At 46.4% G+C, this 123,752-nt stretch overlaps 2 protein-coding genes across 3 annotated transcripts; both read left to right on the plus strand.

Moving 5' to 3' along the window:
- The first annotated feature begins 12,655 nt into the window (after window positions 1-12,655).
- On the plus strand, window positions 12,656-15,798 carry LOC125946488 (uncharacterized). The gene is made up of 4 exons (XM_049670010.1): window positions 12,656-12,710; window positions 12,864-13,136; window positions 15,113-15,271; window positions 15,527-15,798. Exons 1-4 carry the CDS (start codon window positions 12,656-12,658, stop codon window positions 15,796-15,798), a joined length of 759 nt encoding a protein of 252 aa, XP_049525967.1.
- A 2,000-nt stretch (window positions 15,799-17,798) lies between these two features.
- On the plus strand, window positions 17,799-93,917 carry LOC119436143 (annulin). 2 transcript variants are annotated; one of them, XM_037702905.2, is made up of 17 exons: window positions 17,799-18,019; window positions 21,837-22,100; window positions 66,713-66,925; window positions 68,962-69,101; window positions 72,381-72,519; window positions 72,669-72,787; window positions 73,867-73,977; window positions 74,113-74,287; window positions 74,929-75,067; window positions 75,213-75,319; window positions 75,662-75,827; window positions 78,833-78,912; window positions 81,347-81,492; window positions 83,837-83,981; window positions 86,578-86,738; window positions 89,516-89,655; window positions 93,586-93,917. In XM_037702905.2, exons 2-17 carry the CDS (start codon window positions 22,004-22,006, stop codon window positions 93,773-93,775), a joined length of 2,268 nt encoding a protein of 755 aa, XP_037558833.2. In that variant the 5' UTR covers window positions 17,799-18,019; window positions 21,837-22,003; the 3' UTR covers window positions 93,776-93,917. The 2 variants fall into 2 exon arrangements, with proteins under 2 accessions (XP_037558833.2, XP_049511646.1); XM_049655689.1 differs by lacking the exon at window positions 17,799-18,019 and adding an exon at window positions 19,854-19,973.
- The last annotated feature ends 29,835 nt before the right edge of the window (window positions 93,918-123,752 follow it).

Here is a 123,752-nt window from a genome sequence, read left to right on the forward strand (position 1 = left end):
ATTGTTAACTTGTTGAGGAAATGTTCGCGTCCCAGTGTTTTCTCTCACTTTGAATAAGGGCGTTATGAATGTCTACCAAGAGTTTACGTGTTTTTCAGTTTCTTTTTCCATTTATGTATTTAGTATCTTAAGAACCATGCGGTCATTGTTTTCAGCATATTACCTCGACTTTAGAAACAAGTAAAACTGATGTTTACATAGATTGCCTCTCCGCCTGTGTCTCTTACCAAGGAGCATGCACGCGGGGGGGGGGGGGGGGGGGGGGTAACCAATGAAAGAAGCGAGGGCGCGAATTATTTTGGTCGGTGCTTGAATAAGTCTTTTCGTCGTTTATGCACACACAGCGATGCATTTATATTGCTTGACTATGGGTGTGACTTGCTGTTGAATTGACACCACGTAATTACTCGTCTCTTCATTAAAGATCATAATTCCTGATTTCTCTGTGCTAAACCTAAGGCCTAGATTTGTTGCTGCGTTGCCACATATATTCGCAAGCGTCTGTGAATCTCTTGCATTGTCCGGTAGTAGCGATATGTCGTCCGCATAAATCACTATGCGGGGGCTTCTGTTGCACGATTTGTCCATTACACATGTAGGGTAAATCAAACCCTAATGGACTGTTTTGCAGTCGCCTTTCTATGCCCTTAACATAAAGGGTGAACAACAATGGAGACAGAGGACATCCTTGCTTCAATCCTTGGCGAATTCCCACCACTTCATTACATTTTCGACCTTCCCACACAACTTGTACTCGGTTGTCTCTATATGTCTCCCTCAGCAGCTCCACGAAATCGTCATCTATGCCTTCGTTCTTGAGAATATCGCTTAACAATTACCTGCCTACGTTGTCGTAGGCTGCCTTAATACCTAGAAATGCTATCCATAAAGGTCTATTCTGAGCTACTGATATTTCTATGCACTGAGTTAGGATAAACATCTTATCCTCTAAGCGTCTGCCTGGCCTGAACCCACTCTGTAGTTCCCCCAGTACATCATTTTTCGCCACCCAATTCGACAGTTCTAATTTTATGGCTTCTATAGCCATTCTACATATCAGTGACGTTACTGTAACTGGCCTGTACGAGCTCGTGTTTTGCTTATCACCTTTGCCTTTGTAGATGAGGTTGATCTTGCTTTGACCCCATCCAATCGGAATTTTCTTCGTTTTAATCACTTGCTCTATGGCATTAGTCAGCAGTGCCTTGATATTTGGACCGAGGTTTTTGATTAGCGGCATTGGGATTTCATCGGGTCCTGCGGTCGTGTTATTAAGGACATTTTCTTCTGCTTTTTTCCAGTAAAAGTTTTCTATGATAAATTTTGATCTCTCGGGCTTCTCTGTTGTTGCTGGATCTGTTTGAGTCTAACTACGCTTTCTTTCATGCCGAAGTTATCTCTAATAACGTCTCTGATGTATAGCAGCGCATCGTCTCCTTCGAAGATGTTACCGTCTTCATCCCTTACAGCCGTTTGCGAATTTATAGTTTAAAGTTTATTGCGAGTTTTCACAATACATGATTGTCAGGGTGCCGGAGCAAAAGGCGAGACTATGCACGTCTGACTAGGGTCCTGGCGCCACTAGCACAACAGACAACAAAGGAAAAAAAAAAGAAGAAGAAGAAAAAGTTTGAGCTGCCAGTGCTCTTACATGGTTCCAGAATCTTTCGGGCGCGCCTTTGTCTCTTCTGCGAATGTTATGCACCCAACGTTCACTTGTGCATTTGAATTTCTCTTGCACGAGCTCAGTCGCCACCCTTTTCCTTTATCGGTATTTGTTCCATCTAAATAGCACCTCTTTTTTGTGTAATCCCAACTTTTTGGCTTCTCGATGATCCCTAGACGCCTGCTTACGCTCTTCTATAGCTTGCTTTGTTCCTTTGTTCCACCACTTCCGTGGTTTCCTCTTTCCAAAATATCCAATAATTATTTTGCCGTGTCTGTCTTATCTCCTGTTGCATAGCGTCTACCAGTTCCTTATATTCCCAGACTGTTTTAGGAAACGCCTCTGTTAAAATTTTTCTTTTAAATGTTTTTTGAGATCTCTGATATTTGTTTTTCATTCATTTTTTAACATTATGATGCTATTGGTTCGTATTTTGCGTTAGTATCTCTCCCAAATTTTACAGTTCAACGTTTATGATCGCTACCCAGGCTATCTTTTCCATGTTCATCTCTCATCATTTGGTCTATTTGTTCATAGATCGTTTCTGAGACTAAGGCGTAGTCGATACATGACTGCCTGTTTCCGCATTGCCACGCTACCTGTCCATGACACTTATTCTCCCTGTTAACTTCTATAAAGTTCTGTTCATCGCACAGATCCAGCACTATAGAGAACCGTTGTAATCAGTATATCTGCTTGAATCTTCCATGTGCACATTCATGTCTAGTACTATTATTACCTTGCCCGATTTCTTGAACTCACGAATATCGCTTCTAACTTTGTGCCCGGAGTGCCAGCGACTTACTGCAGATATTGATGCAAGATGTTTTTTTTTTTATTGGAAGGTAATTACACTTTGGGGGCGTAATATCAATGTACACGGCGTGAGCGCCAAAACTCGTTATCCCTGCCGCAGACGTCTGCACGCTTAACCTGAAAGACCATGGCAGATTTCAGGCGCCGTTATGCTGCAACAATGGCTGTACAAACGGACAGAACATCGAGATCTTGGTGAAGCTGAATGTACAGGGCGTTTTTTTTTCCATACAGATTGTTCATAAAAAAGCTTTAAGCACAGCGAACACGACATTCCTGCAGGTAACTCCCTAGGCAAGGCGGATATGCTTTGGCGCCGATAACTATTGAACTTCAAAAAATAATTAACACAAATTCAAATATTAACTTTTTTTATTATTTCAAATTTTAAAGCTCAATCGAGGAAATATCGAGACCCTTGTGACGTGGGTTCGATTTCGCCCGGCGTCGGAGACATTTAAGGGATCTTTTTCGTCATATTGTAGAGTGGCACACCTAATGGCACACGGTGACCCAAGTTGGCATCAAAGATGTTCACTGGAGACCAGCACAGACCGAGTGGCGCATACCCATTGCTCCAAATCGACGTCAAAGAGTTTCTTCTAACAGCGTAGCCTACCCAGTCCCGCGTCTACGGTGACCCATGTCGACATTAAAGAGGTTCGTTTAAGAGGGGCACATATGTACACACTGTCACACACTCAGTGCCTCAAGTTGGTGCGACGGTTGGTTTCGAACCCCTGTTCCCTCAGCACAGCAGCCCTATGCGCTATACCCATTCGACCATGGACTACCCAGTGACCCAGGTAGGCGGGAAAATGGTTAGAGACAAACATACACAGATAACCTAACCTAACCTAACCTAACCTAACCTAACCTAACCTAACCTAACGCATTAAAAAAAAAGACATCCTGTATATAGACCAATGTAGGCAAGGAAAGTCAGCAAAATGGATCCGTAACATTGGGAAACAGATTGGGTCTCGGGAGTTACCATAATTATCCAAGAAGGAAGAAACGGTCTAAGGAATCATAACTGGTTTAATAGTTAGCATGAGCTAGATTCAACGTGATTTCTGCTTGTCTCTGCACTAGAGTTATAAAGTATATGCTTACAAAAGGTACTTGGAGCGTGTTTGTGGTGGAAACTTCCCGACTATAGGTAATGTAGTTTTCAACTGCAAAATTCTCTGCGAATTCTCAGTTTCTTATTTCTATAACCATTTAGAGTTAGTGCTTCACACACAATTCACTCGACTATATGTTACAAGTAGAGACCAATACTTTAGGCAACATGCCTATTTTTACCTTACGTCCTTATTTAATTTAAGTTGTGGGATTTTACGTGCCAAAACCACGATATGATTATGAGGCACGCCGTAGTGGGGGACTCCGGGAAATTTTGACCACCTGGGGTTCTTTAACGTGTACCTAAACCTAAGTACAAGGATGTTTTCGCATTTCACCCCCATCGAATAGCGGCCTCCGTAGCCGGGATTCGGTCCCGCGACCTCGTGCTTAGCAGCCCAACACCATAGCCACTAAGCAACCACGGGGGGTTTACGTCCTTATTATGCCTATTTAACATATAAGCAGGTCTAGAGACACTTCTGTGGCACTTTTATTGTGCCTATAAATGCCTATTTTGATGTTGGTGCCTATATTGAATTTTCAAAGCCTAAAAATGCCTCTTTTTCTGTGTGTTGTCCTACTCTTATTTTGTTTATAATGTTATCACCCGCTGGGGAACTTGGATGAAGGCAGCCGATTGTTACTACAAGCACTTTGGCGGTGTAAAGGCTGTTATTAACAGCTTTTTAGCCGACGGGAACATCGCTCTGAGAAGAGCTCAAACTGTTCTATACGATGATACACTTGAAGGTGACTTAGTATACTTGTGCGCTCATTTCACGTTTTCGGCCGACATCATCGAGAAACTTGAATGCTCGGGCGCAACTCTGACCTGGAATATGGGGCTCATTTTCGACGTTCAGAAATGTTTCGCTACCATCCACAATGTACCTGTTATTGATAGAGTTCGAAACGTCGATCTCTCGGGCAACAAACTCGACTTTTCGCTACTGAAAGAACTTTCAAAGGTTCTGACCGACGAACATTCTGCAATTTCAGAGGGCATTGAATCACCTAACGTTCCGTAGTACAAATATGTGCCGCTAACTTCGGTCGATAGTAGTGAGCGTTCCTCTCCTGCATACATTTAACCAATACACAGTGAAAAAAGGCGCAACTTGAAACCCGGAAATCTTGAGATATATGCTTGCTTACAAGTGAAATCTTGAGATACTGCTTTCACAACTTTTCTCGTAGTATCTAGTCACACTAAATTTCATATAAATTTTGCAATCTACGCAACTTGCCTCATTCCGTTTTATAGAGAAAATAAAACATTCACTGACGATTACGATACTGACTGATTACGATCACTGACGATGCGGTGTTTGAGCGCAGCTCTATACGTATTTTTATTTCGTGATATATTGGCTGGCGCGTACAACCTGCCTCGTACGGCACGTTGCAAATGGTGCGAAGTGTGGCGCGACTGCCTCGGCAATGGGGAGATCGCGAGAGGCAGCGAGGGGGTGACGCCTGGACGCGATTCACAGCAGCCGCCGCCGCAGACAGACCTCCGCTCATGCAGGACGCGCGCTACTCTGGCGCCATCTCGTAGCCGTCGTCGCCGCAAAGCCCGTCTTGCGCGGCACTACGCCTTTCTTACGCTTTCGCCATACCCTCTTCTTCTGCTTTCCTTCGCGTGCTCTCTTCGCTATCGTCGTCTTTCATCTCCCGCTGTGCTCCGCGTTCACTTTCATCCTTCGTTGTGCTCGTTCGCTCCGTTACGAGGGACAACACCGACGCTCGCCGCGGAAACGGGTGCCTACGAGCTACGCCCTAAAATGACGTTCACGAAACGGGGATTTAGTTGGCTGAGTCTCTTTGAAAATCGTACCTCAGATCATCACAGCAGAAGTTTTTGTTAATTGAACCTATACATGGGGGGAGGGGGGGGGGCAAGGCGACAGTATTTGGCGCCTATATGCCTTAATGACAGCTTTAATGCCTGTTATAGGCGCCTAAAACAAAATTTTAGTGCTTAAACATCATATTTCTAGTTATTAGTGCCTAAAGAAGGAGAAACACGCACGTTTTTTTTTTTCTGAGTGCTAGCACGTTTAATGAACTGAAGGAGGTCACATACTTTGAGGGTGTCGTCGAGTAAATCTACTCAATATTCCTAACCGGAGATCGTTGCCACAACTAATGCAGCTTTCCTTGTCATGTACAGTGCTATACGAGTCTCAGTAGTCATTACACGCTATACTTGGTGAGGAATTCAAAGCTGCTATAGTGAAGAGGGATAAAGTGTGGTGATGTTGAAACCTATATTCAAATTCATTCAAAGACGCCCTTCGCACTCCCTAAATTTTGAGCAGTTAATTTTTTGTAGGTCATAATCACAAAAATAGAAGAAAGAAAGACGCCAATAGAACACCCTTATTTGCGCAAGTTTGTCAGAAGGGCATATATATATATATATATATATATATATATATATATATATATATATATTATATAGATAAGATATGGTAGGAAAGAAGCTTGAGAAAGAGTTGAGCATTGCGGAGCAAGCGATGGAGCGATAAAATATAAGCGTGACGTTAAGAGACAGGGAGGCAACGGTACGGATTAGGGACCAAGCGGGTGTAGTTGATATCCTGATAGAGGTTAAGAGGAAGAAAACATAGTGCACAAGTGGAATAGCTAGTGCATGTGGGGGACGTAGATATGGTAGTGCAGTAGAACTTCATTCTTAAATGGAAAATGAGGCATCCACCCAATCGCAGCATTTGCTACAAAGGACTCTTCACTACTTCACTCTATACACAAATAATTTTCTTGCCCCTTTTGTGGCTTGTCTTGTCCCCCAACAACAGTCGTCATCAATCTCGCGTATATACCTCCTTTATTTAACGCTCTGCGTTCGCTATACTTTGCTGCCAGGAACGCTTTGCCACGCTTATACGCGCGTGCCGTTCGTAACTTCAGAGTACTGGGGCCGTAGAAAGAAAATACAGGCAAGATAGACGACAAATATTGTTGAAGAACAGATAAGCCCCTAATGGCGCATATTTATCTTAGAGTGCGCTAGCCATGATGAATTATTTCAACCCGCTTGTGCCATTCGATTGTACTAAATCAAGAATTACGCGTTACTCACCATCCGGCATACGTAGATCATAATAGATTTGATAAATGTGCGTATATAGATGGCGGTGCAATTATAGCACAAACTAGAAAGCATACAGGTGGTCACCAAACCGATCCTGGGTGACCTGCAAGATATGTCTCTAAGTACCGATGTGGTAAAATATGGCAAGATTGGCAATGATATGGTAGATATGGTAGGAAAGAAGCTTGAGAAAGAGCTGAGGATTGCGGAGCAAGCGATGGAACGATAAAATATAAGGGTAACGTTAAGAGACAGGGAGGCAACGGTATTGATTAGAGACCAAGCGGGTGTAGTTGATATCCTCACAGTGGTTAAGAGGAAGAAATCAAGTGCGACAGAACGTGTAATGCGTATAGAGCAGGTACATAACCGGTGTACTATTAGAGTAACGGAACAGGTGCCAAGGGAAGGGAAGCGCAGCTGAGGACGGCAGACGACCTAGGTGCATGGTGTGATTGAGATGAGAAAATTTGCCATCATAGGAGGAAGTCAGTTGACGAATGACAGGCGCAAACTGGCAAACAGGCCTCCTCCCTGCAGAGGAACATAAGTTAGGCTGATGAGGACGATGGTGATGCGGGGGTGCTAGCTCTTATGACGTCACGCAGATTTGGATGTGTGCAGGGTCGCCTTCTTGTTTGCTGTGATTGGTTGTTTAGTGTGCGTAATAACGCTAACATAGCCCTTAATAGACATGGTTGATGCCGTAGTGGGATATGTGACGAATTCAAGCCTCCATCGTGAATTCGATGCAAATATGGCCTCAAAATACCTTACCTTTAAAAAAACACCACTGAACAGTACATAATACGACAGTGCACAGCAAAGACAAACGAAAATAATGACAAGACACGACAAAATGATATAGAAAATGTGACATAAGTTACAACAAAACACCACGAAGTGTCAGATTTCGACAGACCACTGTTTCTTCTTTCATATGAATATCATAGCTCAATGCACTCTCTGGTTCCAGTCGGCTCGCTTCGCTTCGTTCTCCACACTCTTGATTTTGTTGCCGACCGTTCTTTACTTCTTGCCTCTTGTTCTACTTGTCTATTCGGGCACCTACCCAGTGGCACATACCCAGTTGCCCAAGTTGTCTATTTGTGCCAAATATAGTGGCCCAAGGCGTTGTATAATCGGCAAGGCAGCAGCAGCCAGCACCCGCAAAATGGGGAGAAGAGGCAAAAAGCTTTGCTTTAATATAGGAATACCAAGAAATGCTACAAAAAATTATCAGATGATGGGAGACTTGTCCCAGTATGATATAGGACGTAATTGAATACTGAAAGAAAATGACAATCAACGATGGGGCCGCCGTAAAATGGGACACTGTTATGTTTTTCAATCGAGTTTCTTATCATATGTTTCCTTTATACCGTCTGTACTTGGTCTCGTAATTACTGCAATACGAGACGTATTATTGTAATTGTGTTATAACACTTTTACTAATCCGGGCCCGCGTATTCACAAAACTCATACGAGTAAACGGATCTCTATCGGTTTTTTTCAGTTTTGTCTGTTTTTGATTGTGTATTTGTGTGTATTTATTTATTACAAATGTACTAGACGGAAGTAACATTTGCGTTCTGCGGTTACAGCTTGTTTGTATTGTCGTCTCAGGTTTCCTTCGTTTCTGTCTTTGGTCCTCCCTTCCTAAGTGTGAAGATGTACCCTTGAATAAAGTATTCAATATCCGATATATTATCTTACGCAAATGCCGTACACGGTCGCTGCGGCGATCGTCTCCCTAGCGTGCCGACGTGACGGACGCCCGTACGCTGGCCAATCGGGAAAATCTCTTACGCCAAAAGGGCACGTATAAACAATAACTTATCTTACGTAAGCGCCACTCGCTATTGGCCAGCGCCGCGGCGATTGCCTCGTTATTATGTCGATCGGCGTCATGAATGGTGGGCGCCATACAGGGCCGGTATTTTGTAGCGATGGCTTTAAAGTAATAATGCCTTTTCGCGCTTATCGCGCTTTGTCAGTGGTCAGAGCGACGGTCCGCTCGCGTTATCAACGGGATCAGCCGGCCGTGGGCGGTGGATGATAAGACTATTCTAAAATAAGTCATAAGGCATCGCTACAAAATCTCGGCCCAGATCATCGACCAAAGAAACAAAGCTCCCACGTAAAAGAAGTTTTGTGAATACAGGCCTTCATGTTACGAGACGTTTACCGTTCTGAACAATCATCCATTGTAAGGGTGCTTCATACTGTGAAAAACGCCCTTTTTAACATGTGTGATGACGTGAATATGTCACATTTGTGTCGGTGCGTGTGTGTTCGACCCTGACAGCGTAGTTTGCAGTTGTTTTGTTCCGACAAGTAATGCTATTGCGTCAAACATTTCCTCTCAAAGTAAGAAATCTCCGCTAAAATAAGAGGACTACTTGCAGCCAAGGTTACCAGCTTAATGCGGGCGCGAGCATGCTTTGCTTCGAACTTGTCAAATACGCATGTTCGTCCTTCCCAACATTAACTATGTCTATTTTCGTCATTACCTCCCCCCCCCCCCCCCCCCCCCTCCCCTTCCTCCCTTCCAGCCCCTATACTGCCTCTATTTCCTCCTTACCCTGAGCAAGGTAGCCAACTGGGCAAATCGATAGTTAACATTCCTGCTTTTTATTTAACCCCTTCCTCTCCTTCTTCAGCACCACCATCCTTCTAATTTCTTTGTGAAGATGGAGATAAACTGTGGTATTGAGAGTGCCTTGAACGCGTTGTTTTGATCCATGCTCTTCTAGAAGACGTCGATATTTGCGTTTTTACGTTCTTGTTCGTAAAAAAAAAAGAAAAAAACAATGCCAAAAGCACCTGTTCCTGCTTCGTGCCAAGTATGTCAGTGGCTTACAAGGTTAAAAAAAAGTGGGCAATTAAAAAAAACGAGAAAAGTAGAGGAGTTTTCTGCTTGTACAAGCGCAGAAAAATATGCTACAATGGGCGTGTAAATCAGGATTTTGATGGCAACGCAGGTTTCAGGAGCTCTTCACAAGATTCAAGGCGTGTTCCAAGGCGGACCTCTGACTCTGAAGAACAGACGCCCCCGTGTGTGCCAAAGCACGCACCTACTTCATCCCCGTCAAAAAAGAACCGACCCAAGAATTTGAAGGTAGCTTTCGAGAGCTTGGATGTCGACACTAGACTGAGCACCTTTCATTCTGAAAATGGGAGTGCTCGCTTCAGGACACCGCCGTCCAGAGCACATCGACTGGAGGAATTCAGCCATGTGCCCACAGGTGGGTTACGGATGCCCTTTGTTCGCACGCTCTGACACCGCCGTAGTAAGCCAACGATCAGTGGTTACTGGGTTGCAGCTATCAGATGAGTCCCTCCATGGCGATTCAGACGTCACTGCCTTTCGCGTTACATCTACGAATGGAGTGTCGCATGAGCACCCCGGACCTCCGACATGCTCAAGCGGCCATCGCTGGCGCGCAGCACCGGCAAGCTCGTTGGGCAGAATAAACGAGGGAACATATAATAACGCATTTTGTGCATGGTATGTACTATCGATCAAAAAAAGTTTACGGACCACGGGATCTCAGAAAACACTAAATATCCGAGCAGCCTTTAAAAGTAGTCAGTAAAACCGTACATCACAATGTTGTTCGCATATACCAGTAGAGGCTGGAAATGGGAATACCAGGCTGCGTTTTGAGGCTGCGGAGAAATTCAGCTTTTTGTCAGATCCCTTGGTCCGTAAACATTTTTGGTCGATAGTATTTTGGCCAGAGCTACTTGAACATATGCTTTCAGAAGCGTTCCGATATCAGAATAACGGTGTTTGTCAGACGTACTACTAATAATTAAGCTATCTATCCCCTTGGTCGTATGACTTATAACAGACAATTTTCTCTTTTTTGGCTTCCCCTTAAATAAAAATCCGTGCACACGTACGTCAAATAGTATACGTGTGCGCCCTATGAGAAATAAACAGTTAACTTGCTCACGCAAGAACTGTACGGACTAGTGCTGTACCACCGTATCATTCTACGTACAAATTCTTTTGATTATAATATACACAACGGGACTTCACTCACGGTAGTGAAACCATTTCACGATATCTCTCTTCACTAGCACCCCCCCCCCCCCCCCCCAGATCCCATTTTGGGGGGTGTTAATTTATTTTATTTTACACTTCAACATTTCAAAAAAGAAAAACGAAAAATTGATGCGCTCTTTATTGGGTGGCATCATGCACTGGCATCGGTACGTACGTGCTTGGCGCAGTTAACCGAATTGCAGCCTGAAAGCAAACGTGATGAGGCCACCTCGCGAACTCACATGTGATGTTCGACGCACGATATGAGAAAAATAGGGTCAACTGAAAGAGGGCGTACCGGCTTTTTAGTTGAAAATGGGCAGGGAAAAAAAAAAAAAAAAAACGTTGCAGCAGAGGGGATTGAGAATACGCAACATCGGTTCAATTTTGTCGTTAATGGTACCGTTCGAGGCAGCCTCTCATGCCTTCGCAGGCTTTTTTCGAAAACCTTACGGTATTGCGAACAATAAACAACATTATTTCTGCCATAATTACCTCAACCAAATTTTTGTGCATGTATCATGTATAGAGCCGAGATGACGTGCGATGATTAACAGTGGGCGCACCAGGGAAGCCAGACTGAGGCTTCTCTTGTTTGTCCACTGCTAATCAATTTATGTTTCCATCATCACACGGCTTCTTTACTTCGATGGTCATATACCGTTTCCCCTGCGAACCGAAACGCGTGCTTTCTGGTGTTGCGGACAGGTGCAAAGAGGCCCAGTTTTGTTCCTACGCAGGGCACAGACTGCAGCTGCAACGTACGGGTCATTACGCGGCCATAACTGTGCACCCACGCGTAAAGCTACGCGATATGCATTCCGTTATTTATCTATGTGCCCTTGCGTTAAGCCTTGCAACCATTTTGTAAATATATATAGATGTGCGTGCGCACGCATGCCGTAACGTCGCTGAACTGTGGCGCGACGTTTACGTTCAGTAAAAAACACCCTTGCACAATGCTTCAGCCGCAGCATCTTCAGCCGACAAAACCTTTCATGCATGAGGCGCCCTGTTACTCCCAACGTACTCCGAGATAGATCAAACGAGTCGCGAGTAAAGTGATCACTTAAAGAGCACCCAGGAGAGGAGCGGTAGGAAAAGTTTAGGTGTCAGGCCGGGACACAGTCAGGGGTTCAATGTTATAAAGCGGGATTTTGTACTTAAGACCATCGGATGCTGATGCCTTCCTGGTGGACGCCAATGCATGACCAAAGTAATGGGCGTTTTAAGTAATGGGTGTTAATTAGATGTTTCTACTATAATGTTTTCTAATTGAAGCGACTGAGAATATAGTAAAATAACTATTTGCGACATCGAATCGAGTACAGGGCCGCGATGTTGTAGCGATGCCTTCCGCTCGATTCTATGCCACTCTAACCATCCATCGTTCACTGCCGGCGGATCCCATTGAAAACGTGGGCGGAACGTCGCTCAGCACGAAAAGGAATTGCATCGGAAAAGGCATCGCGGCCCAGAATGGTTCCGGGCAGGGAAACAATCGCAGAAGGTTTCAAAGAAAAAAACAATGAAGTTAAGCGTACGTGGTTATTTAAGACGGCAATGTCCTATTTCCCATCTTTGTACCTAATATGACAATCCACAGAAGTCCGTCTCAATGTGTCTGCGTGAAGAGAATGTATTCTGCGAAGGGAACGAAATGTGTTCAAGAAGGAATTGCCACCTCAGCTGTAGTTTCATGCGCTTTTTCTTTTTCTTCAGTCTTATAAAGACTACTCTCAGCAGAACTTTTCTCTCTCTCCTGTCGCAAAAACAAGCCCCATAAAGCAGGTTTTCCCGTATACAGGTCTCACTCGCCAAGTACCAATAAACGCTAGCGTCGTTAAGCTTCTCGATGTGCATTCAGGTCATGTTACGTCTCAGCTCCTTCCAGATGCGTTGCATTGCCACTGAGTTATGCCTTGGTAATGTGCACTCTTTCCGGGCAGCACTGGTGTTTTTTGAAAGCCACGAACAGATCGACTAGATCACAACGGATGATGAGACTGCATGCTCGTGTGATGCCCGTCTTAGACACCTGGTAAAACATAGGCTGTGCTGTTTGGCTGCCGCCACAGGTCGCAGGCGAGGGGTGGCGTCGGCCGAGCCTTCTCCGCGGCCCAGCCGACGCGCGTCAGTCTCCTCGGCGGCCAGCGACGACGGCTGCTACCGGCGCATGGGAGACGTGGTGTCGCGGCGCACGTTCCCCACCGTCGAGCCCCTGGTCGGCGACGCCGTGTACGCCAATGTTCCACTTCTGGTGCGGGGAGACGAGCCAGCACCTGCCCAGGGGTCGCCCGTTGGCTCTTCTAGGGAGTCGGTCGGCTCGGCGCCCGTCTACGGCCATCGAGGTATTTGCGGCGGGAAGAATTCCCAGTGAACTATGCTTTTGTGCGTCGCGAAGGTGCCCCATGTTGTGTTGAAATTTACAGAGAGCCCGGGGCAGTCGGTCGCGGCGGATGAAGCATAGCGGAAAATTAACTGTTTTTTTTATTGAACTAGAAATAATCATGGATAGGGATTTCAATCATTCCTGAAGTTCAGTAACACCAGTTAGTTTTGCATATATGCGTACATATACATATACATGCGCAAGCACACAAGGTCGTCAAGGAAACATAATGGTGATTGTTCCAACGTTTCGGCTTGTCGAAAACGTCGGAATAAATTTCAGTTTTTTTTTTTTTTTTCTTTTTTCCAATGTGGGCTTGCTCTACTATCAAGTACGGTTTCCAGAAAAGCTCCTCTTTCCATTACGAGCAGCCTTCCTTGATTCGGAGGTCCTAGATTTGTCTAGAAAACGGCGTTTCCATTCGTTTTGATGTAATCGACGAGAAGCACGCATGATACAGATAGAATTAAGTGTTACTTTTTGTCCGTGCGCACCTGAATGTACAAAATATTCAGTCAGGAGGTTAAAGTATTCAATCCCAGGAGGGCATTTATACAGTGCTCGCAGTAGGGACATTTCTCTGTCTTTTCGCCAACCAGTGGCGGGAAAACAAGCGCACTGCCCGAAGGGGGGTGTCAAGGCTGTCGCCGTGACCAAGACCGTGCATAGTGTTTTGTCACGGATTCTTTCTCTCTGCTGTCATTATTTAGTTCCTGCTTTTGCACAAGACACACCTGGCGACATCAGGGGCCGAATCCACAAAGCTTTCGTTCGTAATGTCTGATTGGTCGGCCGCCATCGCTAGTAGAGAGAGAGAGAGAGAGAGAGAGAGAGTAAAGAGACAGTAGGCAGAGAGTTTTCCTAGATATACTTGACTGTGGCGCGAAATACATTTCGTGAAAAGGGGACAGTAGAAAGGAGACAGTGACAGTGAAAAGGACACAGTTCTGTCCCCCTTTCACGAAATTTATTTCGTGCTACAGTCAAGCATACCTACGAAATCTTAGCACCAACTTGCCCAAGAAGAAGTTCTTTTGTAGGCAGAGAGGTTAACCGGAGTAACTGTCCGGTTAGCTATTCTCCTATTGGACGGTTTTCGTTCTTACGAACTTAAGTAGCGTAACAATTACTTGCGAATATGGGCCCCGATTGTTATCGCGAGTGCTGTAACTGCTGTATGAAGGCCAGCTCATTATTAATGTGCGCGAAGCACCGAGAACATCCTCAAATTGTCTCGATGACAGCCGGTTGATCTAGAATGCACGATGACGCCCCAAAAGAGGGGGCTGATTATTCGATTATTATTACCCATTTCATTCGACCGCTGACCATGTTGCCACTATCGCTACCGTCAAGTTGTAGGTACATTCATGTTCAAGTGTGTACGTGTGTGCATGTGTGTGTGTGTGTGTGTGGGGGGGGGGGGGTAACACGCCGCGTTGAGTTATGAAATTATAGTGAAATGCAATGAAGTCATGTCAAATCATTTCTCGTTTAAGAATCTGTGGCAGTATTCACAGAGCATTTCATTATGAAGAGCTATGTCTGATTGGTCGTTTGCTTTGCCAGCCATTTCATCCTCCATTCCGATAAGCCTGCGCCCGTTCTTACGAAGTCTCTTGCTTACGAACAGTGGCCTGGTGCATTCGTACCCCAGGTCAATGTAATATGACGACTCTCATCGTTCAGTTATCTTTTATTCTTATCCACTGGGCCGACTGGTAAATTCTATACCGATATACACGGACGTGGCGTCGGCGATGTTATTGATGAATAGCGAAAAAAAAATTGCTGTGAGGTCCTGTTTTAGTGACTGAACTCCCCTCCTCTACATACTAATCCTAGTTGCCACTCGGCAGTCAAATGTATTGCGGTCAAAAAACGTTGAATTTGAATGATGGACGTCAAGAACAAACATTAATGTGTCTCTTCCAGGATCCGCGGCCCCACTGATTCCGTCAAAGAAAGACATTTCCAGGCCGAAGTTGCGAAGCAGCGATTCTGAAATGGGCGTGGCAGTTCCTGCCAACAAGTCTACGAAAGTCTCCAAGCCAAAGCCCTTCGATTTCCTGCCGTGGTGCTTGTGCTCCAAAGGTACGCTGAACCTAATGTGTACTACGTCTTCATTGTCACACAAAAATATTTTTTCGGGTCACAGCGAGAGATGAACGTGTTGCTATACTGTATATGAATTCAGCCCATCACCGCCAGTGCGTAGTGCGCAGTTAAACAGTTGCCTTGGCTTCTGAATGCAGCCATTTCTTCGACGAGACTGTTACGTTGCCATTGAGGCTGATTAAACCTCGGAGCGGTTTCAGCAAGGGTTACGGGATCGCGTCCACTGCGCAGGGAGCACTGGGCGCTCGAGCCTGCCGTACGGAAAGCCGCGTCAACGACCGCGGCTGCCGGCCGTGGCCGAGGAGGCATCGAGGCGCAACTCGACTGACATCGGGACACCCGAGGGCGAGCTGGGCTTCCTGCAGCACCTGTGCCTATGCGCCGTGTGTCGCGCCCAGATGCAGTCCTGCCAGCTTCTAGCACAGCTCGTGAGTGAAGCCCAAGGCGCTGCCGGTGAGTGCTGGTGCGCTACCAGGGGAGGCACACTGGAACACCTGCGTTAATAGAGAACTTGCGCAGTTAGTTTTAGTGTACGTGCCCCGCAAATAATAAAGGAAAAAAAAAACACAATAACTCGTCTCACAGAAACGCTGTGTTTCTTCCTGTCGGCGCATTAAGGTCCTTATTGAACTATTCCTCTACGTGCTATCGCGCCCCCTTCAAAGGCATCGAATAAATAAAATTCGGGCGCCTTCAACGCGTTTGCCTCCACTTACTTCGACAATACAAGGGCACGAGCGGGACTTTCTCGTTCTGTGTCCACGTGCTGAACATAAATTTGTAGCGAGGTCGCCGAGGAAGGAGGAGACGGCGACGAACATATTTATTGCACTCGACTGCTGAGACCGGCGCGACATGAGAAAGCCGATGAACGAGGCATCCGATTGGTTCGAAGTCTACGTCAGCTCTGCTTTGTTCGTCCGCACCCTGTTACTCGCTTGGTCCTTGCATGATAATCAAGGGAGGTGGTCACGGCAATGTTGATCGCAATTCGGTCCTCTTTTGCTCTCAGTTATGACTGATACCTTGCACAACACTGGACTGGACTCCGACTTTCAGAATTTATCAGTGGTATGCATTTATTGTATATTCGCATCTCTCCTTTCTGCCCCCATCATTTTTCATCGCTCTTTCTTCCTGCTCCTGTGCAGGGTAGCAGGCTAGTGCACACTCACTAGGGTCGACTTCTGCGCCTTCTCTGTAATAAATTATCTCTCTACCTTTCTCTCACTCACTGTCACGACCGGTCAACATGCCAGTTCTTACGATGCGCTCTTGAGGACGAACACTGTAGCGAATGCGTGCTGTGAGTTCCAGCTCGTGACAAAACTGACAAAGCTATGATGAATAAAAAATAAAATAATATAAACGCCCGAAAGATATGTTTTAGTTGTCTTAAATGATGAAAGGGAAGTTTTTTCTTAGTTTGACGTCAGTTCTTCACTGTGGCGGAGAGCTGACGGAGGTGTTCAATTATTGGGGAGTGTGATTTGGCCGGATAATTAGGCGCGGAATTCTTCACCACAGCAATGTCGCAGTTGGAAGTAGGCTAGAACATCGAAGTTTTCGGATATGTAAGACAGGGAACGTCTAGGCTTTTACATGTTGTTCTTTCTTTACTGTGCACTTAAAGGCGTGTGATCAGCAGTTGCCGAACAAGGGAAGCCTCAGCTTGGAGCCAACGTTTTGACAAGGAGACCTATTTTCGTTAGGGCAAGTCTCCTTGGGGAAACCTTGGCTTCAAGCTGGGACTTTCCTTGCTCGGCCATTGTTGATCATTTCAAGTTTCCATCTTCTTGTGAACTCCTGTCTCATAGAAGCTTCTCTATGATAAGAGTTAGATGATCAAATCTTGTGTCTCGGAGGAGTGCGATCAGTCCTCTATGCTGTTGTGGACAGTAATAACTTGTACAAGATACCCGGAGTGGGGTGGGGGTTTGGAGGGGTGGTGGGGGGTTGTAAGCGGAACTGGAATAATGGGGGCGTTGCGCTATCTCTGTGTTGACGATGTAGCATGTTAAGCCATCTTGTTCTGTCGAGTTACCGCCAATAATCATTGTAAACACTCCATACGCGGCACATCCGTGAATAACAGATATTTTTGGTTAGTCCAGTCTTTTATTTGGTTCAGCCAATGATATAGGCTCTTAACAAGTGGCAGTGGATAAACGTAAGCAACAGTTGGATTCTATCCTCGATATATAAACACATCGGGCGTTGCTTGCCTTGCGCAATTAGATAATACACTGGGTAGACCCAGCCTTATAACCTAAATGAATCGTGAGTGTTATTTTGTTCGTTCTCATTAAGTGAGAACATATAAATATCAGTCAGTCACAGATAATCGAAACTGGCTTCAACATGGGTTCGGCACCACGTATTCGAGTGGAGTAATCAAGGCCAGTGATTGTGAGGAAAACTCGCGCAGTGCCGTGTGATAGTTTCGAATTTTTCTCTCTGACATGGCCACTTGGCGGGCGACGCATGCTCGGCAAGGCCCTCTCGCAGCAATCCAGTCGCCTCTGGGATTCGGCCTGTACCGCGGCCGTAGGCCGGCGCGGCTGTCCGATCCGGCGCCAGCGTTGGACAGCCCTTCGTCCGATGAGCAGCACGACTCGTTTGAGAGCGGTATCCGCGACGAATTCAGCTTTCTGCGGGAGCCCGAGTCCGAGGACTCCACGTTCTACGACGACGATGTCTACCCCGTCCATCTCCCCGAGCAAGGTGAATGCAGCTCGGCCACCTCTGGACATGTGCTTGCACTATAAAAGCTGGAAAGCACGGGAACATTGCGTGCCGAGAGTTGTACTGAATGGTGTCGCGATAAATCAGCACAGGCCAAAGCAGCGTGGTTAGAAAAGCACGGGGACAATTCAGCTCTGCGACAGGAATGACCGCAACCTAGCTATTTTGTCATGTTTTGTCGCCTGCCATTGTGTTATGGTATCGTATACTGAGCGTTGATGGCCTCATTGTGCTGATCAAGGGATCCACATCAACTGAGGCCAATGCACTTTACATGAAGATAATGCCTGAATATTGACGTTCTTAACACCACAGGCCGCCCAAGCACGTTTCGTGTGTGAATAGTCCCGAAGTGAAACAGGAACAAGTCATTCTTTTTTGTCGGTTTTCTGCAAAGTAGAGGGTAGGTAGAGGCAACGTGCCGCGCTTGTGACACGAAAGGAGTACTGACGGCCTGCCCTTGGCTACAATTAAGGTATCTCGGCAATGCGCATTCTTCGCGAGAATTTTTCTTATATGACAGCGGCTTCGTGAATATCTGTCGCATGCATTTTATTTATAAAGTAGGGCAAGCTGTGACAATTCAGGCGCTAAACTTATAAATTATTTTCTTACTGAAATGTGCATAAATCTGCACGAAAGGGCGATAACACAGTCATCTTACAGCCCTTGGAAGCGAGCCTACCTGCTAATCACTCCACATGGCCGTTTCGCTAAATGCACGCCTTGCGGGCATGGCTGAGTGACAAATTAGGGGAGGGGGCATGAAAGGGGGGGCGCTTGGTAGGAAAGCTAAGTTACTAGCCACATTGACCGCGGTACTACGCGAATAATGCGCCGCAGGAACAGAAATCGACAGAGAAAAAGCAAAGTGTTAACCAGTTTGCCACCCTGCATGGGAGAAATGGCTAAAAGGATAAAGGAAATGTAAATAATGTAAGGTGTGTTATAGGCTGGTGTTAGCTCGTGAGGGGCGACCTGGCGCGCTTCGGGGGTGTGACAAATAAATCCTATAACTTCCGCTTTATCATAATAATATTCTGGGGCCGAATTCGCGAAGCTCTTGTTCGGAAGAGCAGTCTGCCAATGGCAGGCAACCTTCGCTAATAATACGTCCAACATGGTGGTTGGCTGGCATTTGCTCTTACGAACAGTTCCAGCGCAAAAGCTCTTTTTGAATACGGGACCTTAGTGCATTTTTGTTAAAGCGGCTGCGGTGACATAAAACCCCAATTTAACAAGATATATAGTGAGTGTTAAGAAACAAATCTATTGTATAGGAATAGCGGAACATGGAAGAGATAAAAGCATTGCTTAGAGCTGGTGATGGTTTTTGTTGCAGGTTGTTCTTCCGTCCTTAGTACAGGAAGCTTCCGCTCAGCCCCTACCCAGTCCTAATGAACTTTTATTCTAGATTCGCTTCCGATTTAGATTGCCTCGAGGACGTACTACGCCATAAAAATTGTTCGTACACGGGAAAGAAAATTTACGCTGATGAGAGCGCAATACAGGTGCGTATATATACACAGCGTTCATCATTTGACTTCATATCATGGCGGCCAAGAAGATAAAACGGTAGCTTAAGCTCCGAACTATACGCTGAGAGCTGTAACCTGACGCGGCGCCCTTCGGTTGGCGGCTTTTTAGTCTTCCGAACGGACCGGGCACGCGCGACGTGGAGGAAGATGACGGACCTTGACCGCGTGTGCGCGCGTGTCGCGCGCTTTCGGTTCAAAAGAACCAGTGCGGCGGCGGTGGCGGTGGTGTCACGCGCCCAGCGGTTCCGAAGGACCGCGGTCCGAGCCCAGGTCGTCCGCGACATGTAGCGGCACCGCAGGGGACCAGCAACTTTCCATCCAGCGTCCAACCCGGTCCCCGATGACGAGCCATCATCAGCAGCAGAGCCAGAGTACCATCGCACTGTCCTAACAGAGTGAGCGCACACTAGGTTCAGGTCGGGCACAGGGCAATGCATCGTCGTGCAGCGCGGCGCTAAACGCGACGGGGACAGAGCCGTACGTCCGTAACATGTAAGGAATCACAGACGGCAACATTAGGCGAAGCCGACAGACGTTGAGTGCATGCATGGCAGAGCGATCTCGTTGGCACAGTCGTAGATTCCGTAAAAGCGAGTACGTATTCTTCCTGCTGGCCGGAAAGTCGGCAGAAATTAGCCGGCGGTTTCGTCCTTACTAGCTGGATGCAACAATGTGATCTCAGTGCCACTTGAGACGCCACTTGAGTTGTCTTGAGTGCTGTACGTATACTGCCGTGAATAAGTAGCGCGGCACAAAGATCTTCAAAAAGGAATAATAATTAAAGAAAGACGGGTGAGCATTTTTGCCCAAAGTGCGATGTACTGAACCTGACATGTCGCACAAGTTGTATACGTACATGACTAGCGAAGGCGGCGAGCCTATGGCAAACATCTCTTAGCAACGGAAGACTTTGTGAAACAAAAATGTTCTTACGCTAGAACTGGTCGTAAAGAGTTGATGTCAACTGAGCATAATAGCGAACTGGGCGGGTTGGTTGTGTTACGAGTACGGTAGCGCAAGACGAGGACAAGGAAGGAAACAGGATGGGCGCTTTCTTGTCCTTTCATGTCCCCGGCCGTCTTGTCTTGCGCTACCGTACACATAATGAATTATTACCGACTAGCCCGGTTGTCAGTTATAAAATTGGTTTTCGTTCATTTTGGAAACGGCCTACCTGTTGAATGAGGGACAAGGTAAAGGAGGAAAATGGCGCACGTGTCTTCTTTTCCACCTCTACATTGTCCAGTTCTACGCGCCTTTTCCAAAATGAATTAATGCCACCCAATGATGATGTTGGAGATGTTATTAGCGAAAGTGACCGTGAAAGAGAAAACAGCACTTACGAACCGAAAACTTTCTGAATTTATATCCTGGGACCGTATTCACGAAAAGCTGTAACGCAGGAATTGTTTGTAAGTGCGAATTCCAGCCAATCCTGATACTGTACATAAAATTAGCGAAGGGGGTCAGCTAATGGCAAAGAGCGCTTACTAACGTACTCTCACTTTGCGTAAACGGCCCCGAATTCCTGTTTGGTTCGGCTTCACTTCGCGCCTCGAGAGGCGCTGTTGAAGGGGCACATCACGTTAGCGCTTCATCATTCATTTTAAGCTTTTTTACCGCCTGCGATCGTCTTGCTCTTTGTTTTTTAGAAATCGTCGACATGGCCCAATGAAAATGTAGTCTTCTTTTTCTTGTATTTTTTGCTTGAAAATAGACGCTTAAAAGTTGCATTCATTTGATTTGTAGAGGCACTGTCTAGACTGTATGCGAAAACTAGTATTTATTGCGTGAATTACATTTGTGGCAAGGTCTAGTAGTTCAAGCGCACACATTAGCCGAAGGTACCCAGGATTCACCCTTGAGGCAGAGTAAGATTTTTTTTCTAAACACCCTTAGGAAAAACACTGACAGACTTTGAGGCGCCCATCACGGTATCCGTTGCCGACACGGTATCCAATCGGTCCGTTTCCATAGTCACTCACGAAGTTTCGATAAGAGTTATGTTCAGGATGAAACTCTAAACCAATATTTGGCTGCAAAAGCGAAAGGATGCGGTATCACAATCGTGAGGGTGCGCGCATCTGGTAGCAGAATGTGCAAACCCTTCCATTCCGCGCAGTTTCAAGATCGTACCGGCGGGCCCTTGGCCCCATTAACATTACAGCATGCGGCACGCCAGTTTCGCGCCATTGCTTTGTGGGCGTGCGGCGCGGAGTGAAACGCGGTGGTTCTAACGGACGAGCCTGGTGGCGCAGCTTGCTTCAAGGAGGACTACGGCAGCGGCGGCGGCGGCGGAGAGGAGGCGGACCGGCATCCGCCCTGGTCGGGCCCAGTCGGAGGGCGCTCGGCGACGACTGCGGCCAAGTCTGCATCCAGCGCCAAGAGGAGCGCCAGTCCGGCCGAGCACCGCCGCAGGGGAGCCATGGGTAACGTCCTCTCCTGCTTCCACGGCTCGTTTTCGCCGAGCGAGGCCGAGACCGAGCACAAGCTGCTCCCCGTAGCGCCCAAGCCGCCGGCAGGTGAGTGTATTTGTATGTACATGTTCCCAACCACATGCCTCTCCCAGTTTTTAATTTTTTAACAGCAGCGCCTCCCGATTTTACCTTGTACGCGAAAGTTCTCAGGCGAATCTCACTGGGCCAGGATAACTGCTCCACTGGACTTTTCGGCCTCGTACCTCCCTACGCTCAGAGAGCGCGAAAAAAGACAAGGAGGCAGTTCTCGTGGCCAACTGCGCATCTCTGTCTTTTACCGCGCTCTTCTTGTTATCGCTCAATAGTTCGGGGAGGCGCGATAAGTCGATGTGCATTCCCCTGATGATGCATTTTGCAGCCGCAGCATATAGCAAAAGCGATACGGGAGTTGTCATCGAATGTTGTGGCGCTCCACACACTCGCCTTTCGCGAGCGTGGTCTTGTGGCCGCAATCACTCGTTTTCGCACAGGGTGTAGCGTGCTGTTATTCGCAGTAGTTGCGCAAATGCGTCGGCATGGCAATTTCGTTAGTGAACTGTTTAGGCTGCATAGACCGCACAGCGGCAGCGAAGTGAGTACTCACGGACAGACACGCGACAGCGCCCTGTATGGCTGTTTGCTCTTCTGTTCGTCTTAGAGCCTCTTGATGTTCGGTATTCGCTGCCACCTTGTATTTATACATACAAATTTGCATCGCACATTGTATTATAGTACGGTAACAAACATTATAGCTAGTGTTGGCGTGGGAACTACGAATTATTTAGCCATGATCAACTTTCTCATGGTTATCATTAGTCTAGAAGTTACGAAAGTAACCCGAGAACTTCGCTACCTGTCTGGCATGCCAGAATAGACACACAGAAAAAAAAAACTTCATTGAATGGTCGTATGGCAGGCACCATTGATCTATGAAACAGAAAGAGTGTCTGCGACGCACATCTGAACACAAGCTTACCGATGGCAATTTAAACATGTACGTGCCGCTTACCTAATTAGTTGCAGAAAAAGCCGCGTGTAGGAAAAATGAGCTCTATAATAACCGCGAACTAAAGCAATTTTCGGAGTTCAAACAATTTTGGCACACGTTCTGCTTTCCGCAGTTAACTTTGACACCTCAAAAAAAAAAAAAAAATATATATATATATATATATATATATATATAGTTTTTTTCCTCGTCCATGCGCGAATGATATTACCATTTATATAAGAACCGCAGACGTGACAGGATTTTGATTTGAGCTTCATCTTACGAGGTACAGGGTCGACCACACCTAAGGTGAACACCTCATTAGTATTCAAGACATCATAGAAGCTGATGTTCAGTACATGATTCGAAAAATTATTATTGTGTTTATTGACACATGATTACGCATCGTATAACGAACATTTGACTCGTGAAGTAGAATAAACGCTGTAGTTTTACCGGCTTGAATACTAATGAGGTGTTCCCCTTAGATGTGGTCGACCCTGTACATAGGGCTAAAAAAAGGCGTAAAATTCTGTGTATTTCACTTGCCCAACGAACAACGATTTGTAGCTTCCGCCTGCGCAGATTTCACCTGCACTGCATTGCACGGAATCTATTGGGGAAAGCGAGCTTGGCTAGTGTTGTGTGGGACGCGCGTCGTGATCGTGCGTTGGCAGACAGCGTAACACAAACGGCCTCTATCGATTTTCTTTTTTTTAATAATTTCTCCCGCCGGCAAGTTTATTTCTTCGCCATCACAAAAATGCCAGCGACTTGCTTTCTACCAAATTGTTACCGAAGTGGGCCAGAAACGTCGTTTGCTACGAGCACAAACATCTATATGAGAAAGGGCGCTAAAACGTCGTTCGCAATTTAACGCGAACGATTCGATGCAAACTTAACTGTCGAAGAAAAAAGTTCCAGTTGATGTGCCCCCAAAATTGGCGTATAAAAAAAAGAAACAAAAAACTTCGTGTTTTTAGAATGGCACATTTTTATACTTTCGAAGAGTGGCTGCTCGTTAGTAATGTTTTGGTCAGAAATGTTTTCAGACCCATCATACGCACTGTTCAAGCGAATTGCCGTAGGCAGCGCAATAAATGTAAAGCCGCGTTTTCTTTCTCTCTCTCTCTCTTTTTTTTGATAGCCACATTATTCTCTGCGGCGGATGTCGGGAATTGCACGATTATCGCCGATAAATTTGTTAATCAACTGAAGTTCACCGATAAAACATTTAATTCATAAAGTTAGGGAACATATTACAACTGCTAAATTGAAGCCAGCGAATGCAAATGTCGTGTCAACCTACTAGTAATCTGAGACTATGGCACTAGTTTCTAGACACCTGCCCCGCAAAAGTAGCGCGAAACACATAGACGTTACTTGGAGTATTTCTGGCAGCATTGAAAAAAAAGGCCTTTGAGAAAATTGTTACGTAAAAAACCAATGCATTTTGCTCCACATTTGAGGATGGATATGTCGAAATCGGTCCTAGCAAATTTGTAAACTGGCGATTCCTATAGTTTATATACTGTTTACTTCAAGTGCTATGTTTGTCTTGTAGTATTTTTTGTTGATTTATCGGGGCTCTAATTTTTAGATTGGCAGTTTCTACAAGTTCGATCTTTTTGTTTCCGTCTAGTTATCGCGCGTAGTAGTCTAATTTGCTGTTAAAGTTAACCGATGGTCTCGTCGGAGCCCTTGTGTTTGGGATCATTGTAGTTTACGCAGCGTCTCTTTACGAATTATTTAACTCGCTCGAATTCACTCAAAAAATCTTGGTCTGGGCCTAAAATAAAATGTAGATGCCTTCAACAATCGTTGGTATTAATTAAAATGTGAGTTCATTGACCTTAGTAGCTAATCAGCTTATTATTGCCCATTGCGAAATTCCTGACGTAAGCTGCCGCCAATAAACGAACCCGTACCCTTACCCGAAAAGAATAAGACGCATGGTCTGACTTCACTGCAGTGTGTTTTAGCATTGCATATGATATCTTCGCCTCGTCGTTTCAGAGTGATTCAGCAGCGCTACGGAGGTCGTGTGAGGCAACGACCAAGTTTTATTTCGGCTTCAATATGCATAATTGAGTCTGACAGTCACTGCTAGACCTCGTTTAACCTCAACGTACAGCTGGATGGCTGTCTTTTAAGAATTTGAACGCTGCTGGAACGCTCTGCACTGACCAATCGAAGGGTGCATTGAATTCTTTGCTGAAACATCCAGTAGACTTATGATGAAAAGTTCCTTAGTTCTCCTTCATTCTTATCATCCTCCACTCTGAACAGTCCAGCCTAATAATAAAGCAGGCAAAATATCACATGAGCGATATACGAAGGGACAAAATAATCGGTCTTGAATGAAACTTAAATGTAATCGTAGATGTCTGGCCCTGATATACGAAGGGAGGTTAGCCCCACAGTTCGTTCCACAGGCTTCAAAGAGCACTCCATATGCTGCGAATAGGTTTAGTCGTAGTGAACGCAGCGCATGTTCGTTGCCCGGGGGCACGCGTTCTCTCTCTGCGGTTACCAACAAATACGTGAGCATAATGGGAAAACACCGACGTCACTAAAATGTCAACGACGCTTCACACATGGAGTGGGAAAAGGTGGGTCTCCCCTCTTTCTCACTCAACAGGAAGACGCACAGCCCCATATAGTCCTTTTCAGCCTACGTGTGTTGTCGAAGCTAACGGAAGCGGTCGACCGGAAGGAATTCGTGGACAATGGCCGCCCCTTTCAGCGGAGTCGCGCGGGAGTGAACTTCGGAACGGCAGAAACAACAAGAACTGCCCCCCGTTATGCAGAGAGGCACCGCGCTAGGCTATAGCGGCACAGAAGAGTGTTGCCTGAAGTGACGTTTTCAGAATACGGCCGAGGGCTTCGCTTTCGCGCTGTGGTGCGCACTTGAGAGCTTCGCCGATTGGGCGCTGCCGCCGCAGTCAGCAAGGCCTGCCACTCGCGCTTTTTATTGCGATAGAAGTTCATCATGTTCGCACGTTTGTGGAAGCGTACCGAAGTCTCCTTACCGTCATCAATGGGTCCAGACGGCGGCAGGCGTCTGTGGCGTCTGTAAAGATCGATAGAAGGATACAGTGGTCTCTGAACGTTATTATCTTGGGCCATACACAGCTGTGTGAGAGAGGTCCGACGATGGAAAGGCTTCAAGATGCATGCAAGTTATGACGAAACTTTTTCTTGTACCTTGCACTGTCGTGGAGAAAAAAAAAAGTGAAATAAAGAAACGCCTGGAAGTATCGACATAAATGCGCATTATTGTCGTGCGTAGATACCAGCAACCTCCAGGAACGCGACTTCAATATGCGGACTGCTTTTTTGATCGCTCATTTCTTTCGACGCCAGACGTTCCCCGCTGTAACTCAAGAAATTGCTAAAATTCTGAATAATTTAAAAGGAAAGCCTTGGCTATTGCGAATTTACAGTACTTGCTCCTACGCGCGCTTACAGTGGTTCCGAACATCTTGAGTTGAAGTGTCATTGCATCACTTTAGTTAAGTGCGCTGGAGCCTGTGATCGACTTGATTTCACCACCTTTAACACCGTGAAAAAATGTCGCTATCGACCAATTGACCATTTTGCTATTGCTATTGACCGGACGTCCTGCCGCAAGGCAACTGTAGTTGTATGGCATGCTGTTGCTAAGGGCAAGGTCGTCAGTTCAACCCTTGTCTGGAGGCCACATTTCACAACTGAAACTTAGAAACGCCTTAGCGTTGACGTTTCCTTGCATAGCGACCGTTGAAACCAGTTGGGAGCCACTGCTAATGCGCATGTCACAGCGCAATATGTGGTTATTGGGACCTGAATACTTTTTTTTAAATATAAATACAACTAGTTCAAAACTGCGTGCGGAATTCCGCTAAGCTGCGCATTTCGAAAGCTTCGGAAATTGTCGCCGACCTTGACGATCGTGGTGAGAGCGATATAAACAAGTCGCCATGGATGCACGCGAACCAGACGTGACGCCGCGTGCGGCGTTCACACGTGGGCAGTGCCCAGACACGGCCCATGTGAGCGCGAAATCCCTTTCTCGGTTCTTTTGTTCCGTGACGGATGTAGCGCGAGTCGGTACATGCGTAATGGTCTGCCACGCTGGCCTACGGCGCTATAGGATTACGCGAGTCGCGTCAGGGCTCGGGCCTGACGGGGCAGCGTCTCTTGCGGGGGAAGGATTTACGATGACTTGACTCATCATCATTCGCAAAAAAAAAGAAAAAAAAAAAAAAAAACGTCAAGGCACGTTAATCCCAGCGATTGCTTGGTTCCAGGCAATCGTTGGCGCAATACACGCCCGACATCTCTTACCGCGCAATTATTACGGGAATGAATGAATAAAACGTTTATTGACTGAAAAAGCAGGCTAGGATCTTGTCCTTGCCCGTCCGACGTGGATGAGTTTTCTTATTCCAGAAAACCTCTGGTGCTTGCTGCCCGCTTCGCCCGGTTGACCAATGTTCCCTGACCCTCCAGGCTCCTGCTAGTGAGCAGCTCCTCCCACTTTTCAGCGAGCTCGTTTTCGGTTCTTGTTGCTTGTTCCGTTTGTTCTTCGCTCGCTTGAGGCCTGTCTAGTTCTTGAGCTTCAGGCGAGTGGTGTTCTGCTGAGCCTTCATCTTTGTCCGTGTGACTCACGGCGCGAGTCTTGCATGGGCATTCGATGATGAGGTGCGCTAGAGTGTCGGGTATACGTTGCTGTGAGGGCAGATCTATTAAAATTGCATCGTCTGGATGCGATGCATGATGATTCAATGTGCACAGGTGTTGATTTGTAGTCGGCAGAGTATGACGCTGTCGTCTTTGCTGAACTGTGGATGTGGTGGGGGATAGACGCGTCGTACCAGCTTGTACTGTTGTAATATGACCGAGTTAGGTGGTCGGTATGTCTTCTGTACTCGTCGTGGCTCGGATGTGAAGTATATAAATCTCATGCAGTGAAAGTGAACTTATTTTTTGATAATGTGTCGGGTCCTACGCGGCTGCTTAAGATGAGCTAATGGCGTTTTACAAAGCACCGTCAATTACATATAGGCGGAGGTCTCAGGCGCCCTCTGTTGCACCCCCCCCCCCCTTCCACCCCCCGCCCCTTTCTTACCGTTACTATGCCCTTCATCCCTGCAGAAGCCACCGAAATTCGTTGAGGAATTTTGCTTAGGTTACTTTCAGAGTATCTGGGCCCGCATTCACAAGAGGCTCTTATGCCATAATTGTTCGCAAGAGAACATTCCAGCCAATCCTGATGCTGGACATTATAAATAATTGAATAAATAAATAAATAAATAAATAAATAAATAAATAAATAAATAAATAAATAAATAAATAAATAAATAAATAGAGGCAGCCGGCCAGTGGCAAAAAGCTTTTACAAACGGAAAGCGTTGTGAATTCCGCCCCCGTTTCGTTAAACGTCCTATCCGACGTTGACAACTTCAAATACTCAAGCACTTATTCATATGCGTGGTTGTGCTTCTTTATTTTTTTTCTTTTTCTCTTGCTCTTTCGTTGTTGTTGCCACACGCTGTACAGTAATCCGCGCACGTTTAGTGCGAAGCGAGGCCTTGAAGAAACAGTGTTAGTTCGTCGGGTCAAACGTGCGAATTGCCAAGCTACTGCATCTTCATGTACTGCAAGCAGCGTGACTCATAGGCGCATATAGGCTTACACGCTTGTCGTGACATGTCGAAACGCAGCACGGCGGGGGACGACGCCCCTTTTCCCCCAACCAGTCATAATTCTGCAAGATGAGCATGATCGAGAGAAGACGGGCTTGTCCACCTTTCGTCGTTTCTCTTGTCCCACAGGAGCACGCGCATTTCATCCGCTGGCGTTTACGTCGCCGCGCGCGCAATGGCTTCCCGTGCACGCGCAGGCTTCGCGCGCTGCCGGTTAGACAGCCCGCGCAACCCGTGGCGTTGTTTATGCGCGGTGGGAGCGGCGCATCCTTTGTTTAAGCTCCGGCCGCGCATGAGCCGCTGGTCGTCGTTCGCGAAGAAGCCGGAAACCGCACGGTGGAATATGGACGGCGCGTGACATACGAATTGTTGGCGGGGGATCGCGCTCCCAACTTGGGGTACCGTTGCTGGCACTCTTCGCTTCCCGAAACATTGAGTTGCTTACACGAGGACGGCTTGCGAAGGCGCAACAAGCAAGCTATCTATCTCGGCCTCATTAAATCTCCGAGGTGGTTTTTCTGAAAGGTGAGCGCACTCTTAAAAAAAAAAAGAAAAAGAAAAACAAAAGCTTCGCGGAACCGTGAAGCATATTGTCACACTTGTTGCTAGGTTCCTGGCACCTTTATTTAATAAGGGATAAGCTGTAGTTGCGCGATCACGCTATGGATGTGGTTAGGCTGCACTTCTCTTGCACGGTATGCTGCATTTATATTCATTTGCAAGGAAAAGCATCACATTTTATGCATGCGCACTTACAACGTAGTATAACGGAATGACTGCGGCTAGGTTTTGCGTGTAACATCTCGTAACGGCGATACCCCGTGACTGGAATTCAGGGCCCGTATTCACAAAAATACGCTAGAATTGTTCGTAAGAGCAGATGCCAGCCATTCGTGGAGTTATCATTAGAGAAGGCGGCCAGCCAAAGGCAAGCAGCCGAACGAAAAGCTTGGCGAGTTCGAACCCACGCTCAACGTGTTTGGTGCGCCCCTGTAACTCTAGGATGTTCAGAAGTCACATGGGTGTGGTAAAATTGTGGCACTGGCTGCACTTTGGGTTTTGTAATACTTAATGTCAGAATGCCTCAGTTTTAAACGTTGGTGTTCTTATGGCAATAAAATAAATTAGCGTAGCTTGCACTGGAGGCGCAATGCTAAAGAGACAGCGGAGCTGATGGGCATCTAGCTAGTCCTGGCTTTTGGGCTAGACTAAGCACTACCAAGTCATCGCCAGCATTTTCCGGAATTTATTGATTATTGGTCGATTATCGATTAGCTATTGATTGGCTGTCGATTGGCTATCGCAAGGTATTGGCCACGTATTTGGGCGAGGCTGAGCACTACCAAGTCATCCCCAGCATTTACCGGAATTTATTGATTATTGATCGATTATCGATTAGCTGTTGATTGGCTATCAATTGACTATCGCAAGGTATTGGCCATGTATTTGGGCTAGGTTGAGCACTAGCAAGTCATCCCCAGCATTTCCCGGAATTTATTGATTATTGATCGATTATTGATTAGCTGTTGATTGGCTATCGATTGGCTATTGATGACTGACTAAGCTTAAGTAGTCCCAACCATGCTTAGCTAGACTTAGCCAGGCTCAGCTTCGCTAGTTCACAGGGGTTTGTGCCATTGCGCTTGGAACCTTTCTGCACTACCACCAGGATCGGCCCACATTTTCTGTTAACGCGTCATGGACTTACGGCCGGCTTAAACAGCTCCGCTGTTAAAATTAACAATAATGTTAGCAAAAAAAAAGGGGGGGGGGAGGATGTATGTCGCTCACTTTGTCTTGGTCAACTTTTACTTAGGTTAACCGTCGCGCAGTGGCTGAGCGGCTATATGGCGTTGTGCTGCTAAGCACGCGGTCGATGGTTCGATTCCCGGCCGCGGCGGTCGTATTGCGATGGAGGCACAACGCGAACAAACACTCGTGTACCGTGCTTTTGGTGCACGTTAAAGAACCCCAGGTGGTCAAAATTAATCCGGAGCCCTCCATGCACTCGGCGTCCCTCATAATCCACTGTGTCGTTTCGGGACGTTAAACCCCATCACTGAATTATTTTAACCTAGTTTTATCAAGCATTTTCGTTCGTTTGGTTGACCTTAGTTAGTCACCCAAACCTTTGTGACACTTTCTCTAGCCTTCTTAGTAAGACACAGTATTATATAGCCTTCGCGCTAAAAGTGTAGAATCAACGGCACGAGCGACCCACGGTGGCGCTCTGACGTGAAAGAAAGTGGCCATGGCTGGCCCTTTACTCCGTGTTACTGTAAAGCACCAAACCTTTTTTTTTTCTGTTTCTGACATTGCGGAGCTTGTGATTGACAATTATGTGTGCCAGATTTTAGGGCAGTGTCAGAAAAGGTGCCGGATGCAGATGTGTCGTGTGTGCTTTTGCCCGAGCCCAAAGCCATGCTATTTGGGGGGCATGAACAGCTCAAACGAAGCTCACGATTTGCGCATGAATCGGAGATAATGACGTACTGGTGCATAAGAACGTTGGACGGAGGGGCGGAATACGTGAAACTTGTCATTTCACATGGCTGTTTTCCATTGGCCAGCCACTTTCGTTATTAAGTGTCACGATTGGTGAGCCTCTCTAGTTATGAAGCGCTATGGTGTACAGACTTCTTTATGAATAATAGCTTATCTTGCAAGCCCGTAAAAGGGGCATTGCGTCGAATGATCGACTTATTGGTTTTTAACGAAAACGTTGAACCTTTCATGAATTAAACTTGGTTTATGTTAAGAAGTTCAACGTGCAAAATAAACTTTTTCTCTCTGTGATTCTTCAAAAGAAAAAAAAAAGAATGTTATGGAATAAAACTTTCGACTTATTAGCCATACATTGTTGCGATATACGAGTCAGTAGCGCACCCAGGATCTCTGCCAGGTGGGGGGGGGGGGGTGAATTTTTGTGGATGGGGGGGGGGGGTGCATACACTTTGCATAATATGCAATTTCCTTGCTTTAGACAGAGTAATCCAACAGCAAATACAATGCTAATAATTATAATAATGACACCAAGGATGATGACGATGTTTATTTCTTCATCGTTTTACTCAAAGTAATTTAAGAGTGAATGAATAAATGCAAGAGAGTGATTTTGTTAAGCGGGAAAATTCAACCTCAAGCCACCTCCTGAATTGTAATGACAATGTGAACACAGCACTGAAGGTACACGTTGGACTGGTGGGGCTGGACGCGTGAACGGGGGGGGGGGGGGGGGGGGGGTTACATCACCCGAATCCCCCCCGTCGGTGCGTCACTGATACGAGTAATGGTGATGAGGCCATGGTCACGGTGTTTGCTGGAGTAAAATATGAAATGAGTTGTCATATATTGCAGATACGATGGCAGATTTATTTATGTACTGCGCGTGTGAGCATTTTGCATATATGGAAGCCTGCTTCCATTGGTAACGGCCGCCTTGTCTTGAGAAAGCACTTAGTGACGCTTCAGCGTAACTAGGAAAACATAGCTGCAATCACTTGCGCGAAGTGATTATTTCCGGTATTTATGATCGTCTATTCCTCGAAACTTGGCGTCTATACTAATACAGCCACCGACAGGCGGGTTCTTGTGCAAAGAAAACTGAGCTCGCTGTAAGACTCCAGAATTCTGTTTTCTTTTTTGCCTGTACTTTTGCCGACTTGGTGCCGATAGCGGTAACTACGACTTGTAGTGAGTGTGAATGCGTCTCCTCAAATACGCTTCGAGGCCGCGGAATCCCGCGAAGGACGTTGAATGGAGGAATGGAAGGGCTCACCCGCCATTCGAGTGCGCGAATAGTGCGGCACACATTTAAACTTTACGCAGCCCACGTGTTCCGTAAGCCTTTTCAAAGCGTCCGCATTATAATGGCATGCTGCTTTGCACACAAGATGCGATTCGTGGGGCTTGTTTTCGTGCTCACTCATCTGTAACATCCAGCGCAGTGGCTCATGAGAGGTACGCACTCTTTTACCCTTCCCAATATCAGAAACTCTTCAGACCTTTAAAAAAATAATCCAGCTCAGTGAATCGAAGATCGATTCCCCCTATCTTCCACCTTTTCGCTACCTTAGAAAACGCGTTGTATAAGTTGACGCGCGCGCTCGTCTATGTAGCAACGCGATCTTGGCCACGAATTGGGCTTTTGCTCGGCTCCGCCGCCGAACGTTAATCGTCGTCGCCGCTCGCCTAATCGCTCGAGCGGGGGACAGCAGGCACGCGTTATTGCGCGGATGACGCGGTGGCCCGCTCGTGCCTCGCTCGTCGCGAGCCTCGCCCACCGGGCGCCGACGACGACGGAGGCGCGAGGTTGCGCGCCCACGTCGGCCCGCGCGCTCGCGCCGAATTCCTCGCGCTTCCTGGCGCGACCGTCGGCCGTACCGTGTTTGAGCCTCGCGCGGCGGCTTCCGACGCTGCACGTGGGCGACGGAGAACCTGCAGTGAAATACGGGCGAGAAAGTGCTTTGGCAGTGTTTGGACATTTGCTCCGTGGTTCGCCATTGAGAAATCCTCACTGCTGCCGCCGCCGGAAGTCGGGGGGGATCTGCGTCTCTTGCTCGCCTTGCGCGGGGACATATGCGCTCCTTAGCGGCGCCACATGAACGGAGCCCCGCAGTCTACTGAGCCCCGTTCCTTGCTTGCGTATATTTTTTATTGAACTCCCATCTTCGGTTGTTCTTCCTGGCGCTTCATGTTTGCACGGCGAGCTGGGCCCGAGCAACGGACGGGTTGCCGGCTTTTCCGGTGAAAGGGCGGAGGCGTGTTGGTTCTCGGAGGGAAAAATAGACGCTGTAATGTGTACGTATGCGTGTGTGTGGAAGCGCTGGCCATTCGGGAAACTGTGAGGGGTCGTCTCAATGCACGCGTGGCGGCAGGTGGCGGATCGGTTGCGCAACGCGACTGTGTGCTTGCGCGCGAGGTTGCCCCATCTTCTCGTTCTCACCCTCTGCGCACACAGCTTACGGAACACCGGCTGACCCCGCCGAAGGAAATTTCACGAGAACGACGCCTTTTTCGGTTATTGTTGCTTCCGCGAGCTGACGGCGCACGTTGTTCACTCTTGCGGTGGTGGCTCACCGTTTCTTGCAGTTGTCAGGAACCGGATTTCTACACTTTATTTGCCGCACACGTTAAGCCACGTGACACCTATTTAACACGCAACTGTTATCGCAGGCCCAAATTAAAATGATGCCTAGAATGTTCTGAAAAAAAAAAAAAGGAACTGTGGGCGAGTGTTATTTTATACCTAAACTCTCTTATACGAAAACTGTAATAACAGAAGTGGCTCTTAAAGAAAAATACATGTAACAAGCACTCATAAAACGGAAACTTAACTGGGTGATACCGGAGAAAGAACTGCATGGACGGCGGTGCTGAACCGCAAAGTAGCGCTGTGTTCTTGTGGTTCTTTCTCTTGTTCTCTACACACTGCTAAGTTTCCTTTTTAACAAGATGCACATACCAACCAGACCAGCAGAGCACGTTTTAAATCACTTAGTGTGGTTTGAAAGGGACATTAACTTGAAGCAATGTACAGGGATGTTGGGAAAACTTAGAGTAAACGGAAATGGATGAGCCGTACGAGTCGCTATTACGCTTCCAGGCCCTGTTAACCAAGGCCCGTATTTACAAACACAGTTCTTACGCTAACCAAGAGCAGGTTTTCATCTAATGACGCTGTCGAACATATTGTTGGCAAAGGTGGCTGGCCAGTGCTAAACAGTTATTACAAACACAATACTTTGTGGATTCGGACCCTGCTATACACTCGGAGAGGTCATAGTGTCGTTAAACCGATCAGCGTGTCGACAGTGCTCTGTGCTCACAACTTATGGCCATGCATTCTGCTCCGAACCTTGTGTATAATTTCAGAGTACACAAATTCGTCTCAGGCCAGATGATGCATTGAAAGTATCTGAAACAAAGTTATTGCTATGAACTTTCACTTACAATATAACCATATACTGCTCTAAGACATTATCTGTTATATTTTCCCCATCCTTTGACGTCGACTCACGCAGGCCGACTCTGCTGCCTCAGCATGCTCCTATTTACTGGCTGGCTCACTGTACGGAAGAAAAAGAAAGTGGGAGGCAGAGGTGGGATCGGTGGAGCCCCCCCTCCCCTCTACCGATCCCACCTCTGCCTTACTTAGAGTTCGAGTTCTGTTCAGAATCTCCGAAATTTCCTGCTCCAGAAGTGCTTCAACCGGGGCTAGTTGGTATGACATGACTACTTAAGGTTCCAGACATTCATTCCTGTGCAATTGACTAACAATGAAATGCTCAGAGTGCGCTAACTTCTCTATTCTGCTACTGTAACACATGACTCAACGGCAAGTGCTGTTCTTCTTTCTAGGGTTTTACGCGCCAAAACCAGTTCTGATTATGAGGCACGCCGTAGTGGAGGGCTCCGGATTAATTTTGACCACCCGGGGTTCTTTAACGTGCACTACAACGCAAGCACACGGGCGTTTTTGCATTTCGCCTCCATCGGAATGCGGCCGCCGCGGCCGGGATTCGATCTCGCGATCTCGTGCTCAGCAGCGCAACGCCTTAGCTGACTGAGCCACCGTGGCGGGTAAACAGCAAGTGCTGCTTCTAAATTCAGGTGTCTTCGAGGTCTAATGAAGTTAGCACTCTTAAAGGTATAAAGGCTGTCGGGAATCTTGGAGAAATCAAATGAGGCGTGCTTCTCCAAGCCACATATCAGACGAACTCCTATTTGAAAAAATCATATTTGAAATAGCGTTGCCAAGGGAAGAAGCCGTGATGTCTTAACAATATAAATTATGGAGTTTTACGTACCAAAATTACAATCTGAATATGAGGCACGCCGTAGTGAGGGACTCCGGAATAATTTGGACTATCTGGGGTTCTATAACGTGCACCTAAATTTAAGTACGCGGGTCTTTTCTCATTTAGCCCACATCGAAATGCAGCCGCAGTGGCCGGGATTTGCTTTCGCGACTTCGGGGTTAGCAGCCCAACCCCATAGCCATTAAGCAACCACGGCGGGTTGAGCTGTCTCGAGGTGCCGCGTAAAAGTGAATGAATAAGCGCGCCGAACGCGTATCCTTTCTCGCTGGCACCCACAGTTTCGAGTGACTGTTCGTCACCGTGGCCACGTCACACGAATCACATTTCTGCATGGGCAGACTCAGCTGTTACGAGCACAAGAACTGTGTGCTTCCACAGGCATCGCTGTGTGGCATGAACGCGCATCAAGCGACAGTTTCATGCAGTTATGGACACGAAACATCTCGAAGCCACACCGTACATACTTTCCTGTTCCGGTAATGCTATGCTTTCCTCCTGCACGCCTTCCCTCCCTCAATGACTGCTCGGTGCTGCGAAGAACGCACAGCATTTCGACTTAAGACAAAAAAAAAAAAAAAAAAAAAAAAAGGGCGGAACAGGAGCTACAGACAAAACAGAGTCGATATCTTGATGTACTGAAGGAATTTTTTAAAAAAAGGTTCACAGTTGAACAAATGGAGTTTAAAATGACTTGTTGCTGCTCTTGTAGATTCAGCTGTTGATAATGTGCAGTGCCGCTTGCCCTGTCTTTTGTTCATGTTGTCCCAGGTAGCTCTGCCATGCATTGTTCGAATGAGAACTGGCCCAGCAACAAATGCCTTCATCCTTATTGCTGCCTCATTAAACAGTGTTCCCAAGCCGTTTGGATGTGGCGGAGTGTGTGTCAGGCAAGCACCAACCAGAGGTGCGCGATCCTTCCAGCAAAGCGGCCACGTGGGCTGATGGTCGGAATGAGGCGCGTAGGCCCAGCTGGTCGACGCCTAGGCGGAGGTGGTGCGTCCTCTCGCAGCAGAAGGGGCGCGCATTGTTCGTGTCTGAATCGTCCGCATTTCTCGCGTCTGCCATACATCACCACTGCCACGCGCAGCGCGCGCGCAATGCGAATCGGGCTGCTCGCCTGCTGCTCTTGCCTTTGGACCGAGGCCGTCGGGGAAGGAGAAAGCTACTGAATTGCAACCTTTGCCAACAAGCCGTCGACAGTAAACGAAGACGCCTTGTCGCTAACGGCTTCGAAGGCGACGCTGGAAAGCGTGAAAGAGATGGGCGTCGCTAAAGCGCTTCAGCGACCGACCGACGATCGGTGGTGTCATTGTGGACCAGGATACAACTTGGAGCGGCATTGCCGGGCTGAAGAAGCCTTCAACCATACCATTTGCTCAATTCCCTCAAAATTCGGTCATGTCCAGCGCCTCTCGCTGTCATTTAGCGTGCAAATTGATGCTCTAAGATAAAAAGAAAGGAAACAGAAGCTTGCACTGTGACGCTTTGACCTAGACAATTCGGGCACCACCGTCCCTGTTTTTCCCTCTCCGCCCAGACCTTGTCAAAGCTGCAGAGAACGCGAAAGTTAGAATTCTGGACAGGCAATCATGCCAAATATCTTTTCCCCAATGCGATATAAAGCTGTCGTCGTCTGTATCGATCATTCAAACAGGTAAGGCAGGCCGAGAGAGCAGGTCCTGTACAGTGGCGTAATATTGAGGCATATTTTGGAAGAAGGCCGTTCGGGTATTAAAATGCTTTGCGGCCGTCAGATTCTCCGTGCCTGTGACCGAATTGCGTTACAACATTTAGTAACCTTGAAAGATTTCTTGCATCCTCGCGCGAGCCTCCGTAAAATTGCCGAGTTCCCATTAGCACGAAGGCAACACCTCCATCTTTCCTGTTAATGCAGTGCAAGAGAAAGGCTGGCGGCAAGGCAATTGACCATTTTGGCTGGGATCGTATTCAGCATTGCCTGGAACGCAGGGCATGTTTCCTGTTTACAGTTCACTCAACTCTCCGCCGTAAACTGCTGTATTTTTTCAAGGGAAGACCCGACGGTCGACTCGTCGGGTTATTTCTGAACCACCGGGCGATTGTTGTTCTTGCGTCAGTGCGGGGGGACCATCCGCGCGGTGAAGGTGAAGGGTGGGGCTAGAGTGCAGCAGTAGGTTCGCTCGCTTTCGGGGGCTGCCAATGTTTTTAGCTTTATGCTGCCACAGAGTTCTCCCGTTCTTTCCCGGCCCACGAGAGCAGCATTGACATAATCGAGACATAGCGCGAAATAGAAATTATGGGAGACAGGACAATAGACGAGAATGACTTTCTACACCTAACTGATTGTCCGTATCACGTTAGTGTTTTACACTCAGAAAAAAAAAAAAAAAGAATGATGCTGCCTGTTTTCACCAACGAAGTTTTCTCCACGTTACTGTTTTTTACTGAATATTTACTGCGGCTAATTGCTCACAAGTATTAAGTGCGATCATTCACTAAAAGGGATAAATGCTTAGTTGATATATATATAATGGATTTCATTACAGTATTATAAACGTACTTTTTACGTCTTAAACAAACATCTGCGTTCATGCCCACTGACATAATGTCACGCCGGAATGAAAAGTGAACGGATGTAAAAAGAAGTAGAAAGCTGCTTACGATTAATTACTTTGTATTGTGATGTGTGATTGGTCTGTGCCTTGGCGCTAAGTGAACTCTAGCTCTAGAACTAAGCGTCTCTCAATGAATCACAGCAGTTTGACACAAACCAGCGACTAGGGAAAGGGAAATGCACCTTCTAGCTTGTCGTCGTGTTTAGTTGTAAAAATGTAAAACGCTCGTGTACTTGGATTTAGGTGCACGTTAACGATCCTCCGGTCACCAAAATTAATCCGGAGTCCCGCACTAATGCGTGCGTCATAATCAGATGGTGGTTTGGGCACGTCAAAAACCCCAGTTTTACAGCGAAAGCTGCATATGGCTAGGCGAAACGAAAAGCCGTTCGTCCCATGTTTCGCTAAACGTCTCCATTGGCTGCGCCGTCAGTTACATCGTTCTCTACGTCGCATCCAAGCGCGAACGCCATTGGCAGCGCCGTTAGTGACGTCGTTCTCTGCGTCGTACCTGCTCTGCCCGCAACGCGGGCTCCTCGGCTCGTCGTTGTCGCATGCGTTCGATATCTGGAGTTAGCTCGGCGTCGTGGTTAGCAGCATCCGCGCGCCATTGGCGCTTGCGTTCCACTAGAAACACAAACATGTAACCAATAATTGAGAAACGCTTCAATACAGCGTCGAGATTAACCCACTGCTAAACACCGGGGCCGCACGTTTCAGCTTCGCTGCTTAATCATCTGTACGGAGTGCTTGGGCGGTGTTTAAAAAAAATTATCTTTCATAAGCATATAGCCCCTACCCAAAGACATCCAGGAGGTGGCGCAGGCACACTATAGGGTCGCACGCCCTACAAAATGGGTTTGCTCTGTCCGTTTCGTTACACTGCAGCGTGTGCAATCGCCGTTCGGCCACCTCCGTCGTCCTCGTGTCATATCCACGCCGAAACTCCCGCCTTCACCATATGGCGAATGAAAGTAAAGCTTTGCTCCCCGCCATTAGTGGGATCGCACTCTTGTCACTGGGACGATGTGCAGTTGGGGGCCTCTATACGCCCTTACCGCTGGCTTATCGCGCAAAATGAGTGCTTGTCAATTTATGAGGAGCTCGTAGCGTACAAGACGCAGATTCGGAGAATGATGGCGTCTGTGCAACTCGGGTGTCTCAACTATCATGCAGCAAGATTTAAAAATATACAAATGCCACGTAGCTGGACAGAACCAAGGTCATGTTGTTTGTCGTCGCTTCGAGATACTCAGATTTTTTTTGCGTTCCGCCTAATTAGTCTTAATTAATTATTCAATTTCTAAAATATTATCATTACATGAAAAGTGTCAACGACAACATTGTAGAGCAACATTAAAAACTCCCGATACAGCTTTCTGTTGCTCAATACGTGCTACATAAGTGTTTTTTCTGAGCGTGAAATAAGTCCGCCAATACACGCAAAGTGTCGCGGGCTTCTTTCATGTTCGGAAAAAACACTTTTACGTAGTACGTATTGAGCAACGTATTGAGCAACAGAAAGCTGTATCGGGAGTTTTTCATGTTGCTCTACAATTTTTTCATTGACACTTTTCATGTAATTATAATATTTGAGAAGTTGATTAATTAGGACTAATTATGTAATTAGGCGGTATCCAAAAAATAATCTAAGTATCTCGAAGCGACGCAATCATGACCTTGGTTCTGTCCAGCTACGTGGCAATTGCATATCTTTAAATCTTGCTGCATGATTGTTGGGGCACCCTGTATATAACAGGTGTTCTTTTTTTTTATGTGGAACGCTGTTTTTATTTAAAAAATAAAACAATGCTACTTCTAGTCCCCTGCCGTTCTTGCTGATAGGCTACGTGGCCAGGCGGGCATTGAGCAGCAAGAAAAATTTCAACGATGTTAATTAACTAAGATATGCTAATTACTTTCTAATTACTGAGTTTAGGACACATGTTATAATAGCGTAATTGAAGCCGAGGAGCAGCGAATTCATGTCCGCTTAGTAGAAATTGGAAGACTAGCACCACTTTCGAGATATGCGACCCTAAAATGTGCTACGATGTACACTGGCGTTACAGTTAACGGTTCCCCAAAAGCATGCCTCTAACAGTTCAGGTTAATTTTGACTAAAACGACGAGTCATTCGTTAGCAGATTTTGGGGACGAATATCTCGAAAGTGGTGCTAGTCTCAAGATTCATGCTCAGTTGACATGACTTCACTGTTAATCGGCTTCAATATCGCAATTACAACATATGTCCTAATGTTAGTATACAATTACAAAACTAATTAGCATATATTAGTTAACGAGCGAAATTATTGATGAAATTTTGCTTCCTGCTAATGTCCGCCTAGCTACGTAGCCTAAATGCAAAAAAAAAAAAAACCACAAGGGCCTTGATTAAAAAAAAAAAAGCGTTTCCCATAAGACACCTGGTAGTATCTTGGAGGCAATAACAGACAATAACTTCATGCAACATAGCTGTTGCGTGAGGCAGCAGTCTTTCGCAGCGTCTATGGCTTCCTGCGTAGCAGTCACTCTCAGCGTTTTTCTCAGAGATAGCAGCTTTCTTGCTGTTTCACATGTTAGACAGAAGTATCCTCGTAATGCCGCTGTCGTCGTTGTTGTGCCGTCACTGCCGTCAATATTGCATTCAGCTGGGAGAGTTTGTACAGGATTTGAGGATGTGGGGGGCGTTCGGAAATGTCAAGGCAGTAACTTCTGTCGCAGTCAATGGGTTTACAGCAGGAGAAATTGCGGGAATCTTTTACTGTTTTTTTTCCCTTACGTGTCAAGATAACTACGCTATCATCACTAGCCATTGATACCAAAAAAAACGTAGTCAGTAATTTTGACTGAAATTTGCTAAGCTTTTCAATAATTAATTGCTATAAACTGCATTATACTCTGCCCCTCTGCTTACTCGTGCTTCTTCGCTCTGCCCCGCCATTGTCACTGCTGACAAGGACCGACTGTTGACGCATATATAGACAACTTTTCTGCTCGCAGTAATATCGAGACGTCCAGCGCGACTCGAGTTGCCTAAGGTGGACGGACAATTTTGAAACATGTTTGGCGTGGTGGGCTGTTGTTCTTGGCAATGCCACAGCGCGGTTTTGAGCATCGGCAGGGAAAGATTGGCGAGTCAGCAAAAGGCGCGCGCCCGAGTGACCTCGCGAGGGCCCCGCTTGTAAGATGAGCAGCTGCGCGCGGGGCAGAGGCGCGCTTTACAAGGTCCGCTCCAGCACGCGGTTATTTTGCGACGGCCGGCACCTGGACTTTGTCTAGCGTGCTCCTCCTGCGCTCCTAGCTATAGGCCCGCGACCACTCGGCTCGGGCCATGCTTGGAAAGAGAAGATCGCTATATAGGGCAGTGTATACGCCGCTCTTCGGAAAGCGCCTTTGTGCCCACCGCGTGCGGGTATGCAGCTTCTTATCGCAGTGTATCACCCGGTATGTTTCCGTAAGTCACCGTTACACCGGTCACGATCCTTAGAGATCGATTACTCGACCGATCGATTGTTTGACTGAATGTTCGTTAAATGATTCATTCGACGCCTAAAATGACTCTGATGGAATCTGTATAGCAAAGCGTGTTCGGGTCTAATTCCAGCCTCCTGGACTATATTTATTTTAACATCTCTGTGCCCGGGTGCTGTTTTTATAGACCTTTTTCACCGCACACCCGTGGTTGCCGTCATGTTTGATTTCGTGCTTGACGCTTCCATTACTTGGCTCAGCCGGCCTTCGTTGCCTCTGTTTACAACGGCAGCGCACGACGCCTCTGTGGCACAGAAAGCCGCCGTTCTGGCGTTTTTCGCCGACAATGACGGCGTGAACGGCACAGAACGCTCGCCAAAGTTTCAAATGACATGTAAGTGTCGCATATCTATCCTTTCTAGCTCACCATACCTTGTCCCAATGGTGAGGGCATTGCCGTACGGTGCGGGGCTAGAAATCTTTTTCCAAGACAGAGTGGTATACACGTACTTTCAACCATTGTATTAAATCACTTACTGTCATCCGCTCATTGTTTTAACTTCACTTATAGCCAATGCCTTGGAAGCCACAGGTTGTCATCTTTTTGGTTCAGTAGTGCTTTTTGGTGCTATGTCATTACATTATTAAAGCGAAGCTTTCTATGTCTCACTGATTCGTCCGTGAGCGCCGAAAACTCACTGCAGGAAATCCAACTTACACAATGCAACTATCTGCGCATCTGCGAACACAATAGAACAACGGCGCACGACATACGTATTGTAGAACACTAAAGTTTACATTAGCAGTTGTACCGATAAGAACAATGGGAACTGCAACGCCACGCTACCCAGACGAACTGTATATATCTGCATTGCATTACGCGCGTCACGCAATGCATTCCCGGCCGTCACCATGGGTAGGCCGCGGGTGCAGCACACGGCAGAAGAGGCTGCGGTACGCGAACGTAAGCGCGAGCGCGATCGTGCCTGTAAGGCCGATCCCGTGTATCTGCAACGGCAGAGCCTCTGACCGTCTATACCACAGCCATCACAAGGCAATAATATGCAAGTGTAGAGTCGTCCGTGAAAGTGTGAGTGTGTTCGTGTAATCAATGGCTACATGATCTAAAATAAAGGCTATGCAACTTAACGAAATGTGTCTTCATTCAACTTTAACGTTCAAAAAATACAATCCCGAACAAGCAAGCAAATCACATACGCATCGCATCGGGTCGCTCAGCATTCCTTGGGTTCGTTGCGTGGTCTTTGGCTTTGGACTTTGATTCAGTTTGCATGGGAGAAAGCTTCGCGTTCAACCATCTTTCTTTAAGAAAGGGGTTCTGATTTTTTAAATTTTCTTACGTGATCACACGTGAATGTGCCAATTGCGCTATATTTCTTGGTGCTGCCCTCCGTGCATAAAACATTCATGCTTTGAAGTTTTGTAGTGCAGCTTACAGAAAATACGTAGTATCGTTCGTCACTCGTTTACATTGTGGCTCGTAACAAAGCGTTCAGCTTCGAACATTCTTACGTAACAGATGTAGACCACTCATTGGTCGGCATACTCTCTAAGGAGTGCACTCATATATATATCTGACACGTGACTGTGAGCATCGGCGAGTATCAGTGAATGGGGCCGGACGTAAGTGGAGACCAGAAAAATAATATTTGCAAGTGCGAGCGAGTGTTTACTATAGTTATGGTGCTATCTGGTCCTCATATTTTTCTGGGAACTTTGTCTTTGATAAAAATAATTGCAAAATTGTGTTGCCACAGTGAAGCCTTGGATTTAGTTAGATCATAGTGGGACATTTTATTCCAGGATTGCGGGCGCAAAGATAGAAGGACGAAGAAAGACTGCGAGAGCAGTATCTACATAGTGGTACATCTTTTTTGGTGCTTTTTCATTGTAAACACAAAACACTGCGATCTGATCAGCTTTAAGTGCAAATATCCATGTGAGAATGCCACAGTTGTCAGTCCACTAAATAGGAAGCAGCCTTATTCAAGTGTGTACGCGTAGAGCATATTTAGCAAGTTAAAAAAATGGGAGGTTTAGAGTTCTCAAACTGCACAGTGGGTTATTAGCGACGCAATAGTGCCGGGGCTCCGGATTCATTTCGACCGTCTGGTGTTCTTTGACGTGCACCTAAAGCTAAGTAAGAGAAGGTTTTTGCATTCCAACCCTCCCGGAAGGCGCCCGCCGCGATTACGAATCGAACCGCCACGGAGGCTACGCAGCGGGTATTGAGTCAACAAATGGCTAGGCGCGGCACAAGCGCCATCCGTTTATATTGAGTGAACTAGCCGGCGAAATGGGTCTCTAATTTCATATTCATCATCTTTGGTTACCCACCCTTTGCGAATTAATATTCTGACTACCACCAGAAAGCGGCCGTCTCTGCGCGGAGCAGAACTCGCGATCTTGGCTTCAGCATCGGGCCCGCAGAGGCGCTGAACCACGGAGGCGAGTCCCATAGCAGTTGCGGCCATTATGGTTGTATCGTGCATTTTTACTTGTATGTTAAGTGCCTTGTACAAGCTAGGTGTAGCTGTGAGATTAAATGCTTGTTTTTGCAGGTGTTATTTTTTTTATTAATTAACTGTTAAGCTTTTGGTGTGCAAGGTAAATGTAATGCAATGCTGCAAGCTAGGTCGTCTCAGTATATGTGACACAAGACGTTCACGTGTACGTTTCGCGCCTCGGGGCCTGTGGATGCACCTTCATTTTCCTCTGGCCTCCCTCCGCCGCGGTGGTTTTGTGGATATGGCGTTTTACTGCTGTGCCGGTGTGACGGGTGTATGATTTTTGGCCACGGCGGTCACGTTCTGCTAGGAATTGGAATGCAAGAACGCTTGAGTACGTTGATTCAGAGGCACATTAAAGTGACACTAGTGGTCAAAATTAAACCAGGTCCCTACGGCGTCGCTAGTAGCCTACAGCGCAGCTCTGGACATAAAACCCCACCACGTCCAGAATATCTGCTCACCATACAGGGTGTTTCAGCGAACACTTTCAAAAATTTTTAAAGGTTGCCTGTGGCGGATAGCACAATTCTAGTTCATGAGCTGGTCTACTCGAAGAGGCGGACATTACTTGCACCAAAAATTGAAATGCATAATCGGCTAATTAACAAACATTCACTAATTAAGTTTTTACTAATTACCTCATGGCCCATATTGCAATTTACAAATTACAGCCGTGGAGTTCGCAAGGCGGATCCACTTAGAACGAATTCTCAGGATGACACCAGTTTCGAGATATTAATTCCCGAACTTTGTGGAGGAATGCATTGGCGTTTCAGTTACTTTCTTAACAAAATGTCGTTTTATGCATTGAAGCATGATAGTAACTGTAACGCCAATACATTTCTCAGTAAAGTACGGGAGTTAATATCTCGAGACTGGTGTCATTCTAAGAATTCGTTCCAAGTGGATCCGCCTTGCGAACTCCACGGCTAGAATTTGTAAATTGCGATATGGGCCATAAAGTAATTAGTTAAAACGTAATTAGTGCATTTTTGTTAATTAGTCGATTATGCATTTCAATTGTTTGTGCAAGTAATATCCGCCTCTTCGAGTATAGAACAGCTCATGAACTAGAAGTGTGCTATCTGCCACAGGCAACCTTCACGATTTTTTTAAAAGTATTCGCTGAAACACCCGGTATAACGAGAAACGGCACATGAAATGCACTCTTGAGAATAACAAAAGCCCAGAAACAATGCCCATGCATGCGCGGTGGATTTACGACCGATAAATTCTTCGTCGACATTGCGTTGATGTTCTCCTCGATGTGTTCGCTCTTCCTACGTGTGATCCGTGCCCCGATCGTATTGGCGAGTTCCTCCGAGAAGCTGCGAAAGTGTTTTGAGATCATAGCACAGTAGATAAAACGCAGCAGTCGGAAGCAAGACTCTGTAGCCTTCTTTACCACAGACGATAAATACTGCTGGAACAGAGTACACGAATGAGCTGGGCGAAAATTATAGGGAATAGTCAGGCATTTCTTGTTTAAGACTCCGACACTAATTTAATAGACTCGTAGTCATCGAGTCTGAACAGCAATGATGACATTTTTTCGCGAAAATTTGTTTCAGCCTGGTATAAAAATGAACATTAGCATATTTAGGGAGCGTCTCGCGTGGCGCTAAACAATGATATCGTAGACGAAAGGCTGCTAGTAAACCTTGCGAATTGTTCCCATAATCGGGGTCGTTCCTGTGCTCTGAGCGTCATCTGCGTTGTGCGGGGTATTACGCATCTTCGCTCATTTCTGCCGCCATTCACGCCGTGCGCGGAAAGGACGATGAGTCCTCTGGAACCTGGACTCATGGTCCTATATACTTCCAGCGAGGAACTTAAATTCACTCAAACTTCCACGCGAGAGTGACTTGCTTTAAACGTAACCCTCTCGTTTGTCATTTACTGCGTATGCAGTACAAGAGGTGTGTGCATATCTCTTCAGCTCGCTAAGCAATGGTGGCGAGTCTAACCGACAGACAGTTCTCAAATATCTCAACAGGTGCATAACAATGAACACACGCCACCAGCTCACCTGCCCACCGGCGACGACCGGTCATCTGTCACCACCACGTGCGCACCTATAGATACGGATCGCACGGCTGTTGTCGTCGGTTTTCACGAACGTCGTGTCACCTTATAGGAGAGGCGGCTCATTGTTGTCTGCGAACACTTGGGAGTTGCTCCTGTGCGGACCCAACCCAGTGAAATGGCGTAATGTTTCGCATACAACAATGCCGATGGCAATTCTTGCTGCTTAGTTTATGTCCTTCTGCCCATGCTTCAAGTTTACACCTGTCTGACTTTTGATTATACGTATTTTCAGGCTTCTTAGGAGAAAAATAAAGAAAGGTGGGGGGGTACCATTCGAAACTTCCACTTGCTCACTTAATTTTATTTTTATGTTTAGAAATTCGAAATGAGAAACATGCTGTAATTTCCAGCTTAAATTATTCTCTTTTTGGTCACTTATCCCGAGAAAGGTTATATTTATTGCTTTAAACAATTTCCAGGGCCGAAGGAATTACAGAAAGGAGTGGTTCACACAAACAAGTATGTGCTGCAATAAGCTTTGCAAAAGCGTGTTGTACACGGCTGTCTTGAAACTTGCAACGTCCGGGATAGTAGCGATGGAGGAGGGCAGGCGGTTCCAATCCAGACTTGTTCTCGGGATGAAAGAATCCTGGTAGAAATTAGCTCGGGAAAACGACATACCTACTTTTAGGATGTGATCTGAATGGGATTATAAGTACGTTGGAAGTGTGATAAGCTGCTCTTTGAGAATAGGGTTGAAATGATAAATTTTCTGAAATAGGCATAATCGTGCACACTTGCGACGGAATGACAGTTCAGGTAGGTTAAGAGCGCGTTTAATGGACGTAATACTAGCGTAACGAGAATAATTGGACAAAATAAAACGAGAAGCACGATTTTGAGCACTTTCAATCTGTTGAACTAAAGTAGCTTGTTTGGATTCCATACAGCCGAAGCATACTTGAGTTTAGACCAAACATGTGTTTCGTAGAGGGTTAGGTTGACTCGGAACAGAATTTACGTTACGTCGTGGGAACCTAAGTGCACGGTTGGCATTGTTATTTATGTAATTAATATGTACGTTCCATGAAAGGTGGTTGGTGATGTGAAGACCAAGATACTAGTACGAAACGACAGTCTAGTTTGGTTCTATTGAGGAAGTAAGGAAGTGCGTTAGTTGTGGCGTTAGGACGGCGGGATACATGCACAGACTTACATTTGTTAGTATTGAGTTTCATGCTCTAGTTATTACACCAAGAAGGAATTCTATCAAGGTTATTTTGCAGTTTAACAGTCAACAGGGCTAGTAATTCTGCGGTATACCACACAATCATCTGCGAAAAGATTAATAGAGGATAAATTTACGCTTTCTGGCAATTTGTTTAAAAAATTAGTAGCCCTTCCCCTGTCGAGGAAATGGGAGTAAGCGAAGCTTGTAGTGTGTTTCTTCGGTGTTCCCCCGAACGAATTGCACTGACGAGTACCACGTTGTGCTCGAACCACAACGGGTCACACGCAATTCGGAGGTTGGTGGTTCGAATGCGCAGCCCGACGAGCAGTTTTTATTTTCGCGCGGCTTGAGAGTGAGAGTTTTTTGCGGTCACACCTACAACAGCACCGAGACTTGTGAGGCAATACAAGCTTCGCTTGAAAAGCAAAGCTCCAAAGACAGACCCTTGTGACACCCCAGGGCCGGTATTTTGTAGCGATGCCTTATGCTTTATTCTATACTAGTTTTATCATCCACCGCTCACGACCGGCTGATCCCGTTGATAACGTGAGCACACCGTCGCTCTGACCACTGACCAAGCGCGAAAAGCGCGAAAAGGCATTAGCATCGCTACAAAATACCGGCCCTGATGTTACAAGTGAAGAAGCCGAAGGAATATTGTGAGCAACTAGGTATTGTCAATGGCCTAGCAAAAAGTTTGTAATCATTGAGAGAACAATTTGGTCAAGGTTTAGTTCATCTAGTTTGACAGTGGGCAACTCGCGAGATACGCTGTCAAAGGCGTTGAAAAAATCGAGAAAGATGCACTCAGTGTCAAAACCAGAATCGGCTTTGGAAAATGAATCGTTGGTCAAAGATAGCGGTTGTGTTTCACAGAAAAACGTTTTTCTGAAGCCATGTTGACAGGAGTGAAAGTAGTAGTTGGTTTCTAAGAAGCCCATGACGTGGGAAAAAATGATGGTTTCAAAGATCTTTCGTGGAATGCTAGTAAACGCAATTGGACGGTAGTTTTCGGGGGATTGTACTTTACCTGACATCTGGACTGGAACAACTTACCCTACCCTCCAGTCACTGGGCAGGCCTGAGCACTGTAACGACTGCAAGAAAAGTCTCGATAATATTATAGACGAGTACACCTCTGTACACTTTAAGATCTTTAAATTTTTTAGGTCGGGACCTGAAGTGGAAGATATAAAGTTTCAGATCAGTTTGCTGACACCAACTGAATCGATCAAAATTGAATCCATTGGTTCGTGATTGTGACTTGGAACGGGTTGGATTGTGCTATGGAGCGTTGTTTTTTTAAACAACGACGAGAACACGTGTTGAAGACTGTACAACACTGATTCGGAGGTACATTAGTGCCATCCGCAAGAGTTAGCGGAACCGAATTACTTGTAGGTCCAATAAATATGCTCGAGAATTTACGAGGTTTTGTATGCAAAACCTCGGGCAGTGTAACTGTAAAGAAGGTGCTCTTTGCATCGGAAACAGCTTGATTGTACTCGGTGTTAGTTTGGCAGTAAGCGGCCGAACGGTCATCCCTGGCTGTACGTTTTGCACGACGGAATAGACGCTCTTTTGTTTTTTAGCCGTTTTAATGAATTGTACCCCAGTGATTGTACACTAGACACTATCTTTTTTTTAGGTTAAAAACGATCAATCAGAGACTTTATTTTATTTTTATAAATTGCTCAATTTTCCTCAGCAGATCTTCTATCGAAAACGGCCAAGTAACCAACGATGAAATTTTCCGTGTTGGCCGTAATGGCAGGTGCATCTGCTCTGTTTTTTACTTCCTTGATTTGATATTCGAATTTTAATTGTAAAATGTATGGTTATATGATCGCTTACCCCTTGAAAGAACGTCAGAGGTGAAACGAGATCAGGGGTGCTATAACGTAAAATGATTCCACACTGTTTTGATTCCAATTTCTACAAGCAGCCTTCACGATTGGTCAAAACATTTTCGGGCCACTCCCAACTTCGCCTGTCTGTCACGCGACGTCACGAAAACTGCGACATCTCCCCAGCTGATATAACGTGTACACACTGATTATGCATGATTAAACCGCCCAAAATAAAAATAATCCTTCCTGGTTCGACGCCTTTTCGCCATTAGCCCTCTGCTATTGGTCCAATGTTTTCTCGCTACGCCCACTTCACCTGTCTGTCACGCGACCTCACAAAACCACGAAAACTCACCCTGTCAAAGTGACATGTACGCGAAAAAAAATGCATTAATATGCCGAACAAAACTGAATTTTTTTCTGAATAGCCACAGACAGCCCCGTTCCGAAAGGAATTGAAGATGGCTGCCCGCCGATCGATCCGGCCCTCGGTACTCGCACCTGCCGGTGAGCATGTATTTATTTGCGCATGATAAACCTTTTTGCGTGGCAGTAAAACGTTATCGAGCCCTTTCCGCATACATACGACATCGCTCAGCCAACTCTTCCTTGCTGAGGATCCGTTTTAGCGGCATTCTTATCGTTCCGTTGCACGCCGCCGCGATTTTCGCCCAGCCACCACAAGCTAAGTATAAGGCGAAGCGGACGAATTGGAGAAGCCGGCACCACCCTCTTCATGCGATTATCTATTTTCACTGTGCTGGTTCGGCCCCATCGAAACCCTCTCCACTAGAGCGTGCTCCTCGCCTCTTGTCAGCCAATTTAAGATAAGAAAAACCGCTGAGTGCAGACAATGTTATTGGTTTTGAAAGCGAACAAAGGTGACTTCCTATAAACGAGGAGAGTGTTTGATTGGGTTGTTCAGACAACGCTGCGGGTCACCGCCCGATGCTTGCGTCGGTGGTTACGTAAATTTGACGTCAGGAGTTCGGAATCAAAACAGTTTTTAATAATTTTACGTTATAGCGCCCCAGGTGTGCTAGTAAGGACAAGGTCAAGTGTGTTAGAACAGGACGCAGTTGTGCCGGATGGTTTAAGAAAAGTTGTGTAAGATTGAAGTCGGAACATAATCTAACATATTCTATGCACTCTGAAGACATTTGCTTGAAAGTAATATAATTATCCTGCCAAACATTTCTCGGGAAATTAGAATCTCCCAACAGAAACAAGGGTAAATAACGATACCGAGTAGCTAGACCATGTAAAACGTCATGAAGGTCGTTGCAAAATGAGGAAGTCGCATTCGGGAATCTGTAGCAAACACGGAAAAGAACTTCGCGATAGTCAAGTACAACACGCGCACAGACAAGTTCAAAATTAAATTATGGGGTTTTACGTGCCAAAACCAGTTCTGATTATGAGGCACGCCGTAGTGGGGGACTCCGGAAATTTGGACCACCTGGGGTTCTTTAACGTGCACCTAAATCTAAGTACACGGGTGTTTTCGCACTTCGCCCCCATCGAAATGCGGCCGCCGTGGCCGGGATTCGATCCCGCGACCTCGTGCTCAGCAGCCCAACACCATAGCTACTGAGCAACCACGGCGGGTGCAGACAAGTTCAAGAAATGACACGACTGGCACTGCAAATGAGACAATTGTATCGCTAACAGCAATCAAAACACCCCCTCCTACCCGAGTGTCATGTTCATTCCTATAGAAGTTGTACGTTTCCTCGCACTCGAGTATTTCATTCTCCGTAACTTTTTCTGATAGCCAAGTTTCTTTGAGTATAACTATGTCACCAGAGCAAGCATCAATAAGGGAAGATATAGAGCCGCGCGCTTGTTTGAAATGCTACGTGCCTCGGCAAAAAAGACTGAAACGTCAGAAGGTTGCTGCGGGGCCGAACGTAGCTATGGCGCGCTAGCGTTGCGCGCTTTATCTTGTGAGGAGGTAGCAACACTCGCCTTTGTATCGCGACTAGCGTGAAGCTCGCCTACGTTATCTCTGACCGGACAAGCGTAAGTTCTTTTAGAGCGCAGCTCCCGTATCTTTCAGGCTGGCTTTCTGAGAGAGTAGTTTTCTTTAGTTTAAAGGAATTAAGCTTAAAGATAATGGAACGAGTCTTGTTTGTCACGAACGAACCGAGTCCATGCTCTCTATAGCGATCGTATCATCCGAAATGTTAACTTCCATGTGTCTAGATACCAGGGCCGCGATTTTGTAGCGATGCCTTTTGATTTATTCTATACTAGTCTTATCATCCACCGCTCACGGCCAGCTGATCCCGTTGGTAACGCGAGCGGACCGTCGCTCTGACCCCTGACAAAGCGCGATAAGCGCGAAAAGGCATTATTACCGGAAATTTAAAGCATCGCTACAAAATAGCGGCCCAGGTCACGGACGTGACCTTGAGAGTCAGCCCACCTTTCGAACTCGTTATCTGGTATGCCATAAAACAACAAATTTTTCCTTCTTGACCGGTCTTCAAGATCATCGAGCCTGGTCGATAACGATATGCATTCTTGTCGTGGGGCTTCATTTACCATGCTGGATATGTCAGCTGCCGAAGGAACGGACGCGATAGTTTCGACAACAGTTTCAACTGCGGTTAATCTCGTGGTTATATCAGAGACCCGCTGGGAAAATTCACCCTGTTTAGCTTTCAGCTCACTAAGATGCATGCATAACCTCTCCATGTTTCGTGTCACACTTCGAAGAAAACGCGTCAATAGCATCAATTAATTCGATATGTTGCTGATTTAGTTCTACGCGAGGTACGCGCCGCGGTGGCTCAGTCAGCTAAGGCATTGCGCTGCTGAGCACGAGATCGCGGGATCGAATCCCGGCCGCCGCGGCCGCATTTCGATAGAGGCGAAATCCAAAAGCGCCCCTGTGCTTGCGTTGTAGTGCACGTTAAAGAACTCAGCTGGTCAAAATTAATCCGGAGCCCTCCACTACGGCGTGCCTCATAATCAGAACTGGTTTTGGCACGTAAAACCCCAGAATCAATCAATCAATCAATCAATCAATCAATCGCGAGGTGGCTCAGGGTTTAATTCAACGTCCCCACAAAGCAAGAGTTGCTTAATGACAAACATGCAGTCACAACATATCACACAAAGGACACTTGGGCATAGAAAGAGCAGCAAGCAGATGTTTGAGCGCCTAGAATGGAGAGATTGCGGGTCACTAACCTGCCCTCAGAAACAGAATGGAATGGTGAACGGCGAACACATCGTTGCCGCTCTCCAATGCCCACTCAGGCGGTCGCTCGATGGAAGCTGCTTATATCCCTTGACCAGTGGGCTGTAGTTGAAACAAGTGTATCCTAATATACCGTTGTTTCTGTTGGGAGATATTAATTTCCCGGGAATTGTTTGGCAGGAGAATTCTATTAATTTCAAGAAAATGTCTTTAGAGTGCACGTAATTTTAGCTTGTGTTCCTACTTCAATCTTACACAACTTGTTCTTAAAGTTGATTAACATAAAAACAACAAAATATATTTAAGAATAGCTTTCGTGTCGGATTACTGGGGACCTTGTAGATCCATAATAATGCGTCTAGCTAACGCACGTACTTCTCGTTGGGCAAATTATACCTCAGTGTATCCGCCGTAGTTGCTTAGTGGCTATGGTGTTGGGCTGCTAAGCACAAGGTCGCCGGATCAAATCCCGGTCACGGCGGCCGCATTTCTATGGCGGCGAAACACCCGTGTACTTAGATTTAGGTGCACGTTAAAGTGCCTCAGGTGGTTCAAATTATTTCGGAGTTCCCCACTACTGCGTGCCTCATAATCAAATCGTGGTTTTAGCACGCGAAACCCCATAATTTAATTTTAGTATACCTGAGTGTACAAAATGAAGAAGCTCAATACACCAAATGTTGGCGAACCGTTGTCGGCGCTTGGCGTTGTGGTTGAATGAATTCTGGAATTTTACGTGCCAAAATCACGATTTGATTATGAGGCACGCCGTAGTGGGGGACTCCTGATGAATTTTGACCACAAGGGGATCGTTAACGTGCCCGCAATGGCCGGCGGGTGTTTTTGCATTCCGTCCCCATCAAAATGCGTCCGTCGCGGCCGGGATTTGACCCCGCGACCTCATGCTTAGTAGCGCGTGTAACACAACAGCTGCTAATCATCGCGGCGGGTTGGCGTTGTGGTTACATTTCCATCTTTTTCCCGTACTCCAAGTTCCTTTGCTCTGACATGAACGTCTACTCTCCGACACCGTAATGATAGACTAAAGTTGCTATTTAGGCTTGTTATTGGTGTGCCGTCAGAGCAAAAAAATGGTGCGTGTTTCAGAGACGAACAGCCCCAATTGTAATGCTTTAGCACCTTGCAAGCTGCCCACATTGGAAGTGGCGTGGATACCAACGAGTCTTGCGGCTGCGACGACGACAGCAACAACAACGACAACAACGGCGGCGACGACGACGACGATGACGACGACGACGACCTCCGCCTCCACCTCCTCCTGCTGCTGCTGCTGCTGCTCCTCCTCCTCCTCTTGAAGCCGACAGCGGCATAATCGGCTTACAGGCCTCAAGTTCCCTCAAGGTTACAAAGTTTGTCGCGGATACAATTTTCACGGAATGCTTTTCCTTAAATTTCATGGCGAGTCAAGAAAAACGTCAAGAAAAAACACTCCACAGACCACCTAGTAACGATGAATGCCAAAATAGATGACTTGTCACTTTTATCAAGCAGGTGTCAATTATCTTTTACGCAAAGAAAGGATTATTGCGCGGAAATTATTTTCAGGGCGTATGCATTTATCAAGCTGGCTTGTTCGTTAGTTATGATATTTATGCCGTCTGTCATACTCGACGCATTAATCGATTGCTTAATCAACAGATTTCAGTCAATCGATGTCACTTGTTCACGGCGCAATTTTGTCCTGATGCCGATAAATGACGGCTCCTCCAACTACCGCGCTTTAATTTTCTGCCAGGCTGCCGCTCGTATTTATGCGTACTGCGAATGTGCCAGCTGTTGCGTCGTTTTCTGTAACACCAAAGAAATTACCTAATACTACCCGCACTAAACCTTCTGAAAAGTTTATGACAACCACCGTTGACACCATTGAGGATCAGTGATCATAAGAGAGATGTTAGTGCGTTAAGCTTGGTCACATGAATTATGTGCGCGCAAGCGCAATTCGTCTCGTCATTGTGTGGATGCGGCGAGTGTCTAACAGAGCGCACCGAGAGTGGAAAATGCAAATGAAAACTTTCCTTTGAAAACGGCTGTTTTGCTGAATAAGTAGGACACCTGCTTTGTGACAAAGAACAGTGGGTCATACAAGCTTCGACGGCCTTCGTGTATGCAGTCCCTGAACAGAAAACGATGGCGGAGTTTTCTTTCCTTCTTATCTTTTTAAGCTTCTGTCTTTTCGGCCTGCCGCGAGTTGCAACTGATACCAACGACCAGACGCCAAAAATGTAAACCAAACGGGCTTAAAAGAAAACATTGATGGTAAACGTGTTTGGAAGACCAGTTCATTATTTTCGCGGTGTTTTGCACGCGCATTACTTGCATCGAGGTCACAACTTTGTGACCAAAACGCTGCGGGTCCCTCGTATACGTAATGCCAGAGAAGCGCTTCTTGTTCAGTTTATTTACGAGAAAACAAAACGGGGCACGTTGGATTAAAGCCACACGAAATAATTGCAGCTTGCTCAGAGCATTTCCACTTTAAGAATCCGTTAATTACTTTTGCATATGAGAGCCTGGATTCAATTTTTCGTCACATCGGTCGAGTGACCCGCACAGCTCAGCTCTAGCCTTTAGACGTATAGACATGGAACAATCAATGCATTGTTTGGTACGAGGGATTGCTGGAATACAAAGTTTAGACTTAACGCAGTATGGCAAAGTAACCGACGCTCATCGCGTCTTATTGCCGCGGTCTGAGGATATGACATTCTGCACACACGACGCTGACCAGCCTGCGTGCATTTGTTCTATTCTCAGCGTTCGTCCGCAACGTTCGCTTTCGGCACGACCAGGTGCCCACAAAATAACTCGGAACGCCGGACCGGTGGCCGCTCGTCGGCGGAGCGCGCCGGTGAAAAAGTAGTGCCGGGGTCAGCGCATGCGTGGTCTCCCTAGCAAGCTCACCTCGCTCCCCGGTGCATCTAAATAGGTGTTGCCTTGCTCCAAAAGAATAACGTTGGGTGCCTTGTAGCGTTGTCACAGGGGGCTGTGCAGATGCGGTCTCTAAAACGCTGTGTGCGCGCGTGTGCACGCGATGGAGCATAAGCGCTCGTGCGTGCGCGTTAATGGGTATCGGCGCCTTTTAAAGCGAAATGATTAACTGGTTCATTTGCGGAATGTGACCATCGTCGACAACACTGGCGGTAGCAAAAATCAGAAGCGGCGTACTACACCTCTACTGTTCAATAAAGCATGTAAAAGTGAATTAAGCACCAAGTGGCTAAAAGTAATTAAGAGTAATTCAAGGGTCCCAAAGACTAATTAAAAGTAATTAGGGTAATTAACGAGACCAATACACGGACTTCATACGACACCTTTATTAAAGCGTGCTAAAGTGAATTTACCAAGTAACTAAGAATAATTACGAATAATTAAAATTAATTAATTAACCGAAATAAGCAAACAATCGCAAATAAAATGGCGTCAACGCATTAAAGCTTTCCCCAAAGTCGTCTTAGCAATCGATATGGGACACCACTGAATGTTTTTTTTTTCATACGCATTTAACTCGCACAGCTGGACACCCCATTGATTAGCAACGTATCACCACACTGAGCAAAAAATTGAATGTTTGCACCAACCAACGCAGACACGCGATCAAATGTTAGAGTACTCCCTACTAAAACTGCAGCGAAGCGGCCAGATTTCGTAAATAAGTAGTGCACTATGCGATGTTCATTGTTACTGCGAAGCATTGAAGATACCTTTATTATAGTGCGCATGCATAAAATTAATTCCTGTGCATGAAATTGCCGTCTGATGTCATTTTGGAAACTTTTATTACTGCACGAAGTCATCCTTGTTAAAGGAGCCGTTGTGTTACAGTCAAAGTTCTGATCTTATTCCCAAGTAGTAAATGCGTCTCGGAATCAGGTTGAAAAGTGCGATAATCAGGTTGAAAAGTACGCTGCAGTGCTATTATAGGCGAGCCGTGGCACTCGCCCATATGAAGGATAAGCTATGAATTCATAGTTTCTTTAGGCGAAATAATTAAGTCAGATATGCAAGACATTAGGTATAATGAAAAGTAGAGCATAGTGAGCTAGCTCACTGGTCACTACTCAGTTATAAACGCTCATGAATTCTATCCACCCAAGTTATCCAGAAAGCATGACTATCGCTTAGAATGAATGCAGATTCCGACGAGAATATGCCACAAGGATTACGCGTTCGTTTAGAGATTACGCTGCATAGCGTGCAAGCCTGCTGTAGCCTACAGGCACCGATCCTCCCCTCCTTCCAGATGTGTTGTCGCAGCGCTAAGAGGGACAAACCGCAAGTTTTTTGACGCAAGGCAACTTTTATCTAGATGCACTAGGGAGCGATGCTTGGTTGCTTGGGATGCCGCGCACACGCAGACCTATTTTTCCGCGGCTGTGCTTCGCCGACGAGCGGCCAACGGTCCGGCGTTCCGAGTATGGCACCTGTACGTACGTATACAATGGTATACTAAACATTTACCTGCATGTACGGGTGTACACAAATGTACTATGGCGTTCACTGAGCTGCAACGCGCGAGCTTTGGTATATAGGAGCGCTTTCCCGCTTCGAACTGGTGGCGCTAACGCGCGACGAGAAAAAAAGTGGGCATGGTTTCGCCATTCGAGCAATGCGCACACCCCGGTGCTTCAATCTGCTTTCTTCGTGGAACAATAATACACTGCCAGAGGCACATTCGGTGGCATCTGCCCATCGCGATCGTCGCCTATTACCTTTCTCAAATGACACTATCGATCCACTGATAAAAAAAACAACAACAAGAATAGTTAATAAGCTAGGGAAGCGGTGCTCCTTGATGACGCACGTTGAGCTGATAGATAAGGACGGGTATATATATATATATATATATATATATATATATATATATATCCACGGCCCCACTTGGAAAACCACGGGGAAAGATGTACACGCTTGCACGGTACAAACACTCATATAGTCGAATGACCGATGGTTCACGTACCTGCTAAGCAGTGCTGCGAACAAACCTAGAATTTGTAAGGATTCACGGCGAGTTGATCCGCGCATGGTGATACGGGGGATACATCGCGTCGTCGCTGTTCGGAAAGTTCCCTGGTATTATCGTATGCACGCGTGTGTGCGCACCTTGAAAATGATAAAGAAACGCACATTTCCAGTACTTCGTCTTTAGCTTATCTTCTTTTACTTAGGAATGATCGCTGCAACTCGCGACAGCATATGACACCATTTATTCGACGCGCATTTCCCCCCAGTCCTCGCAATGGAGTGCAGCAACATTTCGCGCTGCCCGATCGCCGCCGTTCGTGCGTACACCCTACAGAGAGTCGGCTATTTCATTCCGATATGAACCGGAAGTGTTCTACACTAACCATACCTAGTCAAATATGGCTTCCTGTCCTGATGTTTACTTTAGTAGCAATGAAGTACGCAAACGAAACGTTATACTGAAACAACACTGCCATTCAGTGAACTTGTTATCTGCGTTTCATCGCAGTAAACTCTAGTGAAGGGGCCGATACGTATACAAGTGGCACTCACGGCCTTTTTCTTTTCGTGCGGCTTTGAATCGCAGAATATTTGAGAGTATTCACCTACCACAATTCACCTACCACTCATTGCTACATGATATAGCAATTGTTACTCTACCTGCACAGTGCACGCAGTCAGTGAAACCAACTTCAGGGAAACCAACTACGCCGAGGCGCAAGCTTGGTTGCCCAACGCGTAAATAAGCTGGCAGAGCTGAGTTTTAAATAGAGGCTGAAATGAAAAACTAATTGAGCTGTATAAGTAAATTACCCGTTAAAAAAAAGGAAAGGAAAAAATTGGAAGGACTCATCTCACGATGACTAGCGACGGTAATGCGATTAGCATTCATGCGATGTAGCGACGCACCTTATTGCTGAAGACACGTTTATTAAGATTATGCAGCGGTAATTCTAAGACTGCCGTGGATTCGGCTATATGCGGCTTTCCCTGCCACCGGTATGGACCCAATTTGCTAAGCCACTCGCTTGCCAAAATCGGCTATGTGCGGGACGGCATGACGACTATACGCAGTGACGCCGATTAATTACGAGGAAGAAATTCTGGCACAACCTTTTCACGATGAATGTCGACATTATTGCGGTTAGCACTGAAGCAATGTAGCGACCCGCCGTATTGCCACCACCGAAACACGTCATGTATGCGGCGTATATGCAGCCGGGTTCCTCTCTCGTGCTTCCCTGTGAATACGCTGCGTCATCTAGCGTCGCCGCCGTAAACTCCGCGCGTGGCGCCTGTGCGAATACATATTCAATACATCGTCTTCAGCCTATATTTATGTCCACTGCAGGATGAACGTCTCTCCCTGCGATCTCCAATTACCCCTGTCTTGCGTTAGCTGATTCCAACTTGCGCCTGCAAATTTCTTAACTTCATCACCCCACCTGGCTTTCTGCCGACCTCGACTGCGCTTCCCTTCTATTGGCACCCATTCTGTCACTCTAATGGTCCGCCGATTATCCATCCTACGCATTACATACTCATTCATATCCAGTGGCAAATACACTTTGGCACATATATACCCAGTGGCTCAAGTTGGCATCAAAGAGATTCTTTAAAGAGCTGCACATACACAAATTCCTAGTGACCCAAGTGTGCGTGAAAGATTTTAACTGAAGAGCGGCACATACCCCCTGACATAGTGGGTATGTGCCGTGACCCAAGTTGGCCTGAAGGTTGGTTTCGACCCAGGTTCCTTCAGCACAGCAGCTCGATGCTGCACACATTAGACCATGGACTACCCAGGGAAACAATTTGGCGGGAAAACAGTTAGAGACCCAGCCCGACAGAAACATAATCCCCTAAAGTTTGTGAAGTTCCCAAAGAACGCAAATCACATTAAAGCTCACTCTAACCACTGGAAGGGACTTCGTTAGTCAGAAAAGACGCAAAAACGAAAAGACAAGTGGCGCCGCTGCCCTGAAATTCCAGCACCGGCTCGTGGTGACGGCGTCATGGATTTCGACGGCATCTGTACGGGTCCAGTTAATTTTTCATTGGTAAAGATGGACTAAATTGTATTTTTAAAAAGTCAGGCTGAACTTAGTAAGTTCCAAGAACTTTTACTGGGCCACAACTACGAAAAAAAATTGATTTCCATGACGTCATGCTGACCTGCCGACGTCGGAAAATTGAATAAACTATAATTTGGCCTTCATTTTCTCTTGTAATGATCATTCTGTGACTGCGAAATTCACAAAATTACAGTTCTGAATTACTTTTGAGTCTAAGCTGCGTTAGAGTTCCTCTTTAGTATCCCTTGAACATCAGAGAAAAAATGCCATTGACGACAGACAACGCTGTTTCTGTGTGACTGGATAGTCCTTGTTAAGTTACTTTTTTTCCCTCTCTCTCGATAATCAGGCGTTGCACGACGTCAGAAATTCCACATGCCGCCCTCACGTCGTGCGTGAAAGCGGACATCACTGGTGTCAAAACGTATCGCAGCTGCCGCAAAAGGCGTCAGGCGACGACAAAGGGTTGCCGCTGTTGCTTCGGGCGAAAGCGCTGACCCCTGCCGGCCTTGAGGGGACACGCAGGGAAAGGGAGTGCATTGCGCAACGGCGCTCCTTTGCGGGAGTTCCGGTGCGCCCTAAGAAGTGGGCCTCTCACGATCAGCAGACACAGCGCGGCCTTGGCTTCGCTAAGAAGTGTGTGTGCGCGCACGCGAGCGCTGTCTGCCCCCTCACGCACCTAACGCACACACACACACACACACACGCCTCCCACGTCGCCGATGGACGGCTGCGGAGATGATGCCCACACGAGACGCGTCCCTTTATTCTGCGATCGCTGCTGACGGCCAATTCCGCACTGAACGGAGCTCGGATGTGGGTCAGAGATCGGAAATCAGCTGTGCGGGTTCGCAGTTACGAACGGCCGCAGGTGCGGCAGCAGCAGACGTTTGCATGCTCCGTGTACACACATACACATACCTCGAGCAACTGTGGAACGGCACCTTCTATCAGGCTGAGAAACGGAAGCAAGACATTTCGTTTTCTTTTCATTTGTCTCTCACTCGTTTTAGACCTTTTTCCTTTTTACCCTGTTCGAAAATTTCATATAATGCAAACCCTTCACGAGCCAGCTGATGCCTTAAACGCAAAAGATGAACAGACAAGGCACATTACTCCAGTTCTTAAAGAGTTTCGTTTGCCGAGAACGTGCCCAGGCTAGGACATAGTGAACTTTGCTTTCGACAAGGAGTCTTGTCTTCGTCGGGGCAATAGCTGTTTTCCTTCACGTAGTTTCTAAAGATACCTCTCGTACAAGGGTGAGGGTCCTAAGTGAGTATAAGAAAGAGTAAGACGAAGGCTAGATAAGGGAGGTGACAAGCGAAAGAAAAAAAGAAATCCTTATTCGTTTTTGCTCCTCCCTCTCCGGGGAGACGACGCGATACAAACAATGGAAAGGAAAGCAGTTCCTACCCCTGACGAAGACCAGTATTCTTGTATAAACTTTTGCTTCGGGCTTCCCGCGATCGGCTAATGTTGATCAATTCAAGTCTCCACGTTCCTTTGACCCCTTTATTTTGTTTGGACAACTATCTTAAGAACTGTGGAGGGTATCGTAGACGTAACCTTAATACACGGTAGGTATTACCTCGGAACAGCCTATGTCGGTTTTATACGTTCGCGAACTATCCAGTATCTAGGTACACGAATTAAATCACTCCTTGTTTAAGATGACGCCGCGGCTTTTTTCCCTTGCCATTTTCTATTGTGAAGAGTCTTCGTGAACCTGCTTTTGATAGTGGCATATTGTGTTACAAGTGTCCCCCGTGCACCTGCCGCTGTGTCAACATCCAGCGTGTTAAGCTTAGCCAGGCTTTGCTCAGAGGAAAGAAAGAAGGACTGGACATGGCCAACTGGGGAAAAAAACAAAAAACAAAAGCAATGAGCGCACCCTGATCGGTATACAGGGTGTCCCAGCTATAACGCAGCACGATTAAAAAAAAAAAGAAAGGAACGGCGTTGCGCGAATCAAACCTAGTGCGTATTGTTTCCAGTACAGTGGAGTAGCCGCCAGTAATTTTTTCGTTACTGAGATTTAATTAGGTAATTGTCATTAATTATCTAACTCGAGAAGTACTGTCCTAATTTTCAAAGTGACAATGTGAAAATTGTAGAGCAACATGAAAAACTCCCGATATAGCTTTCTGTTGCTTAATACAGTAAAATACAATAATAAATACAAAATAAATACAATAAATACAATACAATAAAAGTGTTTTTCCGAGTGTGAAAGAAGCTCGCAAATAGACGCAGAATTGCCGCGCGACTGGCCGCTCGAGGCACTTTGCGTGTATTCGCGGGCTTCTTTCAAGCTCGGAAAAAACACTTTTATGTAGTACGTATTGATCGAGCAACAGAAAGTTGTATCGGGAGTTTTTCATGTTGCTCTACAATCTTCTCATTGACACTTTGATAATTAGAACAGTACTTCTCGAGTGAAATAATTAATTACAATTACCTAATTAAATCTCAGCAACGAAAAAATTACTGGCGGCTACTGAACTGTACTGGAAAGAATACGCACTCGATTTGCTTCGCGTAACGCCGTTCCTCTTTTTTTTAAATCGTGCTGCGTGATAGCTGGAAGACCCTCTCTCTCTCTCTCTCTCTCTCTCTCTCTCTATATATATATATATATATATATATATATATATATATATATATATATATCGTCTAAAACGAAATTAACATTTTCAAAACGACGACCCGTCATGGCAGTGATTCCGAATGGGCGATATCCAATCACGGAGGTTCTGCTGTTTGCAGGCCGTTGAATTGCAAAAAGCGAGGCATCTATAGCTAGACTTGAAGATGATATACATACATTTCTCTCTTGGAGTCTGCTTTCAGTGACAATCGGGGCTGATTTCGCACTGACAGAGTGCTGCTTTATGTAATCAAGCATACGCTGTCCAAAGCAGCCCAAGCTGTCTCATGCCACGCGACGGAAGAGGAACAATTTAACTCCATCGTTCTTATCAGTCACTGACGCGAGTTCAGTGACGACGCGGGCCCTTCCTGTCTTCAAACATCCACCATGACAAATGCATGCCACGAACAGCTGTTGTCGGCGTCAACCAGACATCTGTGCGTTGTGTGCACAATGGGGCTTGTTTTGGAAATAGCATGTCTCGCAAACTGAGGCATTCATATGACAACAAACGCACGTGCGGACCGTCGAAAGGCGAAGGCGGCCTGCCTGGCCTGGCATTGACCTTGAGTGATCAGCGAGACGCTTATATATCAGCGATCGAAGCTTATACATTTCCAGTGCTCACAAATACTTGCCAATCTTGGCTTTTGTTCAAACCCACCGTAGTTTCTCAGTGGCTATGGTGTTGGGCTGCTGAGCACGAGGTCGCGGGATCGAATTCCGGCCACGGCGGCCGCATTTCGATGGGGCCGAAATGCGACAACACCCGTGTACTTAGATTTAGGTGCACGTTAAAGAACCCCAGGTGGTCCAAATTATTCCGGAGTTCCCCACTACGGCGTGTCTCATAATCAGATCGTGCTTTCGGCACGTAAAACCCCATAATTTTTCATTTGACTTTTGTTCAAGTATATGTGTCGAGTACAGAAGAGTGGTATGACGCTCTGACTCTGCGCACTTCCGTACGTTACAGAGGCCGAATTCACAAAGCTTCTTGTTCGCATGCAGTGTTTGTCATTGATCGACCGCATTCGCTAATATGTTATTACGAACGACAGACGCCTGTCCTTACAAAGAGCTTTAGCGTAAGAAACGCCTTGTGAATACCGGCCCAGAACTTCTGGCCTGGCAATTGTCTTCCTATTGCGCGAAGTTAAAAAAAATACTGTGGTCTCCACTGTAATTTTGAATTGCCCGTGCTGGGATTAGAATGCAGCGTAGGAGGGCATTAGGCCGCGGTAAGCGTTGCGGAGTTTGATCAGCGTAGGTTACGTGTAGATTATAGACGCCAGTTTTGCAAGAGGGGAGGAATTCTAGGCTGGCTAGGCTAAAAGTCCTCGTGTGAAGAATCCCGACTGGTGTGGCGAGAACTTCAACAGACGAGTAGAGTAGGGCGGTTCTAAAGTTGCGCCTGACGTACCCTTAACATTGAGGATGCATAACTGTCCAACCTGTCGTATTGAAACGACTTCACATTTGAAGCATATCTTGTAAAAATGCCGACCGCTACCCAGCCCTCCCCCTCCAAAGATCGTAGATTTTCTAGGCACTGTCCGAAGGGTTCTGATGCCAGGCATTATAGTGCGTCAAGAATAGGAGGCATTTTCACTCAAGCACATTTGAATTATTGAAAGTATTGTTCCATGAATTAACAGTACCCTTAGAAAGTGCTTTACCCTGTTAGTGAAGTTTCCTGAAGGCAAGATAACATGGAAAGGAGCATACATACGAATAAATAGTGCTTCTCCGGCATAATTGGAGCGGTAATTGCGAAATGACGTTTGTATACAATAAATTAACGGAACTGTAATACGCCTGAATATGAAAAATCAGGCAGATCCCACGCCCTGTGGGAATGGATGTTATGCGAAGCATTGTGCGGGGAAGCCTACCAAGTTAAAGGAACGATCTTGAGAGCACCAAGAAGTAGGCGGCTCTTTCATGACCTACATGACACACAAGCCATGAAATTCATGACATGAGTCCTCAGGAGTCCCTTTAGCTGCACCTAAGAGACCTCAAGGCGCAAGCCTTAGTCATGCTCATGTGTGACTTCGACCATCAACCTTTAGCCTTTTCCTTCACTTAGTACCTCATCCGAACACATTCCATTGGTTTTTGAGTGTTATTCTTTTTTCGCTGAGTCATTGTAATTTTTGCTGAGCCATGCTCATGACTATGATTTCTACCATCATCATTTAGTGTTTCCTTCATTTAGTGCCCACGTCCGAACCCATTCCAGTTGTTTTTTGAGTGTAATATTTTTTCGCTGAGTCATTGTCATTTTTGCTGAGTCATGCTCATGATTATGATTTATAACTACCATCATCATTTAGTGTTTCCTTCATTTAGTGCCCACGTCCGAACCCATTCCAGTTGTTTTTGAGTGTTAATATTTTTTCGCTGAGTCATTGTCATTTTTGCTGAGTCATGCTCATGATTATGATTTATACCATCATCATTTATTGTTTCCTTCACTTAGTGCCCACGTCCGAACCCATTCCAGTGGTTTTTGAGTGTTATTCTTTGAGTGTTATAGGGCGTGGCGGCGAGATAGACCGGTTTATCGAGTGGTAGGGCGAGCCTTCATTTTAGGCCACCCTTCTACCTCACGGAGAGGCTGGACGACGGGTGATGTTTCGCGGGGACGTGCCCGTATTAATTGGAGGCCTGTTATTTTGGTTTACATGGCCGCTTTTAAATGTAAAAACACCTAACCGGAATTTTACGACTATTACCTTCAACATTATCCTATGAAATTGTGCCATAATGTTTGTAACTAATAAGTTAATTTATGTTATTAGCTTATATAGTGAATGCATTGCTTTGATTTGCTTTCTTTTTTTTGTAAATGATGTCTGCCTGGGCCGATCATTTATCTGTAGTGACATCATTCGAGTAAATTTTGCAGGTTTTGTTTAAAAAGTGTTCGAAGTAACACAATAAAAGTCGCAGTTTCGCCCGAAAGGCGAAGCATCGATTGCGATAGCAAATTAGTAGACAGCTATACGAAATAAGGGTAGTAGTTTTATCGGCCGTATAATGTTTTAAATGTTCGCTTACTAACTAAATAAACAAGCACGGTGTCACGCGCGCACAGGTAAACATGAACACATCTCGCTCGATGACCGCGGGAGCTCGTCAAAACGCTGGAGTGAGAAAGCGTGCCTGCGGCAGCGAGCAAATTGACCTTCACGCTGGCTCTCGCTTCAACGCGAACCAAACGTCGAAAGCGCAGCGCATACGAAGCTACCGGCACTCGGCGAATGCACTTTGGCCCATCGCAGATCGCTTTGAAGATCAAGCTCCCACGGGCGCACACTTCGGCCGCGTCGCAGATCTCTTTCAAGATAGCTCCATGAGCAGCAGAGCAGCAGCAGCCGCGTAGGCAGGACGCCCCCTCCCCCCTTCCGTCTCCGTCGCCTCCTTCCCGTGCCTCACGCGTGAACGAAGACCGTGCGCTTCCGGCCGCCTTCCTCTCTCGTGTGCGCGAGATTAAGCTGTGGTTGCCGGCTCACCCTCGCACGTTTTCATTCACACACACAACGCACGGCGCGCGGCGACGATTTTATCGCCGTTGGACTTCATACGGAACATCACGACGACGGCGACAGCGACGGCAAAAATGCGCTTGGAGTGTCCATATAATTGCTATCGCAATAAAACGACCAACATATACATACGCACACACACACGCATGCGCGCGCACACACACACTCAACACACGCGGACACACAGGCGCACACACACACGCACGCACGCACGCATGCAAGCGCGAACACTCGCAGGCAGACACGCACGCACGCACTCTGTACAGGCTGCATTTATGAATTAGGTGCTTTTTTATGCAAACCTGAATTTGCGCCCATAGCTGGAAAAGAGATGATCTCAAAAATAGTTTACTTAGCCTTCCGAACTACCAGGAATGGAGGCTGTCTGAACAAAAAGTGAGTCCAGGTTTTTTTTTTTTTTTTTTTTTTTTTTTTTGCTTCGACGCGAAGTAACAGACAATGAGGCTAGAGAAAACATAGGGGAAGGTAATTGTTAGTGGACGACGCGACAAATTGTGGGGACTGAACCCACATCTCCCGCATTACGCGTGCGGTACTTTATTGGGGCAATTTCGCATGCGTATGTCGGAATGCAGTTTGCCCTAGTATGAGGCGTGCAAAGTGTGCGCCTAATGACAGTCTAGCACCCTGCTTGGAGGAGTGTTCGCGCACTAGGGCTGCAGTGGCCGAATTCACAAAGCTAGTCGTTTGTGAGTGATCTCTGCCACTGGCTGGCCAATTGTGTGTCCAGCACTGACTGACTAGTCTGACTAATACTATTTCCAGCATTAGGATTGACTGGAAAATGGTCATACATATATTTCTAGCGTAAGAACCTCTTTGTGAATACGGGCCAGGTTTTGTACCTTTTTTATTGTTTTTCCTTTTATTTTATTTTTCGGCCTACTTCTTTACCACACCAACGGGCACTGTTGTATACGGTTGATTGATGAGTGCGCAGGTCACTTCTAATGCGGTACACTGCCGCTGTTGCCCAGAGGGCAGGGGCGAAAGCATTGTGCAGGTGCGGAGTGTGGACCTACGCGTGGCAGAGAACGCCCAGCAGCACCGCACCGAGGACTATGAGCTGACCAAGGGGAACGATCCGGTGCTGGTGGTGCGCCGGGGGGATCCCTTCAGGGTGGCCCTCGAGTTGAGCCGACACTACAATGCGGACAGGGACACCCTGGCCTTCGTCTTCACCGTCAGGGGTGAGATCGCAAAGTCCCGCTCACTCCCCGGACAGAATTCGCTAAGCTTTTTGTTCGTAAGAACAGTTTATCATTGGCTGGCCGCTTTTGCTATTATGCTAGCTTTTACTATTGGTCGGCACCTGTTATTACGATCTTTAGCGTGCAAATTACTCTGTGAAAATATCCGCTCGTCTTTCCCTGACCCCAAGACTCGAAAGGGCACTCATGGAAACTGTTGTGCAACTTAGCTGCATCAACATTCCAGTTTCTCACCTTTACTGCAGCATCCTCTTCCTCGTCCGTCCCGTGCGTGTGTCCACAGAGCGTGTTACAACTTTTCAGAGCTATGACTATAGTAATGACTAAATTTGACATAATTGCTGTCTCGCATAGCGTAGAAGTGTTTGCTTTATCGTTGCAAACGGAGGAATGAAGTTATCGGGCTGAAAGCTTGCACGAAGAGCTGAATCACAATACGCACTGATAAAGATCATCAGAAGCGCCTTGTACGACACAAAGAACGGAAATAATGGCGAGGAATATTGTGACCGGCATCGGCTAAAGGCTGAGCCAGACGTACGAGTTGGAACGCGTCCGCACGCGCTGCACCTCGTCTAGGCGCGTTCGGCGTCAGGCACGGATTGCGATCCCGTGTTGACGCGTGGCGGCAGCGAGACCTATCGAGTCGGCTTTTCGAACTCATACAAGATAGCGGCCCTATACGCCGTTTCACACTCAACGTGCAACGTTGTGTAAGCTACGGAAGAAGTTCGCTCACCAAAAAATATATCGCTCAGCGCGTTCCGTCATTGCTTCACTGCGCGTTGCGTCTATGCCACCGGCGTATGTTACCGCTAGAGGCGCGAGCATGCGCATAGCTGTCCGAGAGACGGAGCAGCCTTGTGGTGTGATGTAGTGGCTCAGAAGATAGTACAACAGACGTGGCACGGAACGGTTGTGGTATGTATGATGTGGTTGAGGCTGATCGTGCTGAGGTCGCTGCAAGGAAGTGTCGGCGAAGGCAGCGTGAAAGCTGAAATTGGAATCAACCCCCCCCCCCCCCCCCCCCGCTTCCTTATTTTACTGAAGTGCCATCTATGTGTGGCCATCCTCGTGAAGATCTCATTATCACAACGATCGCTGTCATGAGTGGCGGTCGGCCAAGCCCCGGCATGTTAGGCAACGCTGTTATGCAAGACAAGTTTTGTAAATGTGTGCCCTATAGGGAACTTCGCTCGTATTCTCAAAACTTCTTGCGTAACAGTATTTCCATATAAGTCGAGGTTCGTTGCCTGTCACCGACAGCGTTCGTTGCCTGACAGCGATCGACGTGAGGAACGTTGCTGCGATTGGTTAATCACGGAGGGCATTTGCGTTAGAGGAGTTTTACGAATACGCCCTTGATACAGAATCTTTGCTCAAAATAGGTACAACATATATGGAAAATATTTGCATCCCAGTAAGCAACAACAAGCAACAAGAGAACTTAAGCTGCTGACGCCGAATTTAATGCGTGTTTCTTAAAAGTCTGAATGCATTTGTAAGGATTTTCTTATCTCGTTTTTTTTCCTTGGCCATCTTACGCATGAAATAAACAACTGTGTACGCATTGCGCATTTCGGCTGTAATATAACAAAGACAAGGGGAGAATTTTCAGCTTTTCAACACAGCACCACAAAATGTTTGAACAGTGACATCCGCATGCAAGGCACCCGGCTGCCATTCGCATGCGGTAAGAAATAAGAAGCCTCGTTTTAGAAAGTGGCACGAAAGCCATTGCATTCTTCGCTTTCACCAGCCTCAATCCCGTGATCGTCTCTTTCGAAGCCGTGGAGTAAGTTGTTGACTGTACTGATGAAATGCGCGCTTCGCGAAAGACCGTGATGTCTTAGGCGCCAAGCAACACGCAATAAGACGGACAACGGCGCTTGTCGGCCCTCTTCCTATTACTGTTCCACTAGGTACCTAAGACATCACGATGAACCTATATCAACCAGCCCAAGTTTTAGTTAAGCTTCGCGAAACGTCTTTTGTGTGCGTTTGTACATGCACAGGTGAAGAGGCCCCGTCCTACACCAAAAACACCGTGGCTGTGGTGCCCGTCGGCTACCGGTCGTCCACCGAATACTTGGGAGGTGTCTCTTCCTGGACGGCTCTCGTCCAGAGTTCTCGCGACAACGTCATCGACGTCGAGGTAGAAACACCCATTATCCGATCATGCACTCTCTTAACTTCAGAGTTATCACGTAGTGTGTGTCAGGTGTTCGAGTGTGGCTGGAACAACCCTATACGAACTTATGATTTGTAGAACTCTGAAAGGCAAAAAAAGAAGGAAGAAGAATAACGTGTGCTCAACGAAGAGGACAGGGTTGTTCGAAGTGGGCGAGCTGATCTGCCGACAGTGTGTCGCGAGAGGCCTTATAACACACGCAAATAATAAATAAGACAGGACGTAGCGCCTACTATACGTCCTGTCTAAGAACGTAGCAGGGACACTAAACTAAGGGACACTAAAAATAAACGATATTTGGATGTGTTAGTGAAAGGAGGCGTGATAAGCCAGAAAAGACGGGTGGCGACGCCGCCTTGAGGTTCCCGCAACTGCTCGCCGTGACGTCATGACATTTGACGGCGTCTGCTCTGGCCTTGTTAAATTTTATCGGTGAATATTGACTACATTGTTATTCTTAAAAAGCTAAAGACTGAACTTAGGAAGTAGGAACTTTCAAGAACTTTGAATAAGCCACAGCACTCCAAATGCGAAAAAAAAAACCCCCTTTGGAATCTATGACGTCACACTGACGTACCACCCCAGGGTTTTTGGCATGAAATTCGAAAAATGGAACTTTGACTTCTATTTTCTCCTCTAATAAACGACCATGGCCGCAAAATCAATGAAAAGAGAGTTCTTTAAAAAGTACTTTATTAATTTAAGCTGAGCTTGGGTGTTCGTTTTCAGTGTTCTGTTAAGGCGGTAATAAGGGGACAAATATACCGGGTGTTTCTGCGAAGAGTTGCAGTAATTTTTAAAAATCATCTGTGACAGATGGCGCAATTATAATCTGTGAGTTAGATTGCTCAAATAGGCGGACATTATCTGGGCGAGAAATTGAAATGCATAATTGAATAATAAAAAAAATCACCTATTATGTTGTTACCTAGCTACATTGCACTACATATTGCAATTTATAAATTGTAGCTTGGGAGTTCGCAAGGTAGATCCAATCGGAACGAATTCTCAGGATGCCACCAGTTTCGAGTTATTAATTCCTGAACTTTGCGAAGAAATACATTGGCGGTCCAGTTACTTTTCTGCTTCAATGCATAAAACGGCGTTTTGTTGAAGAAATCACCAGCCCTTCCCCTGTCGAGAAAATGGGGGTAAGAGAAGCTTGTGGTGTGTGTATCTGACCTATGTCAGGTTAACGTTCGGAAACCGTCGCTACGGGATTCTCTGATCATCGCTGACAGCGGGCCTCAGCTTCGGAAATCCTCGCCTCGGGATCGTCGGCTCTTCGCTGACGGCGAGCCTCGGCTACGGAAGCCCTCACGCTAGAATCGGCACGTCAATGACGAGCCCTTTTCCGAGCGAGTTCACGGCGGCATTCATCAAACGCAGCTTGCTCCTTTGCAGAACGCACCACGCGTGGCCTTCCCATCTGTTCGCCGAAGGTGATCTGAGGCGAGGGAAGCCCGGAGGAGCGCGCGCCAACCCGCTTTCCTTCCATGTCCCTCCTCGCGGCACACCAAACGAACCTGATTGGTCGCCTGCGTGTCACGTGATCCGCGTCACGTGATCCGTGATCACGCGTGTAGCATATCTAATGCGGGTGCGCGCCGCACGTGATTTCTTTCTTTTTTCCCCTCTATTTCTTGCTTCCTCTCTCTTTCTTTTCTTTCTTGAACCTGGTATGTGCCATTGAGCTTGGACCCGTTCTGCACTATCGCCAGGCCCACTTTTCAGCGTGACACCACCACCACCACCGCCGCCGAAACTTGTGAGCCTATAAAGCTTCGCTTAAAAAGTAAGGGCAAGGGCAGTGTACTTTTACAGCAAGTTTGATCGTGCATATCTCTAAAATGATGTCATCCACAGGATTCTTTTCAAGGTGAAGGTGAATTTTCAAAAGAATTTTTGTTTATTAGTAGATTAGGCACTTCGATCTCGTGTGCAAGTAATGTCCGCCTCTTCGAGTATAGACAAGCTCAATGACTAGAATTGCGCTATCTGCCACAGATGATTTTTAAAAATTAGCGAAAGTCTTCGCAGAAACACCCGGCATGTGGATCTGAGAACAAAAAGGAACGCTGTTGCGCGAACTCACAAAATCACACAGGCGCTTTAATGCGCCATGGCGAGAAGTTTGATTTCGTTGTGCTGGAGAGAACGACGAACGCGCGTTTTGCGCCTGTATCGTCATTTCACGCTGCGAAACGCTTCGAGTATCGACGTTATAAAAAAAAAAAAGTGTTTAGTCAGGATGAACACGGACAGGAAAAGGTCGCGTACAAAGTTGAAAACGTGCGTACTGCCCTCTGCTGTGTCTCGTCTTTCTTGCATTTGTGATGTACACTACTACTACACTATTTGTACCCTAATCAAGAATAAGGCTATATACTATAGCAAAGAGACAGCGCGGGAGAGATGGAAACAAATGTTTCAAGACAGAACGCGCCGTTGTCGATGTCTTCCAGCCAGCCGCAAGATGTAAAAGTAAGAATTCGATAATTCGCAGCCGCTTTTCTAAATGAGGTTCTCGCTCGGAGTCATTTATAGTTTTAACAGCGGAGCTGTTTATGCCGGGCGTAATCTGTCAGTCGTAAACAGAAAATGTGGGCCGATCCTGGCGGCAGTGCAGAAAGGGTCCAAGCGCAATGGCACATACCCCTGTGAACTAGCGAAGCTGAGCCTGGCTAAGTCTAGCTAAGCATGGTTGGGACTACTCAAGCTTAGTCAGTGATCGATAGCCAATCGATAGCTAATCAATAGCTAATCGATAATCTACAAATAATTAATAAATTCTGGAAAATGCTGGGGATGACTTGATAGTGCTTAGCCTAGCCCAAGTACGTGGCGAATACCTTGCGATAGCCAATGGATAGCCAATCAATAGCTAATCGATAATCTACAAATATTCAATAAATTCCGGGAAATGCTGGGGTTGACTTGGTAGTGCTTAGCTTAGCCCAAATACATGGCCAATACCTTGCAATAGCTAATCGATAATCAATCAATAATAAATAAATTCCGGAAAAGGCTGGGGATGACTTTGTAGTGCTTAGCCTAGCCCAAAAGCCAGGACTAGCTAGGTGCCCATCAGCTCGGCTGTCTCTTTAGCATTGCGCCTCCAATGCAAGCTACGCTAATTTTGTTCTCGTTTGTCTTGCTGTTGTGACAAATTATCGATATGATAAATGAACAGAAGATCAGTACAGCCAACGCGGTGACTACACGTATATTGCACGTTTGCAGATCACACCTCCTGCCAATGTCATAGTCGGAGATTGGATCATGGACATTGATACTAAGAACCGTTCCGAGAACGACAACACTGGATTCCGATACACACACAGGGACCCAGTCTACATCCTCTTCAATCCTTGGAACAGGGGTAAGCGCCGAGTGCTTGAAAACGCAAAACTATGTTAGCTCAGTGTTTAAAGCAGCTAAACTCATTTAGTCTCCTGGCCATATGGGCTTCGCTTATGCGTTATTCTGTCGTGCAATTAACGCGTGAGAATCTTGCACTGTTTTCTGCAGCCGACACGGTGTACATGGACAATACCAAGATGCGGTATGAGTGCGTTCTAATGGAGAGTGGCCTCATCTGGCGAGGAAGCCACAGCAGACTTAGGCCTACCGTGTGGAGCTACGGCCAGGTATGGAACCAATAATAATAATAATAATAATAATAATAATAATAATAATAATAATAATAATAATAATAATAATAATAATAATAATAATAATAATAATAATAATAATAATAATAATAATAATAATATAAAAAACTGTTCATTTTTACTAGCACAATATATTGTTAAAAACCCGAGCAACGCCCACTTCTATTTAGGCCCAGTGAATGCCTTTAATTGCTGTTAAAGCAGCTGTCATAAAAGCAAATTCAATTTCTAGAAGACTCGATGATTGGTGCGGGACCTTACTAAAAAAGGGTATCGCCGGAAAAAAATGAGCAATCAAGGCTTCCTCGTGATTACTTCTGTACCAAAATGGGTTCAGAGGGCAAACCGCTGAAAATCCAGCCCTCCAACTTTTCATTTAACTGAAAACCAAAAACGAGAAATGGATTGTTTGATAAACGTGTCGTTGACTTGTTCCTAAACCACGCTGAGCCGCTGCGAACAAGTTTTCATTTGGACATGCATTGTGTCATAAGACTACGCCTAGTGCTAACACATTCAAATCAGTTGTTTCGTAAACGGCGTTGCTGCGCCATGCAACTTGTGCGAGCGCGTGGTATACCTTTAATAGTAGGGCTTTATGTCGTGTTTCTTTGAGAGATCTTTTCACTGAACGCTGAAGTCACGATACAAAATAACAAAGTAATGCTTAACGACGCCAATTTCACCTTGTTAAAAAAATAATTTGTGGTGTTTATGGTTCCGATAATGCGCAGTAGTTTATGAGGGGCGCCGTAGTGAAGAGCTGTGAATTAATTTGGACCACGTGAAGTTTTAAACGTGCATTCAAATCCAAGTACACGAACGCTTTTGCATTTAGTGCCTGTCGATAAGGTGGCGGGCACCGAAACCGCGCCCTCCTGCTCGGCATGCAGCACAGCGCCTTAGCCACTGAGGGTAGTTTCACTTCTTCGGGGGAGTAATGTAACAGTCGCAAAGAAATAATGTTGCGTGTACTGAGTTCGATTAAATGGCCCAAGAAGTTTACAAACACGGTATCAAATTCTGGCTCTCTTCGCTCCTCCTCGGTTGCTCAGTTCGAGAAGAACGTGCTCGAATGCTGCGTCTACCTGCTGCGACACGTGGGACGGCTGGCGTCTCCAGCGTGCGCGGATCCTGTCAAAGTTGCCAGGCACGTCTCTGCGGTGGTAAGAGCCGACCTGCAGGCTGAGAATAACCTGTTTCCCATTTTTGCAGCAGAAAAGTACGTTACACAAAGATTTGATCGCCGTGCGCGCAGCGGCACCACAAATTACCCGACTTTCGCGCACGCATCATTCCAGGTCAATGCTCCGAACGATGAAGGTGTCGTCGTGGGCAACTGGACAGAGAAATTTTCCAGCGGCACACCGCCAACAGGGTGGACAGGGAGTGCCTCAATATTGCAGCAGTTTTACAAACACAAAAAGCCTGTGAAGTACGGCCAGTGTTGGGTCTTCGCAGGCGTAGCAACCACTGGTGAGAGCTATTATTCCTCTATCCTCCTTGGTCTAAAGTCGCAGGGCGCAATTGATGCTTTCTAGCAAATATTTTGCAAAGCTTCGCTCTAACCGAGCGTTAAAACCTTATAAGCAGTTGATGTCTGCCCACAGTTTTTACTTCTAAGAAAGCGAATCTAGGTGATTTATGTCTTTCTTAGATTTATGAAAGCCAAGAGCGAGATGGGACAGCTTATCTCAGCTATGAATTGCTCACAACACACACACACACACACACACACACACACACACACACACACACACACACACACACACACGCACACGCACGCGCACGCGCACGCGCACGCGCACACGCACACGCACACGCACACGCACACAGACACACAGACACACAGACACACAGACACACACACGCACACACGCACACGCGCACGCACGCACGCACACACAGACCACGCACGCACACGCACACGCACACGCACGCACACGAACACGCAGACGCACGCACACGAACACGCACACACACACGCACACGCACACGCACCGGAAATGCCGTAAGCACGGCCTACAGAGCCGCCACTGTGACACCGGGACGGTGAAGCGGTGAAGTGCACCACACTGCAAGTACTGTGTCCTGAGATGCCAGTGTTTGCGCCGCAGTGCTTCGGGCCCTGGGCATACCGTCTCGGCCAGTGACCAACTACTACTCGGCCCACGACACGCACAGCAGTTTGACCGTGGACCAGTTCTACAACGACAATGGGGAGGCCATTGAGAAGCTGAACAAGGACTCGATCTGGTACGCAATTTGGCCGAGGATGGTCCTTATATATGTGCACAGCGCACGTCCGATTATGAATAACTGTATCCAAGGGTAGCATTGCTTACCCATTTAAGTCACGTTTATAGTGGAGCGGGCCGAGCAAAGGTATGCGAATTTTCAGGAACTTCCATGTGTGGAACGAGGCGTGGATGACGCGGCCTGACCTGGAGCCCGGAGACTACTCTGGCTGGCAGGCCATCGATGCCACACCGCAGGAAGCCTCGGATGGTGAGTCGCGCGCGCTGCGTTGGTTCACATCTAGGTAGCGACTCTGAGGTCGTGTAAAATGATGCATGGATAATGTACAACATTTACGCAGAGAGATTCGGACAGGACGAAGGACAAGTCAGTTTACTTTAGGGCTTTTAAGCTGGAATATAACATAATACAGCTAAATTTATAGGGAAAATGAGAGCGGTTATCATGGAGAAATGCCATCGTAGCTGCAAAGGAACCCACTTTCTGCGCGAGCATTTCCCACCTGGAAATAAGGCTGCGACATTAAACAGCAGGGCCCACATGTGACGCTCAATTTATCGGTTCCTCCTGCGTGGGCCTCGTCTTATGCAGGCGTCTACCGCTGTGGACCAGCTAGCGTCAAGGCTATCAAGCGGGCCGAGATTCTGAAGCCCTACGATGGTACATTCATCTTCGCGGAGGTGAACGCAGACCAGATCTACTGGCGTTACCAGGGCCCCATGCAGCCACTCAAGCTCATTCGCAAGGCCACGGACAAGTAAGAAGCCATAATTCAGTAGAAATGGTCATACAAGGCCGCACACGATGTCATGTGTTGGAGCCGGGAGGACAGGTTCACTTCCACGGCCTTTGGGTAATGGCGGCAAAGGGCTCACCCCGGAAGAAACTGCCCGCCCTCAAACCTTAATCGGGTTAGTGACATGATGCGGTGGATACAACGGCAGAACATTTAATTCAATATGAATGAAGAAGGACTTAAAGGGACCCTATAGAGATAGAAATATGATTCCTGCATTAGTAAATTATCCTTATATTGGTATAATACCAAAAGCACTACTCTTACCGCGAGAAGAGGCTTAATCAGCCAAAAAAAAATGCAAAAACGAAAGACTGATGGCGACGTTGCCTTGAGGTTCCCGCATCAGCTCGCCGTGACGTCACGGATTTTGACGGCGTCCGCTAGGGCCTAGTGAATTGTTTATCGGTAAACATTACGTTTTATACTGGGGCCAAATATTGAACAGAGGAAGTTTCGGGAACATTTACTGAGCCCGATACAGCCCAATGAAAAAAAAAAAATACTTTACGTGACGCCGCAATAACGTACCGGCGCGGGGGTTTCTGGCGTAAAATATAAAGAATAAGAACTTTGACTTTCATTTTCTCTTCTAATATTCAACCTATTATCTCGAAATTGACACAAATTGTGTTTTCAAGAAATGGTTAGTCAGTCTGAACGGATTTATGCTTTCTCTTTAGTGTCCCTTTAGGAATGGAAGTTTGTAACATCTGCCAGTTGACCAACGGCCGTATGCTGTCGGACACCGGTTAGTAAGAGCGAACAACTGGGATCAAGCGCCTGAATGCGGCAGCGCTCAGACGGTCTCGCGCCGGTTCTACAAGCGAGTAGCGCGATTGGGCGCACTTTCAGCACAATATACCGTACGTCGCTGGTTCCCCCTCGGGAGCAGTCAATATTTTAATTTGAACTGGTTTCATTGCGATGGGGTCCCACGACAGAAAGGCGGAGCAAATCGGCGCATGTTCCCACTCCGGCCAACTTGCCTGGCGCCGTCCGGCGGTGCTTTATGGCGAATCGTGTTGCTCAGTGTTCTTCGAATCTCTACTGTATTTATTGAGGCGTTACAGGAATAGCATTGAATATGTACCCAAAAAATGTGCTAAGCGTGCACATGTGTGTGAACAGAGCGTAGCAATGACAAGAATGTCGAGATAAAAAAACAAGCAAAATATTTTTAAACGATTAAATAAAGCAGATTCTTAAATCCATGGCTCTATCCGACAGACATGCTCACATCAGCAGTGTTGTACACGTTTAAAACAGGAACGAAAGCTCGTTACTCGTTCCTTCATAATCTTGGAACGAGTTCCCGTTACAAGTTCCTTTAATGCGAAAGGAACGCGTTCCAGTTACACTTCGAACATTGGAACGTGGTGTTACATTAACGTTACATTTGATTTTTTTAGATTAAAATATAGTGTCGGTTATTCCTGAGCCGAAATAAAGTTAGCAATTTAAAACTCACATCGAACTACGTATATTACACGAATTTGAACATCGCCGGCGGCAGATTATCTGGAGATAAAGAATCCAAAGAAACGCTCCTAGACGAATTTTTTGTTTTCAGGCAGCACCGGACATACACCAGACATGTCTAACTGCAACAAGTGCAACACATATGGCACTTTCGACTTCGGTCTTTAAATGCGCAGTCAGGATACTGCGCTTCAGATCTGCAAATAGAAAGTTACTCACATGCACCAATATCCTCCTGAGACCCGAACACAACACTTCACGGTGTCAACTTCACGGTGTCAACTTCACGGTGGTTTTTATTGTCTACTGTTATGTCATGAACTTAAAAAACAATTTTTAAAATTTGAATTCGACAGATAGTTGCCAAAAGCTTCCTCTCCACGGACGTGGAAAAAATGACTATCTCCATCATCTCCTCATGTTAGCTGTGGTAAAAACTGCATTTCATTGTTTAAACGCTGAGACGAAGATGGAACTACGTGTAATACATTGTCATGTTGCTGCCGCGTCCGGTATTTTCACGCAATCTCGGTGACTTCAAAACATGCCTCGAGGTTGCTTACAGCAGTCTGGGACGACACAGAGGTCTAAACCAATTTGTTGTCAAATTTCTCGAAAGCGGATGACAAGAATATGAGTAAACCACTACTTTACAGTTACACATGCACCATACTTCATACACAGAGCGAATATTTTGCGTAATCACTTCCGAGTGCAAAGTACTGTACAAGGGGTCTTAGGAGGATATAATTAAATTTCTTGCACAAGAAACTGCATCGAAAGGAACAATACACAGGCGTTTAAAGAATGCTGATTGTATATTGCAGTATGAGTGGGAAACCAAATGTCCAGGATACATATTCGCAATTTAGTAAAGACCCTTGCTTGAACTCAGCAAGAATTACATCTTGATTTTGGTGTCAGACAGGCAGGCACGGAGGAAAGAAACTATACAAGGGAGCGTCACGTGACAATCTTGAAGCCTAGTCATAAAAAAAAAAAAAAATATAGCGGAGAACTCACGAAAGAAAAGGCACCATAGTCACGTGACAGGATAGCGGTATAGCTCTGTGCGCCTCACGCGGTCGCCCATCCGCCGTGCATGATGTGCTGCGTACGTGCGTGCGTCTGTTCAATGCCGTGGAACGTTTACAGAAGAAACGCCGTTCCCTCTGCCGTTCCTTCGTAAATCTAACGAGTTACCGTTGCAGTTCCACCCACCCTTAATGGAACGGTGGCGTTCCTCCGTTTCTCCCAAAAGGAACTAATTCCAGGAGTGCCGTTCCTTTGAACGCCGTTCCGTACAACACTGCCTATCAGTCTTAATTTTAATCAATTTTGTTAATTTCGCCTCTAACAGGGCTCTCCTCCAGTCCGGATTTTTTGGTCATATCAGGCGTTTTGAGCAGTATACGCCAGAATATTTCTGCACCTTGCTTTTTCTATAGGATTAATCAGTGGTACGGTTTCTTTCTTTCTTTTAGGATTGGACAGTGTATCAGCACGAAAGCCGTTGGTAAATTTGAACGCGAAGACATCACAGATTCCTACAAGCACCCCGAACGTGAGCTGGCTGACCTTTCTTCCTTTCCGCTCATTCAGTAGGAGATGCAATATTTTGCTTAAACATGTCACGAGGTGTCATACGTTTGCCACGGACACAGTACCGAGTGATAAACTCGACATGCCAAATTTAACGCAGCGTTTCTCATCTCCTATAGTTCATACCACGGTGTAAAAAAGGAAGGTGATCCGACGGCGGCGCGAGGCGCGGCCACTTAGTGTGACTCTACGCACGCCGCTGCCGCAAGGGGCAGCACCTGTTCTGGGGGCCACTTTTTAGCTCGCTTTGCTGGCGCTTTTATGGGCACGAGCGGCAGAATTGCTTTATTTCGATGAATATATGTCGTTCGCCTGCTTAAAACGACTCTACTTGGTTGGAGGAAAGTCCCTTTATATTTCTGCCGACATTCCGATTGACTTCGACGTGGCGAGCAGCGGTAAGCGCAGCGCGCCGTCTGCTCGAGCAGACGACGCGTCTCTCTCGTGTTCGAAATGACGGTGTTTTCACTGTAAGTGGCATGAAACCTTCTACCTGCTCAGGATTTGGCGTCTAAATAACGAAAAATTGCATATCTTTGGGTATAGGTGTTTAATTGCTGACGGAGGTCGTAAATTATCCACTGTTGTGCCGCTTCTCCAAGGCCTCCTGAACACGTGCTGCCCCTAGCGGCGGCGCTCACTTCCAGTCACACGAAGTGGCCGCTCTCTCGCCCCAGCGCGGGCGCGCCGTCGAAACACCTATCTTCTTACACCGTGGTTCATACAATTGAAAATGCATACCCCTGAGTAAATACCACTGAAAATGGTATGCATTTTCAATGGCGTATGGCGTGCTCTCAGCACTACCCCGCGGACTATTAGCTGATGGAGAAAGCGAGCTTTTGTGCATAACTCAGGAGTCTGGCGGTTAGCATGCCGATAAGAGCAGGGGAGACGCCAGAACAGAATGCAATAAAGGTGTCATTTCTTTGCCCTTTCATACGCGAACGTGCTGAATTCGAAACCCTTTATGCCCCGCGCAAGAGTTATGACGTAAATAGACGTTTCGTTTACTAAATTGAAGCTTTATTAGTGAACCCTCCCAGGCGTTCATGACCGTGGCTGCTGCTGTCTTGCCGAATATGCGCGTGGCTCAAGTCACGTAGCGTGCGCGCGCGAGACTGCGTTCACGCGAGCGCACGCGTGCACGCGCCAGTTTCCATTAGACCATGGACGCGAGAATAAAGCTGGAAAAATATTAGTCAACCTTACCGCCGTCTTTTGCGTCCTACTTATCTCAGTATACATATGTCCTCCCCCTATTCTTCCCTCTACGAACACCACTGCGTCGATGTCTCAATGTGCATTCACACGAGCTGCTGCTTGCATTTCGGCTTTGATTGTGAACAGTGTGGTACATAAACATGAACGTTGCATCACAATAATGTTGCTACTGGTACAGTGCATAAACATGAATAATGCATGACATTACACGTTGCATAGAGGACAATATAGATAATTACATGCATCGTATTTAATTTTATAGCATTTAAGTAACGGGCTCCACAAAAGCTTCGTTTCACAGATATTCCGACTTGTGCGTTGAATCTGCATAATTACTATTTAAATTACAGCAAGTGTGAGTGCTGGTCGAAACGCTGTAGGATGACAATTATTTATAGCAATGTATACTGGCCGCTAGTTAACAAAGAAAATACGTATATTATCCATCGCCGATGGTAACCTGAAAAAAAATTATGAATGATGTTTGAACTTTCTTTGATACAGAGTTTAAGCGGCAGTTTGGTTAACAATATGCGCATCTACGTTGCGTAGGTCACGACGCGCTTCGGTAAGAGGAGGGATAGCTTTTCTTTAACTTGAGGCGGCACTACAACGGCAAGTCAGATTAGTTTGTGCGTAGCTTCTCGAATTCGCTACTTCTCCAGACCCACGTGTCGAACAAGTGACTAGCCACGTCCACACTTGTTTACATACAAGAAAGTATATTTGCATAAAGAGGACAACTGTTTCCTGACGTTTTACGTGAACGAGTCGTGCTCATAGCCAAAGGTGTGTCTTCGTAAATGGATGAGTTTATCAAAACCATGCACAAATTCTGCTTCGCGTGTCACTGAAACTATGAGACAAGCAGTGGGGTTCCTGTAGCATACCCAGAGTCCCGTAGTTTTACGGAGTAGCGACGACATTGACACCGTAGTGGGCCTAAGCGACTATGGTGTGCTGCCACTTGTAAGGAAGCTGCTACTTGGATCCGAGGCTAAGATGATCGCGTTTTGTTGGTGTCGCATGCAAAAACAGCCACGTTTGCCATTTATGTGCACATTAAACAATACCAATGAACATGGAAAGTGCTGTAGAAGGACTTGCTGTAGGTCGGAACACGCCAGCGTACTTCCTCGGCCTAACGTAGTGTCTTTCTCTGGCGCGCGCAGACACACAAGAGGAACGCAACGCGATGCTGAAGGCCCTGCGCAAGTGCAACCACGCCTACTCCCGCTACTATCTGAACGATGAACTGGAAGACGTCACGTTCGACTTCGAGCTTCTGGATGACATCGTTATCGGCTCCCAATTCACGGTACGCTGTACGCAACAGCAGCCCATTGTGGAAATACTTATTCGGGCCAGCTTCGTGATTTGTGGGACGTAACAGAAAACTTGGGCGAGGGAAGCGAAGCTTAGTACAGTTCTTTTTCATGCGAACGCAAGCAGCATAGCTCATTGTCCTTCTTGATTTTGTTGTTTTAGTCACTAACTGTCCCGAAAGTTTTCAAGTAAAAAGCTTTATATCGTGTGATTAGAAGTAAAAAGAAAAGAGCAGTGCGACAGCCTGTTAGTAGCATGCTTTCCCGCAGACATTTTGTGAGGTGAAGCCTACCTGTTCTCTCACTTGTTGACGGCACATAGCATATTAAACGTCTTTCGACGCACATCGGACACTTCAGCTCATTAGACAGGTGAAGAGGGTCGGCAAAAGGCACGTGTTTGTTGCTAGTCCCGGTCTAAACTTCTTCATTGGCAGACCTCCACGGTGTACTCAGATGCAGGCGGGAAAACACAAAAACGGTTGTTATCCTCGCTGAAACAAAACACAAATGAAACAAAGGCAGGAAAACTGCAGGGCGCGAGCCGGTGGTGGTCGTATCCGAACGTCAATGTCGCCGCAGCTTGTCGCCGCATGGGAGGTCACGACGCGTATCTGCACATAAACGTCACGATTTGTCACAATTCGCCGATCTGAGAAGTGACCACACAGAGAAAAGATTCACACTACATTTTCGCTAATCATACGAATTCCAGCCTAGCATTCATCTTGTGCGCGCATTTCGGCCTGTCCGGTCAGTTTCGGTGCTGGTGAAGAAATGATTATAATGATAACAACTCACAAGCCGAACTTCACGGCTTGACTGGAGTAGAGTACCGTGACTGAGTGAGTGAGTACCGTGAGTGGAGTACCGTGACTGGAGTAGAGAGGTCGCACCGGAGGGAGAAAAAAAAACTTATTTGAAACAAAATTGTCTGTCGTCGTCATCAGCAAGGTACTGCTGATGACGATCAGCAAGGTACTGGTGGTGGGGAAGGCTGGTGGTACCCTGGGCGAAATGAATCTCCGGACATAGATTCCAGAGCAAGGTTCGGGCATCACGTCGTGGGGCTGTCCAGCTTTCCAAATGACGGCACTTGAAGGAGAGTAATGTCATTCATGTCAACCTGTGTACTTCAAAATTCGTAAATATCCCGCGGACATGAAAAAAAGGGGAGGGGGTACGGCACGCATTGTTTTTAAATTTTGTTCCTGAGGTATACATGCGCACTTCATTTACGATGATTTTGCCTTTCTTTTGTGCGTTTTTTTGAAATCTTGCGTCGCCCTGTCCCTTCAGCACCTTTGAAACATTTTCTTTCGCGAACCGTATCTGTTTTTCGTATCCCCTCATGGCGAATTCGTAAAATCGTAAAACGACCACAAGTTCCTAAGCTTTACGAAAAATTCGGCAGAGTTGGCAGGTATGGCTCCGCGTCCCATATTACTAATGTCCAGCGGAAGGGGGTAATATGAAGGCGACCAGTAGGTGCAAAATTGGAGCTACTCGTGTCAGAATGGTGGTGGTTCTTTCGTTGCCGGATGCAAATTCGCCTTCAAGGTTTTGCAATGTAATAACCTGAGCGCAAAGAGTGACTCTATTCACTCTATTTAGTCGAAATGTCTTTGACCGATGCCTCAGTAGAGCTAAGTACAAGGCTATGTTGACACGACGTCATGAAAACTGTGCCAAATATTACGAAAAGCACACACGTTATCACCCACTGCGCTCGTTGTATATATACGTGTGTACTTTTTCGTATGTGTCTGTTCTTTTTTTTTTGTTGTAATATTTGGCACAGTTTTGACGTTGAAAGATGCTGTAGCGCGATGTAGGAGACACAATTTTTTTTGTCATGTCCTCTCCTTTTAGTACGTACAGTAGGAAGCCACTAAGGTCCGACAAGAAAGCTCCACGTGCGTGCACCAGATCCCTAGCGAGACCTGAACTGCCGGCGATTTCGCTTTTTGTTCCAGCGCAAGGTTTAATAAATTCATTAATTTATTAAAAATCCTTAACAGCACCGGTTAGAGTGCACCTATGATTAAGTGAAACAAAACAAAAAAAAAGAAAAAGAAAAAAAGACAGAACGTACCAAGGGAGACTGCGCAAGCATGTTTACTGCTAAAACTTTTTGTAGGCAGCGAGGTTACTGAGTAGTGGCTGGCTAAAACGTCACATGGCCTCGCTAGTACTTCTGTCGTTTTTCACGACGGAAGCACCGTGATATAATAAGTCAATAAGATGTAATAATATCTAATTGCCACGATGTAATAGGTTTTATACGACTAGCGAACTACTGCAAGTAGTGGCACGTGCACCTGCCATCTCTTGCAGGTGAAGCTCAGCGCCAGGAACAAGAACCCGACCAAAGAGTACTCGGCACACGTCGTCATGCGCGTCGAGAGCACCCACTACACGGGCAACAAGAGAAAGCTGGTCAAGAGCGGTCAGTTCGATGTCATCATCAAGCCAAACTCGAGTGAGCGCTCCCTCCACCTCTGGTTTCTTTATTTTTCTTCTTGTTTTTATTTCTTTACTGTACCGCGTGTCCCAGCTAACGTTAGCCAAGCTGTTTAGCGAAATATAGACGAAAAAAACTTGGCTGAGATGTTCACAGCAGCGTATGCTACACGCGGACTATGTTATTTCACCATGCCCGAGGGGTGGTTCGGGGCCCCTTTAACTCCCTCAGCAATTTGGCCATTATGGACGCCTTTCTTACTGTTTTAGTTTTTATTAGTTATTAAACTTAGCACGAGATAAGTCGCAGGCTCGGTTTCAGCGGTCAATTAAATTTTATGTGAAAGTGTCAAATGACCCATTGAGCGAAATGCAGCTCTACTAACGTGAAACCTGGGGAGGTGCGAAGCATGCAGTGATGCACCGCTAATGGGATCATATACTGCCTGCAATGGCTCATACCCCAGTAAACGGGGCCGTCCCATTATGACACCCGAGCGCGAGCACGAGCCGCTTGCTTTACCGTGACTATATGTATACGACAGGAGACGCCGACAGCCCGGCGCATAAGGTGCTTCGCACCTATTTAAAAAAAAAAAAAAAAAACATGGTACAAGATACAATTAGAATGCCTACGGTGTTCGGTCGTCAGAGGTCTGACGATAGTAAGTCTTGAAACTGTATATCGCACCGTAATTTTTAAATCCTTTTTTTTCGTTCAACAGCTTGGCTAACCTTAGCTGGGACACTGTATATATAAATAGTCCAACGCCTCTTGCCTGCCCGTTGACCAACCGCTGTCACCTATTCACCTACAATGGCATGCGCACGCTCTTATTCTGCGCATGGTTAGGGTTGCCACTGTCCCCCTCTGCCATCTAAGGACAGTGGGGCCGTGTTGTATACAGTTCTCGCTTAAAGTTTCGTCGCCGTGCGGTTCACTGGCGTCCTTTGAAACCGTTGCGTTCAATCTGTTTAGGCGCTGGGCTTTCCTCACAGCTTGCCACGTGTTCAGAACACTTCATCTGTGACGTAATCGTGGCGCAGTATTGTGCACTTTTGAGCAATCCCACATGCACTCGAGACATCCCCGCAATGACGTAGCTGCCGCGGGAAGGCCGTCTGCAATGCCTTAGAGAAGGGGCCAGAACGCTGCCTGCATTTGTGCCTGACCCCCGCGATGTTGCTCGCTCCGCCCGCAGTTTCCATAGATTCTGCATGTATTTATGGGGCCCAACGCCTGTCAAACAAAGAATCAAGTTATTGACGAAATAGAGCCCAAAATGTATTGGGTGGTTCGATTAAGAGGGCACGATGAGTGAAACACCAGGTCAGTTGAGACTGTAATGGTAGTCTTCTAAAACTATAACAGAATTCCTCTGGTGAAAGTGGGTTAGTTATCAGAGAAAAAAAAATGAAGGCGACACTTATGATTCCGCGCCCAAATCTGTGGCGCTAGCGACGTCAGTGTGACGTCACGCATTAACCTGTATTTTCTTATCTGATGGGTCGCTTTTATGCAGTAAAAGCTTCCGAAAGATGCCAGTTTTTGTCTGTGTGTGCTGCCGAATGGTGGTTTATTTTTTTCTCTATATAGTGATAAACAGCTAAATTACAAGCGGAAACTAGCCTTCAAAATAAATGGTGTCATGAGAAGCTTGCGCGAAGCTGGCGCCGCCACTCGTCTTTCGTTGTTGCTTTCTGCCTGGCTTACCACGCCTCAGCCCATTGTGAGACTCGCCTGTTTACTATTCGTTGAGCGTAATCTATCAATCTAACTTTACTATCGCTTTAACGTAATGGCCGAGCCAAGAATCACGTGCTGCTGTCGCCGACAGTGCCATGTGCGAGCAGCACAACTGAGCCGGAAATGGGGCGGTAATGCTCTTCTTGTTTTAAGTACAGGGATGCGATAAATATGCGAAGATGTTGACATATTCATGGCAAATTGCACAGTTTGTGCTGCGTTGTGCTTCCGCTAACGATGCTATTTGTGTGTCATTGCAATAAAATAACATTGCAATGACGTCTTTCTCTTGCTGAGCCGTTGCCGGAAATAATGTGGCAAATGATGCGCGGTTGCAGTGGTGAAAGACAGCACATGCGAGACACATGATCTTGTAGGGCTTGAGCTGCAGAGTGGAGTAACAAACTGTTTGATTTTTGTTTGTTTTCCGCGGTCGCTAGCTTTCTGGAACTTTTTCTCTCCGCCTTGAGTTCATATGGTTCATTGTTCACTTCTCTCCGCCGGGTGTTTTTACTTACTTTATTGTTTTTACTCTTGACTGCACAACGACCGATCATCAGGGAAAACAAGCTTTCCGACTCAAAAAGTGTTTTGAATTGTAGTAAGAAAGCGGAACCGGCGAAGAAATCGGTGATTTAATTCGTTCTTCGGCGTGTGAATTCATCACAATGCATATTAAACGGCAATATCTTGTTCGTGATGTTCATCTTGTGTTCGCTAGGTATGCCTAGTTCATACGCCAGACGTGCCCGTGTAGATCATATTACAACTCTGTCGGACGTAATGAAGTACCACCGCGGCGCGATTGTATTTTTGTTCTCGCTGGCTTTCCCACCTTAAGTGTAGTGGCTGTTCGCAATCTGTGCAGGAGAGGAAGTGTCCATGGAGGTGACGTACGTTGAGTACGAAAAGGTGCTGCTGGACCAAGCCATGTTCAACATTGCCACGTTGGCCACCATCAAGGAGACAAAGTTTGACTACTTTGCGCAGGACGACTTCAGGGTGCGCATGCCTGACGTCAAAATTGAGGTCAGTGTTATCGCAGCAAGGCGGCAGGCCTAAGTGGTAAAAATGAATCAAACAGCTACCCTACGGTGCCCGTAATAGCCTCGTATTTACTGTGGTTGTAAAACTCCATGATTAAAATTCAGGGGACTTGACACTGGGCTGCGCTTCGTGGCGAAATTTGTAGTTCGTTGGTGCGAAAAGTAGGGATAGCGTGAACAAGCGCTGGCCACGCGGGACAACGGAGGTGTGAGCGAACGTAACGGACAATGAAACAGTTTTTACGAAAAAAAAAATTGAGTGAGACTCCACATTCGCACATCTCCCAGTTCGTAAATTCGAGCAGTATTTGCAAACCGGCTTGATATATTAGGCAGGCTGGAGCGCGGCTAAAGTGATCAGAGCACGCGCCTGCGACATTCACGCCTGCCGGCGTGAATGTCGCCAACCAATTGACCCGTCGATAGCCACTCTCTGCCGCTTGTGCGCATGCCCTTAGAATTAAACCTTATGATGTTCTTTTCTTTTTCGGCATGCGCGCAGTTTCGATGAGCGGTGTCAATCCTGTATATGACCACGAGATGCACACAGTCGGTATCAACTGCCAGGGCTGCGACATGGTTTAGTCTCATTGAGAGTACTGCGCTACGAAGAGCATGCGAAAGTGTGCACTGTTTCGAGCGCATTCAGAAATTCTAACGCCTTATCGCTCTATGCATAAGTCCCTATATATCCTCCAAACATCAGGACCAATCTGCTTTCATGCAGTTACCCGGCGGAAAATTTACCCTGCGTGAAAATGAATGACTCGGTGGTCGCACAGCGTGCAACTGCGTGTAGCACTGCTCGGCACTCGATAATAGCGCCAGAAAATAATAAATGGAGCTCATGGAGGTCGCCTGTTAAGCCACATCGTGTAGCCACATCTGTGCAGCCACATCGCGCATACGAACAATGGCAACCGCGTTAGCAGCGCCGTAACGTTGGTCAGCTGTTTTGCTACGCGAACGTCCAATCATTTTCTTTTAACGAATGCAGTAGATTATTTCATTTTTGCTTTTAATGATTTATTTACTTAGATATATTTGCTTATGAAAGGGAAAAACGTCGTGCTACATTTGGGTGGACGACAGTTTTTCCCTTTCGTGGCACTTCCCCCACCCTGCGGGATTCCGCAGAACTGATTTGCCACTTTCTGTTGACAATGTGTGCGCCTTATTAACCTTAAAATTGCGAAATAAATACAAGTAGGCGCAGGAAGGGTGACACAAGTCACAAATTCAGAAAATGGTAGCCATTATTACCTCAGTTTTGTCACATCAAGATATCAAACACGTTTCTTTGCGTGAAGCTGTGGTGCAATTTCTGCTTCGACCCCATAAATATATGTAGGCTCACGATCCACACGGCCCCTGTACACGATATTATATACCTATCGCAAATAGACTGCCTAATTAATATAGGACAGCTGAAAAGTGTATTTTTTCATCTTCCAAAATTAAAAATGTAGGTTGTCATTCTCTCCAGAGTTACTTTGCATTCTCCTCTCGGTGGCAGAGGAGTAACACGTGCATTAGGCGTACAAATTCGTGATGCATAGCTAATGGACAATAACTTCCATTAAGTATTCGACCGGCAACTAGCCACATCGTCCAAATATTGGTACATATATTTCTGTACGTTTTTGTGCCATTGAAATTAAAGTTCTCTTGATTGAGTGAAAATATGACATGGATTGCGGAGCTTGAGCTTTGGACGAGTGTAAACGTACGGGGTTTCTGTGGTGCTTTCGAAAATACACGAAGCACTAGAACGAAAAACGAGGCTCCTTTTGCCGAGTAGAAATGTGCATAATACGTAAGACCGCTACTTTTTTCTATTGCCGAGGTCGTCAGCGAGCGAAACGAGAACTGTAAATTAACGGATGGGCAGAGTCACGCTTTATCACAGAGGCTCGGATCTCAGCAAGGAAACTGTCAAGTGACGGTTGTGCATCAGGCACCACATATCGTTCATATTTATTCGAGGCTGCAATGGCCCATCCACACAAGTTGGCCAACACAGTCGGCAACCCCATGAGAAACATGTGGTGGGAGATCCCGCCGCCTTGAATCGCCAAAAAAAATGTCGCCAACGATTTGTTGGCCGATGTTGACAAATGTTGACAAATGTCGCGCCGGAAAACAGGTTGCAAACGTTGCGGTAGCTAATCGAAGTGGAAGCAGCTCGGTTTGCTGTAGCTTCACTCTCGTCTCCAAAATGCGCTTTATACTCGCAAGGCGCGAATGGATCGAGAGGCTTCATTTGCACAACCACAAAAGTTTCCCCGACAAGATGGCGCGTAATTGTGACTGCATCGCAACAGGAACATCCCTGAGAAATGTGACGTCAATCAGAGCATTTTTAGGCTTGCTTTTACTCTTTATAACGTAGGCCATTTTTCGTTACGGCGCAGTTTCGCCAAGGTCACTGCAAGGTCATCGCCAAGGGCACCGCCAACAAGACACCTAACGCTTTCGCCTTAAGAATCTGACGGTTTGTCTGGCGCTATTCCAGCCTCAGATACATAAAACAGTGAATAACTTGACAAACAGGTGAATGCTCTGGAACACACCCCATAGGTGTTATGCTTTTAGTTTCTATTCCTTAGTTGCGTGCGCAAAACATTTTGTGCTCTTGCTGTTTTTTTTTTTTTTTTTGCCATTTGTTCAGTCTCCCTTTCTGTCTTGTTTCCGGCAAGACAGCATGAGTAGCGCTTGAACGATGTATATAGCTATGCTTACAACCTGGGTGACTTGCAGACCGATGGCGATGCGATCGTAAAGAAACCACTGGCTGTCAAGGCCTGGTTCAGGAACCCGCTTCCAAAGTCGCTGACCAAAGGATTGTTCGTCATCGAGGGACCGGGGCTTACGGAACCGCTGAGGCTGGCCGTCAAGCAGTAAGTACACTACGGAACACAATTGGACAATAGGACGCATCTAAGAGCTTCTAGTCCACTATAACGGAACAATAATTATGACGAAAACAAGGCTTCGCCAGAGCGTCTTTTCGTATCTTCATGGTCCAAGGTGGAAACTATACTGCGAGAAATAAGACTATACTACTATGATTGGGCCATAGTTTCAGTTTATTGTCGCCTGCAGTGGCAGACTTACAGCAAACAGTCGGTTACCGTTTTAAGACTCGGCCACGAAAAATGTCTTACCGCTACATGTGAGATTTCCTAGCAGATCCCGTGCTCCCTCTATAGGGCTGCAGAAATTAGCGCCAACTTTTCCCCCCTTGTTAAGAGCCACTTCTCTGTCCTCCGAGAGGATGCTTTCAGCTGGTATGTAAGAATTGTAGCGTCTTCCATCTGAGACTGCCCAAGGCCCACTTCTTACAGCCAGGCTTTCAGCTGAGAATTCATCGTTCCGCCATCTCAGACTGCTTTGGGTGTCAGAACCATGCGTTAAATAGCAGCCCACCATAGCCCCTGCTGCTGAAGTGACTATAACGTGTTGGTGATCGGCAGTGCGCAAGGTGGCAATTGGCATGGCACCTCGCGGAAAGAAGGAAATACGAAGGCAGCTTGGTTTTATGCCACCCTTCGGGCGTAACAAAAATGGGTTGGACCGCAAGCCGCGCCACTTGCGTAATGAGCTGAATTGATCGAATGACATGGTGGCAGTTATCTCGTTCTACATCATCGGTTTAAAATGTAGAAACACCGAACTAGACTTTTATGAAGATTCTTTTCAACTTACTAATATTGACACGTGTACTTGTTTATCCTTTTCTCGGGGATATCATTTCACCCGCTAACAACTTAATGTTAACGCTCAGTGCAAGACCCGCCTGCGTGATGTGGAACTTACTCGAATGTTATCGTTGATTCTATTTGTTGTGTATGTTCTCGCCGAACCTTTATAATCAGATTGTATGCGCGACCCGAATTGTGCAGTTGTTACTGGAAGGCACGCGGGCAACAGCGATTACCTTGGAACTTAATTTTAATTATGGGGTTTTACGTGCCAAACTACGGTCTGATTATGAGGCACGCCGTAGTGGGGGACTCCGGAAATTTGGACCACCTGGGGTTCTTTAACGTGCACATAAATCTAAGTACACGGGTGTTTTCGCATTTCGCCCCCATCGAAATGCGGCCGCCGTGGCCAGGATTCGATCCCGCGACCTCGTGCTCAGCAGCCTAACACCATAGCCCCTGAGCAACCACGGCGGTTTGAGTCGGAACTCCCGAGTACATATGGCCAAAACTTCAGAATGTATGCTAGTTACTTTTTTTATGTGTCTTCATAGCCTATGATCCCGCAGTGCACTGATAAAATATTAAGCGCACTATCACAGCGCTTCTTGATTCAACTGTTACATTAACTTTCTGACTTCGGTATAACTAAATGGGAATCAACGCCGATAAAACTGATGTATAAGAAAGCGTAGTAGCAAACAGCATACTGATCTGCCTACTCCACGCGGTTCTCCTGCTTTTTATGCTGTTTCCAATTTATTAAAATAGCTCATTCATCCGACTTCAATACATCATTTCACAATGTTTTCCATCATTTCACCATGTTTTCCATCGTGTTACCACACCATTTGTGCTCAGCAGCCCAACACCGTAGCCTCTGAGCAACCGTGGCGGGTTACCTTGGAACTTTCGACGAGCCCTGTATACGCGCTTGAACCGCAGATCAGATTGTCGACGATTCCCGACTGTGCTCGCCGCTATCATTGTGCTTGACTGTCACTTGTTTTTCTGCACACACGTTCACCCAATAAACAGTTAGTTTCGTGATTCACAGCTTTGCTACTGTGTTCTTCATCGTCACTACAACGTGGCAATATAAACATCTGCTGTAAAGTTCGTAATTAGGAGGGTAATTTATTAGTTTAAGTAGTGATCAATTGCTCTGGTTTCTTTCAGAAATTATGTGTGCCTGTGTAGATAGTTAACCTACATTTCATTCGAGCAAATATTGTAGACCCCCTTTTTTTTATCTAAATTACGCGGGGAAACGCTCTTTGGCCATACCTGGCCCTTGCGCCATAAAACACCACACATCATCAACGCATTGTCGCTTAAGAGGAAGCTTTAGCTCGGGAGCACCCGCCGTGGTGGCTTAGCGCCCATGGTGTCGCACGAAGTCGTGCGACACCAAGCCCGAAGTGCAATGCAAAGATTGCATTGTACCGAGCATTGGGGGCACATTTAAGAACCCCAGGAGGTCATAATTAATCCGGAGTCGTCCTCATAAGCAAATCGTAGTTTTGGCACGTAATAACCATATTTTATTAGTTTATCATCGTAATAATCAAATAATACCTTTCATTTCATTATTTGCTGAATATGTGCATACATTCATTGAACATTTGCTCTAGCAGTTTATGCACTTAAGATGGTTCGGTTAGGAGCACTTTCCCTCGCCGATACGGTGTATTCAAGGGCATGCTCTAAGGGCGTTATAACTTTAGGAGTGACAGCAGTGAAGTACAGGCAGCAATTCAGGAAGTAATGATTACAGCAGCACGAGCTTGAATACTTGTAGCTGGAAACGCCAAGTGACGCAAGACGAGCGATGTGGCGTTATTGCAAAGCAAGATATATTCCAAAGCGCGGGATAATGTACTTCCGCATTCGTATAGCCGCACAAGACATCCTTGCGCAGTGGTCAAGCTAATTATCAAGCTAATAATAACGGTCAAGCCAACGTTTTGTTTAGCTGGGTAGTTCCTATAAAAACACATATGAATTACGAATGAAATCACAATGTTCGGCGTCCAGCGTATCCGGTTTGATAAGGGTTTCTCGTATTTAAAAGAAAAAGTTAAAATCTAGGCACATTAGGATGGTAGGGGCCTAATTCACAAAACTTTTTGTTCGTAAGAGCTGTTTGCCATCGGCCGGCGGTCTTCACTATTTATATGTTCAACATTCCGATTGGCTAGCAGCTGCTCTTGTGACCATTTGTTGTAGCGCAGGGTGTTCTTTGCGAATACGGGCGGGCCCAGGGGGGGGGGGGGGGGGGGGGCGAACTCAAAAAAGGTCTTTGTTCGTAATAGTTGCCATGGACCGGAGCCATGGACTGGATGCCTTTCGCTAATATGTCCACCAAGACGACTAGTTGGGAATTAGCTCTTGCGAACAATGTTTGCGCAAGAGCTTTTGGTGACTCCCGGCCCAGATTTTTATTAGGCCGTCATTTTTTAATTGTTGAAAATGGCAAAATGAAAAAACAAAAACTCAAGTACGAAGGTTTTGACTCAGTAATAATCAAAGACATCACAATTCTGAAAAGTGCACCCTATTAAGACATGTGAAGTGGTCAAATTTTATGTAATATACACCACTCTCAAGCATACCACTAATTTGTGAGTAGGATTTTTGTAACACCCTCGTAGGCATTGTAACATATCTCACGCAAACTTTAAACTCATGTACCAAATTTTGCCGGTCATGTATTTGAAGAGCTGCAGTTTACAGAACGGCGGTATCTGTTTTGTGCAGATTTACTTCATGCTTAAATTTTTTTGGCGCTAACTAATATTCGGCAATATTTTAAAAAATTCTGAAGCACTAACTAAAAATATTCCTTGCTACAGTTTCTACAGTTGCTACAATTGTTTTCTTTCAAATACAACATTTTTTTAAATCGGTCCGGCGGTTGTCTCATGGGAGCATTTCTGCGTGTATTAGAACAGAGAAATTGGAGTTCGCCTCGAGATAAAGCTTCCTTTTAAGTGAGAACGAGGGAAAAGTAGTCCATTACCACCATTAAAGCTTGACTCGCTGATTCATTTCTTTTCGGTGACCCTGTCCCGATTTTGTTTTTGCTTGCTTGTGACCTCTTGCGCGGTGTTTCTCTCCCAGGAAAATTCCCCCGGGTGAGGAAGTGAAGGTCACCTTCTACCTGACTCCCAAAACTGCTGGACCCAAAGCCATCATTGCCAAATTCAACTCCAAGGAACTGACCGACGTGGATGGCTTCAAAGCGATTGATATTAATGACACGTCTTTCTTGGAGGCCGCCAACATTACGCCCGTAGCCGCCACTGCTTGACGACCAAAAGTGCCCAGCGAGGGATTTGAGATTGTTCTTTATTATTTCTCTTTGCAAGAAAACAGTTCTACTTTACTACGTTAGTTCTGTCACTTGCCAAGGCATGTTACTTAATGAGAATTAAATCATTTTCCGAATATGACTTGGCACTTTGATACCGAGAATCTAATGGAGGTCATGACATGAAAATTCGATTACGTGAAAATTCGATCGTATCTGCTGTTTCCACGTGCCACGAGCGAAAATTATTTGTTGCCTTAATCAAACTGGTATTAAAATTTGGTGGTAAGAGTTTGACGTTCAGCAAGTAAACAGAAGCCTCGGCTCGTTGTATTGCTTTCCTTGTTTTTTCCAGAACGTGGCATTTTGCCTGTTTCTGCCTCATAGTTCACGCGAACAAGCAGCGAGTGTAGTCTGTAGGGGGAGAAAGGGGGCACTTTTGGACGACTACGAGTGGGAAGTACTCAGCCAAGCAGCTCAGCGACAGGAAAGTGACCCCCTTACTTTTACAACTTGCCCAAGCGGAGATGACGTGGCACCGAAAGCGGGCCTTGTATACATGGAGGTGTATAAGAACACGTCTGTTGTAGCTCGTCTTGCTGCACTGAAGCAACAAGAATCATCACTATACATGTACTCGTCATGTATCGAGATAATTTCCGTTACTTCGGCGTTACAGACGCGCCTAAATACCCCCTATTGTGGGCGTTGTTGATGGAGATGTTACCCAGTGTGCCTCCACTTGTACAAACGTGCCACCATTGGAACCACGGTCGCGTATCTGTTTCCCACCTGTTTGCGGACGCTGATTATATTCTCCAACACTGAAAAGGACTGCGTAGCTCACGTTATCAGAGTTCGCTGGCGCCGTGTGTCATCATCATCATCATCAGCCAGTAATGTCAACTCCAGGACGAAGGCGATCTCCAATTACCCCTGTCTTGCGCTAGCGTATTCCAACTTGCGCCTGTAAATTTCTTAACTCCATCACCCCACGTAGTTTAGACTGCGCTTCCCTTCTCTTGGTATTCATTCTGTAACTCTAATGGCCCGCCGGTTATCCATCCTACGCATTACATGGCCTGCTCAGCTCCATTTTTTCCTGTTAACTGTCAACTAGAATAGCGGCTATCCCCGTTTGCTCTCTGATCCACACCGCTCTATTCCTGCATTGGCGTTGGCGTTCCAGTTATTTCTTAACAAAACGTCGTTTTATGCAATGAAGCACAAATGTAACTGGAACGCCAATGCGTTTCTCTGCAAAGTTCGGGAATTATTATCTCGAAACTCGTGTCATCCAGAGAATTCGTTCCAAGTAGATCCACCTTGCGAACTGGACAGCTAGAATTTGTAAATTGCAATATGGGCCATAAGGTTATTAGTTAAAAACTTAATTAGTGATTTTTTAAAATTAGTCGATGATGAATTTCAATTTTTTGGGCAAGTAATGTCCGCCTCTTTGAGTAGACCAGCTCATGAACTAGAATTGTGCTATCTGACACAGGCAACCTTTAAAAAATTTTGAAAGTGTTCGCTGGAACTCCCTTTATGTATACTATACAGGGTGTTTTGTTTTACTTGCACAAAATTTTTTAAACTTGCCTGTGGCAGATAGCACAATTATTATCCTTGATCTAAACTACTCGATGAGGCGGTTATTACTTCCATGACAAATCAAAACGCCTAATTGAATAATTAGCATTATTAGGCTAATTAACGTATTAATTAATTTTTTGCGGCACATCTTTCAATCTATGAATTGTAGCCGCTGAGTTCGCAAGGCGCATCGTATCCACTTAGAACGAATTCTCAGGACTGAACCAGTTTCGAGATATTAATTTTCAAAGTGTCCGACGAAATGCATGGGCGTTCCAGTTAATTTTTTGAGGAAAACGCTGTTTTAAGCATTTAAGCACGAAAGTAACTTTAGCACCAATGCATTTCGTGAACCACATTTTGATGCGAACCCCTCTTGATCCAGGTGGGGATGTCATCTGCGTGGAACGCATACTTGATGTCGGGGATGTCATCGTAGCGTTCTATGGACCGCGTACATGGCAAGATTAAAGAGAGTGGGCGAGATCACTGAACCCTGTGAGATACCTCTCTGCGGGATACTGTTGTGAGGTGGTGTCGCCTAGTCGTAGCGTGTAAGTGCGACTCCGTAGGAAGTACTTGATTTAAAGCTTGGCCCCGCAGCCAGTACCTTCGAGCTCTTGCAGCATTGCATCGTGGTTAACATAAAAGCTTTTTTTGAGGTCGATAGCGAGAATGGATTTAGGCTGAGCACGACTTGTTCCTTCGTAGAGCTGCAGCAGAACGTCTTGAGTGATGCCTGTATCCAATAAAATTGTGGTGTAGGTGCTGGGTTTTCTCAAGGTCACTAAGAAGTCTGTTAAGCACGATATGCTCCATCAATTTACCGACGCATGATGTTAGCGATGTTGGACGCAGATTCGCTATGGCTTGGGGCTTGCCAGGTTCGGAATGAAAATGATGTTGGCCGTCTTCCATTCTTCGGGCAAGGTACCTGTATCCCATACATTGTTCATTTGCTGAAGTAAGTATGCATGGTCGGCTCCTTTATAAAGGGGAGAGGGAGCTTCAACACCTGGGGTTGGGGTTCCCTAGGAGGTAACGAAACTTTAGATGGCGGGGAACTTAGCTTCGAGATGTGGCTTCACGTCAGCGCCGCGCGCGCTGACCGTGAAGCCACACCTCAAGGCAAAATTTTTATGTAATCCGCACTTTTCGCATTTTTAGAATTTTCGGTGCGGGTTGTACACTCAAAAATACAGTAGGTTACCGCAGAAGCTGCTGCTTAGTGCCGGAGGCATGAAGCATATATAAAACCGGTTCGACGCGTGTGAGCGTTGATGTACAAGCGAGGGGAGCATTTATGCTGGCATGTGCTGTCTAAGGTGTCATCAACTAGTGCCCGTCCAAGGCACTAGTTGATGCATGTTTGCTCAAAAGAAAGAAATTTCTGTGCATTAGGCTGAGGAAGAGAAGCTGAAGAGGTTGTGCTCTTGTCGTCCTCCAAAGGACGCACGGACACAGCAAACCCAGTATTGAGCTCAATTGTTTTCGCATTGCATGTTCAGGTTATAATAATGCATAGTTGCAGTACATAATCTTCAATGCCAGTTTTTATTTAAGGAGCATCGATAAATATTGATTGCGGTTGCAAGGTGGTTGTATACATCCGTCATCTTCAGGATAAATTGTGTAATTGAAATTAGCGTCCGTGTATACATAACGCTGTCTACTTGCTGGCGGTGATCAGTACGGAAAATGCACTCAAGACGACCGACTTGAGATTTCAAAATGTACTGCGAAAATGCACTGCGAATTACCAATAAATGGGCGATTTTCAAGCGTAAAGAAGCGTTGGGAAGGAAGACGCCGGCAAACGATCAGTGAAATCTATCACGTTTATATTCTGTTTACTACGCTCATTGCAATGTCATCATGCAATGGAAACGTAACAGCTTAGGACAATTGTCCTAAGCCTTAAACTCAGAGCCTTAAGGCTCTGAGTTTTCAGGCATTTTGTTATATATGAGACATTGGCTAGGTAACAGGCAATCCACAGGCCTGCGCATTATGATCCGTAACGTTCCGCGATCGAGCCGGCAGTCCATACATTTCAATTAGATAAGCGGGCGATCTTAGCATGCTTATTCTTTTTATAAAGACCGGGTTTCTATTAGGAGCGTCGGCCTTATAATGCAGCACCCGCTGTGGTGGTGTAGTGGCTTTGGCGTTGCGCTGCTAATGCGGCGGCCGCATTTTGATGGGGGCCAAAGGGAAAACGCCGGCGATCTGTGCATTGAATGCACGTTGAAGAACTCCAGGTGGTCAAAATCAATCCGGAGTCTCCCACTACGGCGTGCCTCATAATCATATCGTGGTTTTTGGCACGTTAAACAGAATTTAAAATAATGTTAGCAGTTAAATCGCACAGTTATCTAGGAGGCACTGGTTTGTCGCACGACAAAAGTTGGAGAGACGGGACTGTTTTAACGCAACGGTATGCGCCAACTGCAACAGCATCGGGCTTCCCCGATGGGCCAGATGTGAGCGCGTCGAGGCAGCCGCGGGAAAGGTGTCGCAGTAGCGGACGCGCGTCGCGTTTAGCTAAATCATTGTAAATACATCTGAACGGGATAGCATATAATGACCCTGTGCTAGCACAAGCAAGCGATCCGCTCACTGACGCAGCATGCAGAACAAAATACAACTGCAGCAGCGTTTTTTGTTGTTTTGTTTCCGTTAAAACTAGATGAATTCGATCGAGAGCGTCTGTTGGCTTTTTTGTTTCTCGCAGGTGCAACACATCGGATTTGAATCAGTCACTCACACATGCTACAAACAACAGTGCTGCCTGCCACGTTTTAAGAAACGTTTTTCTCTGTACTTGTTTGCCACTGTATTAACAAGCGCCTACTCTTCGCCCTGTTCATTTCTTTTTTTATTTTTAGACAGCACATCGACGCCATAACAATAGCATTTTTCTCGACAAAGTCTTGAATGTGAAGCTGCTCAACTGGACCCGAATTCACAAAACCTTCTTACGCTAAAATTGTCCGGAAGATGAAATTTCAGCCAATCCTGATGCTGGACATATTATGAGCGAAGGCGGTTGGCCAATGGCAGAGAGTACTTACGAAAGAAAAGCTGTGTGAATTCGGCCCCTGTTTTGTAACGCTGCTTCGCTTTGTTCGGCGAGGCTTCAACGGTGCGCTTTAGGTGCTTCGCACAGTTCAGCTAAAGAGTTGCCTTCGAGGCCCCTCGCCTGAGCAACGAGCACATTGTGCTTCGACTCTTTGTATTTGCTACTCGGTCACATCTTTGGGACGCTACGCTTACCGCAGCATCGATAGGCAAGATGCTGGTTTTAATAGCGTCGCCTCCGGTACAGCTCATAAATACGAACCCGTGGTCCAAACCCACCTATAGGCCAAGTCACAGAAGCGGGATCCGTTAATGGTAGCAACGTGCCAACCAAGAAGATTAGGGGGAGACACGCTGGAGGAGAGGGGGGTTGCTGCTCCCGTGAAGTAAGGCGCTGGGATGAACACAAAACTCCTGACGTGGTTGTCTTGTTCCCGTAAGGAGCACATGTTACTAGAAAAGCCCTTCGTTTCGGAAATATATTTCTGCCTAGACTAAGCATGTAATGCAAGATGGCGTGGCAAACTTTACAAATAGCCTCCGAGACTTCGTGCGCAGTCGCAGCAGCACCTGTACGCTGTCGAATCTCGGATGTCGAGCATTAATTAAATCATTTGCTGACTTTATTGAAAGGTGGTACAAAACAAGTTGAAGGGCCCTCGCAACAGCAGCACATTCCCAAAAGCGTGGGTAGATGGCAAAGAAAAAAAAAAAGTCTGTCTTTGTCGTACATGAAGCCTTAGGTGCACTCAGAATGAAAGGTATATACCTGTATTGTAGACCTAAGACTAGGGTTTTAAGGCTAACAGTCGGCGCAAAATTAATGGGCTTTCCAACGGGTTGCGTACTACTTTGACAGATTTCAGCCACTATCGGCCATGTAATCGCACAGGTGAGCTGCTCCTACTCATCGCTCTCAATATCCTCATTCGTGGATTTGTATGCTGGGAGCTCTTCTTCCTCGTTTTGACCCCCCTCCAGACTTGTATTTAACGAATTATATGTAATCACTTGCTTGTAACCAATTACGTTTTCCGCTCATTTTGTAATTTAATGATTACTTTGTTTAGCAGTAACACTCACTGTAATTCAATTATTTTTTCTATACCCAATTGCATGTAACCAGTTACGTTTCGACGAAACAAGATTTGACAGGCGACCTCAGCTTTGAGCGCTTAAAATAGACGGGAACCACAGTGTTCAAAGGGATGAAAAGATGTACATGGTTTACCTTCAACCCGCAATAAGCATCCTGCAGCTACACCTCAATCACGTGAACATGGCAGGCTTGCCGACTTGCACACATCTCTTGAAAGTCTGACGTCTGAGATTTTATTTTTTGATAAATTTCTCTCCCTCTCTCCTGCAAGTGTTTACAGGCGGCCTTCATGGGCGGTTATATCTGCTGCTAAATTATCCGCTTAGTGCATGCAGTCTATGATTTCACTGGAATCTGAACGTGGCTACGTTCAAGACCCGCACCCTCTCGAGTGAAGCTAGCTTAGCAAGGCTATTTCAGGAATTATCATTCATTGCCTGGGATATTGTGACAGAAGCGAGATGGAGGCGAAGGATATATTTACAGAATATATACAAAGAAGGCTAGGGCAAGAGATGTCTGATCCGGCACATGTGCAAGCGTCTTCATCGTCGTCTTCGTCGCTCTGCCAAGCATCGCGTTCACCCATGTATGGATCGATCCATAACATCACTTTCCGGCGGTGGAAGCGCCGTCCTGGCGCTTGCTACAAAGGCAAGGAGCTGGAAGAGCGGTATGGTTTCCGCCGGGAAACATCAACAACATCAGTTGGTAGCGAGGAGGTTGAAGAAGCAGGATCCACGAGTACAATCTCGTAATTGACGTCACCGAGTTGACGAAGAACCTTGTAGGGCCGGTGTAACGTGAGAGGAGCTTCTCTGATAGGCCAATGCGGCGGCATGGCGACCATAGCAGGACCAGAGAGCCAGGCGTGAAGTGAACGCTTCTGTGTCGGCTGTCGTAACGGGACTTTTGGGCAGAGTTACGAAGCAGAAAATTGGTCATGGGAAACTTGACGAGCTGCATGGGCTCGAGCTGCGACCTCACTGGCGTATTCAGTAGGTGAGTGAGGAGCCGAAGGAAGGAGAGTCTCGAAGGGCAATGCAGGATGTCGGCCAAACCGTAGATAAAACGGTGAATATCCAGCGGTGTCATGCCGTGACGAATTGTACGCAAAGGTAACAAATGGTAACGTGCAGTTCCAGTCACGGTGATCTGGTGAAACATACATGGCCAGCATCTCAGTTGGCGTTCGGTTCAGGCCTTGGGTCAATCCATTCGTCTGGGGATGATAAGCGGTGGGGAGCTTATGTTCTATGGAGCAGGCACGAAGGATGTCATCTACCACTCTTGAGACGAAGTACCTCCCGCGATCGGTGAGGAGCTGCCGAGGGGCGCCACGATGTAGAATTACGTCATGTAGGAGAAAGTCAGTGACGTTTGTAGAACAGCTTGTCGGCAATGCCCTGGGGATTGCAAAGAGCTTGGCGTAGTCTCGCGACCGCAACCCATTTGTTTCCCGAGATGGACGTAGGGAAAGGGCCAAGAAGGTCAAGGCCGACGCTGAAGAATGGCTCTACAGGGATATCAATAGGCTGTAGCTGGCCTGCAGACAGCGCTGAAGGGCATTTGCGGCGTTGGCAGCGTTCACAAGCAGCGACGTAGCGGAGCACAAAACTGTACATGCCAGGTCAGAAAAACCGACGTCGGATGCGGGCGTAAGTACGCGAGACACCTAGGTGACCAGCATTTGGTACATCGTGAAGCTGATGAAGAACACTGGAGCGTAGATGGCGAGGTAGGACAAGTAGAAGCTCTGGGCCATCTGAGCTGAGATTACGACGATATAGAACGTATTCGTGTAGCTCAAACAGGCGAACAGAATTGTCTGGCGATGGAGAGGTTAGACGGTCGATGATGAGCCGTAAGAACGCGTCTCGTCGCTATTCGGTGGGGATATCATCCAAAGCTAGGATGGACAATACGCAGGCGTCTGAGGCAGGGTCAATGAGGTCGGGAGCATCGCCAGGGTGACGTGACAAGCAATCTGCGTCTTGGTGCAATCGTCCAACAAACGAGTATTCTTGAAGTCGTAGTGCCCACCGGCCTAGACGTCCATACGGTTCCTTCAGCGACGAGAGCCAGCAGAGGGCACGATGGTCTGTAATCACAGGAAAACTTCGGCCAAAGAAGTAAGATCTAAATTTGGTGACAGCCCGCACTAAAGCCAGGCACTCGTGTTCAGTGATGGAAAAGTGTCGTTCGGATCGAGAAAAGAAGGCGACTGGCGTAGGCGATGACACGTTCCTTGCAGTGCTGTTTTTGACCAAGGACAGCCCCAATTCCATGACCACTGGCATCAGTGCGAAGTTCTGTAGGCGATGAGGGGTCGAAACGGGCCAGTATTGGTGGTGTAGTGAGTACGCGGATGAGGTCAGAAAACGAAGCTGCTTGTTCGGGTTTCCAAACGAAAGGAACGTCCTTCTTCAAGAGTTCAGTAAGAGCGCGGGCGATGTCGGCGAAGTTCCGGACAAAGCGATGAAAGTAAGAACACAATCCTACGAAACTGCGGACGACTGGCTGAGCGCGGCACGGGAAATTGTTGCACTGCTCGCACCTTGTCGGGGTCTGGTTGAACACCGGCAGCACTGACAAGGTGACCGAGCATAGTTCAGCTGAAGGGTGGCTCTATGGAAGATGGCAAGAACGGCTGATAAACGGGTGAGGTGGCTCTCAAACGTAGGCGAGTAGACAATAACATCGTCTAAATAGCATAGACCCATCATACGTTCGAAAGTTGCTAGGGCATTACACATTCCGAACGGCATGACCTTGAACTGGCATAGGCCATCGGGCGTAATAACGGCAGTTTTTTCGTGGTCCATACGGTCGACTGAAATCTGCCAATAGCCGGACCGAAGGCCAATGGAAGAAAAATATTTGGCTCCATGAAGGCAGTCGAGGGCGTCATCGATGCGAGGCAAAGGGTAGGCGTCTTTATTAGTGACTTTGTTCAAATTCCGATAATCAACGCAGAAACGACAGCTGCCGTCCTTCTTTTTCACGAAAGTGACAGGGGAGGCCCACGGGCTCTATGACGTCTTTTGTAATCATTTTGTCGACCTCGTTCTGGATGACTTGACGTTAGTGATGGGATACGCGATATGGATGTCGGCGTATGGGAGTGGCGTCACCAATGTTGATTCGATGAGCCACGACAGATGTTTGGCCTAGAGGGCGGCCGTCAAAATCAAAGATATCAAGATATGACGCTTGGACCCGGTAGAGAGTCTTGAGCTTGCTCCTGGGTCAGATCGGGAGCAATCATCTTGTTGATGTCGGCGAGAGACGAAGGCGCGAAGTTGGCGGAGCAAGAAGGTGGCGAAACATTTGCATCCAAAGCGGCAATCTTGCAGGGGTCAAGCGCGGAAATGGTGGCCAGCAACATGCCTTGCGGGATAACCTTAGTCAACAGGCTGACGTTGAGAAGGGGAGCGACCACTGTATTCTTAACAACGGAAACAATGGTGTGAGCCAGGGTGACATCGCGGGCTAACATGACGTCGATAATAGGAGACAAGACGAAGTCGCCATCGGGAATGTCACGTGAAGACGTCAAAGTAACGTATGTAACCGCTTGAGGCGGCAAACGAACGTGATGGCGAGAGAATAAGTGTGGCGTTATGTCGACTGGACTGTCGGGAGGATGGGGCAGCTCAAGCTGAAGAGCACCGGTCGCACAATCAATGAGAGCAGAATAAGTGGACCAAAAATCTAAGCCAAGGATTAGGTCATGGGGGCACTTCTCAATGACGGCAAATTCGACGGAAGTGGGATGACCAGCAATGCAGACGCGGGCGGTGCACATCCCAACAACGGCAGGAGTCCCTCCAACAGCGACGCGGAGGATGCGGGAGGCGACAGGCCTGTAAACTTTATGAAGGCGTCGACGAAGATCTGCACTCATTACAAAGATGTGCACTAGTGTCGATAAGCACAGGAATAGTTACGCCATCAACATCAACGTCTAACAAGCTTCGTCTCGTCGGCAGCGTCAGAAGAGGATTTGTGTGGCCGTCATCAATGCAGCATCATCTTCGGGCGCTGCATTGTTTAGTTTTCCTGATAGGCACGAGCAGGGGTAAAGGGGGACGACGGGCGGCGAGTCTGCGGTGAACGAGACGACGGGCGACGGCCTCGAGGCGAGTGTGACTGGTGACCACGCGGCGACGGGGAGCGGATGATTTATTCTGTGGGAAACATCGGCGTTGGGGAAAAAGGAATGGGTTGAAGGTGAGAAGTGGGTGCTCTCCGAATGGCGGTAAGGGGTAGACGGTGCTCGAGGCACCGAGGACCAGCGGGTCCGTGACAATATTATTGGCCTTAGTGAGGTTAGAAGAACTGGTCAGGCTTATACAGTGATGACTAACGGCAATGTCCTCTGCTACAGAGGTCTTCCAGATAAGAGAGAATTCGGGGTAGGATTTCTAGTATATAAGGACATAGCGGGCAACATTGATGAATTCTACAGCATTAATGAGAGGGTAGCAGTCGTCCTAATAAAGCTGAATAGGAGGTATAGAATGAAGGTAGTACAAGCCTACGCCCCAACCAGCAGTCACAATGAAGAAACAGAACAGTTTTATGAAGATGTTGAATTAGCGATGAGAAAGGTGCAAACTCAGTATACTGTAGTCATGGGCGATTTCAATGCAAAAGTGGGGAAAAAGCAGGCTGGTGAGCAAGCAATTGGCAACCACGGCATCGATTCTAGAAACGCTAGAGGAGAGATGGTAGAATTCGCGGAAAGGAGCAGGCTCCGAATAATGAATACCTTCTTCAGGAAGCGCAGCAACAGAAGTGGATCTGGAAAAGCCCTAATGGAGAAACAAGGAATGAAATAGATTTCATACTTTCTGCCGATCCCAGCATAGTGCAGGATGTAGAAGTGTTAGGTAGGGTAAAGTGCAGTGACCATAGGTTAGTGAGGTCTAGGATTTCTCTCAATTTGAAGATAGAAAGAATAAAATTAGACAAGAAGAAACAGGCCATCCTAGACGCAGTAAGGGTAAAAGCAGAACAATTCAGGCTGGTGTTCACAAACAAATGTGCAGCTTTAGAACAGGAAGATGAAGACAACATAGAGGTAATGAATGAAACCGTAACTAGGCTGATCTCAGAAGCAGCAATTGAAGTGGGAGGTAAGGCACCAACGCAACCAGTAGGTGAGCTCTCCTAAGTAACAAATGACCTAATAAAGAAACGACAAAGCATGAAAGTGTCAAACTCGAGAGATCAGATAGAATTCGCTGAACTGGAAACACTGATCAACAATAAGAAAGTAAGGGATATTCGAAATTACAACGTGGAAAAGATTGAGGAAGCAGTAAAATATGGACGCAGCATTAAATCAGTGAGAAGAAAACTTGGCATAGGACAAGGCAAGATGTATGCACTGAAATATAGGAAGCGTATTATCATCAGCAATTTCTATGACATAGTAAAAGCTGCGGAAGAATTTTATACTGACCTGTACAGTGCCCAGAGCAGCCAAGCTACTTTCATTCGAAGTAGTTATGAAGAGGATACAAAGGCTCCTTGTATAACTAGCGATGAAGTTAGAAAGGCCTTGCAAGACATGACCAGGGGAAAAGCTTCTGGAGAAGATGGAATAACAGACTATTTAATCAAAGATGGCAGATATAGCATGCTTGAAAAGCTTGCGGCCCTTTATACAAAATGCCTCACGACTTTAAGCTTACCAGAAAGCTGAAAGAACGCAAACATTACACCAATCCATAAGAAGTGAGACGTTAAAGAATTGAAGAATTGTAAACTCATCAGCTTGCTTTCAGTATTGTATAAAATATTCACCAAGATTATTTCCACTATAATCAGGGCAACACTTGACTTCAGTCAACCAATAGAACAGGCTGGCTTCAGGAAGGGATATTCTACGATGAATCATATCCATGTCATCAATCAGGTAATCGGGAAATCTGCAGAGCACAATCAACCTCTTTATATAGCTTTCATTGATTATGAAAAGGCATTTGATTCAGTAGAGATACCAGCAGTCATAGAGGCATTGCGTAATCAAGGAGTACAGGAGGCATACGTGAATATCTTGGCAAATATCTACAAGGATTGCACAGCAACCTTGGTTCTCCACAAGAAAAGTAGAAAGATACCTATAAAGAAAGAGGTCAGGCAAAGAGATACAATCTCTCCAATGCTACTCACTGCATGTTTAGAAGAAAGAAGTACTCAAGCTATTAGACTGGGAAGGCTTAGGAGTGAGGATCAACAGCGAATATCTCAGCAACCTCCGGTTTGCAGATGACATTGTCCTTTTCAGCAACAATGGGGACGAATTACGACAAATGATTGAGGACCTTGACCAAGAAACTGTAAGAGTGGGGTTGAAGATGAATATGCAGAAGACAAAGATAATGTTCAATAGCCTGACAAGGGAACAAGTATTCCGGATCGCCAGTGAGCCTCTAGAGTCTGTAAAGAAGCACGTTTATCTAGGTCAATTACTCACAGGGGACGCTGATCATGAGAAGGAAATACACAGAAGAATAAAATTGGGTTGGAGTGCATACGGCAGGCATTGACAAATCTTAACTGGGAGCTTACCACTGTCGTTGAAAAAGAAAAAAGTGTATAATCATTGCATTCTACCAGTGCTAAGTTATGGGGCAGAAACTTTGAGGTTACCAGAGAAGCTTGAGAACAAGTTAAGGACCGCACAAAGAGAGATGGAACGAAAAATGTTATGCCTAACATTAAGACAGGAAGAGAACGGTGTGGATCAGAGATCAAACGGGTATAGCCGTTATTCTAATTGACATTAGGAGAAAAAAATGGAGCTGGGTAGGCCATGTAATGCGTAGGGCAGATAACCGGTGGACCATTAGAATTAGAATGGATACCAAGAGATGAGAAGCGCAGTCGAGGACGGCAGAAAACTATGTGGGGTGATAAAGTTACGAAATTTGCAAGCGCGAGTTGGAATCAGCTAGCGGAAGACAGGGGTAATTAGAGATCACAGGGAGAGGCCTTCGTCCTGCAGTGGACAGAAATATAGGGTGATGATTATGATTTCTCTGATATAGATGGAAGCTTTCGGCCATCAAGCGCATATGTTTTTATCTGTTTGATATTATGTGACTCATGTACACTTATTTTTGTGATTGTAATACAGGAGCAGTATTTTTACGACTGAATAATATGCAGCTTTATATTAAATTACATTAAAGCTTTGGCCACCTTTTCAAGGAACGTGAACGTTTGCTGGTGTCCGTTACAATAAGTTGCGTAAGTCTAAAGTGCTTGCGAGTGATGGGCGCCGACAGGAGGTCCACCAGATGTTGGCCGACTTATTGAAACGGCGTTTCTATGGTTCGATAGCGATAATCACATCAGACGTTGATACCAGGGGATCACCTATATACGTTTATCCAGTTTCTCGCAGGCGCCATCAGAAGTGCGTTCCCCTAGCCCCCGCAACATTGAAGCGCTGCGCTTCATAGACAGCTCTGGCCCAAGCATCGCGTCATTGAGTAGCCACAATATTGTGAGCAAGGTGTTCGTACGTTATTACACAGCCCTTCTCTCTAACACGCACACCGAGCGAGTTTTCAGTGTCATTGCAGGTGTCTTCAAAAAAAAAAAAAAAATTGAAGAGGAGATTATAGACTACAATTTTAAAGAGCAATTCTCAGTTAATATAAACAACGTGCAAAGGGCCGCAGAGGACACATTGAAAGAGCCAAATCAGCTCGTTCTATTTACTGTATTTGTGCGTGTTAGAGTGAGCAGGAATGTAGCAATAAAATAATTGATTACTTTTTAGTAACTGCTCAGTTACTATCGTGGAGAAGTAATTGGCAAATGTAATCAATTACATTTTTGATAGAAGTAATTGTAATTGTAATCAGTTACCTTTTTTTTCTGTAACGTGTACAAGTCTACCTCCAGCACAAGAAACAAAGGCTGCGAACACAATTCAGCGCTAGAACGAAATCTACACAAAAATCAATAACAAAATCAGTCAGTTAGCCAGTCGGTCAATATTGTGACACCAGGATTATGTGCTCATGAACAACCGGAGGTGTAAATACTGGCGCACTGAGGAAAAAATTATTATTATTATTATTATTATTATTATTATTATTATTATTATTATTATTATTATTATTATTATTATTATTATTATTATTATTATTATTATTAAACTTCGTAGCCTATTCCGCATAGCACCAGGCCCATGATCAAGAAGCCGTGCTTTTCATTCGTAAGCGCTCTTTACCATTGGCCGGCTACCTTGGTTAATAATATGTTGAACATCACGATAGGCTGGCAACTCTTCTTACGAGGAGCCGTAAGAATTTTTTTTTGTTAATATAGGGCTAAGAATATTTATTTTAACTTTGCAGTCGTGTGTTATTTTTTGTTTTCTGACGATAGGTAATGAACGGCATTTGGCGATCTCTCGAGAGATCGTAAAATTATTCGAGATTGGTTTCACTGCACCAAGCCTGGTGGAAACTTGATTAACGCTGCCGAGTGCACTTACTGCTTAAGATGCTCGGACATTCTAGGGGCGATGTCCGATAGTTGCTGACAGGATGATGCACCGTGAGACTGCCGGGTCGTCCGCTGCAAAAGGTTCGCATGCCGCGCGCGAATCTGGCAGGACATGGTTTGGCAACGCTTAGGTGTCATTACATGGGATGTTAACAACTTGGGGAGATTCGTCGTAGCTTAGTCCATCTAACTCCCCTGAAGTGGTCCAGCTTTCAACGATGACTAACACCCAAGCTTCTGCTCCGAAAAAAAGTGCACCGGATTTTTCACGAAATGCGCTCGAAAGTTTTTAATATTGCGGACGCTGAGATAAATAAATAATTTCATCTGGATTACTTTCACCATAGAAGCACACATACGAAAAATATTCGATGTAGTAATTAGACAAGTTATTATACAAAATCGATTTATGAACTTTTTAAACCAAAGAGCCATGCGATCGGTCCCAACGGAAGACTATAGAAGCGCGCCATTTGAGGAGCTCCTAACCTTTTCTAGAAATAGAAAAGGTTGCCGCAGCAAATTTTTTTACAGCATACATAATTAATTGGGGCCAACTTCACATATAAAAGCGAAAATTACTTAGAAAGGACGTTGTAAAAATTAGCAGAGTCAACTTTTTTAATTTCTCGAAACGGTTATGAGCTCCTTGAATGGCACGCTTCAGGGGTTCCATCGGGAGCAATCGCATGACTCTTTCGTTTGCAAGTTATTTAATATAATTTGTATGATTACTTGTCTAGTTACTACTTCTCATTACTTTCATAGGTGGGCCTTTGTGTAAAAAATAATCCAGAGGAAATCATTTAAATATCTCAGAGTCCCTAATTTTAAGGAATTTCGAACGCACTTCGTGAAAAGCTCCGTGTACGGGAAGTGCAGTAGAGCGCTTCATGCTACGGCATTGCCACGAGTGAAAGGCAAATAGCAGACAACGCGTTCAGATTTGCTTAAAAAGTGTGTAGCAATATGCGACTATGCTCGTCGTGACCGTTTCGTATCCCGTCTGTGTCCCCTGAAATCATTTCAAGCGCTTTTGTTAATAACGAAGAACATGATCCTGCGCTCATCCTGGCCTTGTCTAGCTCCCGTGTCCATTTATGCTATTATTATTGTTTAGAAGCGAGGCGCCAACTAGCTAAACGAGACACTCTTGTCAGCAGTGACGTAAACCGACAATTTTTGATGCGTCCTCGGTTATCATTTTCGTTTCCTAAGCCCGCTGCACGAGCGCCGTTCTCAGTGGTAGTACCCAGGGGCATGGAGGTTCTTCGGTATCATCCTAACGGCGTTTTTTATGGCAACCGGTGTAATTTTGTTTGTTTCTTCGTTTTAAAAATGTCTCAGTTTCGCCTGGAAGGTTAAGCATTGATAGCAATCGCAAAGTATGAAACAACTACGTGAAGTAAGGTTTGTAGTTTTATCGGCCGTGTAAATTGTAATAAACAGTCGCTCACTAATTAAATTAACAAACATGGTGTCGCGCGCCCACAGGAAAACATAAACAGATCTCACTTTATGACTACAAACGCTCGCCGTCAACGCTAGCGTGAGGAAGAGCTCCTGAAACGGTGAGCGATCGCTTCGTGTTGCCTCTCGCTTCCCCGCGTCTCGGAAACTTGTGATTGTGCGACCTCCAACACTAGGTGCGCTGTAACGCAACGCGAATCAAGGCACCAGCCATCTCGGCTCGCCTTAACGTTCACCCGCCGCAGTTTACCTCCATGATACGGCGCGTGGCCCGCGTAGGCGCTCAGCCGCGCGGACAGCTGTGCGCAGCCACGGCGGGCTAGAGGAAGAGACACGCGCTCGTATGGCTCCCTATGCCCATAGCGCGCGCTTGATCACGTGACTTCCAATATTTGGCGTACGGGAAGACGGCTCTCATCGAGCAACCATCCTTCTCGGCTCACTCTCGCACCCACAGCTTACGGCGCGCGAGGTATGATAGGATGTTATCGCACTTTCACTTTATATGCAACATCACGGCGAAGGCGATGACGAAAATTCGCCTGAAGTGTCCATATAATTGCTGTCGTATTATAATGCTAGTTTTTCGCCATGGATAATTCTGGCCTCTACTTTTCGTCTTTGGCCAAAAGCGGTTGTCAAATGGGTGGATAGGAAGGCGCGCTTAAGGTGCGCTTCTGTGAACTGACCGGAAACTATAGCAGTCCAACAAAGTGGTTACAGGAGGCTGCTAAGAATACGTAATTTCATGTCTCGTGCCTGCTGTGCACTTCTTTCTTTGCTCTAAGTATATACGTGCGTTCACTAATCGCCATCGAAACACATCGAATAACCGAAGGCGTAAAACGGACGCCGTCCACTTTTAAGAAATGGGGACTATTCTCAGCGCACTCTTGCTCTCCGCGCAAGAAGGCTTGTAGCCATGAAGCTGCGCCTCAACACAATGCACACTGTCGTTTCCATTGTCGCAGCCGTCTGTTTTGCGTGCGTCTGCAGTGTGTTCGGTCGCACAGCTGCCTACCGCTACCTGCGACACCCGTGCAGCGTCGAGCGTGCGCAGCAGCAGCTGGGTCGACGGTGGAGAATGTCCTCCGCGGTGTCACAGTGCCGCTAAGCACAATGCATCGAACGAGCGCTGGCCATGTTTCGAGTTTTGCTTAACCACTGACTCTATCAGAGCTTTCATTGTCCGGCACTGTGGTACGGGAAAACCACGGCGTGCGAGAGAGCGGAGCTGCAAAAGAGAAATAAGAAGGGAGCGGCGAAGGTGGCTCGCGCACCTGCGGCTCCCGTGTCTTTCTCCAAGGAAGCGGCTTCTTCAGGTTCCGTTTTCAAGGTCGCCTGTCAGCCCACCGAGCTATGTGTTCGTGTAAACAGGAGCTGTCTTTCGCGATCAGTGTGTTCATGTGCGCAGGAAAAAAAAAAAAAACGTTTACTAGCAATTACTGCTTTCAATCACGGGCAGCCAGACAAGGATGCGCGTCCGCAAGGTCACTTGTGTGAACGCATGCTCTACACTAAAGGAACTAAACGACACCGATTAAGAAGAGCAGCCACAGCCCGGAGTGAACGTTTAGACAAAATAACCTATCTTCACACATACACTCATGTTATTTGAAGGCACAATCTTGTAATTATAACTATATACTATCATCTTAAACGAGTCGTTCTTGTCCGCAATTTCTAATGATTGCGGAATTCCGCAACGTGAGGCTGTGGTCTATAAGCAGCGCGGATTTTATTGTTAACACGCCAAAGCTGTGTCGTTCTGGAAAAGAGCTATTATTGCCGCTTACAGAAGTGGAAAACGTCGCCGACAAAGTTCGAGATTAATTTCGAAAAACCATTATGGGCGCCGCGCAGGTCAGCCATTACACTGCTGCTAAAAGAAAGAGTTTTACGTCAACAGAATCGACAACGGGCGACAGCAAGGGACATGTGTTTCCATACTTTCACAGGCTGCTGCCTTCGAACGGCGGTTCTGAAGCCGGTGCTTCCGACACTGCCTCTAAAACAAGTCGGGCAATTTTACGCACAGATGGCGCAGGCTATTACTAGTCATATCGGGGCCATTTAGAGGCGAAGGCCGCAAGATTTGAGCCGCTGCGAAAGGTCTTGACTCCCTGTCAGCAGTTTCAGACAACTTGGACAATTTTACGATTTAATCTAGTTGTTGCTTTCCCCTCAGCTTTCGCTTTCTTCCCTCTCACTGTTCCCTAAAGCAGCCGGTTGTTCGTTCGGCGGAAGATATCTCCTACTTGAATCCAGAGTGTCTCCGGAATCACTCCGCCCAGATTCGGAGGATCATGGCTACTATCCGAGGATACCATAAGTAGAACACCTCTCGCAAAATTGTAATATTTGGTGTTTAGCGTTTGTGTTTTGATAGACAGACAGACGTCGATTCAAGTTCTTGTCTCCCCGTTCTAGTGGTGGGCATTGTCGATATTTAATGCCACTCAGTCATGCGCGCTTGGAGAGCACCCCCCCCCCCCCCCTCACCTCCTTCGCCCTCTTAAGTAAAGGACTCCGAGAACCACACACATCTCCAAAGATCTCGAATTCCTTCTACGGTTCCGGTGACTGATTCTACTCGTATATACAGTTCCAGGTGTAACTGAGCGTAGCGTTATCCAGAACGAATTGGGCCTGTCAAACGGAATAGGAGCGTTTTACAACTCTTCAGCGCAGCTGCAAAATTGAACGGTTCTCTTTGAAGACGCGCAGAAAGAATTTTCGACGGCAATGTTTCGCTAGGCTGACCGCGCGCCATGGCACTACCGTGGCAGGATGCGCAGATGCGTGGACTTGATCATGTTTATATTAACTCAACTCTTCGTATTTTTAACAGTTGTTCAGCAGGTAGAACGTAATGCTTCTTAAAAACCGAGAAGCTCATCTTTCGCTCATTCAGTTGAGCTTGTAGGAATCCATCAAAAGCCTTCCCTCTTTGAAACATGACGAAAGCACATAAGTTGCGGTCAGTCTACAGGCTTAAAGCACAGCTACGCGTGGCCCAGAAATAACCTTTACAACAGTACACGTATTCACAGCTGACGCTTCGGAGGCTGTGAATACGCAAACCTTTACAGCTCTCATGAGGTGTCACAATCTATTGTGTGTACGCCGCTTCTAAAATATTCCCGATCACCTACGAATGTGACACCATCTGGCTTCGGGCTCAGCAAGGTGGGAAGAGCTCTGGTCCTCACACCTTAATGCCTAGGAGAACAAGTAGTACCGCTGAAGTCCCACCATACGGCTCGGCGGCAGTTCTGACCACAAGGACAGTGGACTGGGCACTTTCGACAAATGGTAGCGCATAGCGAGGGACTCATAAGCGCTAGTGAAATCCCTCTAAACGTTCACCGCAGCCATGGCCAACGGTTAGCGCGTCCGACCCGGCTGCGGGAGGTGCTGGGTTCGAACCCCACCACCGGGCACCCACCGGTGAAACGGGTACAAGCGATTCCCCGCCAGGTGCCCGGTTACTAAATGGGAATCAATGCTTGGCGGAAGCTCCCGCCGTCAGTAAATGCAGGCCTTTGTGTGGTTCTATGTCGAGGCGGCTAGGTGAGGGGTCGGCTACCTCGAATGTTCCAGCAAGTCTCGGTCAAGGGATGCGATGACCGCAGCGGTACAGCATTCGCCGGGTATAACTGTGAACTTTGACGCCATTGGGAAGGGGGCTGGATAATGGTAAAAAGGGAGTGATCAGAAATCTATAGGTCACAGCATATGTAAAATGTGCTTCCCACACCCCCATAACGCCAGGCTAAAGCACGGATTCCACAACGCTACAAGTGCCGCAGGACGCATGCCAAAACAATCACCACTTTTGTCAGACACTACTATTCTGCCAATGATGCTGGCTTTCGCAGAAGCTGAACTAACTGTTTATATTTTTTTCTCGGACTGCACTGAATATTTAATAGTCGTCCTCGAGGCAGGTCTGCATAAGCGTCTGGCCGGGGTTTGCCTAGTGAGACCAATGCTGTTGGAGCATTGATGAGGCTTGGAACCGTCTATGTCTTGTGGGCACCGTAGTTCTTACTTCGTTTTGTGTTGTGAGATCTCGCGCTAGAAATCAATTCTAGAATTGGTTGATGTTGCCTGTGCATGTAAAATTCCAAAATCCTTCGCCCTGGCTCAGCGGCTACGGCGTTTTACTTTTAAGCAAGGTGTCGCTATGGCCACCCTAAACATCGACAGGAACAGTATATACGAAAGTTGCAGTGCACTGAGATGCCGGCATCCCAAGCGAATCGTCTAAATCAATGCGAAATATTTCAGTACTTCGTCCGGTGTAGCTTCAAGACGTAAAATGCAAGTTATCTTACGATTACATTTAGAACACCACAAGAAAGCCCCAATACCTGCGTCGAGTAGTCAGGCGTATGGGCGCTTGAGCAGTCTGTCGTTTTATCCTTTGTGTCAGGCGGATATATGTCTCTTTTTTTTTTTTTTGTAGAGTGCGTGGCAGCGTGAGTGAATTGAACGGCCCCGTTCGTGAATGGCGAGACAGGGCTGCTGGTCAAAAAGCCTCGCTTCTCGCTTCTTGTTCGAAAAAAAGTAAGTGGCAGCAGAAAGCCTGCGCCTTAGCCGCATCACCACTATACTAGTAATAATCGCGTCATTTCTTCGACCACAGTAATGACGAGCATCCTTCTGTAATCATCAGAACATGCATAGGAAGGCTATAAAGTTGACTAAAAGAAGTGCTATCTAGGTAGTTTACTGCTAACCATTTCTTTTCTTGCGAAAGGGTCTTATAAATAAAAGTTGTTCCTAACGGCGTCAAGGACAAGCGTAGCAAGGAGGTCACGTGTATGTCGCTAAGTTAGTTCTTGAGTTTTTAAAAATTGTTCAGAGCAACATCACACTGGCTTTACAATGCTTGAGTGAGAGGCCATAGCTGCAATAAAATATTCACTAAACAGGGCAGCATATCCAGAAGCATCAAATGCGGAAATCAATAGTAAAAAAGTGAGGAGAGCGCTACTGCTTGAACATATGTCGAACATACTCGTAACATACATACACACTCGTAGCAAATAGACCACCTAAGACGATGGAAAGCGGGAAATACACTTTGAATACTTGTTTCTGTATTTCTGTGTTTCTGCGTTATTCGCACAAAAGTGGTTCAGATGAAACTTCGGGGGTAAAAGAAAAAGATGAAGACCAACCATCGTCAATACTTGAACTTTAGTATCGTAAAATTGGACGATTAAAAAAAATAAAGACCCCCATCATAGTCGACTCTTTACTTGGTAAGAAGCATTGCGACAAAAAATGAAGGAGCCCACACTGAGAAAGCCCATAACATTGTTTGGTCTTTACTCAGCCACGCAAGAAGATCAGTCTCATCATCTAATATTGAAGTAGTTGGACCAGGTTGAGATCATTAATCGCGGCGCGATGAAGGCCAGTCAGCGCCCTGCCTCGCATTACCCCTCTGTTCACTCTTCAAGAACACGACCAACTGAACACCATAGCGGAATTGGCAATCAAACATAAGCGAGCGTACATTTTAAAGAGGCAACATAGGGTGCTATAACGTAAAATGATTCCAAACTCCTGACGTCAAATTTACGTAACCACCGACGCAAGTATCGGGCGATGACCCACAGCGTTGTCTGAACAACCCAATCAAACACTCTCCTCGTTTATAGGAGGTCACTTTGGTTCGCTTTCAAAACCAATAACATTGTCTACACTCAGCGGTTTTTCTTATCTAATTGGCTGACAAGAGGCGAGGAGCACGCTCTAGTGGAGAGGGTTTCGATGGGGCCGGGCCACAGGCGCGGATCCAGGGGGGATGTCCGGATGTCCTGACCCCCCCCCCCCCCCCCCTCAGATTTCTGCATCGCCCCCTCGCTGACAGGGGGATGGCCCTGTCGCAAAAAAAAAAAAAAAAATATGGCCACCAGCATTCTTCAAAAGTATTTTTCGCGAGTACCAGTGGTATCAGCCATGTAGAAGTAAAGCTAGCTCGCTAACAAGCTTAGTTGTATTCCGTAGGAGTGTGCATGGTGTCGCGAAGTTGCCGTAGTTATTTTTTCTCATGAACACCTTGGACCTCCTGGCGCCTGCCGTGCCTTACTCGTCCCGTCGGTGGCGTCTAATGAACGAGGGGACGTCCCTTTTGCCAAGCACGCCGAGGTCCGCTCGAGCGCCTTCGCGCCTGATTAACTTAGTTTCCCCTTGGGGTGTCAACGGTTGCCTCATTGGCTGTCATCGGTTCCGCGACCAACCTGCTTAATGAAAGAGATCTCTTGCTGAAGTGTTCATATATAAATAATAACAACTAACAGTTAAACTAAGAACTACGCATAGGCAACTTTTTTTAACTGTAGCACTCATTGTGATCACAGTTACACGTTGACAATATCCAGTACGAACACAGTACCGTTCGTACGCTACAAGTTTTTCAGTGTAACTTCGCAGTCTTATTGTCGTACATTAAGCATAGGAGGCTCAAGCCCACCGGATCCGTTTATCTGAGTGGGCGTTCTCGCGGAGCGGGGCGAAGCCTCGAGCCGCGGCTGCGAAGTGGGGGAGCGTGACGTCAGCGGCCAACGCCAGCGCGCGGGCCTAGGATGGCGTCGCGTGGTTAGAGAAACGGGAGCAGATGCGCGCCTTGTGTAAATGGATGACGTCGCGTGGGAAACAAAACATGAAGACGCTGGCTCGCGCTCTCGCCTACTACGCCACATCGTTATTCTTGTAGGTGGCGTCGTGAGTCTTCATACGCAGTGATTCGCATATCGTAAACAACCAGCGTAGTGGTTGCTGCGTTGGAGCGGAGCGTTACGCCCGTATTCAAGAACGTTCTTCTAGTCAACACACCACCACGACTCAAGAGAGAAGATGGCACCGCCATCCCTCCACTGAAGTGGTCACTGAGCTTCATGATCATTCACGGGAATTCATGAGAATTGTCGCGTCTTTATTCTCGATTATTCTGCGCAGTACAATTGAAATTTGGAGTCTGATATCTCGGAGCACGGACACGCTAGAATAATTCTTCCGACTGATACTGTGTAGAAACTCGACTGTCTCTAAGTTTTCAATACAAACATATACCCACTTACTGTAGTCAACAAAAAGTAATTGTTCAATTTTAGTTAATTGGGCTGCTCACAGCGATAATTATCATCTCACTTTGTGCCCCCCTAGCCACATAACTTATTTGCGCAGGTGGTCTTCGCGTGCCTCCCAGTGCCTAACTTTAAGAAAACCATAAAACTTAGTTTTAAACACCCTGTATTATCAGGCGCAGCCGTCAAGCACATGGCTGTATTGGGTAACGTCTTTTTCCTATAAGCTCGGAGAAACCGATACCTGGCTTCGCTACAGGTCTTCTTCCTCTTTCTGGGGTTTTACGTGCCATAACCAGTTCTGATTATGAGGCACGCCGTAGTGGAAGGCTCCGGATTAATTTTGACCACCTGGGGTTCTTTAACCTGCACAACAACGCAAGAACACGGGCGTTTTTCCATTTTGCCTCCATCGAAATGCGGCCGCCGCGGCCGGGATTTTATCCCGCGATCTCGTGCTCAACGCCTGAGCTGACTGAGCCACCACGGAGGGCTACAGGTGTTGCATTAGCCGTATAAAACGCGGGTTTATCGTGAGGAAAACAGTAAATTTCGGTAAATAAGAAAGGCTACTATCATCATCATCATCATCATCATCATTGACAGAAGCTGACCCCCCCCCCCCCCCCCCTCAGAAAAAACCTGGATCCGCCCCTGCCGGGCCAGCACAGTGAAAATAGATAACCGCACGAAGAGGGTGGTGCCGGCTTCTCCGATTGGTCCGCTTCGCCTTACTTAGCTTGCGGTGGCTCGCCGAAAATCGAGGCGGCGTGCAACGGAAGGATAAGAATGCCGCTAAAACGGATCCTTAGCAAGGAAGAGTTGGCAGAGCGATGTCGTATCCAGGCCGAAAGGGCTTGATAACGTTTTACTGCCACACAAAAAGGTTCATCATGCGCAAATAAATACATGCTCACCGGCAGGTGCGAGTAGCGAGGGCCTGAGCGATCGGCGGGCAGCCATCTTCTATTCCTTTCTGAACGGGGCAGTCTGTGGCTATTCAGAAAAAAATTCAGTTTTGTTCGACATATCAATGCATTTTTTTTTCGCGTACACGTCACTTTGACGTGGGGAGGTTTCGCGGTTTTGTGAGGTCGCGTGACAGACAGGCGAAGTGGGCGTAGCCAGAAAACATTGGACCAATAGCAGAGGGCTAATGGTGAAAAGGCGTCGAATCAGGAATGATTATTTCTCTTTTGTGTGGTTTAATCATGCATAATCAGTGTGTATACGTTATATCAGATGGGGAGCTATCCCGGTTTTCGTGACGTCGCGTGACAGACAGGCGAAGTTGGGAGTGGCCCGTAAATGTTTTGGCCAATTGTGGAGGCTGATTGCAGAAATTTGAATCAAAACAGTTTGGAATCACTTTACGTTATAGCGCCCATGTTTCTGTTGCTGCTGAAATCGTCGACTATGTCCACAACAAAGCGCTATCTGTAACTCAAGTAGATGAACTGCCCCCCCCCCCCCCCCCGCTCCGAAAATAGACTTGCATGACAGATAAACAATCGATCAGCTGCAAGAAAAAACTTAAGCCCGAGGTACCGCTGTATATTCATGTTCCCTTGGACCAATGCGTTTTGTACAAAGACGCTGCGATTACACGTGACTGTGGACGAACAGCATAGGTTGCCTCTACGCATTTACCTCTTCAAGGAAACAACGAATATATGATGGATGTCCGCGACTCTACTTGAACTCAAGCCATGCATGATGCTATTGAGGCAGCCTCATGTTTACCTAGCATCACCCAATTACACAAATACACTGACTCCCTAAGTGTCAATAAACAGCTAAAGCTAGTCAGTAAACCCACATTACTCTGTCGATCAGAAGGCAAATATGGTTCACAATAACTCCCTTTTCAATGTTCATCTACAATGTGTACAAAGACGGAGCTAACAAAGTACACGACAACATGCAGCCGCCGATATCTGTTATGTCGGACCCATTTTCCATTCTCTTAGACCAGCATTCTCTAAATTATTAACTTGTCACAAAAGAGCGCGTAAGCAAAGCGCGCCGCGTGTCACGCAAGCCAGCGAAAGAAACACGCCGGGCCCGCGGCAGCTTCAACAGAGGGGGAGAGCTCATACGCCTCTAACAGCCGACGAGACCAACGGAGTCTAGACGTCTAGAACCATAGACAAAGCGACGGTAACGAGAGAGAGAGAGAGAGAGAGAGAGAGCACGGGCGCCGAGACACCTTCTCACCCGGCGAGTCGAGAGAGAGATTACTACAGCGTGAGCGTGCGCCAACGGGATGAGTCATCACCCCCCCCCCCCCTCGACGACGCTCCGACGATGGCGGTCGAAGATGCGAGAATTGACTAGATTCCCAGGCTTTGACCATGCTACGGGATCACGACTCTGATAGGAAGGTTCGAGAACCCCGACGCAGAGTATAAAACCGCCGTGCGAGAATCAGAAGAGAGAGTACAGACCACTCCGGTAAAGAGACGTAACGTGAAGGCTCACCGTCTGCGGAAGAAGAGGTATCCCCGGCAAGCTAGACGACGAGTTCATTGAGCGTCTGCATTTCCGGAAGAAGTTCCTTCTTCGAGTTTTGCCCCGAGCTACGCCGATATCGTCTGACTCCAAGACTAGCACGGTGAATACGATTGAACACTTAGTGTTCCTATTCATTTTGTACTTTACGTGTTGGACTCTTAGAGCTTGTCGTTAATTATTTTCCTGTGTTTTGTGGATACCCATCTGAATTGTATTGTGTTGTGTCTAGCCTAAGTGTGCAAGTGTGTATGTGTAACTACCTTGTATAAAGAATATATTTTGTTGTGTTGACAACTCTGGGCTCTGACTCGGTCTTTGGACAGCAACCGGCGTTCGCTGGCACACCAGAGGGCCCATTCTTAATTGTCCTTGCTTTCGTGGGATTATTTTCGGAAGCTGATAAGTCGGCTTTGGAATTTGATCCGGCGTCTGCACCTCGTTCACGGGGTCTGTGACATAACTGGAGGGCCGGATTGGCGACTGGTGATAGTGTCGAGGGCCGGCATGACAACTCTTCCTTATGGAAGGTAATTGAGACCTTACTTTCGCCCGCGCGCCCGCTATTAATGGTATACAAAGCCTCGACCATAATGCGAATCCCTTTGCATTTTTTAGTGGAAAAAGCTATACTGTTGGCAAATTTACGAGTACGCTTGCGATCGCAGCAGTGCAACAGCGGTGACTTTGGACGGTGTCCCACTGGTCAACGAAAGCTTATGCTCAATTATTCTTTAATTTGTGTAACAACCTATCTGCCCTAAATAAAAGCAACTTAATAAACTACGCTTCTTCGACATTCTCGAAATTGTTGGTATGTTTTGCATAACACCTGTAACGCCTTTTCCTGCAGCATAGGCATACGTTAATAAAATGAGACCTATGAATGTTTGGCGACTTCGCGTTTAAAAAGCCGCCTTTCTTATTTATTCTTCTATTCCTTGTAATTGCAGCCATGCAGCCTTACTAAGCTAATTTTTTTGCGCGGTTGAACCTATAAACCCTGTTTCAAAATAATTGCGACTGAGCCACTGATAAATAACTCCAACGTTTATTGATTCAATCACCAAACTCTAAAAAGTAAGCCTTTCATCTGGGGCTAAAAAAACTGAGACAGGAGGTAGAAGTGATTTACATGGGAACTCGCTATTTTACCTAATAACCACATTCTTTGAAAAAAGTTACAGAGGCACTTAAGTCTCCTTACGTGCACTCTGGGCGTGTCAACTACATCGACGTCCATACTTTTTTGACGTCCATGTCACGTGGCATTGTCACATGACGTGATCACTTGGTGATTTGCTCGAATTGGGCAAAGCAAATTTTGGGGGTGGGCGAAGTCAACTTCGGGAGTGGGCCAGGTTGGTTTTGAACTTGGGTCAACTCAATCTTCGAATTGGACAAAGTCAATTTTAGGGGTGGGCTACTCAAATTTGCGGGTGGGCAAAGCCGATTTTGGGAGCGGGCGACTGAAAATTTTGGGAGCGGGCCAAGTTGGTTTTGAACGTGGGTCAAGTCAATTTTCGAATTGGATAGTCAATTTTTTGGGTGTGGGCCATCCAAATTTTGCGGGTGGGTCAAATCAATATTGGGAGTGGGCCATGTCGGTTTTGAACGTGGGTCAGCTCAATTTTCGGATTGGGCAAAGTAAATTTTTTCGGTGTGGGCTACGGTGACGCCGTGGCTTTTCCCTGTGGGATTTGGCAGTGCGAGCCGCAGCAGGTACAGCGCCGGGACCGTAACGTCATCACTTGGTCGCGTGGGTTTTGGTGCCATCGGATGTTAACGCTGTACGCTCGCCTGATTTACCGCTTCATGGGTAAATGGCTAGCCGATCTTTAGCCGAAATGGGTAGCCGATTTTTTAATGCTTTCGCATTAAAAATGTTTATTGAAGCAGATCGCTTCTGACTAAAACGTACAAAACAAATAAGGAAAGGGGGAAGACCATGTGAAAGGTATTATGCCGACAAGTAGACAAAAAATTACCTATCCATACATCTACAGATGCCTTACTTAAAGCACAATGATTTAAACATATATATTATAGTTTAAAAACACAGCGCGTAAACTCAAATGTGAAATGGTAAAACTGTGAGAAACATATGCGGGGGGGGGGGGGGGGGTGATGTAGAAGGTTGTACACCCAAAATCATCAACTCGCCAAATGTGAGATGTACTGAGGATTTACTAATACACAAACCTGCTGAAGCGCTTATCCGTCTAGCCTCAAATATCTTCCTCTCCAGCCTGCCCCTGACTTTGCTAATCACCTTGGCATCACCGGTAGCAAACCGGTTGTGCTGAACTGGTTAACCTCCCTGCCTTTCCTTCTCCACTTTTTCCTTCCTTCCTTGGCATCACCGAAGAAAGCAGCGCAACCGCACTCCCTGAAGTGCACTGGAAGGTGCGCCCCATTACTGCGAGCCTTCGAGAACGTGGAATGCTCTCTCAATCTTTCGTTGAGACTACGTCCGGTTTTCTTTATATACACTTTCCCGCATCTGAGTGGAACCCTGTACACCACCTCGGTGGCGCAAGGGACAAACGGGTTAGCATGCCTCTTTGTTCAAGCCGGCGTCTTGGTCTGCCCAGTGGCAAGTGTGCACAGCCGGGAAAGCTTGTAGAGGGGGTCCGGTAGGTGTCCACGCGCACGCGCAGTAGACGCTTAAGGAATTCTACAAGCTTCAATAAATTTGGTTGCAAGTGAGCGTCTTTCCTGTCTGTATCTGTATCTTATGCATACATAAGGTTAAAAAAAACTTTGCCTAATTAAGAAGGTTTTAAATTTACGACAAAGAACGGTGGCGGCTGACTACAATAAGACACTGCACTATCAGAATGGCACAAATCGAAACGAAAACAAATTGCAACATATTAAAACAAAACCAGCTGATTCAAAAAAGTATCACAGGTGCCATTTTCGCTCATATTTCACTCCGGTTCACTTCTCGACTCGCCTTATACCTTAAACGCATACCTTAAAGCGCAAAACCCACGACGTAGCTAAAAAGAAGGACCTTTAATTACCAATTGTGTCATAGCAATTCTCATATCTCATTGCAGTTCATAATTTATCCATTAATTGCAATTTGTTAGAAAATTTTAAACAAAGTTTGCTGGCGACTGAGTTCATTGGGGAACATGTCATAACCAGCCTATCTGTGCCCACTCCAAGACGAAGACCCCTCCCAGCTATCTATGATCACCACTGTCTTGCGCCAGCTGACCCCATTCTGTGCCTGCGAGTTTCCTCAGTTCATCACACCACTATATATCTCCTATTCCTCGACTAGGCCTCTGTTCTTATGGCACCCATTTGTGACTCTAATAGACCCCCAGTTATCTATGCGCATTACGTGAACTGCTCAGCTTCAGTCTTTTTACCCTTAATGTCAGTGCAACATCGGCTACCCACGTTTGCTAGCTAATGAACACCGCTGTCTTTCTCTCTCTCTTAACGTTACGCCTACAAGATTTCGTTCCATCCCTCGTTGCACGGTTCTTAACTTCTTCTGAAGTTTCTTTGTTAACCTCCAAGTTTCTTCCTCATATATTAATACCAACATAACCCCGTGTGCCTGCCTCTTCCCCCGCAACCTAACAAGGGTGGAGGAAATTTCCCTCAGGAGGATCCGAGCTTTGATATACCCTGACCCCTGCTGTCACCTGCGAGTGGAAGGTCTTCATCGAGGACGACGTCACCTGCCCGAACTGTACGACCGTAGCACAAGAAATGGATGTGTACCATCTGCTGTGAACTTGCCCAGGCACGCGACATATCCGAAAGTCCTTTCTCAGACTGGTCTCACCTCCGCAGTGACCGGCATGCGGACTTCAGCACGTGGATTCAAGATGGCGGCCATTACGGAGCCTTACTGGACTTCGTGTACGAAGCGGAGTTACGTTTCTTATTACTATGCGTACTATGATTTAAGGCCGCCCATGTTGAAATTATAAAATAATAAAGAAAACGAATACGTGAGCGGCGTGGATTCGATTGGGGTGATTTCGATAGTTCGACATATCAAAAATTTTATAGTTCCGATAGTTCGAAGCTGGTGTACTGAAGATTAGAGAAAGAAAACAAGTAAAGGTAGATAGGATAACCTGAACGGATAACCTCGCGAAGGGCGGCAAACGCAAGGCGCGCGGGCGCGAGCCCGCCTGCAAGCGTACATGTAGTTTGGCCTTTACACTTCGCATAATATTCCAACATGTTTTTTATATGTTTAATGTCATTGACACTGTTTTTGTTTTGTGTGTGTGTGTGTGTCATGTACACGCTCCTGTCACAGCTTTGCTAAAGGGCTGCTGTATGGATAAATAAATAAATAAATAAATAAATAAATAAATAAATAAATAAATAAATAAATAAATAAATAAATAAATAAATAAATAAATAAATAAATAAATAAATAAATAAATAAATAAATAAATAAATAAATAAATTGTCTGCTCGAGAAAACGGCATAGACCGTGGTATTATTGCACTGGAACTCATTGCAATGTGAAACGATGGCCAGTTCTCCTGGTGAAATAGTGCAGTTCTATCATTTCTTCAGCAAGAAGTCCGTACAGGG

This window comes from Dermacentor silvarum, chromosome 1, assembly GCF_013339745.2.
Source record: "Dermacentor silvarum isolate Dsil-2018 chromosome 1, BIME_Dsil_1.4, whole genome shotgun sequence".
Taxonomy (NCBI): domain Eukaryota; kingdom Metazoa; phylum Arthropoda; class Arachnida; order Ixodida; family Ixodidae; genus Dermacentor; species Dermacentor silvarum.

Excerpts from the sequence above, each read along its gene's own strand:
- LOC125946488 (XM_049670010.1), top strand. The coding sequence starts at position 12,656 with ATGTTACGTCTCAGCTCCTTCCAGATGCGTTGCATTGCCACTGAGTTA. Across the intron at positions 12,711-12,863 it reads TGCCACTGAGTTATGCCTTG|GTCGCAGGCGAGGGGTGGCG; the intron begins GTAATGTGCACT and ends CTGCCGCCACAG. Across the intron at positions 13,137-15,112 it reads GCCCGTCTACGGCCATCGAG|GATCCGCGGCCCCACTGATT; the intron begins GTATTTGCGGCG and ends TGTCTCTTCCAG.
- LOC119436143 (XM_037702905.2), top strand. The coding sequence starts at position 22,004 with ATGGGTAACGTCCTCTCCTGCTTCCACGGCTCGTTTTCGCCGAGCGAG. Across the intron at positions 66,926-68,961 it reads CTTCGTCTTCACCGTCAGGG|GTGAAGAGGCCCCGTCCTAC; the intron begins GTGAGATCGCAA and ends GTACATGCACAG. Across the intron at positions 75,068-75,212 it reads CTGAACAAGGACTCGATCTG|GAACTTCCATGTGTGGAACG; the intron begins GTACGCAATTTG and ends GCGAATTTTCAG.